This window comes from Mirounga leonina, unplaced genomic scaffold (assembly GCF_011800145.1).
Source record: "Mirounga leonina isolate KUSES-001 unplaced genomic scaffold, KU_Mleo_1.0 Mir_126, whole genome shotgun sequence".
In the NCBI taxonomy this organism is placed as follows: Eukaryota; Metazoa; Chordata; class Mammalia; order Carnivora; family Phocidae; genus Mirounga; species Mirounga leonina.
Genome location: NW_023270314.1, coordinates 18095436 through 18239614, shown reverse-complemented (window position 1 = coordinate 18239614; position 144179 = coordinate 18095436).

Here is a 144179-nt window from a genome sequence, read left to right as displayed (position 1 = left end):
CAGCAGGGAGCCTGCTTCTCCCTCTGCCTGCCACTCCCCCTGCTTGTGCTCTCTCTCTCTCTCACATAAGTAAATAAAATCTTTAAAAAATAAATAAATAGGGGTGCCTGGGTGGCTCAGTTGGTTAAGCATCTGCCTTCAGCTCGGGTCATGATCCTAGGGTCTTGGGATTGAGCCCCATGATGGGCTCCCTGCTCAGCAGGAGAGTCTGCTTCTCCCTCTCCCTCTGCCCCTGTTTGTGTGCTCTCTCTCACGCGCTCACTCTCAAATAAATAAAATCTTTTAAAAATAAATAATAAAATAAAATAAAATAAAGGCACTTGATTTGGTACCCTGGCCTGACTAATCCAGTCCCCTCCATTATACATAATTGAGAGTTAATTTGCCTGTCCACACTAATAAAACAACAATTCTGTATCTTCAGTGTAAATGTTTTTAATCAAATATTTATTGTCCCTTTATTTCTATTACAGTAAAATTATGATTCAAACCACTCCACTCTAGCATTAAATGACTTGTTTTATTTTGCCATTTTTCTAAAACTGTCGCTAACAACAACAAAAACAAAAACTCTTCGACATGCGATTTATTTTGAGAGGGCACAGACCAAAGCTAAAAGTAATCCTCATGTGTCCTAACCACAGACCTGCTGATACCACAGGCATGTAAGTAAAAGGCGACTTTAACTGTTTTTTCATTTCTATACACTGAATTGCTGCTACCAGAATGGAGATAACGAACAGAAGAAAAAGAAACTGTTGTAAATTCCTGATATTTATATGCCTCAGTGAATCTTACTTTCTTTTTCTAAAATCTGATACTTAAAGTTAGAGTGGTTTGAACAAAGACATATTTTCTTTTTTTTTTTTTTTAAGATTTTATTATTTATTTGAGAGAGAGAGAATGAGAGACAGAGAGCATGAGAGGGAAGAGGATCAGAGGGAGAAGCGACCCCCTGCTGAGCAGGGAGCCTGATGCGGGACTCGATCCCGGGACTCCAGGATCATGACCTGAGCCGAAGGCAGTCGCTTAACCAATTGAGCCACCCAGGCGCCCCAAAGATATATTTTCTAAACAAACTACTACATGTGTTAACTGAAGCACACTTTTATTCTTGAGCACATGTATCCAATTATCTTTTTTATTTCTGTCACATAGCAACTTTTCTACTTACTCTGAAATTTCCCAGAGTGTGGGCAGGGAAAATAAGACAAAATGAAAACAATATAATTAGTTTAGCTAATTAATAACTGGCAAGAGTTAAAAGTTGAAACTTTGGGATAAAATTAGATTTTTGGCTTATTTAGTTTTTATTTGCCCATATAAACCTAATTGTCAGGAGAAGTATGTTTATTTTTTGGAACTTTCCCAAAAATGTAAACAAAAATTCCTTTATTTTTTATTAATTGAAAATGGACATCCACCAAAAAGTCTCCCCATAAATAATGGGTCTAGAGGAGACCCATGCATTATCTAACTCCTGGTTGCAATGAAAGACATACCAATAAATAAATAAATAAATAAATAAATAAATGAATAAATAAATAAATAAATAAATAAATAGAACTTTACACATTCATCTCCTTAATTTACAAAAAATCATCTACTTTTATCACTTATCCACTATTATCAAATAATTTCACAAACACCAAAGAAAATCATCTGAGTCTCAATGTTTTTATAGAATGTTTAAAAATAAAAGTCAATTGTATAATTTTCACACAGATAAATTTGTGTTATTTGTCAGAAGTCATTGCAACATATTAGATTATCTACTTATTAATTACATTTTACAGGTTCTAATATTCTCAACTCTCCGTATTTCCTGTAAGAGAGCTATTTATGGTCAAAATATAGTATATAAAAATCAAATTTTGTGTAACTACATTAAGACATTTCCAAAAATTCAAAGCGCAGATCCTCAAAAGCATAATTAGAAGCCTTAGAAAGAAAAAAAAAATCTAATAATATCTGAAGAAAAAAATTCATCTTCATTGCAGCATATTAATTTTTTAAAACCTACTTTAAGGATGTTCTGTGGTCACATGGGTCCCATTAAATATACAGCAGGTGTTCAGAGATTTGACTGTTTAAGATATAAAGTGCAGGAAGTACCTGAGCCAAATAAGCCAGGGGACTTGACTCTATCCCTGACCATATGAGAGTTTCCCCCATGGCCAAATTTGCCTTCTGGAGCAAAATTCACCCTGAACTGAACCTTTCTGACTGCACTAACTGGATAAATTCTCTCTTCCTAAGTTAAGAGCTCTCAACCCATTGAGCAGGAGTTCTTTAAACAGTCTTGAAACCTACTGACAAGAAGTCATGCCTAGCTTCTGACAGTTAAAACAGTTGGCTGGGTGTCTTTTGTTATAAGATGATCAGCCCAACCCTTCCCATTGATATTTATAAAAGCTATGTACCTTGGGAGCCCATATTGTTTTCCCTATGCCAAGATTTAATATGGATCCAGCCTCCCCATAGGGAACATAGCACTGATGACATAAAATGCCTCTACTCTCTTTCTTTCCTAGGGTATATCTTTCTTGCTTCCTACTGTTCCTTGATCATCTGTCCCAGGGACCAAACAGACACTTACTTATATGGCCACTTTGGGTGTAATCATTGCCCTTGGTGGTTTGGCCTGCTATCTTGCTAATTCCTATATATACCCCTTTAGTTCACCCAAGAACATCTTCACAAAACTGGTTATTATTTTTCTGCTTATCCTGGATCTGGTTGTTTTCAGCCTATGGTTTGATAACTGTATCTCTGTTACTAAATTAAATCTGGTATGAATGTTATAATGAAAACATTTATTCTATAAAAAAATAACAAAGTAATTAAAAATTATGTTTAAAATGTGTTACATAAAGCAAGTGAAGACTTCAAAATATTATATACTATAAATAGATGTTGAGGTCTATTTTTTTCAAATTGGCATCTGTACCATGAATTCTGAAAAGCTTACCTTTTCACCAAATAGAAAAATTAATATGAACTTTTCAAGGATATATACCCTACCTCATTTACTAATTTAACTTTAATATTTAGCTACAGAAGAGTATTTTGTAAAAAAATGACTTTTTGTGTTCTTTGAACTGTTCTCTATAATCATGTGAAAAATAAGACAAAACACATAAGAGGAATAGTTTTTCAAATATTTAAAATATTAAAAATATGAAAAAATAAAACCATGACATCCTGGTTTACTGCGCTGTGAAAAATTTTCTAACTGATTATTTTGTCCTACAACCTCTTACCTCTGTTATTTCTGACCTATCTATATGCTGCCTATAAGAGACTAATTTTAGACCTAAAGGCACCTGCAGAGTGAAAGTGAGTGGGTGGAGAAATATTTATCACACAAATGGATGTCAAAAGAAAGCCAGAGTAGCAATACTTACATCAGACAAACTAGACTTTAAAACAAGCTCTGTAAAAAAGAGACAAAGAGGGCATTATATAATCATAAAGGGGACAACCCAACAAGAAGATGTAACAATTATAAATATTTATGCACACAAATATGTAAAACAATTAACAACAAACATAAAGGAACTAATCGATAATAATACAATAATACTAGGGGACCTTCACTCCCCACTTACATCAATGGACAAATCATCTAAGCAGAAAACCAACAAGGAAACAATTGCTTTGAATGACACACTGGACCAGATAGACTTTACAGATATATTCACAACATTCCATCCTCAACCAGCAGAATAGACATTCAAGTGCACCTGGAACATTCTCCAGAATAGATCACATATTAGGTCACAAAACAGGCCGCAACAAATACAAAAGAATTGAAATCATATCCTGCTCATTTTCTGACCACAACACCACAAGAAAAATTTGGAAAGACCACAAATACATGGAGGTTAAACATGATACTAAACAATGAATGGGTCAACCAGGAAATCAAAGAAGACATAAAAAAAATACATGGAAACAAATGAAAATGAAAATGTAATGGTCCAAAATCTTTGGGATCCAGGAAAAATGGTCCTAAGAGAGAAGTATATACCAAGAGAGGCCTAGCTCAAGAAGTAAGAAAAATCTCAAATAAATAACCTAACCTTACACCTAATGAATCCAGAAAAAACAACAAATGAAGCCTAAAGCCAGTAGAAGAAGGGAAAAAATAAAGATTAGAGTAGAAGTAAGTGATATAGAAACTAAAAAAAAAACAATAGAACAGATCAGTGAAACCAGGAGCTAGTTCTTTGAAAAAATCAATAAAATTGATGAACTTCTAGCCAGACTTACCAAAGAGAAAGGACCCAAATAAATAAAATGAGAAAGGAGAAATAACAGCTGACACCACAGAAATACAAACAATTATAAGAGAATAGTATGAAAAACTATATGCCAAAAAATTGGACAACCTGGAAGAAGTGGATAAATTCTTAGAAACACATAAACTACCAAAACTGAAACAGGAAGAAGTAGAAAACTTGAACAGACCTATAACCAGCAAAGAAATTGAATCAGTAATCAAAAATCTCCCAACACACAAAAGTCCAGAACTAGATGGCTTCATGGGTGAATTCTACCATACATTTAAAGAATTAATAACCTGTTCTCAAACTATTCCAAAAAATAGAAAAGGAAGTAAAATTCCAAATACATCCTATGAGCCCAGCATTACCTTGATACCAAAACCAGATGAGGACTTCACTAAAAGAGAACTACAGGCCAGTATCCCTGATGAACATGGATGCAAAAATTCTCAATAAAATACTAGCAAACTGGGGCGCCTGGGTGGCTCAGTTGGTTGAGCGACTGCCTTCGGCTCAGGTCATGATCCTGGAGTCCCTGGATCGAGTCCCGCATCGGGCTCCCTGCTCGGCGAGGAGCCTGCTTCTCCCTCTAACCCTCCCCCATCTCATGTACTCTCTCTCTCATTCTCGCGCTCTCAAATAAATAAATAAATCTTTAAAAAAAAAAAAGTACTAGCAAACCGAATCCAACAAGACATTAAAAAAAATCATTCATCACGATTAAGTGGGATTTTTTTCCTGGGTTGCAAAGGTGGTTCTATTTTCATAAATTATCAACATAATATTGACCACGCTAATAAAACCAAAGATAAGAACCATATGATCCTCTCAGTAGATGCAGAAAAAGCATTTGGCATAGTAGAACATCCATTCATGATAAAAACCATCAACAAAGTAGATTTAGAGGGAATAAAGACCAAATATGAAAATCTCACAGCTAATATCCTCAGTGAGGAAAACCTGAGAGCTTTTCCCCTAAGGTCAGGAACAAGACAGGGATGTCCACTCTCCCCACTTTTGTTTATCGTAGTCCTGCAAGTACTAGCCACAGCAATCAGACAACAAAAAGAAATGAAAAGCATCCAAATCAGCAAGGCAGAAGTCAAACTTCCACTATTTGCAGATGAAATGATACTCTATATAGAAAATCTGAAAGAATCCACCAAAAAACTGCTAGAAGTATAAACAAATTCAGTACAGTTGCAGGATACAAAATCAACATAAAGAAATCTGTTGCATTTCTATACAATAAAGCAGTAGAAATAGGAATCAAGGAATCAATCCCATTTACAGTTGCACCAAAAATAATAAGATAACTAGGAATAAACCTAACCAAAGAGGTGAAAGACTAGTACTTTGGAAACTATAAAACACTGATGAATGAAATTGAAGATGACACAAAGAAATGGAAAGACATTCCATGCTCACGGATTGAAAGAACAAATATTGTTAAAATATCTATACTACCCAAAACAATCTGCACATTTAATGCAATCCCTATCAAAACACCAACAGCATTTTCCACAGAACAAGAAAAAACAATCCAAAAATTTGTTTGGGACCACAAAAGACCCCGAATAGCCAAAGCAATCTTGAAAAAGCAAAGCAAAGCTGGAGGCATCGCAATTTCAGACTTCAAGTTATATTACAAAACTATAGTGACCCAAACAGTATGGTGTTGGCACAAAAATAGACACCTAGATCAATGGAGCAGAATAGAAAACTCAGCAATGAACCCATAGCCATATAGTCAATTAATCTTTGATAAAGCAGGAAAGAATATCCAATGGAAAAAAGACAGTCTCTTGAACAAATGGTGTTGGGAAAACTAGAAAACTAAATGCAAAAGAATGAAACTGGACCACTTTCTTCCACCATAAACAAAAACAAATTCACAATGGATTGCAGACCTAAATGTGAGACCTGAAACCATAAAAATTCTAGAGGAGAACACAGGCAATAACTTCTTTGACATTGGCCTTAGCAACTTCTTTCTAAATATGTCTCCCAAGGCAAGGGAAGCAAAAGCAAAATTAAATTATTGGGACCTCATCAAAATGAAAAGCTTTGCACAGTAAAGGAGACAATCAACAAAACTAAAAGGCAATCTGTGGAGTGGGAGAAGATATTTGCAAATGACATATCTAATAAAGGGTTAGTATCCAAAATATATAAAGAACTTCTAAAACTCAATACCCCAAAAAACTAATATTCCAATTAAAAAATGGGAAGAAGATATTAATAGACACTTTAACAAATAAGACATACAGATGATCAACAGACACATGAAAAGATGTTCAACATCACTGATCATCAAGGAAATACAAATCAGAAGTGCAATGAGATGTCACCTCATACCTGTCAAAATGGTTAAAATCAACAACACAAGAAACAACAGGTGTTGGAGAGGATGTAGAGAAAGGGGAATCCTCTTGCGCTGTGGGTAGGAATGCAAACTTGTGCAGCCACTGTGGAAAAGAGTATGGAGGTTCCTCAAAAAGTGAAAAATAGAACTACTCTACAATCTAGCAATTGCACTACTAGGTCTTTACCCAAAGAATACAAAAATACCAATTCAAAGGGATACATGCACCCTGATGTTTAATAGCAGCATTATCTACAATAGCCAAAGTATGGAAACAGCCCAAGTGTCCATGAATTTATGAGTGGATAAAGATGTGGTATATATATACAATGAAATATTATTCAGCCATAAAAGAGAATGAAATCTTGCCATTTGCAACAACATCGATGGAGCTAGAGAGTATTATGCTAAGTGAAATAAGTCAGAGAAAGACAAATCCCATATGATTTCATTCAGATGTGGAATTTAAGAAACAAAACAAATGACTAAAGGGGGAAAAAGAGAGAGAGAGAAACCAAGAAACAAACTCTTAACTATAGAGGACAAACTGATGGTTACCAGAGGGGAGGTGAGTGGTGGGGGGTGTGAAATAGGTGATGGGGATTAAGGAGTGCACTTGTGATGAGCACTGGTAATGTATGGAAGCATTGACTCACTATATTGTACACATGAAACTAATATTACACTGTATGTTAACAAACTGGAATTTAAATAAAAACTTAAAAAATATCACAACTCCAAGAATGCAATATGGTTTTGGAAAGAGAAGACTGGTGATACAAGCCCTCCTGTAATTTATAGTTGTTTAGTGTATTTTTACCCAGTAAAGTTTCAGGAATAGCACTCAGACTTGGATGGGGGTGGCATAGATTTTTTGTGTCAAAGTATTTCAAAGAACTACAGGCTGTATTTAATTCTGTCATAATCAGAAATTCTAAAAGCTTTAGAAGAATATTTCTTTGTAATCTGCACATTATAAGGGACTGAAAAACATTGGAAATGAAGTGAGATACTATCGTTCAAATTTTGATCTGAAAAAGAAATGAGTCTGTTCACTCAAATGGACAGGAGAAGCAAAGCATTTCATATATTGTACTCACCTATAAATTTACCACATGTAGATAATGCCTTTTATTTATAAATATATAACTAGAAAATAGTAACAAAAATAATTTACAAAAATGCCCTGAAATATGAGGGAAAGAAGGCATTACTCTGAAAACTCAGGGGGATAAAGGAATACCCACACTATTTATAGCAGGAAACAGTTAACACTTTACAAATTGTGTGTTTGGTTCAAAAGCAATAAAGAGGTAACAGAATGAAGAAAATAGTTACAATAAACAAGAGCATAAGGAATCAGGGAAAAAAGCTAAAATGAAGACAGAAAATATTGCTCTTTAAAATAAAAGAATGCAAAATCAAATGAAGGTAAGTATTAAAATATGCAATAGTGTAAGTAAAGAGAAGATATGATGCTGCAAAACACTGAACCATAAATGTTAAGAAATACTTGTGAAGGGACGCCTGTATGGGTCAGTCAGTTGAGCTTCTGCCTTCAGCTCAGGTCATGATCTCAGGGTCCTGGGATCGAGCCCCGCATCAGGCTCCCTGCTCAGTGGGGAGTCTGCTTCTCCCTCTCCCTCTACCCCTCTCCCCCACTTGTGCTCTCTCTCTTTCTAACAAATAAATAAAATCTTTAAAAAAAAAGAAATACTTGGGAAAATTCAGAATATATAAAGAGAAAGAAGAAAAAGAAAAGATGATTAATATAAAGGATAAAAAGAAAGAACCAGTCTATAGAGTTGTACCTAGAGTTGTAGATAACATACTTCCCCTTCCTCTCTCCCTCGCCCACTCCTTCCCTCCTGCCCTTCCTTTCTTTTTGGCTACATCTGGTAATCCCAGTTGTACCAAAAAATAAAACCCCTGTGAAAGAAGCAATAATTAAGATATAATAGAAAAATAAATTTCTAATATGTAAAATTAACTACGTAGAATGGAAAGACATGATATCCCAAGAAAAAATAATCATAGGGAAAAAGGACATGTCCTGGAAATTTAATAAGAATGAAAAGGAAGAGAAGAAGGAGAAGAATGAAGAGATGGAGAAGGAAAGGTACAGAAATCCTCGAGTACTTTTTATTTAGGCAATTTAGTATAATTGTCAATATGGATGAGACAGTAATTTTAAAAGATAAGAATTCAGTATAACTCTGCCTTTTGATGATGAAATCCTCAGCTTCTTTCACTAATACACTATCAGAATGCCAGTATAAGTGAACCAGTGTTACATGTTCCTGGCAGGAAGTGGGAGAACAGCTTTTGGGGAACACCAAATAACCTAAGAAAAAAATGTGCACATACTGAAATTTTTGAGATCCTCAATAAAAAGAGCTTTCTGCCTTAACTAGTTAAAGTTAACCTCTAGGGGCGCCTGGGTGGCTCAGTTGGTTAAGCGACTGCCTTCGGCTCAGGTCATGATCCTGGAGTCCCGGGATCGAGTCCCGCATCGGGCTCCCTGCTCGGCAGGGAGTCTGCTTCTCCCTCTGACCCTCCCCCCTCTCATGCTCTCTGTCTCTCATTCTCTCTCTCTCAAATAAATAAAAATAAAATCTTTAAAAAATAAAAAAAATTAAAAAAAAATAAAGTTAACCTCTAACTCTCAATAACCAGTTAGAGGGCATAATGATAAAGAAAACCCTATTGCCAAATTAAAAAAATATATTAAATACTTGGGTTAATATTTAGCTTAAACAAGAAATATTAAAAAAAAAAGCACCTTATGTGAAGAAAACTTTACAACACTCATGAAAGATACAATAGTAGATTATAGCCAATAAGAAGACGTCCCCTGTTTTTGGATAGAATTACTGAATATTATAAATAATTTAAAAAGCAAAAACAGCCAGGGAAATATTCAAAACAGAGAAATAAGTTTTATCAGACATTAAAACATACTAGAAAGCTTTTCCAATTAAGACATCTTGGCACTGGCAAGTGAATACATAAATAGAAGAAAAAGCCCCAAGATAGACTGAAGTAATGGAAATGTATTATGTTAAAGGTGACTCAAATCACTGAGCAAGCATGGGTGGATATCATAATAAATGGTGCTGGGACCACTGAGGGGAGCATGTGGAAAAAGGTAAAATCAAATCTATATCTTACTCCATATAGATGAATAAACCTCAAGTGTATCAGGAATCTAAAATCATACTGAAGAATAACGATGTTAGAAGACACCTTGGGTGGATTTCTGTTTAATCTCAGTTTAGAGTAAGGCTTTGTAACAATAACTCAAAGTCCAGAGAAAAAATAAGAAAAGGATAATAAATTCAATTACATATTTTTTCCCAAAAAATGAATGGTAAAGGAGCAACATGAGTGAAGTCACAAGACAATTGACAAATGAAGAAAAAATATTTACAACATATGGACAAAGGGCTACTATTACTAATGTATAAAGTCAAGAAATGGGCAGAAGACATGAACAGACATTTCTCCAAAAAAAAAAAAATAATAATACAATGGCTAACAGATACATGAAAAAATGCTCCACATCATTTGTCATCAGGGAAATACAAATCAAAACCACAATGAGATACCACCTTACACCTGTTAGAAAGGCAAAAATTAACAAGGCAGGAAACAACAAATGTTGGCAAGGATGGGGAGAAGGGGGAACCCTCCTGCACTGTTGGTGGGAATACAAGCTGGTACAGCCATTTTGGAAAACGGTATGGAAGTTCCTCAAAAAGTTGAAAATAGAGCTACCCTATGACCCAGCAATTGCACGACTGGGTATTTACCCCAAAGATACAGATGTAGTGAAATGAAGGGGCACGCTCACCCCAGTGTTCATAGCAGCAATGTCCAGAATAGCCAAACTGTGGGAGGAGCCGAGATATCCTTCAATAGATGAATGGATAAAGATGTGGTTCATGTATACATGGAATATTACTCAGCCATCAGAAAGGATGAATACCTACCATTTACACTGACGTGGATGGAACTGGAGGGTATTATGCTAAGTGAAGTAAGTCAATCAGAGAAAGACAGTTTTCATATGGTTTCACTCATGTGGAATACAAGAAACAGCACAGGGGATCATAAGGGAAAGGAGGGAGAACTGAGTGGGAAGAAATCAGAGAGGGAGATAAACCATGAGACTGGACCCTGGGAAACAAACTGAGGTTTGTGGAAGGGGAGGGGGGTGGGGGATGGGATAACTGGGGGATGGGCATTAAGGAGGGTGCCTAATGTGATGAGCGCTGGGTGTTATATACAACTGATGAATTGTTGAGCACTACATCTGAAACTAATGATGTACTATATGTTGGCTAATTGAATTAAAATAATAATAACGTATAAAGAACTAATAAAAATTGAGGGAGAAAATGGCCAAAAATCCAAAGAAAAAGATATTTATAGATAACATATAATACAGATAAAATGGCTCTTAAAGTATTTACTCACACTCATAATTTGAACTAACCTTGCCTCAGTCTGATTCTCCTCTCAAAAATTGGCAACAACAGTAAAAATCGGACAGCACAATCTGGTGTCCAGGCTTTTGGGGGGTGGGAATAGCACTCTGTGTATTGCTGGTGGGAATGCAAACTAGTGCAAACCTTTTGGAGTACAATTTAGCAGAATCTATCAAAATTACATATCCACATACCTTGTAATCCATGTTTAGTAATTTATCTCAAAGTACATATGCACAAGTGCATTCTTTGTAGCACTGTATGTGACTACAGCATACTGGGCCAACCATGACAGCGCCCACGTATAGGGGAGCGGTTGAATAAAAATACAGTAAATACACATCATGGAGAACTATGCAGCTGGATGAACTGATAGGGAGTGATTTCAGGTTCCATCATTATATGAGGAAAACAAAGGGCAAACAAATCTAATGTAATAAATAAGGGAAGATAATAAAATAGACATGCATCTGCTCATGTGTGCAAGTAGAAACACAAGAGGGATAAATTAGAAACTGAGGAAATAAAGTGCATATGGCAAGGGTTTATAAGGGTCCACAGGGGTGTACATAGAAACTGGGTGGAAAAAATGGAGAATAAAACAGATGAGATGGAACCGTAGGAGGGATAGTGACACTACTCTGAGTAAGTCTCTTCATTTTTATTTCTGACTCTTACAATATGTTAATGTTTTACACATCCAGATATGTAAAATCAATAGGGATGGGGTTCAGAGCCCAAAATGGAATTAAAAACAGAAACAAATGAACCTAGCTGTACCGTAAATGAATAATATAACTCATCGAAGGGGCAGGAGGAGAATCAATGTAAATAACCTTGAAAACAATATTTTGACTGTATTCTCTAAGGCCAATCATAAAAAAGAATGATACACAAATATTACGCTCTAGTTGGTAGGTTTGTTTATTGCAGAGATATGGATTAGCAATTTTGAAGCTATTTTATGCATATTCTAGGTTTGAGCAAATAAGAAAAATGCAGTGCGTAATGAGAGTCATGTTTCTCATTACTGTAGAAAAGACTTATAAATAAGGAAACAGGGAAGGCTAAAATGTGCCCTGTGGTGGTGTTAGATATGCACTGGAAATATCAATATGACATCTTGGTTTTATACACACACACACACACACAGATGTATATATGCACACACATATCTACCTACATACTAATTTTATGTTCCACCTTCCATTTTCAGGAAAAAAAAACTTATGGGGAGAATGTGTTTCTCAAAATGAGTGAGTAAAACAAAAAAGATACAGTATCTAGGATACAGAAAGTCAACACAGGTATAAGGCTAAGAAAATCAGCAGGAAAAGGGCAAGGAGAAACACAAGAATGAGAATTGTTCATGAGGCTTACTGATGAGCCAGTCCAGATAGGAAAAGAAGATGTAGGCCTCTAGGAAAGATGTCTCTAAGAAGGAAAATGGATGTGTTGGATTGTCCGATATATCTTGTCCATGTGGAGAGGAGTTTTCCATCTCTGGCAAAGACATGTGGGCAAATTATTACTAGATAGAAAGCAAAACATATGAAAAATGAGGCAATTATTAATTCCAATACAATTTATTTTATTTTTAATTCCAATAAAATTTAAAAGATATACTGGAAAGGACAATTAATCATAATGTTTGACATTATGTTTCTCAATAGTAATTTTGGATGCAAGATGATCACAGAGTATAAATTTTAAAGAACAAAGGGAATAGAACTTTGAACCTACAGCTTTATGTCCGGCCAAATTACTACTTGAAAGTCAGGACATAATAAAATTATTTCCAAACATTCATGGTTTCAGAGGATTAGGACCTACATAAACACCTACGATGAAGATATTTTTGGATGAAGTTCATGGGTAAGGGAAACAAATCCAGAAGAGTGGGGAAAGATAAGGTAAATAATAGTAAGTAATAAGCAGAGATTTTAAATTAAGGACAAGTACTATAAAAATCAAGAGTACATAATTTTAAGCCAGCAGAACAAAATTTCACCTATTGAATGGAAAACAGAAATAGAAACAATAACAAAAAATACAGTAAGTAGAAAATTTGCAAGAAGATGACAGAAATAAGTGCTAAAATTAGAGTGATTACTATTAATTAAATTCACCCATTGAGATCTAGAGGCTCCCAGAAAGAATAAAAAATAATATTGAACCATACTCTTTTAAGAGACACATATAGGAAACAGTAATACAACTGAAAATAAAGAAATAGAGGGGAAAAAAAAAGAAGAAACAGGGAAAAACAAACCCAGTGACACCAGAATAGAAACCTTAAAATCTGAAAGAAAAAAAAAAAAAGGCAAAAAACATCATAAGAGACAAGACAGATATCATATGCTTGTAAAAGGAACAATAGGACAGAAAGATATACCTGCCATAGTCATACAAGCACCTAAAAAAAAAAATCAGCCTCAAAACATGTCAAGCAAAAACTGATAAGGGGAGAGATTAAAAAAAAAAATCTTTTTCAGCTTTATTGAGATATAACTGACAGGGTAGAGAGATTTTAATAAATCTAGATCAGAGTTTGGCAGACTATGGACCATAAGCCAAAAGCTGCTGCCACATATTTTTGTAAATAAAACTTTATTGAGACACAACCACTCTCGTGCATTCACATGTTGTCTGTGGATGCTTTAGCATTACAGGGACAGAGCTGAGAAGGTATGACCACCATTGGGCCCACAGAGCCAGAAATATTTACTGTCTGGTTCTTTACAGAAAAAGTTTGCCAACCTCTGATAGAAACAATACAGATACTAAATTCAAGCCCTTAGATATTTATAGATTTCTACACCCAGCAATCAGAGAATGCACATTGTTTCCAAGCATACACAGAACATTTATAAAAAGAGAACACATTCTAACCTCCAAAAAGGGAAACCTCAAAAATAATAAAAAAGCAAGATTTCAGCATTAGAAAATTAAATTATATATTCATTTTTTTTAATGATTAACCAAAAAGTCATTATGTACAAAAACCAAATAAGATAGAAAACAATCTCTGGGTTTAAAATAAATAAATAAATAATTAAATAAAAACTGGTAATAGTTGAAGTTCAGTGTATCTGTGGAAATTAATGAAGACAAACTAAATGAGAACAAGAAAAGGTGACATTCAGAGTTGGCTGTCGCCAGGGAGTGAGCCATCAGACCTATTCTGTCTAAGAATTCAAATTATTCATAGTACTTCTTAACACATTTTAAAAATTTTGTTCTATCTGAAATGTTGCTTTATTTTTCAGTATGATTGTTGCTAAATTATGTCTTGCCTTTTTTCTATTGACCACTGTTTCCAGAGCTTTATCTGTATCATTAGCCTCTAAAAAACCAGTTTTTTAAAAAAAATTACAGATGCTATTTAATCTATTTTTCTGTCACTAATTTTTGTCATGTTTTTAATTCTGTCCTTTTACTTTCTTAGGACTTCTGTGCTGTTATTTTTCCCTTCAAAATCCTTGTTACATGTTTAGCTCACTAATTTTTAATTTTTCTTTTCTTTCTTTTAAAAGTACATATTATTATTTAAATCTTCAAGATTACGAGTTTTACAAAGTAAGAAGTTAATGAGGAAAATAAAGTATTCTCTTTGTTTCTGTGCTTAACCAGATGCAGTATTTTGGCACTTTACAGTACCAATTTTTTAATTCATTCACTGTTTCCTGTACTTTTCCTAGCACTGGGAAGGTTCCACAGCTTTGTATTGTCAGTTTTTCTTGAAAGATACACTGCCAGTAGGTAGTATAAATGTAGACTCCATACCCACGCTTAAGGTGTTAATTTTTCATTAACGTGATATTTTCAACCTTTCTCAGAATGTTCAAGATAGGCCTCTTAAAATGAAAGAATAGGGTGCCTGGGTGGCTCAGATGGTTAAATGTCTGCCTTCAGCTCAGGTCATGATTCCAGGGTCCTGGGATCGAGTGCCGCATCGGGTTTCCTGCTCCTTGGGGAGCCTGCTTCTCCCTCTGCCTCTCTCTCTCTCTCTTTCTCTGTCTCTCATGAATAAATAAAATCTTTAAAAAAAAAAATGAAAGAATAAAGAAAGAAAAAAGGATGAAGACCCAGGACCAGATCATCCAAGAAGGGAAGAGACTGATGTTTCAGTCAGCTTCTTTGTGTCTCACTTTTAAATATGAATAGACAGCTAAGATCACTTGAGAAATACACAGAAGAGTAGAAAAGCTGTATCTCAAGGTCAAGTCTTTGCACACAGGCCCACTGAAGAGCAGCTGCAGGTTTTTTTTGTTTTTGTTTTTGTTTTAAGATTTTATTTATTTATTTGACAGAGAGAGACACAGCGAGAGCAGAACACAAGCAGGGGGAGTGGGAGAGGGAGAAGCAGGCTTCCCGCCAAGCAGGCAACCCGATGCGGGGCTCAATCCCAGGACCCTGGGATCATGACCTGAGCCGAAGGCAGATGCTTAACGACTTGAGCTACCCAGGTGCCCCTGAGAGCAGCTGCAGTTTAGAGCAGGAGGATAGAGTGCTGTATCCCTCAGACTGCCTGGATTAAAATAATGGCTTCATCTCTTGGTGACTGTGTATCCTTGAGTAAGTCACTAAGGTTCTCAAAGTCTCGGTTTTATAATAAAGATGATTATAACACTTCCTACCTCTTAGGTGTTTAAAGGGTTAAGTAAATTAATCCACATAGAACATGGTATTTGAGTACTGGGCACAGGGTATCAGTGAATAAGTGGTAATTATTATTTTTATCTCCCACATCAGGACAAATAAATCCATCTGTAGCAGACTAAACTCATACTCATTTCCCTTCTTGAGATTTTCCTACACAACTGCCATCCTGCCTATTGCTGATTAGTCTAGAGTTGCACTGTTCGTTATGGTAACCACTAGTCACATATGGCTATGTAAATGTCATTTAATAAAGGTACACAGAACTCAAAATTCTGCTCTTATGTTATACTTGCCACATTTCATATGCCCAAAGGTCATATGGGGTTAATAATTACCATATTGGATCATCACAAAAAGTTCTCATGGGCAGCCCTGATGGAGACACAACGTGAAGCTGAACCAACCACAGTGGGAGCCAGTGGGAGTCTGAAATTTGAATGAGGAAACGTGGAACCCTGTAGCAGTTGGGAACAAGTCTGTTGTTAACCACATCCTAAAAAGAATGCTAAGAACTCCTAATGCTGGGTATGAAGAGATGGCCTCACTATTTGGTTACCAAAGCCCAGGTTTCAATCAATTCTCTAGATTCTTCAAAGTACCCGAACAAGTAATAAGGCAAAAGAGCTCTACTTAAGTTGCAAAGGTCTTCCAGTGAGTTGCTCTACTTTTAACTTTGCTTATGATGGTTTTCAACTGGAAAACAAAACAAAACAAAACAAAACACTACATTTTTTGATTACTTTGAATCTGCCTATATTGTATCACTTCTGAGATTAACAGCATGCTTAGGACATCCTATCCATTTCTACAGTTATAAAATTTCTTCTAGTACCTGTATGTTTGTCTTATTTCTATAGGATTAATTTCCCAAAGTGGCATTGCTGAGAGTATTTATTTTATTGCTTTAACAATACAAATAATGGTAAATAATTTAAACCATGTGAAAAGCTATAAAGTGACAATTAAATTCCCTGACACCCCTCCCCACAGCCCTGCAAGTTTCCTTCCCTAGAGGAAAACACATTTATCAGTTCTGTGTGGTGTACTACCAGAGATAATTTTCTCCTTTTATGGTATTAAATTTAGATTTCTAATCAACTTCTAATTTATTCTGTTTGGTTTAAGGCAGAACTGCATTTTTTGTCAAATAGATAGCCAATTATCCCAACATCATTTATCTGTAGAGCAGTCCATTATTTCCCTAAGGATCTTTAAATGCCGACATTTTCATACCCTAACTCCCCATTTATACCTAAGTCATTCTTGACTCTCTCTCCCATACCACCAACCTACTTCATTTTTCTATTCTCACACTTGTCAAATAGTTTTAAAATTATGGGTGGAAAAATAAAGTAAGTTTTAACAGAGAAACTAACTTTAACAGTTGGTTTCATGGCAGGGCAAAGCTCTTACTGTTTTGTTTTGTTTTGTTTTTCTTTTCAACATCCTTGTTTTAGAACTTTTTAATCAAATTTACAAGATCTGCTTAACATCCATTGGAAATTGGTATAGGGTTGGTTGAATTCATAAAATTATTAGGGAGGGGCGCTGGGTGTCTCAGTTAAGCATCCGACTCAATCTCAGCTCAGGTCTTGATCTCAGGGTCATGAGTTCAAGCCCCATGTTGGGCTCCACGCTGGGCATGGAGCCTTCTTAAAAAAAAAATTATTAGGTAAAATGTATTTTATGATGAAAAAAAAGTCTTCAAGAAAAAACAGATACTATACACATAAGTACTTTAAAAATGTAAAACACTATATAAATTATTATTAGAAATCCTTTGAAGTTGAGAGGTAAATTTTAAGCCTAAAGTGTTAAAGTATGCCTGACTGTCATGGAACAATATTCCTTTTGGCATACTGTTGAATATATTTTGTGATTACAAAGTAGCTAAGTTAGATCACAAGGCTATATTTAGTTAAAGCATGTAAAGTGAATTTCAAAAGAATTCATTTTAAAAAAGACACACAAAAAATAAAGTTGCTGCATACATAGACAAGTGTGGAGGAGGTCAAAGTTGTCAGTTATATAACAATTCAGCTTGTTTCTTTGACTCAGAGCTCTCCTTAATTCACTTACTTCACCATAAGGGAAGCATGGATAATTCAGTACTCACTGCATACCAGGCTCTGGCATTTTATTTCAGACTTGGGTTTTGGCCATTCAGATTATCATAAGGTTGTCATGAGCCTTTATAAGTATTATTTTAAATATAAGTGACTCTTGGGGCCCCTGGTGGCTCAGTCGGTTAAGCGGCTGCCTTCGGCTCGGGTCATGATCCCAGAGTTCTGGGATCGAGTCCCGCGTCGGGCTCCCTGCTCAGCGGGAAGCCTGCTTCTCCCTCTCCCACTCCCCCTACTTGTGTTCCCTCTCTCGCTGTCTCTCTCTGTCAAATAAATAAATAAAATCTTTTAAAAAAATAAATAAATAAATAAATATAAGTGACTCTGTTATTATTGCTAATCTTTTTTTTTTAATGAGGTGATCACATGTATCTTCATAAATTCTCTTCTTTTACCACCTCCTGGGAACTATTTAAAAAAACTGGTTTTCTTCCTTAGCTTCTTCGCATGTGAAACATTTCCCTATCAACCCTGGCACAATTCCCATTAGTTTCGGGAAGCTTATCAAATTCCAAATTCCAACAGTTTTCACATTCTGGGCAAAGGGTAGGACTAAATAGATATTTAACAATGGAGCAAAAAAAAACGAACACACTGAAACAGTGTAGCGTGTGTGGGCTACTTAAAATGCAGTGAATAATGTCGACCCTTATGGAATATATATTATACAGAGCCCTAATTCAAAACTAAATACATTTATATATTTGGTATTCAGTTGGTATTGAATATATGATAAAGGACAGTGATTCATTTATTGGTGGCTTGATGGAAAAAGTCTGGTTCTGCCTTCATAGTCTGAGGAGTGCCAACAACAAAGGCTGACCGTGGGTTCAGACTTCGGGTTGTCCTCTGCCATTGGCTTTATCAAAAGCCACTGCAGACCGTATTGGAACAGAAAATAATTCTATTAGCCCTGACACTAGATTGTGTCTAAGACACAGGCCTAGATTGTGTCTAAGACAAACATTTCTCAAGCTGAAGTGAGATAAACCCTTTGGGCATCCTCTTAAAAGGACCATTTTACCACTTCTTAAATGAGACTGTTGGAACAGATAATAGTGTTTTTCTCATCACCTATTTTATCAGTCAGTTTTTGAATTGAGGGTCAAAAAATATATATCCCCAAGTCATACCAATCCTTTGAGTTCCAGGTCCATATATATATATAACACTGTCTAAACATTTCTTTTTTATGCCTCAAAAACACCTTAAGGTCACTAGGTTTGAAACTCAGTTGATGAACTTCTCCAGATCAGATACTTCCCAACAAAATCACCAAAATACTTGTAGTTCATGACTGAGACTCATTCTTGTTCTTAGCTTCACATCCAGGTGATCACTAAGTCCTACTATTTTTGCCTTCTAAAAATCTCTACAATCCATCTATTTCTCCTCAGCACAACTGCCAGTTCATTAACCCAAAGAGGTCTCGTCCCCCTCGCTGCTTAAACGTGTCTTCCATTCATGCTCCGTCCCATGTTGTGCCCCTCAAAATAGGTATTTACCTACAGCTAGATTTTCTTTTTTCAATACGTAATCCTGATTTTGTCACATCCCCATCCCCACTGAAAACATGCCATTGGCTTTTTATTGCTCTTAAAGAGGTAAATTTACAACATGTTCTATACCATGCAGCTTACCTTTTATTCCTCATATTATTCCATGGTATCCGAGTTACCATTGATTCTTTGCATATGCTTTTCGTTTTGTAACTTTTGTCTGCACTGCTTTTCCTATTGCAACATTTCCCTATTTCCTTAACTAAAACATTGCTTTTCATGGAAACTTTTACTTACACAACTTCTCCCTCATTCATTAGGTCAGGTCCATCTGATAAATGCCTCTTAACTTTATATGCCATTTCTTTATAGAATTATTCAAGCTACAGTTTCATATCTATTTTGTTAGTGTTAGCTTTCTCATAAATGTAGATGCACTGAGAGAAGAAACCAAGTCTATTGTGCTCATCATCATATCCTCAGCATTTAGCTCAGTGCCTAGAAAAGCAACTAGTATTCAATACTCACTTAATGAATAAGTAAATATATTGTGTCCCTACTATGTATCATCCACTTTTTTAGCTCTATAAAAAATACAAAGAAAAAGAAGATATGAAGAAAAGTAATATAGTTCTTTCCTTCAAGTTTCTTTTAAATCTAAGTCTTATAATCCAATCATCTCTACTTAAAACTGCAAACTCCCCTCCCCCCCTCCAGTGCTCCTATTCCTCCTTACCCTACATTATTTTTCCTTGGCACCTCTTACCTTCTAATGTACACTTTCTAAGTTACTTAATCATTCTGTCTCCTGAGAGCAGGAATTTTGTCTCTTTGTTGACTGATGAGTCCCAATCACTTAAAACAGCTCCTAGCACATAGTAGGAATTCAGCAAATATCTGTTCTAGGAAGGAATGAATGAAGATTTCCAAAAACAATTAATCACAAAATATCTTATTCATCGATTTCCACCTTAGTGAGCTACATTAGACTCCTACAGCAGTGTTCTCAACAGAGGTGACCTTCCCTTCCCCACCCACCCAGGGAACATTTGCAATGTCTGGAGATAGTTATCATTGTCACAACTTGGGGTGGGAGGGATGATTATTGGTATCTGGTGGTAGTTGCTAAACATCCTCAATATACAGGAGCTCCCCACAACCAAGAATTAGGGGGCCCAGAGTGTCAATAGTGCAGAGGATGAGAAAATCTGAATGATAGTCTCTATTGCTCTGTGTCCCTGCCTTTCTTTCCATCAACTTGCATTATTTCTTCCTCTCCAGGGTCAAAGGCTTTCCTTCTGGTGTACCCCTTCTGCTCTCACTTGTTTGCACCTCAGGCTTGCCAATGGGCCCATGAGCTTTGATTCATGTTACTGAGGGCTTTTTAAGAAGTTGCTGAATTTCACTTTACCAGATGAGATGTCTTATTTAATTTTTTCTCTTCAGTGGAGCCCAGAACGTGGATCCCAGCTCTGTCTGTGAACCAGGCTGTTTGAAATCATCATGGTTACCTCACCTCTTTTTGATTCAGTTTTGTCAATTTGAAATCAAATGTTACTTTAATGATATTTCAGTACCTCCCATTTATTTTGCAGACCAAAGACCAGAGACCTATCCCAAAGATATATGCCCTCAAAGGTTGATCCCTGATATAACCATTGAAAGCACTGAATTTGAGAACCCATTTTATTTCAAACAGCATATGTTTCCCTTTCAAGCAGTTTACCAGGGATAATGTATAGTCACTCTATGGAATTTGGGCATATTCCTCAAGGACTCCTATTAATTCACATTCTAAGTAGAATAAATATTAGGAGTTATTCACACTCAGTGAAATAGAATATTTTTGAGTGCTAAATAATTCATATGTGGGCCAAATAAAATAACATGCATCCTCTAGGAAATATTATGGATAGCTTATTCATTGTGATATTCTTGGTGCCTAATACGGCATTATCATATACTAGATGTTCAATAAATGTTTCGACAGGAGGCAAACAAATACAGGGCATTAGTGACTACTCTTTCTTTATGAATATACATGTGAAATCCCTAACTTTAATATAAATATTATTTCCTTTTTAATAAATTAGTAGAAGATAATAAGACTGATATTCTGAGAATATATTGAGTGTCTGTTGAGGCTTACTGGGGAAAAAAAATGGTGGAGCAATTATCTGGCACGAGTATTAGGATGGTGAGTGGCAATATAAATGGCATGCACTTAGCACCCCTAACTAACTCTTGCTCAGAATAACTAGGGATCTCTCTATCTCTTGATTTTAAATAGATACTCATATGCTATATTGGATCTGTGACAAGCACTATATTCCATGATAGTTGACATCAGTGCACATAAGAATTATCACTTATATGGAAGCAGTCTCAGTTTCCTTATCTATATGTGAAAAATGAGCCAGGTTGAGTCTACCTTGGGATGTGTGCTGTGTTAACCAGCATGCATATATAGGTTTGGGCAAGATTTACAGGAGGGAGGGGGTTCTTTAGGTCTCTGGACACAAATTGATACTTGATAATGCTTGTTGAGCATTAATGTTTTAATTTGGGCTACAAAAAAGAAGGAAAAATCGTCTCTGTGTGTGTGTGTGTGTGTGTGTGTGAAGTTACCTGAAAAGGAGTCTAGAAAGTGGGAAATTAAGAAGGCCTAGCCCCTTTGATGGATTTTAAGGTGCTATAAATGAAGAGGGGTATACTAGTTTTCCATTACTGCATAACAAATTACCACAAATATAGCAGCTTAAACAAAATCCCTTAATTACCTCACAGTTTCTGTAGGTCAGAAGTCCAAGCACAGCTTGAATGAATTCTCTACTCAGGATCTCAGATGGTTGAGACCAAGGTGTTGGCAGGTCTGGGGTTTCATCCAAAGCTCAGGATCTTTTTCTAAGCTCACATTTTTGTTGCCAAAATTCAGTTTCTTGTAGTTGTAGAACTCATGGAGGCTTGTAGATCGGTGGAGAATCTCAGACATCTAGAATCTCTTAAATGGCTTATCTGATTAGGTCAGGCCCATTCAGGGTAATCTCCCTTTTGATTAACTCAATGTTAACTGATTCTGGACTTTAATTACAGCTGCAAAAATCTCCTCACCTTTGCTTTATAACATAACCAAATCATGGGAGTGACTATCCCATCCTATTCACAGGTCCCACCCATACTCAGGGGAGGGGATTAGATAGGGCATGCACACCAGGGGGCAGGAATCTTTGGAATCATCTTAGAATTTTGTCAACCATAAGTCTAGTTAGAGAGGAAGCCAAGGGAGCTATTTTCACACCCATTATTGATTTGGAGTCTAAGAGACAAAGAGAAACATAGAACTGGGGAGACAAGCATCTTCAACCAACTCTAACAGAGATCTCTGGGAAGCTAGGGCATACTGAGGGCTCAGGGTAACCCAAGAAGAGAAATACTCCAAGGCAGGGCCACATCACCGGCCTGGCACATGACTGGACACTGGTCCTTTTGTGGGAACCGGTCACAGTGCCATCATGACGTTCTCCAGGGATGAAGGCCAGGGATGAAGAACAAGAGTGAACCCAATTTCAAGTAATTGTGAAATATTGTATGGGGAAATCTAAGAATTTTCCAGAAAGAGTTTGTTAGGCATTGAGGGAAAAGTTTTCTGAGTTTTGGAAGTCACCACTGTAGTGGTTGTGAGCTCTCAAAATGTAACTTCTTAATATAGATTGCCGCCTGTGTTCCATATAAACTGGTTACTGTAATGACTCAATTATAGTTTCTGTTAATGTGATTTCTATGGCCTTAGTGATACCTGCTCTGATTAGTCACCAAAACAAACACAGAGAAGCACCCAGTCAACACTGGGCAATAATGCACTGCTGGGGATTGGCTCTGCTCTCTGTGAGCATGCCCTGCTGAAGCCTACTTCTCTGAGATACTGCAGCCCATGGAATATGGTAGAATTCTCTGTTTGTTTGTTTGTTTGTTTGTTTGTTTGTTTGTTTGTTTATTTATTTATTTATTTATGATTTTATTTATTCATTTGAGACACAGAGATAGAGAGAGAGAGAGAGCACAAGCAGTGGGAGAGGCAGAGGGAGAAGCAGGGTCCCCGCTGAGCTGGGAGCCCAATGGGAGACTCCATCCCAGGACCCCAGGATCATGACCTGAGCCAAAGGCAGATGCTTACCCATATGAGCCACCCAGGTGCCCCAAGGATTCTCTGTATTTTAAAATAAAGAAAAGATACTTAAAGCCTGAGTACTACAAGAAAAGTGTTCCTCCATTTCAGAGAATCACTATACTGTGTGGCTGTTTACTGTGTCCTGTTAGTAAATGTCCCCTTGGTAGCCACTTTGAGAAAAAGTGTATTTTCACTTTCAGCCTCACTAGGACTTTTTGTGTTAAACTGTCTCAGGCCCTCTTGTATTTAGAATTAACTTTACTTCTGAGTTGTTCTGTAATATAATGGAGATAATCATTGCTTCTAACTGACCTGTAAGTCATGAGGGCAAGTATAACTTTCATCTGTTCTCATAAAAATAAAACCTTTCTATTCTTCCTTTCACCATTCTCCTCCCTGGCAACTAGGAATATATACACTACAGAAAACACATTCACTTCAAGTATCTGAAATGGGAGTTGCCTTGTTAGAAGAATTATGACATGGAACAATAAACAGAGCATTTTTACAAAGAGCATTAAATCGTGGGTTATCACCAAAAGCATAGATTCCTGCTGTGAATAAAAGAGCTGCAAACTGCGGACATGTCTGTCTGCTTTTTTGTGATGGGATTCTAAAGCTAAACAGTCACTAGAGAATCCTGTCTCTTACGCAGACCGTCCGAGTCACAGGGGACTCTGACAAGCTGGAATTGGTTTTGGTGGGGGACAGAGGAGGAGAGCCTGTACTTGGGAATAAGGGTTTGGATTGTCCAAAATATGTAAGAATCTTATTCCTAATGCAAGAATTACATGGCCCACAGTTGCCTTGCTTGGAAGAGACACTAAAGCCCCAATTAATCCAGAAGTGATCCATTGCATTTATGGATGGTTTTATAGTTTTCAAAGTGTTGTAAATATGTTACTTAAGTCTTACTACACACTCTATGCAGTCTAATAATAACAGAGAATGACAAATGGAAAGTAGGGCTCCATTCTACGTATAAGGAAGGTAAAATCATGAGACAGCAAGTTATTTTCACATTTTCTATATCTATCTATATATAGTCAAAGTGACAGTCATATTTCTGTATATGACAGAGCCTAATATTTAATTCCTGTTACACAAAAGTAAAAAGACATTCAATTAGAGGAAACCAGTTGTCCGATAAGATAATAGGAAGGGCATGCATACTGATGTTTGGAAAACCTATATATAATTCTTAGATTTCTCACTTTGAAAAAGATCCTGGGTTTTCCAGCACAAAAACATGTCTATTGGCCCTTGGTGTTTCATAAATCCAGTTCTTGTTGATTCACATGTCTACTGTGTGTATATGCAGATGACAGTCACCTATATTTTAATAACTTAACAATTGCCTTCTACCCCCAACCAAGAAGGAATAATAGGAAATCAAGCTCTCTGATCATAAATAATAAGAAACACCAAAAGGAATGACAGGGTTTGTGTTTTTTTTTTTGACATTAAACAATAGCAGTGCCACACTGTGATCCTCAAGAGAAAGGATACAACCGAGTAGAGATTACAATGATACCAGCTAAGTTTCCGGAAACTGAGAAGGTGAATCTGCACAGAATCCAATGATCTTGCTGAGATGAACACACAAAGGTTAGAGCTCAGAGAGGTCAAGGTGGCTGGACTTTGCTCAGAAGAATACAGGCTGTTCATCCAAAATGCTTGAGATGACAGTGGCATTATTTTCTGCTTTCAAATTGTGGTGGTGGAGGGACAGTATTCTGTGTAGTATTTTGCCATGAGACACGAATGGCAGATTGTATTTAAATACATGACATAGTCTCAGGGACATATCCACATTTTGATCAAACAAGGAGACACTCTGGTGGAAAATAAGCAAAACTACCCATTTGGCCCTTTTAAGATTAATTTCACAAGCATGAAAATAAAGATTTATAGTGATCAAAAATTGGTATTCTGTGAATAAAAATAAATGTGGCTAATTTCACTTATATAGTATTAAATTTTATTTTAATGTACTTTAATATTTTTAAGACTCCGTATGTCATGTCAATAAAGTGACGAGGTATGGGAAATTGAAGAATAAACATTAAAAAATGCATCACTACCCAAAATTGCAATATATAGATTTCACTGATTTTGAAGCCATAACAAAAAGTATCAGTATGGCTTTCACTTGTATCATGCATTCAGTGACTCTGATTTAGCCAATGTCACTATTATTTATTTGTTTAGGGAAACATTTTAACATTATTCTTACCAATGTGCAAGGTATGTGCTGTTTCTCATTTAAAAAACAATATTTATTGAACATTTGTTCTGTGCTAGGCAAAATTTACAGGGAAAAAAACACAAACAAAAGTCCTTAGCCTTGTAGATCTTATTTTGTATGGGAGGAGACAGAAGAAAATGAGATAAATAAAATATGTAGCCTATTGGGTGTAAGGGCCAAGAGGAAAATAATGAAAGCCGAGAAAATGAATATGCATTATTGGGTTGAAAGGGAGGCAGGATGCAATTTTAAATAGGGTGGTCACTTGAGGAAAGTAACTTCAGACAGGAGCCTGCCTGGGTGGTGTTTAAAACAGCAAGGAAACTTGTGTGTTTGGAGCAGATGAGGGAGATGAAGGACAAGAGTTCAAAAAAGTAACAAGGACCGAGATCATGTAGGGTCTTGTAGGTCAAAGAAAAGGGCTTTGGCTTCCACTCTTAAATGAATTTGAAAGACACAGAAGATTTTGAGCAAAGAAGAAGTATAATCAAACTTACATTTTTTAATAAGGTCACTCTGGTTGCTGGAGCACCATTAGGAGGTTATTGCCACAGTCTAGGTAACAGTTACAAATAGGGAGCACCATTAGGAGGTTATTGCCACAGTCTAGGTAAGAGTGATGGAAGCTTGAGCAAGGGATTCAGTAGTGGTTGGATTCTTGGATATATTTTTAACTGAGAACTGAGAGCATTACCTGACATATTAGAAATGGGGCTGAAATAAAGAGAGAACCCAATCTGTTTTGAACTTGAACATTTAGAACGATAGAATTGCCAACAACTAAGAGGAGGAAGATTTCAGGAGAGCAGGTTTGGTGGGGATTATCAGAAACTCAGTTTGGATTTACTAGGTTTGAGATGCCTGTTAGGCATTCTAGGAGGGAATTAAATCATATGTTTATAATCAATCTTTGCTCTCTCTTATTTATAGCTTACCCATTGATAAAACTTAGAATAAAAGAGAACTAATCCTTGAATTACAACTGGAAAACCCAGCAATGTTGTATAATCTTTGCCTCTATTAAAGATATATCAGTGTGTGCTATGGGCAGTAATAAGATGGGCTGCAGATTATGGCAAATTATCTGATGACCATTGTTGACTTACTCTTTTCTTCCCCACTCAAGAGAGGAGTGTATTAATATGTAAAGTTAGGTGACCTGAAAATAGTTTGAAATAGTTAAGACTTAAAGCAGTACCAAATTTTAGTATTTTACCTATTATTAGGAAACTATTAAATGTGACACCTTTAACAATAACCACAAGTTAAGAATGGAAAAGAAAATGAAATCCAATCGGTGATACTTTAGAATTACAAAGACTTTCAGAAATCTTAGTGGGGGGAAAAAATAACACTTCAGCTTTAATATCATACACCCTTTACTTCCTAAGACCTATTTGTAAATGCATGGAAGCTGAGATCAGAATCCTAGCTGAATAGTAGATAACCTATTTGTTCTCAAAATCATTCTTCCATTAATGTTTTATGAAAGAGGCTTTGTGATCCTCTCTTTCCACAGTGTAAGTTCTTTCCCGAGAGTCATATGTGTTCATTATATAAATGGACTTCTTTGCCATGACTTAGTGTGTCGTTTTATTTTATTTTATTTATTTTTTTTAAAGATTTTATTTATTTGACAGAGAGAGAGAGCACAGGCAGGGGGAGTGGCAGGCAGAGTTAGAGGGAGAAGCAGGGTTGAAAGGGAGGCAGGGCTCGATCCCAGGATCCCGGGATCATGACCTGAGCTGAAGGAAGACACTTAACCGACTGCACCACCTAGGCACCCCTAGTGTGTCTTTTTAAAAGATGTCCAGTCCTTGTCCTCGGTGCTGCCTGGGGAGGTGGCAGCCATCCTATTCACATAATGGCCACCCTCAGACCCACCGTGAAGCTGAAGATCATTAAATAGAGGACTAAGAAGTTCACTTGGCACGAGTCAGACCTATATATCAAAATTATGTGCAACTGGCGGAAACCCAGAGGCATTGACAATAGGGTGCACAAAAGATTCAAGGGCTAGATCTTGATTCCCAACATTGGTTATAGGAGCATCAAGAAAACAAAGCACATGCTGACCAGTGGCTTCCAGAAATTCTTAGTCCATAATGTCAAGGAGCTCGAAGTGGTGCTCTTGTGCAACAGATCTTACTGTGCAGAGATTGCTCACAGTGTCTCCTCCAAGAACGGCAAAGCCATTATGGAAAGAGCAGCCTGGCTGGCCATCAGAGCCACCAATCCCAACGACAGGCTGCACAGCAAAGAAAATCAATAGACAGCTGTGTGCACATCATATTTGTGTTAATGAAACCATAAAACTGAGGCACCTGGGTGGCTCAGTTGGTTAAGGACCTGACTCTTGGTTTTGGCTCAGGTCATGATTTTAGGGTTTTGAGATCGAGCTCCTTGAGGGGCCCCACACTTGGCTCGGAGTCTGTTCGAGAGCCTCTCTCCCTCTCCCTCCCCCTCTGCCTCTCCTTCTGCTCATCCTCTCTCTTTCTCTCTCCTCTCTCTCAAATAAATAAATAAATAAAATCTTAAAAAAATAAAACCATAAAACTACCAAAAAAAAAAAAAAAGATGTCCAGTCATAGCTCAGGTTCAGACAGAGAGAATGAATTAATATCATGCACAGACACAGTTACGTGCGTGTGTCTCTCTTGTACATGCACAGACACAGGCTGCACACAGATGCACACACATAGGGTCATGGTTTTAGAATAATGATTCACACTGATCCTGCTTCACACTGACACTCAGTTGACTGGGAGGAATGATGCAAAGCCATCATAAATGATGGCAACGATCTGTACTAATTTACAGAGGTTACCAGTGGGTGCTTTAGAAGACTCCTGCATTGCAAATGTAACTATTAATTATCATGTTACTGGAATATTTGTAATCACTTCAAAATTAACCTTTATATCCTCAGGAGGTTTGTATTTATAAGAGTCACTTGGTGTCTCGTGGAGAAACTAATTAGTCAACAAACGATAAGTACAGAAAGAACACAAATTAGTTCTTTGTTTACTGCTACATGGTTGTGCCATATAATTTGTGTTGTAATTAAAATGTTTTATATCCCAAACAGAAAAAATATTTAATTCAGGTATAGATAATAACAGCAGTTTCAAATGTTGCAAGAAGCATGTTGACACATTCACTAGGGTTTACTCTTTAGGCACTCACAATGCGAGTAAGAGAAGGTGGAAAAATAACTGCAATCTAATCATTATCAAAAGACCTCCCTCTCATCCATTACCACTGTTGGAATTACTATCATCCTATCTTCATAAAAGCCAGCAACTACTTTGGAAGAGAGAGAACAAGAACATCCAGGCATGGGGGATAGGTTATTTTCTTTAATGTAGCAAAACATACTTTTCCCTATAACATCTCATAAAAAGTAGTGTTCAGATATAGGGAGGAAAAAAAACCCACGAATATATGGAGAAAAGATTTCCAGAGAAATCCTGACTCTGTCAGTTAATCATAGAAAGTTACAAGTACTGCTGTGTCATGTCATTAATCTTCTCGTTTAATGAGGAATTGAAAAGAGGCAAAAATTGGTGGGCTCAGAATTTTAGTTCTCTTTTCTCTGTGTGAATGAAGGCCTTGATTATTCCTGCTTATTTTGGTTTATTAACAAAATGCCTTCCCTGTGCCGCTAACAGCGCTAAAGAACCAAAACACAGAAAAATTAGGGCATTTGATTTTGTTTTATTCATTACAGTGATGACAGATTTAAATTGCATCTTCTTTGTGCTCAAATTTTTCTCTTCATTTGTAGCACTTTTATTTCATTTCTAGTAATTGTAATTGATTCTTCTTCATATTATCATCTCACTCTATTTCTGGCCATTTTTTTGTTTCATTTTGATATTTTCTATTGGACCATCCTTGGCAGATTTATTTTTAAGTCCCTTTCAGATTGCTCAACTTTTTTTTTTTTCATTTACCTGGAAAAATCCTTCTCCTGACTTTTGATATTGGTAATTATTGTTCTAGTGTTGATTTCATCATGGTTATCAAAATAATGACTTTGTAGGTTGTTTTGAGGTGACAGTTTATTGGTTTTTTTTTTCTCTCCGGTGTTCATCCTTTGTTGTCTAGCAATTTCGAAATTTTCTCTACCTAACCCCTCCAGCCACGGAGGCTTGGCCCAGATTCTGACTATCGGGCTGTGTCTGCTTCCTCCCATTCCCCAAGAAGGGAGATTTAAGTAAGCTGTAGCCCAGTGATAGTTGCAAGGATTTCTTTCTTTCTTTTTTTTTTTTTAATCATCTTTCACATACAGTGAAACCTAAATCCAGCCCTTGCTTTCTATCCCTGAGACTTTGCTCCTCGACCCTATGGACAGACTTACTGGAGTATTCTGTCAGCACAGGGGGCATCCCTTGGTTTTTTCCCTATTTGACCTATTGTATTTTAGTCCCATAAATGGGACAGAGATGCTTACCTTTAACTGATCACCTTTTTAGGGGTTTTAGACTCTGTTCTGAGATGACAAGAAACAGCATAAGTTCAAAGAAAAAAGCATACAGAGGCTACTATTTTTGCTCTCTATTCTTATTCCCAACCATATTACTATTATACATTCTTTCATATCCTGGCAATATATTACCAAACTTAGTTTCCACTGTGGTCTGGCAAAGTGAAAGTTTTTGACATAATGTAGCAAAGTGGCTAAAAGGCATGGGCTTTGGGGGCGCCTGACTGGCTCAGTCGATAAGAGCAAGGGACTCTTGATCTCAGGATTGTGAGTTTGAGCCCCACGTTGGGTGTAGGGATTACTTAAAAATAACATCTTAAAGACATCGGCTTTGACGTTAGAGACCTAAGGTCAGATCTTACCACTTTATCATGTAGGAACTTGCAGTCTGTCATATAAAATGAAGATAACAGTATTACCACAAAACAGTTTAGTTGAAAAGAATAATGAAAAGGGCTTAATCATAATAAGTGTCCACAAAATATTGTTTTCATTATATGTTCATAACCAGGCTTTTACCTTGTGAACCATCCTTTACTGGAAAGTATGAACTTTAGCTGGGAAAAGTGGAACACATCACCTTCAGATTCTTCAGTTCATACTCAGGCTTTTACATTTACTTAAAAAATATTCATGCTTTCTTTGATTATCAGTATTCACCTATCACGTGTCAGCAGAATGTTTAGGAGTTGGCGGTTTTGATGTTCCTTTTGACACTTCTCACTACTTTTCAGTTATAACCTCCTGGAAGAACAGTCAACTCTGAATTTACCATTAGGACCGACCTCTCACCGCTGAATCAGCAAGCACTACATTTTTGCTTTTTAGAATGAAAAATGGAAGTTTAGGCATCCATAAGGAATATCCTCCTACAATTCTTAGAATGGGAGCTACTGGCTCTTATAATTGTAAAAGGTCAGATGTTAGAAGACAGTCTCGTGTTCCCTCACTGACGGTATCACTTACTAACTGTGTGGCTTTAGATACCTTATTTAATATATTTGGCTCTCAGTTTCTCATCTCTAAAATGAAGAAATAATATTCTACAAATTCACTGGTAGGACTAAATAAGATGATATATGTAAATTGTTACCAAAGTGTCTGATAGGTGACTAAGGTAATACTTAGTTGACATCTTCTTTCTTCTTCAAAAGGTCTGTTTTCAAGTTCCAGTGGGAAATCATCCTAACAGTTGGCTAATCTTACTCGCATAATGCCTTTACAAAAATTGTATAATGCCTTTAAAAATTAGATTTTTCTGTTTATGAGAAAAAAAACAAGTCACTCTTTAAGACACTTGACTGGTTTTCTGCTGTTTTCTGCTGAATGCTTAACACTCTCTGACTCATCATCCAAGTTTTGTTCCTAATGAACAAATGAGAAACTGGAGGAAGCAATACTGGGATAAGAAATCTAAAAACCTGGGGTCACTCAGATGGTAGTTACAATTTGAATGCTTATATTTTATTCATATAATCCACTTCTCTTCCTTCTGTTACTTATGCTTCCCTCCTTCCATATATTTAAGTTAAATTTTAAATTAAGATAATATGCATATTAGATAGCAAACCAAATAGCACAGAAAGAGCTAAAATGAAAAGACATTATTCTCTGATGAGCTACTCAGAGAAGTCCCTTTCTACTCTGTTATGCTTATTTTCCTGGTACTCTCCTCCATCTTTCTACAGAATACAGTTGTGATAGTTCTTCATTTATAAATTTAGGCATTGTTTATTACTGTCCCTTTGTTATAGATAATGATTTGGCTCACATTAAACTCCATAGCTCTCCCTATCCTCCCAGTATTGTCATATCATTCAATTATTAATCAGCCTTTAAACTATCATGAATAAAATAATGTTTGTACTCCCTTTTTTATGCAGCTTTCCTACCTAGAATTTTCATTTGCATTGATATGCTTAATGGTGAGTATATTTCATTCATTTCACTGAGCTTTCAGTGGTACCATTCATTCAGATGACTGACATCTTTCAGTTCTGGAAAATTTGCCATCATATTTGCTAATTACCTTTGTTCCATTTTCTCTGTCCTATCCTTCTGATATTGAATCTCATCTCAGTTTTTTTTCCCCCTCTCATAATTGCTCTATTTCTATTCTATTTTCTAAGAAATGTCTGATTTTCATCTAATCTTTCTGTTGGAATTTTTTTTTTCATTTTAGCCAGTATAGCTTAAACTTCCGAGCTCTTTCTTGTTATTTTAAATAGAATTGTATTACTTTCTATGTATGCAACTAGTTCATGTACCTCTTCGGTAGGTGAGATTTGGGTTTTCTTAAATTTTAGTAGGATAGAGAAGATGGAAGTTTTCTTTTGTGCTGTCAGATAACAATATTTCTTCCAAGGTTACATTTTTTGTTTGTTTATTTTATCACCATTTCTCATGTTCAAGAGTTTACTCAAATGTTTGATTAATCATTGACTCATCCATTATGATTAATAAGAAGATAGTAAAAAAAAAATTCTAGGAAGGGAATAAATGTCTATATTAAGTGTGTTTGGGAAAAGAGTTTGCTTTTTCACTTGAAATGTTTCAAATGTCAGTTTTTTTCAGACTCTGGGAAAGAGTAGATATCAGAATGCTGGTCTTTTGAGGGTTAAAGGTGTGGCTCTTAGAAGTCAACCATTTGGCATCAAGAGTTTTCCTTCATTCTCTATTTTCAGCTTCATTTGTCAGATTTTGCCTTTGGTCTCTACTTGGCATCTCTGATTCAAGAGCCTCCTTTATTTTTACCATGGTGGGGCTGTAGGCATTTGGGTCTTATCACTTGGTCAGTAAGGTGAAGGAAGAGAACACGTTGATCCCCCCAGATATTGACTTCCAACCAATCCTCATGTTGTCATTTAACTTTCTCTGCCCTCTGTTGTAAGCAGCATCATTGAGATGAGAACATCTCTGTCATTCAGTGAGTCTAATAAACCTTCCTGTCACGTGCTTCAGTGTGAGAACACTATTCTATACCTTCCTCCTCTCTCTGGCTGCATTTGTACAAAAGTTGATAAAGTCTCTTATCTACTGATCTCTCTCCCATTTTTATCTTTGTGGATTTTCATCTTTTCCACAGTTATGCTTTCGTGAGCACTGAGAAAACTAAGAAATGTGGTCAATCCACACCACCAGTAAACAAATTATTTTTAGATGACATATGGTATATTTACATAGTGTACAAAAACTAAGACTAGCTTAAGGTATACCAAAGATAGCAATTAGAATCGGTTCAGAAATGCTTGTCTCTCTGTGAATATGGATTGGAGAGTGCTCTCTCAAAAGAGCCAATCAATTGGTAAAAGAAGAGCAGAATAATGAGTAAATATTTGGAAAATATTGCCAATTAAAATGGTTTAGAGTAATTGGGAGAATTTAGCCTACAGGCAGTAAACTGGCAGTGAAGGATGACTTAGTGCTCAGATGTTGTGACCACTTCTCGTCCTGTCTTCTATCGAAACAAACAATAAGAAAAAAACAAACAGTAAGCAAGCAAAATGTAAAATGCTTGCCTCAAGAAATTTTAAAGAATCTTACCAATACCAAAATACCTATTTAGTGAATGATGGAACTTCATTCACATAGATTGAGGTGATTTAGACATATATCCAGTATTATATGAAAGAATATATGAACATAATATAGAGGTTTAGATTAAGAGAGTAAAAGACAAAATTACGTAATAACAAATATAGGCAGTCCTTGATTTTGCATAGCACCTGGTAAATGATAATCTTTGTATTCGTTTCCTGTGTCTGACATAAAGAATGACTACAAACTTGGTGTTATAATTAGTAGAAATTTATTTTCTCATAGTTCTGGAGGCCAGAAGTTCAAAATCAAGCTGTCAGCAGGGTCTCACTCTCTCTCTAGCTCTAGGGGAGAATCTCTTTTTTGCTCTCGTAAAGCTTCTGGTGGCTGTTGGCATTCCTTGACTTATGGGCACATCACCACAATCCCTGCCTCCATGGTCATCTTACTCCTCTCCACTTTTCTCTGTCTTCTACCTGTCTCAAATTTATGTCTTCCTTTCTTTTATAAGGACATTTGTCATTGGATTTAGGGCCCATTTGGAGAATCCAGGATGATCTCCTCATTTCAAGATATTTAATTTACAACAGCAAAGACCCTTTTTCCAACTAAGGTAACAATCACACGTTCCAAGGATTAGGGCATGAACATACTTTGTGAGGGGCCACCTTTCAACCCACTAAGCTCATGTGTGTAGGAACCATGTCTTCACACTGATCTCAGTTATCACGTAACTGTGCAAAGTGAGACGTACCTGTAATTTATAACAATTATCTGGGTTTTCAAGGTGAAGAGTTAAAACCTAGAAAACACTGTCAGATTATTCAGTGTAGTTTAGCATGACAAAAAGAACATCACAGATGTGAAGAACTAGAATATAGTATTTTAATTGCCAGCCCTGTATCACCAGGAATGTGAAGATAAAGCTATAAACTATGTACAACAGGGCTTCTATGACTATCTACCAAGTAGGGCCAGATGCCTCAGTGTGATACTCAATTTCCATAAAAAATTATTCCGATTAGTCATTGGGCCATCTTCATGAAGTCACATAGGATCTGAAATATGTAATACAATGTTATTGTGGGTATATGTCTTTAAAGGGTTGAATTCATATGGCATATAGATTATCCATTTCTCCTTTTATGTTTAAATATATTATTGTAGTGAAATTTATGTTATTACTGGTTTTAAAACAATACTAATTTATTTCTTATTAGTTTGCAAATGATCATGAGAAATATCAAACTCATGGAAAATTGATTATCAACAACAGAATATACAATAATTTAGTGTATTCTCAACACAAATATGCAAGAGTATTTAAAGCAAACAAAATGAAAGTTTATAAATTAATCTTTATGTGAATAATATATCAGTAGGAAAAGTGCACATTATAGTAGAGACATGGAATTACCAGTATCAAATCTTCAAAATATAAGATCATGTGTTTGTTATCTAATTGGTGATCTTAAAATATGTGTTAATTAATGTAACTTTAACTCTATGATTTAATTAAGCAAACAAGGATACAATAAGGAACATTTCAATGCTAAGCAAATAGTTCTGTGGATAGATCTATTTTACAACTGAAGAATGTTACTCATTCTAAGTAAGTTAATATGGAGAGAAGTCATATAGATTTAAAGTAAATTCATTAATATGCAAATGGGTTCAAATCCTGAATTCATTACTTATTAATCCTGCCACCATGTATAAGTTCTTTAATGTCTCTTTACCTCAGTTTCCTCATTTGTGGAATAGAGATAATAATGCTTCTTTTCATCAGGTTGTTGTTAAGATTAAGTGAGTGAATATATTTAAAACACTAAGAATAATAAGGGCTTTAAAAACCTTACTGTAATAATTATCATTTTTTAAAAGAATCTCATGGAATCCTCATGGAATTGAGGTGGAATCCTCATCAAATATTTTCTCGTACCTCCTTAGTTATATACCGGCAAAAGGAGTCAGTTCTAGTTTTTAGCTATCCAATTATAAACATGAGAGACTAGCAGTAAGCTAACATTACTATACCCAATGGCTATAACTAACTAAATTCATTTTTTTAAGTTTTTATTTAAATTCTAGTTAGTTAACATATAGTGTAATATTGGTTTCAGGAGTAGAATTTAGTGATTCATCACTTACAAACTAAAGTCATTTTTGAAATATTTTTAAATGCATTCTTTGTGGCAGTTACTGAGCTGGATTGAGATACAAAGATGAGTAAATATTAGTTTCAGCCTTCAAAACTTTATAGTTTAGTAAAGAAGGTAGTTAATTACACAATAACTCAATACAGTGTTACAAGTACTGCCACAAAGAAAGGGCCTAGAATAGTAAAGGGGGAAGTTATTTTGCCATGTAGGTTTTGTAGTTCTGTAATAAAATGGATTTACTGACACTTCTTAAGGTGGACTTTAGAGTCTGAGATTGATGAGGATGGCATATGAGGCAGAGTGTCCACAGACCTGGGAGAAGTGTAACTGGAAGCAAAGTGCATGCATAATGGTTCGAGGGTAAATAAGGAAGGAGTATTTGCTTGAAACTTAAACTCCAGGATGAAGGTCTATATTTTCTTCAGTGACAAGGGGAAATTGTTAATATTTTTTTTTCTTTTTGAGCAGTGGAAATGGCATATTAAAGCTACAGTTTAGAAAGGTTCATTTGACTTGTAATCTAGGTTGAGTTAAAATAAGGAAAGAGTAAAAGTAAAAGAATTAATTACAAAGCTACTTGTATATAAATATCAGTCTACATGGAAGATAATGCAAGTCTAACCACTGTACCTGGGCATGCAGGTAGCATATGTAAACAGCATTATGGAAGTCAGATCAACAGGACCAGTTGTCTGTAGTGGAGAACAGAGAAGATATTCCTAGAGAATGAGATCCAATAAAGAAGAATAAAATCTTATGGAGAAGAATGAAGGATGTTTCTAAGTAATTATAGAGTCACAGAAACAAAGGCAGATCAGATACCAAGCAACCCACTGCAGTGGGAGTTGTCATAACTAGCTTGTATTTTGTGATCATTCTGGCTGCAGGGTGGAAGAGAAGTTATACAGAAGCCAGTGAGAATAAAGAAAGGTCATTTAGTAAAGTATTGCAATAAGACTAGAAGATATTAAGGTGATTTGATGTAGGGTTGGAAGGGGGGAGAAGTTGATGAAGTTATAGAATATTTAGGACGGTCAGTTGACTGACAGGACTTAGTGATGGATGGCATGGGAGGGAAGGTGAGGAAGTTGTCAAGGATATCCTTTTTTGGCATAGCTAGATGAATGATGATATCATTTATTGAGATAGGGAACTCAGGAAAAACATCATGTTGTGGAGCAAGTGAACTGAAGTGCTTTGTATTTTAAATAATCACATTTGGTAGTCCTTTGAGATTTCTTAGTGACAATGTCAAGTTAGCAAATAAATATACTGGTCTAGAGCTTAGTGGGGGGGTCTAGGTCCAAGCTCTGAGGTTTCTGACAGCTAGATGGGGAAGACTAGAATGGCAAAAAATATGGTCAGCATAGTAGATGGATGTCCAGTCTGTGAAAACAAAGGGAAGGAAGGTTTGCTTTTGTTCAATTTTATTTTTGTTTTGTTTTTTTTTTTTCCAAGGAGAAAGATGGTAATCAAAAATGCCTTACCCTGCTGAGAGGTTAGATAAATTGAGAAGTGAAAAAATGCCAACTGGCTTGGGATGCAGAAGCCATATAATAATAGTCTTAGACAAAACCAATCAGCAGAGAGATCAAAATAGAAAACAGATTAGAGTGGGTTGAGGTGAGAGTGGGAAGTGAGGAGATAAACAATGAAAAAAAATTAAAAACCTGGTTAAGAAGTTTATCTTAGGAAGAAGGTTGGGGGAGAGATTCTTCTCCCAGCTATTAAGAAGTGACTGGGGGGCGCCTGGGTGGCTCAGTTGGTTAAACGACTGCCTTCGGCTCAGGTCATGATCCTGGAGTCCCGGGATCGAGTCCTGCGTCGGGCTCCCTGCTCGGCGGGGAGCCTGCTTCTCCCTCTGACCCTCCCCCCTCTCATGTGCTCTCTCATTCTCTCTCTCTCAAATAAATAAATAAAATCTTTAAAAAAAAAAAAAGAAGAAGTGACTGGGATGCAATTTACCCTCCTGACATAAACAACCAAAACACCAGACAAAGCAAGTAGAATGACTATTTTCAAATATTGGTCAGCTACACGGTATTGTTGTGACCCAGGAAAGAATGAGGTGTGCCCTGTGTTTTTCCAGCTTTTCTGCCTAGAGATTCCTTGACAAGAAGGGATATCTTGAAACATTCATAGAACCTTAGAAAAATGAGGAGATAGAATTAAGCATTCAGCAAGGGGTAGGGGTGAAATGTACAGGGTAGATTAACAGAGAGAAGGAAACGACAGAAGGAAATGGCTCAAGAAATCTGCACAGGGCCATCCTTCAATCTGCTGCTGAATATTAAAACACATATAAAATAAATATTAATTTTATTTTTATAAATTAAATAAATAAATAAATAAATAAATTTTTATAAATTAATTAATTAATTAATATTAAAAAATATTAAAACAAATATAAAAAATATTAAATATTAAAACACAAATGCATATATGGAAAATCCATGAGATTAAGTGGGAAAAAGTTACAGGGGTTTTTAAAAAAAGCAATTTCCAGAACTAATACAGTGCTGGAAGAGTTTCTGGCCAATAAAAGAACTCTTTCAATACCTGGAAGATTCAGTAGAAACACTTAGAAGGTTTATATTTTACCAGTAGAACAAAACAAACCCTAAAATGATGGTTCTCAGTTAGGGATGATTTTACTTCTTTAAAGACCTTTGGTAATATCTGGAAACGTGTTTGGTTGTCACAATTGGGGAGGGAGGGATACTACTGGCATCTACTGAGTAGAAAGAGGTCAAACATACTGATAAACATCCTACAATGCATGGGACAGTCCTCCACAGCAAAGACGGATCCAGTTAAAAAGTAAATAGTTCTGAGGTTAGAAACTCTGTACTGGAGTAAAAGAAGTTGTCCTTCCATACAGACAGGGGCCCTGTCCCTGGTCCCATACTTCAGGGCATTCCCTTGCTTTACTTTTTCAAAAAAAAAAAAAAAAAAGTCCCCTCCATTGCCTAGGACAGCTGAGGCTAATAGTGGCATACGAGTGGGGTTTCCTTGAGCCCTGACCAGAATTTGTGGGGGCCCCCATCCCCATCTCTCCTTTCAGTGCTCTCAGAACTTTCCCATGCGTAGTATCCACTAAATGCCACAAGGAGTTCCAGCACTCATGTTTATGGAATTGTCTAAAGGCTTCGTGATTCTACAAAGGAGCCCTGGCATGCTTATAGCTTCTGATGACTGGCATAGTATTTCTTCGACAAGATCATGTGAGATTGGGTCACCAAAATGGTACATACATGTTGATTTGTTGTGATGCTCAAATTTGTTGGACACAAGTGAATTTCGTAGTCTCTAGTTTGATGAAATTCCTCTAACCCTTGGACTTGAAAAGCTTGTGTGGGCTAGTTGATCAGCTCTTCCAACCATGTGCCACTGCCTCTGGTCTTCAGCACCTGAGGATAGTGAGGTGGAAGCAGCTGTCCCTTACCCTATTCATTCTACCATCAGCTCTGCATCCAAGCCAATCATCTTGTCACATCCATGAGCTCATATGTCATACCCCTATCCCCCAAGAATTTTCAGACAATTGCTCTGCGATACCGATGAGTTTGATTATCTCTTGACTCCAATCTATATGGTGATGTTGTGCTTTTCTGGGTTGGCTCTATCTGTCCTAAGTGAGGAACAGTTATTCCTTGACCAAATGGCGCTGCTGTTAACACTCCACCCACAGGCCTTTCACCCATCCTTCCCATTAATAGCTATGTATGGAGGTCAAGAGTGCTCTCAGCCTTGAAAAAGGTTTCATTTTATGAATGCAGTCAATGCAGCATAAAGAGTTCAAAGAAGAAATAGGTAGAAGATGTGCTGTTCTATACTTAGGTTATAAAATTCTGAACGGTAAATTTAACATAACCAGAAAATAAAGTATTATTTGCATTTTCCCACATATTCCAATAAGACTTAGATTTGTATTCATCATCAATAAAAACATCCTTACAATCATTATTGTTAGACATCTCTGTAACAGTTCACAAATGGGGGATATATGTAAATATATTTTAGAAATAGATAATAAAGAAGCACCATGCAAATGTGCATTTGAATCTGGTAGGCATTCATAAATACATTGTAATCCCACTGTGAAGGGAAACTTCCCCCAATGTAGATCCACTGAGTTATTGCTAGTGTAGCTTGCATAGTTGCCTTCAAAAAAAAAAAAAAAATCCTGTGAGTGGCATTTATTTAAATTAGCCTACATTAAAAGAATATCCTATTATGTTTATTGCTTAATATAGCATTAGCTTAACTTGGAGTAGGTTCACAATATTGTGTAATTGAACTTTAACTAAAAACTCAATTTTGAAATAATTTGGCATTTCTTCCATTTAGTTTTAAGACATATTAAAACAAAATGAATATTAATATAATGAAAATAAATGACAAAAGTATCTAGAAAAATTAGGAAATGTTTAGTAAGCATATATTCTGAATTAAAGAATATAAAGGAGTTATCTTGTTTTGTTTTTTGGTTTTTTTTTTAATATTGCATTGAGGAAATCTACCCTTTGGGGTAAAATGAAAGAGAAAAACAGCAACTTAGCAGAAGCTTTATATTCATAGACCTTTTATATTTTTTCCATTGGGAGGCTTGGAACAGGATGCTTAACTGTACATGGAAACTGCCTGGGGCAACTAGAAATGCTTGGGGCTGCTAGAGCCTTCGGGTGCAGAGGTGAGATGGGCTTTTGGGCTCACGGGTGCCTGCCATAAGCCTGGTGTTGTGGAAGCACCTGGGGCAGAGATGTGTGGGGTCACTATAGCCGTCAGGTGAGCTGACAGTTGGCAGGAGCCCACCCGAAATATGGTGCCATGAGGTTACCTAGGGTTGCTGGAACCAGATTTCACTGGGATGTGCCCAGATCCTGAGGCCGAGGGTGCCACCAGGGCCATTGGAGTGGGCAGGTGCCTGGGGAGGGGTGGAAGGAGGGTCTGGAGTAGGGGGATGCCAGGTGAGCTCACTGCTTGAGTCACAAGAACTGTGGGGCTGGTGTCATGGGGAGCCTCCTAGGGTTTTGGGAGCCAACAGGTGCTAGAGAGGGCCTCGGGCCTGATTTTCCAGGAGCCCCCAGGGACCCCTGCTATGGAAGCTGCCCTGGGCCCCATAAGCAGCCTAGAGCCACAGGCACCAGATAGGGTAGTAGGGGATGGGTTTGTTGGAGCCCCCAGGCAGCCACCTAGGGCTGTGGGAGTCGGCTGGTACAGGGGCAGCACCTCTGGGGACCTTTGGGTCTGGGGCCCATGTTACTTTCCTTCTTCCGTGGGGAAGGTGTCTCTCTGTTTTGCGTTTCTCCATCTTTCCTACCCTCCTCAACATGCCTTTTCTTATTACTGTGCATCGCTCAGGTTCTGTAATCCCTCATCCAGAATCCTTGGTCTTGTGAAGGCATTTTCTGAGCATATGGTTAGTTGGGGCAGGGGGCTGACACCAGTGGTAGAAATTCCTATGCTGCCATTTGACTACTGTCCAGACAGGAACTTTGAAATAATTATTATAAATGTGTGGAATTATGCAAAGAAAAATATGGACATGATGAAAAGAAATTAAAAAATAAACATTAAAAATTCACCTAAATGAAACTTCCAGAGATGAGAAATTTCATGTCTGAAATGAACATTTCACTGCAAGGTCTTAGAAAAGATAGACACAAAGATAGAAGAAAAAGACCAGTGAACTTGAAGACACAGCAATAGAAACTATCCAGAATAAAACATGGAGGGGAAAAAGACGGAAAAAATATAAGCACTTCAATGATCTAAATGACAGTATTAAGCATTTTAACATATTTGGAAGGTAAGGGAGAAATTCAGAGAAAAAAAAAATATGTGGAGAAATCTTGGCTGGAAACTTTACCAATTTAATGAAAAGTACAGTATAAATGCATAGATCCAAAAGACACAATTGTACTGATGCATGTCATAATCAAATTACTAATAAAAATTGTTAAGAAGTCAGAGACCAAGATTCATTGTATACAATGGGGCAAAGATAATAATGATCACAAACTTCTCATGAGAAAATGGCAAGCCAAAAAACATTGGAATAATACTAATGGGCTTAAAAGAAAGAAAAACACAAACCTAAAATTTTGATCCAGTAAAAATGTTCTTCACAAATTAAAACAAAATAACTTTTTTTCAGAAAAGCAAAAGCTAGGGGCGCCTGGGTGGCTCAGTTGGTTAAGCGACTGCCTTCGGCTCAGGTCATGATCCTGGAGTCCCGGGATTGAGTCCCGCATTGGGCTCCCTGCTCGGCGGGGAGTCTGCTTCTCCCTCTGACCCTCCTCCCTCTCGTGCTCTCTGTCTCTCATTCTCTCTCTCTCAAATAAATAAATAAAATCTTTAAAAAAAAAAAAAAAAGAAAAGCAAAAGCTGAATATGCATATCACAAGCAAAACTAAAATATGAAAAAATGTTTTAATTAGAAAGAAAAAGATATATACACACACATTCTAATGGTTTAGTTGTAATACTTTATTATCTTCTTCTTACTTTGAGTAGGGGAAATTTGGACATGGTTATTACTGCCTTTATATATAAGCCTGAAGATAATGCTTTTTATTGAAACTCTTTATTTTATTATTTTTTAAAGATTTTATTTATTTATTTGACAGAGAGAGACATAGCAAGACCAGGAACACAATTAGGGGGACTGGTAGAGGAAGAAGCATGCTTTCTGATGAGCAGGGAGCCCGATGCAGGGCTCGATCTCAGGACCCTTGGGATCATGACCTGAGCCGAAGGCAGACGCTTAATGTAACTGAGCCACCCAGGTGCCCCTTACTGAAATCTTTAAATGGACTTCCAAATGTGCCTCTCAGTTAATGGGCTGGTCTTAGCTTTGTAACCATAGAATAAACACAGCCTAGACCAGACGGCTGTGATTAAAATGAGTTAACAGTCCTCCAGTTTTGTAAATTAGTTTCAGACTCCTTTAAAAAATTATTATTGAAGAACTTGACTTTGAAATACAGTCTAATTTCAGTCCTCTACAAATTATTTCCATTCGTTATTATTTATTTGGAAGAATTTTACTGTATTCTGCCTATATTTTTTTCACATTTGATGTTTTTAGTTCAGTCAAATGAGAATTAAACCATTTTTTTGGTGGAGTAAATTAATGTATGATTTATACTAATTTTAATTTCACTTGAAGAATGTCTTTAGAACTATCTATTGTATCTTTCTTGACCCACAAGAGAGTTAATTAAAACTTTGTGGATTGAGTAAATTGCAAGTATTTTAATGTTGTTTATCCTTCATTATTTTAAACTTTGCTATACTGTGTAAGCCAATTTATTGAATATGCTAAAATATTGTTCATTCTTTCAACTAGTATTTATTTTGAATGAAATATTTTTCACCTAATAATAAATATGTATAGGAAAATTACATCTGCAACAGAACTACACAGTGCGTACTCAGAAGGAAAGTATCTTGTGTTTTTTTTTTTTTTTAAGATTCTATTTATTTATTTGACAGAGAGAGACACAGCCAGAGAGGGAACACAAGCAGGGGGAGTGGGGGAGGGAAAATCAGGCTTCCTGCCAAGCAGGGAGCCCAATGTGAGGCTCGATCCCAGGACCCCGGGATCATGACCTGACCCGAAGGCAGACGCTTAACGACTGAGCCACCCAGGCGCCCCAGAAAGTATCTTGTGTTTCATTAGAAAATCAGGTTGAATAAAAATCTACTTCTATATCTTTATCCACCAAACTTGAACATTTTTTATCTAAAATATGTAGTGTCATGTGCACATCACTTAAATATAGAGTAAAAAAAAAAGCTCATTTCATCCATTTGAAAGGTTCTCACAAGAAGAATTTACTGTCACCCCAAATGGAAATAGCTTAGCATGATAAATGTTTCTTAGAATTGAGTCTGCCCACCAAAAGTAGATATATAAATTTATGAAATCCCATGCATATACACTCAGATTGCTGCATGATTTTGACAATATCAAGTATTGTTTTGAAGATTTCCTCCAATGCAGAAAGTTTTTGTTTGTTTTCTTAATAAGCATGGCTGTATTTAAAAAAAAAAAAAAAAGACTTGAAAGTGTTTTCTTATTTTTTTTTTTAGTTAAGTATTGAGGTGAGCATATTATATTCTTGGTATTATATGACATATTGGTCTTTTTCCAACATGTAGCACACGAATGATTAATAATCTATTTTTTGTTGCTAACAGTGTATTTTGCATATATGTAACCAAAGGCTTTGGTTACCTGGAAGGAAACCAAAAATTACAGGCAATGACTCCAATAAGAACAGGAAAAGATTGTACAGGCCTGCACATAGACATATCACATTCCTGTGCCTAAACACACCCATTCATGTGTACACACGCTCATACCTGTAATACAACCTGAAACAGGAAAGCCGGGCAAATAGAAAAAGAGCAGGTAAGTCATGTTCGTATACCATTTCTGAATAAAAATCGCAGAGAATAAAGCATAGACCCTGTAATTGATGATCAAAAGCACTTATGAACAATGAGAGAAGACTTCAAAATATTTATATCAATCTTTACAGACATCCTCTCTCACACTGATAAAAACATATCCAGCATTACCACAGACATTTCCATTGATATATTGGTAGTAGCATCCATCAATCTGCAAGCTGCACTGAGATATCTGTGAAATTGGACAGTCTTCTGATTGCACTCTCTGAAGCCTGAATCTTTCTGCTTTTGATCCTTCCCACTTCAATCTCCAGCCAATTTTATCTCAACATCTTGCTCCATTGCATTTTGTAACTAGTTGATATATCTTTATGTTTCCTGTTATTTGTAAGTTAATGCCTCATGTTTTAAGACTCATAATGGAAAAAATATAAAAGATCCAAGAATATAAAGCTTCTGCTATAAGTTACTTGTTTCCTCCTTCATTTTATCCCAGTGCTAGTTTTCTTTAAAACGATATTTAAAATAAAAAAGATAATTCCTTTCTATTCTTTAATTCAGAATATGTGTTTACTAAACATTTTTTTCTAATTTTTCTAGATACTTTCATCATTTATTTTCATATTATTAAGATTCATCAATTTTGTTTTAATATGCCTTAGAAATAAATGGAAGAAATGACAAATTATCTCAAAATTGAGTTTGTATTTAAAATTCAATATACAATATTGTGATTCTACTATAAGTTAATACTATTTTTAGCAATAAACATAAAAGATGGTCTTTTATGTAGGCTAATTTAAATAAATGCCACTCGCAGGTACCTGTGCAAGCTAGACTAGCAATATCTCAGTGGATCTGCCTTGAGGGATCCCTTTCACAGTGGGTTACAATATATTTATGAATGCCTCCTAGGTTCAAATGTGCATTTACATGGTGCTTTTACATTATATATTTCCAAAATATATTTGCATTTCCCAGTTGTGAATTGTTACTGTGATGTGTAACAATAATTGTTAAGGATAATAGCAGCTAGGGCCACCTGGGTGGCTCAGTAGTCAAGCGTCTGCCTTCTGCTCAGGTCATGATCCCAGGGTCCTGGGATGGAGTCCCGCATCGGGTTCCCTGCTCAGCAGGAAGCCTGCTTCTGCTTCTCCCTCTAACGGTCCCTCTGCTCGTGTTCCCTCTCTCACTATGTCTCTCTCTGTCAAATAAATAAATAAAATCTTAAAAAAAAAAAAAAGGATAATAGCAGGTAATAGTTACTGAAAACTTAAAATAGTCCTGATGGATACAAAGACTTTATACAAGGCTTTTTCCATCTAGCCCTCACAAAAGCCTTATGAAGTAAGTGGTAGTATTATACTTCTAGAAGAATCTAAAGCCTTCAGAAAGGCTAAGAAAGTTATGTTTTTAAATGAAAAAATGTATGAGAAATATTTAGGGGATAGTAAACAGATTGACTCATTCGAAATAAGTTAGTATAGGACAATAACCAGTGCAAAATAAGGTGGATAAATAGTTTGAACAGTTTTTGAGAGACAGAACAAGGTATTGGGAAAGAATGAAAAGAACGTTTAACAATTTAACTTTGGGATCAGACCAGGATTCCCATCTTTACAGTTACTAGTTCTATGATATGGGGCAAATTTCCTTGGGTGTAATATAAGGATATTTATTACTAATGCTTTATAGGATTGTTGGGAGTAAGATGATGGATGATGGAAGCATTTGGAACATGCTTAATAACTCTGTCATCAACCATGATTCTATAGGTAAAGGGTAATCATTGAAGGGTTTTGAGCAGGGGGTAATGTTGCAGAAGTCTTCAAGACATCTCTCTGTTATAAATAAAAAAACTAGAAAAGAAATGAATTGGTTGTAGACATGCCTGTTATGAAGCTAAACAGAATTAATTGCTGGAATTCTTCCCTTTACCGCCCATTAATGACAGTGAGATGGAATATAATGGAAAGCAAGAGGAAAAAAAGAGAGGAAAAGGAAGGGACATTTAACATTTGCAAGTCTTGGACAAGGTCTGAATAGAGTTCGTGGTTCGAAATCTAAATAATCACAGATTTGAATGGATGGAATTTTTATTTTTATTTTTTTGAATGGATGGACTTCATCTAGACTCACCGAATGTTTTAATTTCATCTGTAACATTCCTACCAAGTAGTTATAGAACATATACTGAATAAACTCTGCTGACAGAAATAAACACTTAAAATAGATCATTACTTCAAGCAACTTCTACTGTATAAAAGCAAATTCCTCATTATAATGACCTGAAATATCTCATATCTATCACTAGGGTCTGAATCTGTGCTATCTGATCCCATTTCCACAGAGTCCTTCAGATAACCTAGCACCTCTAAATTTTCCACAAATAAAGTTCCTCAGCTACTTTAGTGGTTTGTAAACTGAGTTTCTAAAATCTTGTCACTATCATTGTTCTTTCTTTTTATTTTTTTAATTTTTTAAAAAGATTTTATTTATTTATTTGAGAGAAAGAGACAGAGATAGCAAGAGAAAGAGAGCACAAGCAGGGAGAGTGGCAGGCGGAGGGAGAAGCAGGCTCCCTGTTGAGCAGGGAGCCCCACAAGGGGCTAGATCCCAGGGCCCCAGGATCATGACCTGAGCTGAAGGCAGATGCTCAACTGACCGAGGCACCCAGACATCTCTATCCTTGTTCTTTCTGTCTGTCCTATGTCCTTATAAAGAGAGGAACTCAATATATGGCCTCTCTGCTTGAAGAGTGTTGACAGTCTAGTGTAGTGTAGGGAAGCTAAACACTAGAGATATAGAAATATCACCTCACTCTGCCTAGAGAAGAGTGACTTCTCTGAAGACAAAAGTCTTCAAAATAGGGTAAGGTATGAACTTGGATAATTAGGAATGTCTGAGTTAGAATAACATCAGTCATATATTTCAATGTATGGAATTTGAAGAAAAAGTACAGCATGCTAAAGAAAAATTGTGAATCCATTTCAGAGGAATGAAATTTAGAGTTCATGAAGATTAATGCTGGAAAACAAAGTTGGAAAAGAAGATGAGAACAGACAGTGAATGATTGTGTAGTATGCTAATACTGTAGCAAAATAACATGTCTGTTACATGAAATGGTTTATTATTGTTGCTGTTAAGACTACTAAAGTTACTAATTTATTTTGTTCATACTTGTTTCTGCTATCAAGCTATGTCTTACCCAACCTGAATTTAAGCACTTAATTATTGGATCCAACACATGAGTCATCAGTCAAGCATACTACAATTTTTTTTCTGTCATGATTCTGTTAAATATTTTCCTACCTTCCCATTTTCCCATACTACCCAAATTCATTCGTCACATTATAACTTGAAGTATAGTGGCTAAGAAACAGTACTAGAAATTCTGGCTATTATATCTCACATCACATACAAAGATTAAATCAAAACAGACCATAGATCTAAATGTAAAGTTTTTAAACTATAAAACTTCTTTTAAAAAAATTTTTATTGTTATGTTAATCACCATACATTACATCATTAGTTTTAGATGTAGTGTTCCATGATTCATTGTTTTTATATAACACTCAGTGCTCCATGCAGAACGTGCCTTCTTTAATACCCATCACCAGGCTAACCCATCCTCCCAGCCCCCTCCCATCTAGAACCCTCAGTTTGTTTTTCAGAGTCCATCATCTTTCATGGTTCGTCTACCCCTCCAATCCCCCCCCTTCATTCTTCTCCTCCTGCTATCTTCTTCTTCTTTTTTTTTTCTCTTAACATATATTGCATTATTTGTTTCAGAGGTACAGATCTGAGATTTAACAGTCTTGCACAATTCGCTGTGCTTACCAGAGCACATACCCTCCCCAGTGTCTATCACCCAGTCACCCCTAAACTATAAAACTTCTAAAAGAAAATATAGGAAAAGATCTCTGTGACCTTGGGTTGAGGCATAGTTTCTTATATAAAACTACCAAAAGCAAAAACAAAAACAGAAAACAACATACGCATGCCCATACACACACAATAAGTGGGACTTCAAAATTAAGACAATTTACCTTTCGAAAAACACACATAGGTGCCACAACTTGGGAGAAAGAAATTTCAAATCACATTATCTAATAAAGGGCCTGTATCCAGAATACATAAAGATGTAAAAAATGGGCAAAAGATTTTAAAAGACACTTCACCAAAGAAACACATGTCAAATAATCAATCCCTTGAAAAGAAACTCAACATCATTATCCATTAGGGAAATGAAATTAAAACTATATGAGATACAACTACATATCTTTTAGAATAGCTAAAATTAAAAAGACTGACCATATTGAGTGTTGTTGAGGGTGTGGAACAAGTAGAAAATTAAAATATAGCTACAGTGTTACCTATGTGTTGCACTCCTTTGTAGGTATTTATACAAAAGAAATAAAAGTATGTTTCCATACAAAGCTTTATCTATATATCTATAGGCTATCTATCTATTTATAGTAGCTTTATTTATAATCACCAAAAATGAAACAACCCAGAATGGATAACCAAATTGTGGTGTATCTACACAATGGGATGTTATTAAAAGAAATGAGCTATTGATACACATAAATACAGAGATGAATCTCAAAATAATCATGCTGAGTGAGAAATCCAGATGAAAGGAGTATGTACTATTAATTCCATTTGCATCATATTCTAGAGAAATGCAAATTAATGTATAAGTGACAGAAAGCAGAGCAGTGATTGCCTGGGGATGAAGAGGGGGTAGGGAGGAGGGAAAGAAGGAAACTTAAAGGATGATTAATGCATTCATTATCAAGATTAGTAAGGGTTTCGTGGATACATACATATTTAAAAATTATCAAATTATACACCTGAAATATCTAGAGTTTGTTTTGTCAATTATATCTCAAAGATGAGTTAGAAAAATATATCAGATGAATCTTTCAGTTTGAGCACAGCCTCCAACAGTTTGCTGGATGATGAATGTCCTGTTTCCTAGATCTTGCCTTTGTGCGATCGTGGTGCTCACTAATAAAAAAAAAAAAATTGACATTTCTCAACTATTTTTTAAGAGCCCAGAAAAAAAAGGGTCATGACTTAGGATGGTAGCATCTCTTGAATCCTGGGAATAAGGACTTTGATAGGAGACATAGCTAATCAAAAGGAGGAGAACATCCAAATAGCTCTGGGAAATATATACTATACGTGGTGTAGTAACTCTGGGGCTACTTCAATTATTTGTCATATTTTTTTTCTAAATGTTCATTTTACTTATCTGCTTCTCTACTTAGACTTGAAGCTCTTTTGAGAAAATAACTTCTATCTTTTTTATCTATTGCCTGGCATAGTTCCTGGCACACACTTGTGCCCAGTAAATTTTGGCTGAATAAATAATAAAAACTGGATAACACCTTGTATGCCATAGGATAAAAACTCATAATGGGAGGAACACTAAGAATTATTTATTAAAAATAAGTTGGGAAGATGGTTGGAAATAATACCAGTGGCTTCGGAAAATCATAGCTACTCTTATTTGAATATCTTTTGCATTCAGGCTACTTTACACAAACTTCCTCTAACCTTTAAAATGAACATATACAGTAGGCATTATTATCCTCTTCAAAAATAAAGAAACCTTACATTAACAGTGTTAAATGACTTGTCTGAGATGGTTCTGCAAGTAGGTGGTAGCCCTAGGATTTCAGGTGGAGTTAGGATTTAAAGCCAGATCTGTTGAGTATAACAACTGTGCTTTTTCTACTACGTCTTGCAGGTGCCTAGAATGTATAAACAAGTTCACAGATAATTAATTATTATAATTATAATTTGAAATCACAATAAAATATGGTGACTATTCCTTTCTATCCTCAATCTTAAAAGGATGGAATTGGACTATGTCTCTAGAAGAATATTCTCTACTTAGTGGAGGTGGCTCTTGGGTGCTTGGGTGGCTCATTCAGTTAAGCGTCTGCCTTCGGCTCAGGTCATGATCCCAGGGTCCTGGGCTTGAGTCCCTCATCAGGCTCCCTGCTCACCTTGGAGTCTGCTTCTCCCTCTCCTGCTCCCCCTGCTTGTGCTCTCCCTCTCTCTCTCTCTCTCTCACTGTCTCTCTCTCTCTCAAATAAATAAATAAAAACTCTTTAAAAAAAAAAAGAATATTATCTACTTAAAAATCTAGTTCCATGAGAAAATGCTAGGTATATTTCTCCCTAAATGAAAAACAAACCCCACGAAACAGTACTCTCCAGTTCTGAGGCATTATATAGGAGCAATGGAGAACTTTAATTCTTCAGAAGAATGCTTATCAGAAGTTTTAATCAGCTAAAAACATTATCTGATCAGTTCTTGATTTTTCTTACTGTGCAAATGTCATCTTCTAGAAGATTTAAGAAGTAATGGTTGAAACCATAAGTGATATGTGTGTTCAGATAAAAAGAGAGGGGAGTAGAAGTGATGTCATTGAGGAAGAGTATTACCAACTTCTTGGTAAAATGAAGACAATGGCTGTGTCCCAACACAGATCAATATCTAAGTTGGACATCTTTGAAAACTTTCATTATTTATAGTACATCAGATTGATTACATTGGGCTGACTCCAATACACCTCTCTCTGATTATCACCATCTTGATCCACAGCACACCTCATTATTATCATCAGTAGTAATTAGGAAATAAAAAAGGGAGTAAAGAGTGGTAGATACAATATTGACTTTGATTGTTGACATTTGAAATTGAGATGATTAGGTTTATAATAAGAAATGTCTACTGGGTAAATATAGCTGTGTGTCTGGAGTACTGAAGAAAGTTGATGTTGATGAAAGTTTTGGAGCCTATGTATAGAAGTGAGAGCAAAGCTTTGGAAGTAAAAGAGGACTCTAAGGAAAGGAATATAAATAGAGAAAAGAGCAGCAGGCCAGTGATTAAAGCTACTACCCAAGGAGCTGAGAGAAATATAAACTTTAAGAGAAGTCAAGGTGTTTGCTGAAATGGGAGTTATCAGGTTTGTATCAATTACTGCCCATTTTTTAGGTTAAGAATTGAAGTGTCCTGTAAGGTAGTAGCCTACTTTGCAATGAAATCTCTTCTGGTATTATTTTAAGTTTTAAGAAATGTACTTGGAAGCACAGCAACATTACAATAGGCAAGAATGGTAAAAAGCAAATGCACATATATCCAATTAAAAACATGCTTCTGTGGCGCCTGATACCATCTTGGTCAAATATATTTGCTACTCAAAGGAGCTTTGTTGTCCTTTAGAGAAACTCATTTTCTGGCAGAAGTTTGAAAGCATTTCTGGTATTAAAAAAAATCAATGAGGAAAAAAGCCAGAAGGATGAGTGGTAAACTCTCATTTAAAAACCTGTACACTCAACAGAATGCCTCTTTGCAACCTTTCAATGAGACAGGACTTCTTTAATTTGAACTGGAACAGCCTGTATTCTGTATTCCTTAACTTGGCTGACATAGAGGTCAGAGATTTACTGTGGGACAAGTTAGAATTGCTTACATATTATCCTAAATTTAGATGTGGCCTAGATTTTTTTTCTGAAATGATGAGAGACATGGCAGTAAAATGAAACTGCTGCTTTTATCATTTTCTACTTGCAAAGTTAAAAAAAATCATAAAATAAATTGTGCTTAAGGAAAGCACATTTAATAATTCAACTCATCAAGTTCTACCTCTTTAAAATGATTAAATCACATATTGCCCAACCAGCCCTGAATTGCTTTCTCAGTGACCTTGTGGCATTTCCTCAATAGCCTTTCCTATACAAATAGGATAATACAATGATGTGAACTGTATTAGTGTTCAGTTTGAATCTTTGACGTCTTTTTTAGATGCTACCCTCAACTATCCTCCCAAGTGTGCATCCTAGTCAGTATTGTCACAGAAGAATATTGCATCAATTTAGTGTGTATTTATTGATCACTCTAAGGTGCTGGAGGTGTGCCTGCTTGCAAGAAAATTATAGTTGAAGAGACAAGATAAAAATTCCACAGAAACTTTAGTAACAAATATTGAAACAACTCAACCAACAGTAGACTGTTTAGAAGAGGAAGAGATCACCCTAAGGCTGGAATGACTGATTAATGAAGAGATTATGTAACAATGCAGATTGGTCCATCAAAAGCTACTCAAGGCTAAGTCTTGTTTCCTCCCAGGAGGATTGTCCTAGTAGCTCTTGCCTCTCTTCCTATTTCAGGCCCTCATTTGCTTCTGTCCAACTACCTGATGCTCACTGTCCACAGACAGGCATCTCCACCATTGCTTCGTAATAGATCTCCATGAACATCCCCTAGTCAACTCCAACTAACCTTCCCAACCCTACATCTTGGATCACACAAAAAATCCAGTGAGTCAAATATACCACTAGATTCAAGTATGAAATGTAGGTGCAACAAGAGTGACTAGAAAAGATGCCATGCAGGGAGTGTACCTGTGTCTGTCAGGATTAAGCCCTGATGGGGCGTCTAGTGTGTGGACCGCTCAGCATCAATGCAGTGAGTGACGAGTGAGCATTAGGACTAAGGAAAGTGTGTTAGCCAGAAGCCATGAGGAAACACAAGGATGTGGGCCAGAGCTACTGTTGCTCTCCCTGACCTGTCATCAGTAGTTAAAGCTCATGTGTGAGGAAGTGTCTGACATAAAAAGTTCCAGGCTGGGTTCTGCAGTCCAAGGAGAGAACCCATTAAGGAAGGTAGAAAAACAGGGCTTGGGTGTACACGGAAGATACAGGAAGAGTGTCAGTTGGAGCCCAGAGTACCCTAGGAATTCCACCTAAAAGAAAGAAAGCACTATTAGAAAAAGGTCTAGTGCCGGCTAAATATGATGATAACGTGGGAGGTGGCGATTGTAAATAACATGGTAAAGAAAGACTCACTAGAAGGTGCTATTTTAGCAAAGAATTGAAGAAATAGAGATTTTCTCCTTCCCTCCCTCCTCCAGTGTTCTGATGTTCTCACTTTATGATAGTTACCATCATAGTCGTATTACTTCTCCCAATCTACTCTATTCTTGAACTCAGGATTTGATTTTGTACTGAAAACCTTCCAAAAGAATAAGGTCACATAAATGTTGTCTTCACAGAAGAAAGAAATGTTTGCTACCACATAGGATCATGGACATAATCAGAAAGGAGATGAAAGATTATCATAAACACTGCTGATTTAGACAAAGAGGGAAATGCCTTCATGTAATCATTCATTTACATATTTATCACCTATAACGTTCTAGGCATGGACAGATTCTGGTGACAAGAGAAATGCAGCCCCATCTTCATAGAGTTTCCAGTCCATAAAGGTCAGTCTGCACACTGTGATGGAAACACACAGATGTAATCCAGGTCCACATAAGAAGTCTGTGGCGTCTTGGGGCACCTGGGTGGCTCAGTTGGTTGAACGCCTGACTCTTGGTTTCGGCTCAGCTCATGATCTCAGGGTTGTGAGATCAAGCCCTGCAATGTGGAATCTGCTTGAGATTCTCTCTCTCCCTCTCCCTCTGCCTCTTCCCCTACTTGTGCACCCGCATGCGTGCACACACTCTCTCTAAAGTAAATCAATCTTAAAAAAAAAAAGGTCTGTGGAGTCTTGTCATACCATAACAAAACTGAGCTTAAGAACCTAAGTAAGAGGGGTGCCTTGGTGGCTTAGTTGGGTAAGCGACTGACTCTTGATTTCGGCTCAGGTCATGATCTCAGGGTTGTGAGATTGAGCCCCGGGTCGGGCTCTGCACTAGGCATGTAGCCTGCTTAAGACTCTCTCTCTCTCTCTCTCTCTCTCCCCCTCTGCCCTTCCATCCCCTGCCTCATGCTCTCTCTCTCTTAAAAAAAAAAAGAAAGAAAGAAACTAAGTAAGACTTAAGAACAGAGAGATCCTAGGGGAAGTGGATGATTTTGTGCTAAAGCAGAATGGTCTGACTTAGAAAAATCTCAGAATGTTAACGAAAGAAGACCAAATAGTAGCTATATACCAAAGTAGAAGAGAAGGGTGATCAGCTGTGGGTATTCAGAGGAGGTGAGTAGTGAGGGGAAAGATCACAAAGGGCCCTGTGACTTAAATCTTTATATTTCAAGAAATGGGAAGCCAGAGAAAGGTTTTTTAAACAGGAGAATGAAATGCATGAAATTTCTAAAATGCATTTCATTTCCACTCTCTGATTTACACTTTTGAAGTTTCACTCTGGTAGCTGAATTGAAAATGTTCTAGAGTGAGGCAAGAGTGGATGTTGGGACATGGGTTAGGAACCCGAGATGTGGTTAGTTTAGACCAGTTCATAATCATGGAAATGGACAGAAAAGGACAGGACTTGGTGTTTGATTAGATAAGAGATAGGGATATGCCAGCAATGAGTTTTCAGTTAATGTTATCAACAATTGAGGTGATTGAGAAGGCCATGCTGACATAAGATTCACCAGGATTAAAGCAAGTTTGGAAGATTCTAAGGGATAGGCAGAGAAGCTAAAGATGCCTGTGAGCTGAATGGGGATCAAATTGGCATGATCTGGGCCTAACAAAATCTAGTTTATGAATGCAAATTCCACTATTGCTAGCCCTCATCTCTGGTTTATTCTACATAGCACCAGAATGATCCTTCTGAAATGTAAGTGGAACATTTTCCTGACTGCTAAAATCCCTCCAGTGGATCCCCATCTTCCTACAAGTACTCCCTCGTGACCTGCATCCTCCATCCTCATTTTCAGCCTCTGCAATCTCTGTTCCAATTTCTTCTCACTCCTCACCTTGCTCACTTTCCTCCGTCCCAGTGGTCTAGTGATTTGTCTGTGATTAATGCCAAGTAATTCCTATCTCTGCTTGGAAAGATAATCTTCCAGATAACCTCAGGGTTTACTCCATTACTTTATTAATGTCTCTTCTTAAATCTCATATTATCAGGCCCTCATTAACAAACTTATCTAAAAAAACACTCATTTTCTCTATCTCTGCTCTGGTTTATTTTCCTTCTTAGCCATCATCACAACTTGATTAATTATAGTTATAGGTTTATTAAGAATACAAGTTCCTTGAGAAGAGGGACTTTATTTCCTTCCCTCATGCAACTCCACTGCATAGAATATAGTACAGTATGCACTTAATTCATACTGATCGACTGACTATAGATTTTGTTCGGCACTTCTGCTCACCAATTTCCTCTTCTCTTATACCTCTGCCCTTTTAAAATACTAGTGGAACCTCTTTTTTTTTTTTTTTTTAAGATTTTATTTATTTGACAGAGAGAGACACAGCGAGAGAGGGAACACAAGCAGGGGGAGTGGGAGAGGGAGAAGCAGGCTTCCCGCCGAGCAGGGAGCCCCATGCGGGGCTCGATGCGGGGCTCGATGTGGGGCTCGATCCCAGCACCCTGGGATCAGGACCTGAGCCGAAGGCAGACGCTTAACGACTGAGCCACCCAGGCGCCCCTAGTGGATCCTCTTTTAAGACATGTCTCCTAATTCAGCTTTCCAGATTAACCATTGCCATTTGTTCCCTCTATAAAGTCTGATGTCCAGAGAAATCGGAAATTCACAGCTATTAAACTACTTGCTAGCATTCTTATTTACTTCTACCAGTAAATCAATGGCATGGGTTCCCAGTCTGTTCTACCCATTGGACTTGTCAGTGTCATTACATAAAGTAATATGAGTGTGAAAGGGGAAAAAAATGTTGTTTCTGAGAAACTAATTTGAATAATATGGAAAGACTTGATAAATGGGATTTGTGTTTAAAAACATTGCTATTGGCTGTCAACTTTAAAAGACTCAGGAAAAAATGTCATAAATACACAGATTTATTCACTTAGTGTGTGTGTGTAGTTGTATTTTAAATATGCTCAAAGTGAAAATCTTAGATGCCGTATGAGTGTGGTTTACACCAAAAGAACGATGTAGAATTTCAGTTAGTGAAAAAGAAAAGTCTTGGATAGGCATCAGAAAATTGGTAAATGTACATTTATATGTTTCAGTTTAAAATAAAATGGTCAGGGAATTTATGCATGTTTTTAATTTTCCAATGTAAGTATTTTTTCCATTGCTTAACTCTGCTAAATTTATTAAGTAAATTGGTTTCTCCTTAACCTAACCCCATAGGATTTCCATATTCTGCCCTTCCCTTTTTCATCTCAGCACAGATGAAAGTAAATTTCATTTTGTGTATAAACTGGTTGATCTTACTTCTGTGTCAAAAAGAATTATAAAGCCACCAGTGTACTCAGGGGAAAAGTGCGATTAGTTATCAGTTATGGACATGGAAGAGAGAATTGTAATCCCAGTGTTATACTCTTACTGTTCTTTTTTTTTTTTTAAAGATTTTATTTATTTATTTATTTGAGACAGAGAGAGAGACAGAGAGCATGAGAGGGAGGAGGGTCAGAGGGAGAAGCAGACTCCCTGCCGAGCAGGGAGCCCGATGCGGGACTCGATCCCGGGACTCCAGGATCATGACCTGAGCTGAAGGCAGGCGCCCTTAACCAACTGAGCCACCCAGGCGCCCACTCTTACTGTTCTTGATCTAAACACTTCATACTTCCCATGAGAGCAGCGCACAGGGCATCCCCACCCTGTTCTGCAATGTCGTGTATCTATCATTATTCTGCCATTTCCTATCATTCCTAGCTTTCATTTGTGTTTCCAAATCTCACCTCCTATTTAAGGCTGGACTTAACAGTGGCTGTTAAGGGCACATAAAAATCATCAAGGTCAAACGAACATGAAGCTGAAGAGAAAGAAGGAAAGAAAAGGGCAAGGACGTTAAAAGAATTAGGAAATACGAAGATGTATGCTGTAAAGGCAAATAAACATGCTACATGTAGACTACATATTTGGCTCTAATAGAGTAAAAATGAAGAAAATCCAGAAAATAAAAGCAAGTTAATTTCTCAGAAAAGCAAAATTATTCCTAAGTACCAAACACCCACTGTCATATCATCCCATCTACCTAGCTTAGGTTCTCTGGAAGTGAAGTAGTTTCTATACATGCTTTCCTTCCTCTGAAATCCTGTAGCATTTCCTCTGTATCACTCTATTGAGAAATTTACCCATGTTTTATACTCTTCAATTAATTATATATATTTTTATCTCCTTTTTTTTTAAGATTTTATTTATTTATTTGACAGAGGGATAGAGAGAGAACACAAGTAGGCAGAGTGGTAGGCAGAGGGAGAGGGAGAAGCAGGCTCTCCGCCGAGCAGGGAGCCTGACGTGGGGCTCGATTCCAAGACCCCAGGATCATGACCCGAGCCGAAGGCAGCTGCTTAACCGACTGAGCCACCCAGGCATCCCTATATTTTTATCTCCTTAGAAGAGATGAATACAGTTGACCCTTGAACAACATGGGGGTTAGGGGTGCTGACTCCCCCCATGCAGTCAAAAATCCACATATAATTTTTGACTCCCTAAAACTTAACTACTAATAGCCTACTGTTGACATAAAGAGTAGATTAACACATATTTTATATGTTATATGTATTATATACTGTATTCTTACAACAAAGTAATCTAAAGAAAATGTTATTAGGAAAACCATAAGGCAGAGAAAATGCATTTATAATACTGTGTTTATTGAAAAAAAAATCCACAGATAAGTGGGCATGTGCAGTTAAGGGTCAGCCATAATTCTTTATAATGTAGTCCACACTTGTGTTAGTTTGCAAGGGCCTCCATAACCCAGTACAACAAATTGGGTGGCTTAGAACAACAGAAACAATGTTTCCTAGTTCTGGAGGCTAGAAGTCTGAAACCAAAGGGTCAGCGGAGTCATGCTTCCTCTGAAGGTGCTAGGGATGGATCTGTTTTGGGTCTCTATCCTAGCTTCTGGTAGTTTCTTGGCTGTGGCAGCATAACTCCAATTTTTATAGGGAATTTTTCCTGTGTATGTACGTGTCTGTGTCCAAATTTCCCACATTTTATAAAGACACCAGTCATATTGGATTAGAGGTCCACTCCAGCATGACCTCATCTTCATTTAATTAATTACATCTGCAGGGACTTATTTTCAAATAAGGTTAATTGTGAGTTACTGAAGGTTAGTACTTCAACATGAATTTTGGGTGGACATAAATCAATCCATAATGCTGCCTAACACAGAACTGTGAATACAATAGAACCTTAGTATATTCATAAGAGCTGTATTAAGAGGGGGATAAGAAAATAGGTGAATAAGTAAAAGTATGAGTGCTCTTACTTCCTTTTCCCATTTCTTTGCTAGTCCTATGGCTTATCCTCTGAAAGTCAGGTTCACTTTGCCAACAGTAATGAATTTAATAAGCCAGTGCTGCAAATACACAAATGGACAGATATAAGTATTTAAGAACCTTACAGAGTCGGGGTTTTTTTATTTCTCAAATTTAACTGTATCTTTCAGTGGAATAAATTCCTATCATTTTTTTGTGCCAAACACAAACTTCACTTTATACAAGACTCTAGTTCTTACCTAAATATTTTTTTTAAAGATTTTATTTATTTATTTGAGAGAGAGAGAGAATGAGAGACAGAGAGCACGAGAGGGAAGAGGGAAGAGGGTCAGAGGGGGAAGCAGACCCCCGCTGAGCAGGGAGCCCGATGCGGGACTCGATCCTGGGACTCCAGGATCATGACCTGAGCCGAAGGCAGTCGCTTAACCGACTGAGCCACCCAGGCGCCCAGTTCTTACCTAAATATTAAAAAGGATTACAATTTTGGTTCAAGATTATACAATAATAAACACAATATGTCGGAAGAATCCTTCTTCCTGACATTGAAAAATGCAATATCAAGTCACTCTTAAGCCATTATTTCCATAATAAGGAAACAGATATATCTGTGCAAAAATGACAATCTGAATGACACGCTGAAATGCTGAAGTGCTCAAGCAGGCATAACCAAATTGAAGTGAAAGTCTGAGCAATTATTCATTGAACATAGAGCTTATCATATAGCCAGTTTAAATATATTAAGTGAATTAAAACATCCAGTTACACAGGCACTTATTAATCCACTGGTAGTCATAAAATTCTGCTTTGCTTTATAAGCCATAATGAGTAGGTCAGCTTATTATGGCTTCCAGTTTTTTATTTTTATTTTTCTATTTCTAAGGGCACTTCCTTTTTTAATAGTGGAACAGTTCTTACACTGAAGTATGCATTAGCAATGCTTACATCTTCTCTTTGAAATAATGGGTGATTCATCATCAGGACAGGTGTAGTTTTGTTTTTTTTAATAAGTGACTCATTTATCTCAGCATGCAGTCTAATCATAAAAAAATTCAATGACTTAGTATCTCTAATGGCTAAAAAGACACGCACACATACACAGAACTTATACATACTTTCTTGCCACATTTTAAAATATTAAAGGAAGACAATGATTTTCTTCATCTATTATGAAGAAAACAGTTAATTTTAAGAAAATAAGCTGTAGCAAATAATTTTATCTTCACGGAACTGAGTTTGGGGAGCCAATAATACAAAGAAGAGACCGCAATACCATATGGTATTTTTGAGTTGATGTGGCTACTGTGTCTCTCAGCTGACAATTAGTTTTCAGTTTATTTTGTTTTTTAAGTTTTCCCTGACCTTCACAGCAATGGTCTCATCATATTTCTCCCCATTTCTCTTTATTTCTAGTAACAGCATCACCATTCTCTTAATTAATCAGTACCGAATCTTGAACTTCGTTCATCCATTCAAGAAATAAATACCCAATGACTGTGAACTGAATCTTGGTGGAACTGCTCCAGCATCTGAGGATACAAAGGTAAGAAAGGATAACCTGAAAACAGAAAATGCATCAGACACTACTTCATACTCACCAAATGGAAAAAATTGAAAAGTATAAAAATGCCTGGTTTTGTGGAGGATGTGGATCAACAGGAATTGTTGCATACCACTGGGGGAGTGTAACTTGGTATAACAACTTTGAAGACATTTGGACATGGTCTAATACAGTTGAAGTTGCACACAATATAGGCTAAGCAATTCCACTTCTAGGCATATACTCTAAAGAAACTCATGTGTGTGCACATCAGGACATACAAGCATGTATGTAGCCGTAGTAGCAATAATCCATGTGCACAATATCTATCCTGGCCTTCTAAAAGTTAAGGCTATCCAATGAAATGCTAGTAAGAGGTGAGTATTTAGGTGTTGTCATTATTGTTGTTGTTATTTCTTATGTATCTTATAATTATTCTTTTCTAGGAATTCAGTTTTTAAAAATAAAAGGGATAGGGACCTCTAGGTGGCTCAGTCAGTTAAGCGTCTGCCTTCGGCTCAGGTCATGATCCCGGGGTCCTGGGATCGAACCCACATCAGGCTCCCTGCTCAGTGGGGAGTCTGCTTCTCCGTCTCCCCCTGACTGCCACTCCCCCTGTTCATACTTCTTCTCTCTCTGACAAATAAATAAATAAAATCTTAAAAAACAAGAAGTAAAAGGGATAAAGAAGCACTGATAATTATAAAAATAAGATACTCATAAAAATAAAAGAACAGTATAAACTAATAGTAAATAGAAATGATAAAGAATCCATAATGATAAAGAAGCCAGAACAATACAAACTAATAGTAAGTGCAAATGATAAAGAATAAAGAATCCATAAAAAATCATAGAAATAGGGGCGCCTGGGTGGCTCAGTTGGTTAAGCGACTGCCTTCGGCTCAGGTCATGATCCTGGAGTCCCTGGATCGAGTCCCGCATCGGGCTCCCTGCTCGGCGAGGAGCCTGCTTCTCCCTCTGACCCTCCCCCCTCTCATGTGCTCTCTCTCTCATTCTCTCTCTTTCAAATAAATAAATAAATAAATAAATAAATCTTTAAAAAAAAAATCATAGAAATAAAAATAAAGCTATTGATCTAGAAAGTAATTAGAAAAACTCTGTACTTGCAGTCAGGAGAATTAGCGAATGGGAATGTAGTACTGAAGAAATCACCCAGAACATGTTTCAGAAAGCTTTTCTTGCTAAAACACACACCAAACTCATAATACCATCCTGCACTGAGTTTATATATTGTCTGGTAGCTTTGAAATTTAAATGAAGCTTCCACAACTCCAATTTCTATTTTAAGACCAACTCTCCCTGACTGATTCTGCCTTCAGCAGAGTGTAAGAGCTACAGACCTCTGCCATCAAGTGTCTGTTCTGACTCTGGCTTACACATTTAGTTTGCTATGTGAATTTGTATGATGACTCCGCTAATTTTTTTCTGCGCTGTGTTCTTGTGTAAAATGAGGAAAGTAATAGTGCCTTCCTGATATTTTGTTAAGATTAAATGAGGTAATATATGTAAAATGCTTAAAGTAATGTCTGAAGCATCGAATGTTTCCCCCTTTTTTTTTTTCAATTTCTTTTTCATTTTGGATAGTTTCCATTGCTAATGACTCAGATGTGACCATCTTTTCTTCTGCAGTGTGTAATCCGCTAATGATCTCGTCCAGTGGAATTTTCACTTCAGACATTATAGTTTTCATCTCTGGAAGTTCAGTGTTGGTCTTCTTTTTATATCTTCCATGTTTCTACTTAATATAAGTCATCTTTCCTCTCCCTTTCTGAACATATGGAAGGAACATTGTATAAAACTGTGTTAAAGCCCGTGTCTGCTCATGCTATCTCTGTGTCATTTCTGAGTGTGTTTCCAGTAATTGATTTTTCTCTTCATTTTGAATTGTATTTTTCTGCTTCTTTTCATGCCTAGTAATATTTGGTTAAATTCTTATTATTGCATTTAGAAATTTTGTATTTCTATAAATATTCTTAAGCTGTTTTCTGGGACACAGTTGTGCTACCGAGCAAAGAGTTTTGTCCTTCCTAGGCTTGTTTTTAAGTTTTGTTAGGTAGAACCAGCGCAGTCTTCGGCCTAAGGCTAATTTTATTTCATTCCTGAGGTGACACCATTCTGAGTACTCTATATAATAATGCACCTTACATTTCAAAATTTTACACTCTGGTAAGTCGAGACACAAACTGTTCCTGGCCCTGTGAGAGCTTAGAGGGGCTGTCCTCTCTGCTCCTTTCAATGGTTCTTTCCCTGGCCTTGGGTCATTTCCTCACATGCAAGTACTAATCAGTGCTCAGCTGAAGACTCCAGGGAGTCTCTGAAAACTCTCTGAAACTCACTCTCCGACTTTTTCTCTCATGAAACACTGTACTCTGCTATGGGAATTCTAACTACCCTGCCTTGCCTGGACTCTCAACTCAATCTCCTCAGCCCAGGAAGACTGCCAGTACCTGAAAAGAGGTGTTTCATATATTGTTTTCTAGCTTTTTAGCTGTTTCATGTGGAGTGGTAAATCTGGTCATCGTTTACCCTCTTGGCTAGTCGCAAAAGTCATGTAAGCCATTATTAATGATGACATTTTCCTCTGAATCTTAGCTAGCTCTTAGCATTATACATTGTACAAAGTGAGCATATATGTATGTGTATACATTTATTAGCATCGCGGTTTACTTTAGATGAGAAAATAGGCATCATTGCCTTCAATGTGGTTTTCAGCCATCTATCCAGGGGAGTTTCATTTCCCATTTACCCTCATAGTTTCACCTTCATAGTTTCATTCTCATTTAATCCCTTCACACTTGCAGTCATCCCTCCTCCCTTCTTCTGACTCTTCTCTGAACATTACCCCTGTGTAACAGTAAAAACAACAACACTGCTCTTCTAAATTTTTTGTATGATGATTCTGACCTTTTCTTTGCAGATTTCGTTTTGCAGCCTTTACTCAGGCTCTCTAGGCTTTACTTTTATAAACAAAAGCAGTTTCTTCCCTAAGTAAAATGATTGCATCAGATGTTGAGATAGTAAATACAGTGGTTAAGTACCAAAGTTAGGAAATTAGACTGTTTGGTTTCAACTCTGACCTACTCTACCACTCGACCCTAAATGACTTTAGTCAGGCCACGTTGGTGCCTCAGTTTTACCATCTGAAAACAATGGTAATGATACATCATATCCAAAGAATTGTTTTGAGAATGGCACAAGATAATGTATTTTAAATGCTTTGTACATTGCCTGGTACGTAGAAACCATACAATACGTGTAAGTCATATATATTATGAGTAATATGGAAGAAAACATCTTTAAGTTGCTATTTATTAAATCAATTTCACAGGTTAGGAAAATAAAGCTCACAAATGTTGAGTGACTTGCCTGGGACTTAACAACCAGTAAGTAACTTCATCTCTTCTTGAACTCTCAGAAATGCTGTGACTGTTACTAACCCTCATTCTGACTATAATCTACCCTTGTAATGATTACATTCAGAAATAATATCATTCTTAAAACAGTTAATACAAATGAGACCATCACAGTACTGTGGTATTGGTGAGAGACCTATTTCTACTGCCAATATAGTATGGGAGGCCCACTAAAGTTTCTACAAGACTAGAAAACTTGACAGTGATATACAGATTTATATCCATTACAATGGTTAAAATTAAAAACACTAGCAATACCGATTCTTGATCAAGATAAGGAATGATTAGAATGGTGGAAATGCGATTTGATACAACCATTCTGAACAGAAGTTTAATATTGATTTATCAAATTAAATATACATTTATCATATGACACAGCAATTTCACTCCTACATATTTACTAAAAATAAATGAAAACTATGTACACAAAACAACTTATATGCAAATATCCATAGCACCTATATTTAGAATAGCCAGAAACTACAAGAGCCACCAGCTCTTTGTCCACCAACATGTGAATGGATAAACAGATTGTGAAACACATAAGCAGTGAGAACCTCAGCAATAAAAAATAACAGCTATTTATACATGTATTAACATGGATGAATTTCAAAGTAAATATGCCTACTGAAAGAAACCAGAGACACAAAAGTGTACATGTGGTGTGATTCCATTTCAATGAAGTTTTAAGAGAGACAAAGTGAATCTGTAGTGATAGAACTAAGATCAGTGGTGGCCTAAGGTAGGGATGGGAACTCGTGTGAAAAGGAACAGGGGAGAACTTTCTATATCTTTATTTTGGTAATGATTAAATGGGTATATACACTTGTGGAAATTTATCAAAATATGCACTTAGTATGGGCTCATTTTATTAATGTAAATTAGACCTCAATAAAGTTCATTAAAAAAAAGAAAATGCAATTGGCAAAATTTTCCACAAAGATGAACTACATTCTTAGTGAACATACCATTGAAACATTTTTCATTGAGCACCACTTAAAAATAGTATGTTCCCTCCAGTTCTTTTAATTTTCTGTGTCTCCTTGCCTGCAATGATTTTTCCCAAAATACCAACAAGATTCACTCAGCCACTTCTTGGAGATCTCTGTTGAATTGGTTTCAACTTATGAAAGATACCTTCCATGACACTCTATGTGAATTGTCCACCTACACCCTGTTACCATCACTCCATCTCCTTATCTTGCTTGAGTTTTCTTCCTAACACCTGCACACCGTCTGTGTGTTTATTTATTTATTGTCTGCCTTCTCCCACTGCTCAACTAGGCAGGGTCTTTGTTTCATCCTCTTCTGTATCCTCAGAGCCTAAAGCGTGCAGGTGCTCACCTGTGCATGCTCAATAATATCTGCTGACCAATTGCAAAGAATGCCAAGGCAAAATTAGTATACAGTAGTCAGCAAAGAAAGTGGTTGCTGCTGCTACAGGCCTGGCAATGGAGTTCAAGTTACAGGAGAGTAGAGCAGTGGTCTTGAACCAGGGCTGCAAATTAATAGTAACTGGAGAGCTTTTAAGTAAAACACTGTTCATATCCAGTCCCCATCCCCAGAGGATCTAATTTAATTGGTCTAGAGTTGGGCCCAGACATTAATTTTTAAAAGCTCCCCAGGTGATGTTAATTTGCAGTCAGAGAGGAGAACCACTGATATGGAAGAACAACCCACCCCTTTCCTTGACTTTTGCTGAGGTGTCTCTTCAGTATCTTCACAGGCCAAAAACCATGGCCACGTTCCTGGCCTTAAAAATCAAATCCCCCAAGCAAAGAGCAGGGAAGACTTATGAGGCATATTTATATTAGTATCAAATGTCTGTGAGTTTGTGTCAGTGTGTGCATCTGTAAGTGTAAAAGTGTGTGTCTGTGAGCGTGTGTCTCTGAGAGAGAGAAAGAGAGAGACAGGGTGTGTGTGTGTGTGTTTACCACCCTAAGTATTTGAAACATGCTTTTGGATTTATTCAGAGAGACCCACAGTGCAGTTGAATAGTTTAATAATTTATCCAAGTGCCATGACATTGATTTGGTTGGCATGGTTGCATGATTTTTTTTAAGTCTTGTTAGGAAATAGCCTCTAGAACAATAGCCCTTTCTCTTCCAGCTGGTGCACAGATTCAGGGGTGGTGGACTGCAGATTGCAGAGAGTGTGTGAGGTGTCCCTGAGATAACCTCCTGGTCCAGAAGTAAATGGTTGAGAACAAATTTCAGTCTGAGGCTGGGGTGAGAAACAAGACATTCAGTGGTGGGATAAGGTAGCAAGTGGACAGTCAAGAAGATCAAGCACATGGATTTGAGAAAGGAGATGAGAAACTGAAGCTAGAGATACTGTAAGTGCTATGATGTGGGCAGAATCTCATCGGCAGCTTACCGGGGGTATGGACATGACCTCCTGTTGTTACCACCATATCCTACCCATCCCATTAAGACAGCATTAAAAATAAAATAGAGCAGTGAAAGGAGCAAAGCTGAACAAAGCAAGACAAAAAAAATATCATTTAATTACTTTGTCTACATAGTGCACATATGTTGGGAATTAATGTTTTACTAAACAGACTGTTTAGCCTGACTTTACTCTTTGGTTGAATCAGTCTAGATCATTAGACATTGTAAAAAAAAAAAAAAAAAAAAATATTAAAAAAAACTAAAAAAAAAAACTATTCATATTTTTAAAATGCTAAAATAATTTTAATATTAAGTAGGCAATTTACTGCAAGTTTGGAATAACTTTTTAATATAGCTGCATAGAAAAAAGACTTGAATTTTCAAAGCATATATATTAGGGGATAGTATTTCACAGTACCAAGAATATACTTTTGGAAATGGAGTATGTCTTCCTAGCAGGGAAAAAGGTACATTTATTGGAGAGTATTTCTTACATTGAAAGGCAAGTGATATCTAAATATGCAAAGTAATCATAAAATATAAACAAGATTTACATCAAATATTAGATGAGGATATGGTAATAGACATTATGAAAATAAATAAGATTTCAATCATAGCAAAAGAACCAACTGTACTAAATACATCTAGCTCCCACTAGTTTTTTTTTTTTTCTTTTTATTAACATATAATATATTATTTGTTTCAGGGTAACTCCCACTAGTTTTTGAAAGCATTTAAAAATGTAGTTATGGGGTGCCTGGGTGGCTCAGTCAGTTAAGTGTCTGACTTTGGTTTTGGCTCAAGTCATGATCTCAGGGTGCTGGGATCGAGTCCCACATTGGGCTCCCTTCTCCATGGGGAGTCTGCTTCTCCCTCTCCCTCTGCCCCTCCCCCTGCTCAAGTGTGCTCTCTCTCTCTCTCTCTCAAATAAATAAGATCTTTAAAACAAGTACTCATATTTCCAAATACACTAAGAAATGGAAGAATTCTTCAAACAAAATGATTGAATCATGTTCTTAGTGAAGCTTTCTGTGACCTACTATGATTACCACTAAATTCTCTTCAACCTCTATATTAGTGAGGGTCCAATCAGGAGCCAGAAATCACATGGTAATTTCAACAGGGAAAGTTTAATATATGAAGAAATATGAACTACTTTTAGGGAATTAGCTACTCCAGGGGATAAAAGGAAAACTCTAAAGAATACACTAAAACTAAGAAAGAATAAAAAGAATGAAACAAACTTGGAAAGGGGCCCCTTCCCAAGGTTGGAGTTTAGTTGTTGTTTCAGAGAGTTTTTTTTTTTTTAAAGACTTTATTTATTTATTAATAGAGACAGTGAGAGAGGGAACACAAGCAGTGGGGAGTGGGAGAGGGAGAAGCAGGCTTCCCACTGAGCAGGGAGCTGGATGCAGGGCTCGATCGCAGGACCCTGGAATCATGACCCGAGCCAAAGGCAGTCGCTTAACCAACTGAGCCACCCAGGCGCCCCATGTTCCAGAGAGTATTGTTGAAGTACAGTGGAGGCTGGAGAAATTCACTGCACTCCCCAGAGCATGAACTAGCCCACAGTCAGTGATCTGAGGCTGGTAGGTGAAGAGCTTCCAGGTGATGTCAGTGAAATTCACTGGGAAGCTGGTTGGACTCCCACAGAACTCACTAGAAGCTGCCACAGGTGTGGGAGGGAGTGAGAAGATGCCGCTGAACCCATCAGAATGCTGTGTGGGCACCCAGGGAACTCCTGGAAGTCACCTGGTGGGGGCGGGGGGTGGGAGGTAACAGAGGGGGCCCTGAGAATCTCAGGAATGATGGGGTACTGGCCAGGAAACCAGATGCAGTCCTGAGGAACTGCAGGAGGGCTTCCCCAGAGATGTTACTTCTGGGTGCTCTGCATGCCAGTCTTGCACCACAAGAACCCCTAGAAAGAGCGCTGCAGAGGAAGAGAATTCCCTTCCTCCTGCATAACCCCACACCCTCTGCTGGCAAAGCTTGGTATTGGGCCAGATGACCAGGGAGAAACCTCAGTATGGCAGGCATGGCAATGAAGGGTATATTTAGAGGGGAGAGGTAATTGATAACTGGCACACTCCCCAAATTTCTAATAATATTCACCTCAAACCACCAATAGTTTGGAGTTCTATTTTTGAATATCTGATTATTTTGTTACAAGATCTTTCATGACTAGTTTTGATATGTTTGTTACAAAATGATCTATATGTAGCAACTTCTCTTTCAAGATCAGTTTCTAATAAATTAAAAAAAAAAAAAGAATATCAGTAGCCTTCTGAAACATCAGTGCCAATGACCTATTTGTGATTAATATTTCTTAGATACTTTGAAGATAAAACTTAGTTGGGGTGCCTGGGTGGCTCAGCTGGTTACGCCTCTGCCTTCAGCTCAGGTCATTATCTCAGGGTCCTGGGATCAAGCCCCACATCGGGCTCCCTGCTCAATGGAGAGTCTGCTTTTCCCTCTGCCTCTCCCCTCTGCTTGTGCTTTCTCTCTCTCTCTCTCTCTCAAATAAATAAATGAAATCATAAAAAAAATTATGAAGATAAAACTTGGTAGATACTTAGTACTTCCATTGTTACATGAGGATCAATACATTATTAAGGAGTAAAAATAACAGTAATGCATTTTTTTCTCATCTACCAAAGCTACTTCTAATATATAACTAAGTTGTATAAGAGTAATTCACTTTCATCTTTAATAAATCCCATGTGAACTTTAAAAAATACTACTCTTGTTAAAAGTCATCTTTTAATGGGGAACATCCAAAATATTTGGAGAACTATACTTAAGGCTGTAGAAGAGTTTAATGCTCTTTTAAAAATATCATGGAATAAAATAATATTTAAAGAGAAAAATCATCCACTTTTCTAAATTTTTTTCTTATAAAGTTTTAGTTGCAAATGCTATTATTTGAAGAATTGAATGACTGAGGAGAGAAATGCTTCCTAGAAGTCTGTGGCAGTACTTAGGTATGAGTAGCTAGGGATACAGAAAGACAGACCTTTATTGCAATGCTGCCAAAACAAGACAACTGAAAGGAAACAATCTCAAGGTCACAATAAAGAGCCAACCTTCCTAGTAATCTTTCCATTGAATCTTTCTTAGGACTCATCAAATGTGTCTAAACAAATGAACCTACTGACACCATTTGTTTCACAATTGACCCACTTAATAAAAGAGAATTATTTCCTCTCTTAGTGTTTGAGAGGATAATGGAATCTCTAATGGCCCAAAGTACTGTACTCTATCTTATTTATAGAGAAATTCCAACATAAATATGTATATAAATGTACTGAAAAACAGAGAGATTATTTGTTTGTACTTAACATAACTCCTGGATGTACTTTCACGTCGTTTGGCTCTAAATGGTATGTGTACAAAAGAGTGGGAAAGAAAACAGCACTTGAATCTACAGCAAAAAATGTTTGGCTATTTATGGAGTGTTCCCTCACAAAATGCAAGTGCATTCAAATAGACTATCTCATTTGTACTATAAATTGAGTCACCACAGGATCCAGGTTCCCACTCATGGTACAAAATCCCTGAGACCAAACAAGCAAGAGAAGGGACAGCTCCCCACTGCTTGGTGCCCCCATGAAGCAACACCAGCCTTCAGAAGAAAACAGCTCCAGGGTTGGGGGAGGGGGTAACCGGGTGATGGGTATTAAGGAGGGCATGTGTTGTGATGAGCGCTGGGTATTATGCAACTAATGAATCATTGAACACTATATCAGATATTAATGATGTACTATATGTTGGCTATTTGAACATGATAATATTTTAAAAAGGAAGTGAGACACAAAAGGACAAATACTGTATGACCCCACTTAAATGAAGACCTTCAGAGGTCAAATTTATAGATACAAAGTAAAATCATACTTATCAGGCACTAGGGAAGAAGAAATGGGAAGTTATTGTTTAAGGGGTACCAAGTTTGAGGTTGAGATGATGAAAAAGTTCTAGAAATGGATGATGATGATGGTTGCATAATAACAAGAATGTACTCAATGTCACTGAACCATACACTTAAAATGGTAAAAATGGTAAATTTCATCTTATGTATATATCGCCATGATAAAAAAAAAGCTGAAACAAACCACACTATTACGGGTATCACACCCACTATTATTGGTATTATGAAAAGAAGAAACCTTAAAAAAAAAGAAGAAAACAGCCCCAGTTGCCATGAGCAGACTCAATGCAGAGCTGATAATGTTCCACAGTGTAAACCTAGACCCACTAATGAAGGTCACTTCATAGAGGTCAGGCCAGTATGTTTTCTTTCAGTGGTTGTGCCAAACTTCCATAAGCCATTTATACTAAGAGGAAATGGCATCCAAACCCCTGAATCTGTCCAGGGCCCATGGATGCATGTGCACTTTTCTCAGAGAAAGGTTTGCTGTCATCTTCACGGGGAGCTATTTTCTTCCAAACACACTGTAAAAATCTCTGACAATACTTCTGCTGGAAAGTTTGCCTGATAAAGGGACATAAATGTAGGACCAGTATAGGTAAACATCGTTTGGAATTTTGAGTCCCTCTGAGATATTTCTCCTTTTACAAAGCCCAGGATATCCATTTACCATTCCTGGTAGCATCTCCTGAATGCCAAAAAAATGCAAATCCTACTGAATGCTTAAATTCCAACCAATCACAATTAATTAACTGAAGGTCTGTGAAGCAGTGTGACCTAACTGATACAGGAATTATGACATCCCAGGGCAGAGCTAAATGATGGAAAGATTCGCTCCAAACCCAGTGAAAACTGTCATGTCACTTACAGGATCCCATTTACAATGTGGAAAGTCTGGAAGTCGTTGTCAAGACCAATCACCTCAAGCTTTCTGAAAACCCTGACATCATCACATTGATTATATGATCACCTGAATAGGGTGGAAATGCAAGCCACTCCTTAGCTGTTAAAGAGTTAGTTTATGAGCTAACTAGTCCTGGAGGCCTCACCCATTTCCCTTTGATTGTTACATTTAAAAAAAATGCTCCTGAGATAAAAACTTTAATTGCAATGAGAACTCCTTTTACGTCTTTTATATCTATTTTATCATCAACTCCCCATGCCAAGCACAGTCACACAAATAACACACAAGGCTTAAAAAGGGGTGGCTACGATGAGTGACAGATAAATCTGGCAAAATCATCCTAATATTGATGAAGGCCATTATTTGGTTTCTCCTCAGCATATGCCTTTTTCATCCATGCTACAGCTCTTCTTCCCTCTCCAAGTACCTTCCCCAGATTTCATTAATGGAGTTTTGTTCTCAGCACGCTAAACTAGCATGGGAGTGGTTAATTTTAAGTTCAGTTTAGCTAATAATGACAAGAGTTACCATCTTTCGGAAGGGCATTTGCATGATAGGACTTGAGTTCAATTTTTGGTTTTGGTTGTTTCATGAGATACGTCAGGACACTTTCTGTGCATCACTTCACATCCTCCGAGCCCCATGTTTTATTCCAGCCACTGGAACAGTTACAAGTTCTATGGATTTTGGCAAACTCTGATCAGAGAAAATCGAAAACTTGCGTTCCTCAACTCTGTACCATGCGCTTCTCATTTTCTGTCCTGAGGCTCGAGAGTACTTTATGTAGGACACCCACTAGAACCTTCTCAGCACCCAGACATGTGAAAGGACATTTTGTGTGGAAGAAGAAGAAACCTGAAGTGAGAACATACATCATCCTGGGAAGTGACCTATGGTCTACTTCATCTGAGCAGGTGCTTGACAGGAAAAGACTGGAAGATTAGTGGTAAGGAAGTCTTGGTAGAGAAATATGTATGGACAGATAGGACTTGGCAAAACAGGTGAAGACTTCTATGTAACCAGAAGGTAGCCATCATGGAGGAGATCCTAAACAACCAGACAGACAAAACGATCAGCCTGCTTTCATCATAAGCATCCCAGGAACTGGCAAAGTGGGTACATGAAGGGGGGTATCCTTGGTGGCAGATGCGGTGGCTCTCTATGGGCCCAACAACAGGGACTCCAACATACTAAGGTCTATCTCACTAATGATACTGCCTCTAAATATCCAACCTGTAAAGAACAGAAACCATCACTGAGCCTTTGGTATAGTAGAAGGTGGACTAAATTGGTCCTCATCAGTTTGGAAGGGCCAAAAGTTCATCTTTAAGGAGGGATAGCTACCTATTCCAGGTATGTGCTCACCTTTACTGCTCTCAGAGTCTTAGCAAACACCACTGCCTGAGGAATTTTGGAATGCCTCATCCACAAAGATGTCATCCTACACATCACAGCGCCTAACCAGGGGACGTACCTCACAGCAGAGGAAGTATGAGAATGAGCCCATTACCATGGGATCAAATGATTGTATCACATCCTGCACCATACAGAAGAAGCTAGCCTCATAAAGCACTGCAATGCCCTTCCAGTGCCACAGCTGAAGTGTTAGTTCAGAAGCACATTCTGGAATGATGGTGTGCTGTCCTTCAGGATATGGGACATGCATTAAGTCAGGGACTGTTACATATGCTGTTTCCCCAGTAGGAAGAAACTGTGAGTCCAGGAACAAAAGGATAGAAGCAAGAAGGCCATTATCCTCAATGACCCACTGAGGAACTTAATATTTACCATTCCCACAACTCTGGGTTCTGTAGGGTTACACATCCTGTTTTTCGAAGGAGATGTATTCTTGCCAAAGAACACAATAAAGATCCCATTGAACTATAAGCTGCGGTGGCCACCGGGATACTTTTTACTCCTTGTGTCTAGGAACCAGCATGCAGTAGGAGAAATAATCTTCTTTTGGGGAGTAATTTACCCTAATCAGGAGGACATAGTACTGTTTTAACACTCTGGAGGCAGGAGAGAATATGAGTTGAATGCAAGTGATCCACTTAGGTGCCTCTTAATATGCTCTTGCTCCATTGTAACTATGAACGCAGCAACTCTGACGGGCAAAGAGTATGAAGCCCCTTTAATGATAACCCTGAAACATCCCTCACCCATCAGTATGGTAAATTAGAAGCAACAGTACATCTCAAAGGAAAGTGCGAGGATTGGTGCCACCATCAAGGGTTTAAAAGATTTTGGGGTGGTGATGTCTGTTATATCCCCAATCAGTAGATTTGTTGGACTGTACAAAGACTAAATGGATAATGGCAGGTGATGTCGAACCCCATAATTATGCCAAGTGATGGCCCTCATCACAACTGCCATGCCAAATGAGGTATTTTACTGGAAAGGATAATGGAACACATGGTACTGGTGTGTAGCTATTGATCTGGTCAATACACCCTTCTAAATCTTCCTCAGTAGGCAGAATCAAAAGCAGTTCTTTGTTATTGCGTTGGAAAATACTCTCTTTGCTCCATGACCATATTCTTTCTCCCACTCTGTCACAATATAATCCTTAATTATTTTGATATTACACAGATTATCATGCTTTTCCCAGATTGATGACATCACGTGAACAAGATTTATTGAGCAGATATAGAATCACTCTAGATGCCCTCGTAAGACATATGCATACCAAAGGGTAGGAGATAAATCTTAGGTATACTTAAGAGGCTGCCATATAGGTAAAATATTAAGTGCTCCAATAATCCAGAGCATACAAGCCTACAAAGTGTTGCAATTTGGATGATGCTGTCACTAAGAAAAAGGCACTTGGTTGGTCTCCTTGAATTTTGGAGGCAGTAATACCACACTTTGGAATAGTGCTCTATCCCATTTTTCAGGGGACCGAAAAGAGTGCCGATTTGGAGTGGGGTCTAGAGAAGGAGAAGGCTCTACAGTAGTTTCAGACTGTGTTGCCTGCCGCCCTGATATTTGAGCAATATGGCCAGCAGATAGGACAGTGGTAAAGGCAGCCGTAGTAGATGGGGATACTGTAGAGTTTTTGACAAGCTTGAATAGGAAAATTTCACAACATACCCCTAGGAGTTTGGAGGAAGGCCATGTCTTTTCTTCTAGAGAACTGTTCACTATTTTTTTTTTTTAAGATTTTATTTATTTATTTGACAGAGACACAGCGAGAGAGGAAACACAAGCAGGGGGAGTGGGAGAGGGAGAAGCAGGCCTCCCGCGGAGCAGGGAGCCCGATGCGGGGCTCGATCCCAGGACCCTGAGATCATGACCTGAGCCGAAGGCAGATGCCCAACCGACTGAGCCACCCAGGTGTCCCACTGTTCACTATTTTAAAAAACAGTTCCTGTTGTACGCCTCATCTCTAGTAAAGACAGTGTCTAGCAATGAGACAAGTGATCATGAGATGAGAAAAAAACATTAGGAACTGGGTATTATCAAACCATATCATATGATACCAAGTATAATGGTTGATGGGCTCAGCAGCAATTCCTTAGACAGTAGAAACTATACAGTCAGAACTGGGCACAAGTGATTATAGAAATTATGAATAAATCACGTGAACACGTAGCCCAGATTTCCGTGTCACCCATCCCCTTTGTATTGTCACTTTCTTTCAACTCATTCATTTGGCCTTATAGAGGATTTCTTATATTCAATGGATAGAGGAGAGAAAAAAAAAACCCTTATCAAAACGCACACCTACCATGCAAGAGTATTTACTTTCCCTTCCCACTGTTCTTTTGCCAGCAGCACCAGAAGTAAGGGAGTGCTGGCCTGGTTCCCGGATTGATCAGCCCAGTGTGTAAGGATCGCCAGCAAGGCACTGCTCCCATACTGGCACCGTCTCAGGACGGACCTGTTGGTTAATGGTGAAGGGAGGTTCCCCAGGGGCAGCTCCGGGAGAAGCACATTTGATCCATCAGTTTGTTGGAAGAAACGGCCTGACGTACGATAGATGCCCTGGGTAGTAGCAAAAGCATTGGCTGATTCAACGGTCTAAAAGAGCAAGCTTGGGATTTGGGGACGAGGCATGCATTTCGACGTGTAAGAGAAGGCGCCAGACGGCGTGAGGACCCCCAAGAGCGAACAACACGGCGGAGCCAGCGCAGCCACAGGTGGGTGGGGTGGCCCCGCATCCCCCTGCGCTCGCTCCAGCGTGACATGTTTGGTGCCGACCAGCGGGGACGTGAAATGACTAATGGGAGAGGGAAATGAAGGACGCTGTTTACAGCCTCTGGACCAACTGCAGCGGTGAGGACTGCTCTTCCGGTAAGTTCCTTACAGCGTTTATGGTCAGCAGCAGGTTAAAGAGGACGCCGTGCATCAAGCATCACTCTGGCTCCTGTCTGGCCCGTCCTGTCCGGCCCGTCTCGTGCTCAGCAGCTGTGGTGGGACCAGTTGTGTGCAGGCTTCATTCTGGGGTCGGCGGTCTGACTTCCAGTGGCTCACCTCCGGCTTGTATGCCATACCTACTGCTTCTCTGACATCCGCGTGTGGGACACTCAGGGTCGCCCGGTCAGCACTCACACGGGCAAAGTTCCTAAGTGCAGAAGGGTTAACGCCTGCAGGGCCACCCTTGACTACAGGACTTGGGAATAGATGGAGGAACCTTTGCGCTTTGATCCTCTTGGCAAACGGTTCTAAGACAACGTTTTCTGTGGTTCTTTAGAAGGTGCTATGGGATTGAGCACCTGTGGTTGACAACTTGATAAAATATCCTTGTGTTCTCCATCCTTTGCTCTTCAGTCCCGGTGTCCCGTACCCTGGAATCACTTTGCAGATAAAGTATATGGAAGAAAGCCTCTTGTCTCTAAGACATAGATTTCTTATCTCTGCATAGAGTAAGGCTGCTTTCATTTGTTTGCACATACAAAGGTCTCTTAGATTTATACATTGCTACTAATTAAGCAATTACAATGTTATTTGAGCATTTATAGCTTTTCACTGATTTTAAAGATTAATCCAAACTTTGGACATATTAATGCAATGGAGAGATACACAAAAGAGAAAACAGAGTGCATCTATAATACCAACATTAAAATAACTCCAGTTCACATTTCTTTGAGGCTTTTATACGCATCACACACACACACACCCCAAAAAGGAAATGGACCACGCCATAGCTACTCTTTTGGAACATGACTTAAAAAAACAAAACAAACCTCATGGAAATAGATTCTCTGTATATTTTATACCAAGATTATAAATATACTTTTTAAATTTTAATACTGCAGCATATTGTTAGATTATACTATAATTTATTTAATCAATTACCTATAGATAATTAAGTTGTTTCCAATTTCCCTTGTAAACAATGCTCCAGCGATTCCCTAGATAATGTGCTTGTGTGATTTGTCTAATGATTTTCTTAGAACATAGAACTAAAATTGAATTTTAGTGGGCCAAAGGATACATAACTTTTAAAACCTTAGATGTATATACAGACTGTCACCTCCAGAAATTTTATCCTAGTTTGCATTGCCACCCTCATTTCTTCATACCTTCACTGACATTACATAACAAGAATGGAAGAATTTCATTGGGCAGTATCTTCCTTGGGGAAATCTATCCCTCCCTCTCTCTCCATTTGTTTAGTATTTAATCCTACCCTCCCCTCCCCCCAGGGTTATTTCAATAATAGAAGAGTAGCACTAAACTGCTTTCTTGGGGTCTGGTCCTTTTAAATGGAAGATCCTTTTAAATGTTTTTTAATGATCTCGATGAATTTGAGTGTTGACATTTAGGAGTAAAAGATAAAGCCAAGCAGATTGTTCTACAAAAGAATGAATAAGGAATTGTGAGATTCTCAGAGAGCAAGATCTGGAGACCAGAAAAGAGTGAAGAAAGGGCAAAGGCAAAGGAGAAGGAATACCAATGTGAGCAGAAGGGAAAGAGGGAGGAGAGAGACAGAAAAAGCGGGGGGGGGGGGCAGGCAGAGAAAAGAAGGGGAATAGGGAGGGAGGAAAAGAGAGAGAGAACATAGGTGAGCATTCACATTAATGCAAAAACAATATATCCAAAGAGAGAAGAGAGGTGTTAAAAGGAAAACGAGGACTGGCATGGGTGATGAGGACATCTAGAAGGGAGGAAAGCAAATGGAAAAGAAGAGGGAACTTGGGATAATTCTGAATCCCCAATTTTTCATCTGCTTAGCAGAGATTCCCAGGGTTTTGTCAACATTTCTGGTGGATTCAAAAGGTAATTATGGGCAGCTTAGGATCCATGAGAAAGCATTCAACCTGGGGGCAGAAGACTAAATCCCAGTTCTGATACCATATTCTCATTGTGAGACTCATTTAAAGCCCTCTGAACCAAAATATCTTCAGTCGGAAATTTTAAAAGATAATACCAAACATTCTGGATTATGAGGCTGATTAAGGAGATAATTTTTGAAGGGGGGGAAAAAGACTTAGACAGTGTCTTCCACATTGTAGGCAAACAATAAATGTTTGCAGAATCCGAAAAGACCATAATTCTTGAAACACAATGGACACAACCCAGAATAAAATACACAGACGAATGAGAACTAGGTAAGAGGAGGCAACGGGATTTTGCAACTCTATAAAATAAGAATTGCCCAAATTATTTGACTCTAATTTGATTCCATCTCTTATTCACAAAAATTATATTACTGAATTTCTATATAAAATAATATGCAACTGAAAACTTATTTGAAAATTCCTACAAAGGAATTATAAACTTTTTCAGTGATTACCTTTTGCCCTAAATGGTTAAAAAAGGTCTATTTAAGAAATATTTGACTAAAAACACGAGCAATATTGTCAATGCTTATAAATGTTTAACTTTTTAAATACTAAAAATCACTTACATAGTGGTAAGAATTTTCTGCTTTTTCAGTTTCTACATATCTGTTGTTTCCATAATCAGAGAGGTTTGGAGGGAGTGAGTTGTTTAATTTTAATTATCATTGCCTATTTCATTGACATAGGAATATATCAAATTACTTACAAAACTGCTAACTATGTAAATCTATCTCTTCAGAAGATATTGACTGAGAAAGCCCTAATAATCTAGTGTAAAAATATGTACTTTGGGTGTTTTTAAAATATGAATTATTGATCCAACTAACAGCTCCAAAGGAGCTGTTAATGTCCATCATTAAAAATATTTAACGACTAAAAAAAAAAAAAAAATATTTAACGACTTTTTAAAGCAATAGTTATTCACCTAATTGACCGTAACAGTTGCTTTGGTAGAGTTACGATATGTCATCTCATATCTAGTTAAAGACTTTTTTTAAACTACAATTATTAATTCCTTATATTGTCACAGAAAAGTAAGTAATCACTACTACCAGTTGTCAATTGGAGAGCAGAATTATCAGCTTACTCTCACTCTGAATAATTTTCCACATTGTAACATCAAGATGTCACAATAGGAATGAATTTACCTGTCAAGATGGCTTGGAGGCTTAAGTGTGAGGGTTACTATAACCTCATGATTTAAATCCATTTTCCTAACTTCCTTCCCTCTCAGTTATGTTTTTTCTTGTCCTCTCCTTGTTTGCCTCCCCACCTCCTCATGGCATTCTCTCCTTCTACTTTTATTAACAATTTTATACTGGTCTTATAAACTGCTTGACCTTGGGAGCACAGATTGAATGAAACCCATTCCCTCTTTCGTATCTTGGTGGAGTAGAGAGAAAAGTTGATGAAGAGTTATGGCCCAGTGTGTTAGATGTTCTGACAGATACATACAGTGGCATCATAGAAAGATGTCTTCTCATTCAGATGGGAGAGTCAGAGAAGGATCTCTAGAAGCAAGGATGGCCCGGAACATGAGCCTTTATGGAAAGAAGCCTATTCAAATAGACCGGGAGACATAGGGTGCATTGTCCATGGCCCATGGCATGGAATTGTATCTGACTTACCCCAACCTCTAACCATCAAAGGGAGTTGGATTTTGTTGTTTTGGATTTGCTGGAAGCAAATGCAACTCCTACTCTTGGTCATAATTAAGAGTTTGCATTTACATTGAACTAATGTTACTCTAAGTAAGATAGTAAGACACTTGTTACAAAAGAATATCATCTATGCATTAAAAAAAAAAAAAAAAAAAAGCCCTTCTCAGTTTGAAAAGCGTAGCAGACTGTCAGGTGCTCCTCTCTGCTTGACACCACTGTGAGGTAGTGAAGGTCCTGTATCCAGCCCTTCTGAAGCTTCGACAAGAAAGAGAAATGAAAGGCTGGTAAATATGTAGTGTTGTAACACAGGAGTCATCTATTGTTTCTGACCTTGATTCTGGTGTTTCCTCTTTCTTTGTTTGAATTAGTATCATGGTTTTTACAGAAGTGGAGGACACTCACTCAAAACATCCTTGCTTCACTTACTCGAATAAAGTCCTCGCCTCCTCCCATTACTGACAAGTGAGAATGGGGTGGTAAATTCAATTACTAGCAGGATTTATGATAGCAGAAGAAGTCTGGAATTGGAGTGTCCATTGCAAAATTAGTTGACGTTCTAAAGAAGAGGAAGGAAAACTATGGGGGAAGATGATCAGAGAACAAAGGGGTTAGAGAAGCAATACAGTTCCATTATCATTTGCTGAAGCACATCCCCACCATCAGGTTGGACTGAAAATCATGCAGTCATGACCACAGATGCTCGCTCTTTCTAGGGCAAACAGCAGAATGGTAAAGCAACCTAGAAATTTATAAGAGCAAATATCAGGATCATGTTATGTATTTGTGTGTCCAGCATTTGAAACAGGCCTAAAAGAAATATTACAGGCCTAGTAGAAATTATGTGCAACAAAGGAACAGAATATAATGTAATCAAGTAACTAAGTATTTCATTTCCATAGGGCTGGACTACAAAAGGTGCACACATATGTGCACACATGTTCTTGTGTGGGGTTTGTGCTGTGGCACTGGGGGGAGTCAGTGAAACATGAAGCTACAGAGGTAAGTAAGGAACTGACTTATTAAACTGGCTTTATACGGCCAGTTTGGAAATTCAGACTTTATCCTACGGACTAGACAGAGAATATTTGACAGTAAGACTGGAGGAACAGTGTTGGTTTCTGGAAAATTTGCTTTCACACTTCGATGCAGGATAGATGAGTGGGGAAGAGGTCTGAATGAAACTGAGCAGATCAGTAAGGAGGTCTTGGATATTGCAAGAATTAATCAAGAGATGGCCTGTGCTTTCATTAAGCATTGCCAATAGCATTAAGAGGAATGAGAACCAGATAAAAAGCATTCTGGTGGGGGAGGGTGGTGACAGATGTGTAAGGATGTGAATGTACTTACTACCGCCGAATCATATACCTAAAATGGTTATGACAGCAAATTGTATGTGTCTTTTAGCACAATTAAAAAAAAAGTGAAGAAAAAGGAAACGAGCAATTAAAGAAATATTTGAGAGGCAGAATTGTGTTTTAGGGTGAATTTAGCATGGGCATGGATAAAAGGAAGGAGTCTCTGAATCTTTTATTTCCAAGCTGTGCAACTGACTGGGGGAGGGGGACAATCTCAGATTCAGGAAAAGGGGGGAAGAGAAGATTCTTTGCCTGGAGGAGGGGACAGGAGAGGTCATGTGTCTTTCGTTGGACATGTTGATTGCGAGATGTCAGGTGCTATCTAGTGTAGGCTGTCCAGTAGGCAGTGAGAAATATAGACACCTGAGGGAGGAAGTCTGAGTGAGGGATATTGGAGACATAAATTTCAGTCATAAAATTTGAAGTCATAAATAGGAGTCATAAAATTTGAACTTAAAGCTATGGAGGTGGCAGAGAGAATGCCAAAGAGGTTTAGGTAGGATGAGAGCAGTTTCAAGCTGAAGATCGAACCTTGGTTACCCCTACGTAAAGGGGGCAAGTGGTGGAAGAGTAACCCTGGAAAAGTGAAGAATAAACTGTCAGGAAGGGGGAAAGGGAGTAGGAGAGATTGAAATCATAGGATATAAGGGAGGATAAGATCTCAAAAAGAGAGACTTAAGCAGTGACAAATGGTACAGAAAAAAAAAAACATGGAAAGGAATGACGTTTCATTTATAATTAGGAAGTGTGAATGTGGTGGGGTTGGAATAAGCAGGGCTAAGTGAGAGAGAATTGGTGAGGAAGTGCTAATGACAAGGGGAGAGATACAGTGCAGAGACGATCAGGACGGATGTTTCATGCTGGATGTGAAAGGAAGGTAGGGAATGAAGGCTGTAACTGCAGGGTGATGAGAATGCACAGACACAGGATGCAACAGAAGTTTCCCCATTTACTTTTGTTTTCTCTTATTTCGTTTTTAGATGGGAGACACTTAGATCTGTGTTTTGTGTAGAAGGAGTCCATGTACAGAGAAAGATTGACCATACACAGTAATAAAAGAAATACTTAGAAGAAGAATGGGCTTCTAAAATACAGGTAGATTTATTAGCCTGGAATACAAGAAGAAACAATGTTTCTGCCAAATGGCCTCTAATAGGAGACAGAATAATATCATCGTAACTAGCTGGGGCTCTGAAGAAAGACAGGGGTGGGTCCAAATCCCCCGCACATTGCTTGGGCAAGTTATGGGTTCTTTCAGGCCTGTTTCCTTATTTAGAAAAATGGGGTGATACGGAATTAATTGAGATAATGTATATAATAACCAAGTGATTATTATATTGCATAATAAGTGCTTGATTCATGTTAGAAGCTAATATTTTATTTAGGGGAAAAAAAAGAGACCGTCACCTAAAGAAGTCAGCTATATGGTGAAGGTCTAGTGAGTAGGGCGGGGACTTGGGAGAGTTGGCTGATTCAAGAAGTGCCACGTGGCATTGAGAATTTTGCTGAATGAAGTTGGGAGACCAGTAAAGCCATTCTTCAAATCTACTAGGCTCAGGTGCCCGGGTGGCTCAATTGGTTTAAGCGTCTGCCTTCGGCTCAGGTCATGATCCCAGAGTCCTGAGATTGAGCCCTGCATGGGGCTCCCTGCTCAGCGGGGAGTCTGCTTCTCCCTCTGCCCAACCCCCATTCATTCTCTCTCGCAAAAATAAATAAATCTTTAAAAAACATATATACTAGATTCAAACACCTAGGTACTTTGAGGCTTCTATCTCATTTTCCCCATGCATTCTTGTATGTATATAGCTTCAGTGGCTTCCCATTAAAAACCATTTTTTCAGCTGCTTTTATTGAGCAGCTTCTATATGGCAGGTGCTGTTCCAGGTGCTGAGGATACAACACTGAATAAAACAGCCCCAACTTTTTGCCCTCATGGAATGTCTGTGAAGCAGGGGAATGATAATGAACAAGATAAATTAGTGAAGCAGCATGTTAACTGGCGGTAAATGGTAAGGTGAGAAAGCACCGAAATAGGAGGAAGCTGGGCTACGCTGTTAGAATGACAGGGAAGGCCTTACTTAACAGGTGACAGTTGAGTGGAGATTTGAGAGTGGTGAGGGTCAGAGTGGTGAGGGTAACTGAGGAACCCCAGACACTGATAACAGCAAATGCAAATACCCTGAGGCACAAACACACCGAGCTCAGCCCAGAAACCATTAAGGCCAAGTTGACTGGACAGAGTGAATAAGGAAGTGGTAGAAAGGTAATAGAATATTGCATTCTTACTCTAAGCAAGAGAGAAAGCGGCTGATAACATTTTAAAAGACTCACTCTTGCTACTGTGTTCTGTGAGGGAGAAAAGGAGAAGTAGGGAAGCCAGTTTGGAGACTATTACAATAACACAGGCAAGAGATGCTGAGGATGCCACCAGAGGGGTAGCAGAAGTGGTGAAAAGTGCTTGGGTTCTGGATACATTTTGAAAGTAGAGCAAGTTTAAGGTATCACTACTGAAAGTGATATTTTGATGTCCATCTTTCTGTCTCCTGTACCTAGCTCTCATTTGCTTCTAAAGATGGAAACAGAAGACCAATACTAACCATGCTCCACCTCTCAAATTCCCTCAGATTCCTTTCTGTTTGTTTCTGACATCTGACATCATAAATTTCAGAACAGGATTCAAGGATTTTACAGTATTTTTGTTTAGGCTTCCTCTATCATGACTTAAAGTATATTTAAGTAATTTATTCTGAGGTCAATGTTCTGAACTTGGTCTAAAAAATAACGTCTAATACTGTGGCTTTATGTAAATGAAACCTCTCTTAATCTCAGTTTTTCAAGGGATAGAGCTAGGATATTAATTTCTGCCCTTCCAGATTCATTCACAGCAGTATTCAGGTCAAAACTGATAATGTGTGCTGTAGAAAACGTCATTTGTTATTTGTATCACTTCTCATATATGAGCATCTTCTAGAAGAACTTTGTCTTTTACAATTTTTCAGTCTTCCATAGTGATAATCTGGTTGCTTAATTTTTATTCCTCTTTGATCCTTTATGTGACAGAGCAATTAGAAGAAATTAGAAGGAATTGATTCTTTCCAAGGTACTATCATAGAGATTGACCTTAGTTATTTGTTACAAATAAAAATTATTTTGAAATAAAAGCACACCAATATAATTTTTTTTAAGTTTCCTTATCTTAAAAAAAAAAAAAAGTGCTTGTCTTTACTTGTCCCATCTTAGTCTTGCTGCAGAATTGTAGTTAAAATATAAATGCCCAAGCATCATGTGCTAGAACCCAAAGGCATGTTATTAACAGTGGACATTTTTGATGAGATGACCACATACTCATTCTGAAGTGGAAGGGAACCAAGTTATCATTTCATTTAAGCATGGTCCTGTGACTCTTTGCAGTATACTCAAGCAAACTATTACTGATATTTCCTTGTTAGAAATCAGCTACTTTGGATTGGGGGAGAAAAATAAAGCTAAGTAGGTATAATCACATGGAGAAACTGTTTTTAGTATCAAAGTTCAATCCACTTCATTTTAAAAAACTATTCAACTATTTTCATAATAATGAGCTGCACATACAAGTTATAGAAAACCACTTGATTATAATGCATTATTAGTTACCCAGAGTTTTAAGCTGTTTCAAGGAGGTATTACTATTATTACTACAGGAGGCTGTCAGTTTAAATAAATAAATAGTACTACTGAACAATTGGAACTTCAAGTAAAATAAGTGGAAATTTATCTACTAGAGCTTTTAAGTAAATCCAACTATGAAATGTTTTAGAACTAGTATGATTTTTGCCATTTGTTTTGACATTTTAAAAATAAGCCTTACAAAATTCTCTTCCTTTTGCATTAGTTCCTCATAATATATATAATTCATATCTCCCTGAGCCACATACTTGATAGGAAGTGTTACATTATATGATACTTCAAGACAATGGGAAGTTGTAGAAATTGCATACACTACCAAAAATTTACTTATACAATGAGAGTTTGGCTCTTTTATTATTCACCGTTTTAAAAGACATTGAGTAGGGTGCCTGGGTGGCTCAATTGGTTGGGCAACTGCCTTCGGCTCAGGTCATGATCCTGGAGTCCTGGGATCGAGTCCCGCATCGGGCTCCCTGCTCAGCGGGGAGTCTGCTTCTCCCTCTGACCCTCCTCCCTCTCATGCTCTAGCTCATTCTCTCTCTCAAATAAATAAAATCTAAAAATAAATAAATAAATAAAAGACATTGAGTAAATACATGTGTCTATTTAAAGGAGAAAACTTGTAAATATAAAACAAGATATATCTTACTCAAAAACAATCTCGTCTCTATTTAAACACTGTGTCAGGAGAACTCTAGGTTTTAGTCAGTCCCCCATCCCATGTGGCTGAATGATTACTCTAAAATATTGGTAACAATGCCTGGCATACTTGAAGGTGGTGTAGTGAAGTGTGGGTAGGATCCGATTAAAAAGCAGGTAACCTCTTCAGTCAGCAAAGGCTCTGAGAACCCGCTCTGGGCTGGATGCTGCACAAACATAGGGATTGCTCAGGGTGCCTGAGAGCCTTAATGCTGTAATTCTAAGACGCACATTCTTTTTTTTTTTTTAAAGATTTTATTTATTTATTTGAGAGAGAGAGAATGAGAGAGAGCACATGAGAGGGGGGAGGGCCAGAGGGAGAAGCAGACTCCCTGCTGAGCAGGGCGCCCGATGCGGGACTCGATCCCAGGACTCCAGGATCATGACCCGAGCCGAAGGCAGTTGCTTAACCAACTGAGCCACCCAGGCACCCCTAAGACGCACATTCTTGTTTGCATTTTACCAATTCTGACATTGTGGTACCTCTGACAACAAACAAATGGCATTTTAGCTTTAACGAAACACGGTAATCCTAATTCCCTTTACTAACATAACATTTTTTAAAGGAGATTGAGTAGGCTAAACTGTGTGGCGTGAAGAGTTTGGGGGATAAAGATATGAGTAGATCTTGATCTCTTAGCTTATACACTGTGAGGAATCTTACGTGGATATGTGTGTCCTGCTTTAAATAATGTGTATGCGTGCCAACACCTTAACTTCTCAAGTTGTGAGCTACTTGATGAAAAGGGTAGCATTGTATTCTTCTCTTTCCTTAGGCTTGTGGAGAATAGGCGCTTATTATACACTTTTGAATGAATAGAGACATGATCGTAAAGACAAGCTGCAAAAGGAAGCATTTTTCCTTTCTCCCATTTATTTTGTATTTTTATTCTATAAAAAATAAAAGATAACTTCTAAAGAGTCATTGAATTTTTAAGTATTTTCAAAGAATGTGTGTGTGTGTATACACACTCACATAAAATTTTCTTTATTATGGTAAAATCTGTATTTAATAATATTGTGTGAATATTTACATTCACTTGATAATAAAACATTTTGACGTGAAGCTAAATCTATATTTTGAAAAATACAAGATTAAAAGTTACAGTAATTTTAGACATTTGGGCATCTGACTTGTTCAAAATCATGTCTGAGTGTATAGAATACTGTGAACTTATTTTGGGTTCCTTCAGAACATAAAGTGCATAAGAGGCCCCAACTAAATATCTGGGTATTGGCTCAGGTTATGATCCTAGCTAGATGGATTTTTCCTCATGACCCAGGATTATGTGTGTTTGTGTTTATGACGTCCCAGCTATGGAGCTGTGCATAAGGCCCAAACTCGCTTTTTTCCTGCTAACAGAGACACAGAATCCCACAGATAAGGCTTGTAACCCCTTCTCATCTGCTTCTAGAATTTTGACTTGGTTCAGGGCAGCTTCAACTATAGGAGCAAGAAAGTATGTTGCTCATGCTGTTGTAAACAAAGGATTTGGATTTTGCGTGCAGCCCAGGGAGTACGCCCAGCTTCCAGAATCACATGCACCAGTCCTTCTGCGGACCCGTAAAGGTGGTATCCTTTCTCCTCTTCCTCCCACTCCTGCTCCATACTCCTAGGCTTTGTTAACCCTTCCATTCAGTTTGTATTTTGTGGGTTTAGCCGTCTCCTGGTTTCACAAAAATGGATTTGTTTAATTTTGTGCTTTATATTTCCTGTTGCTTTTGGGTGATTCTCAGGAAGGAAAAGAAATGCCAAGGGTGCCTGGGTGGCCCAGTTGGTTAAGCTTCTGCCTTCGGCTCAGGTCTTGATCCCAGGGTCCTGGGATCGAGCCCCATATCAGGCTCCCTGCTCGGCGGGAAGTCTGCTTCTCCCTCTCTCTCTGTCCCTCTCCTCGCTTGTTCTCTCTCTCTCAAATAAATAAATAAAATCTTAAAAAAAAAAAAAGAAATGCCAAATTTACCCCATCATCCTTAAAGCAGATAATCTCTGGTAATGTTTCCATTAGAGCAGAAACCATTGGAGTATTTTTACTTTAGATACAATAACTTTCTTTCTTTTTCTTTCTTCTTTCTTTCTTTCTTTCTTTCTTTCTTTCTTTCTTTCTTTCTTCTTTCTCTTTCTTTCTTTTCTTTCTTTCTTTTCTTTTCTTTCTTTCTTTCTTTCTTTCTTTCTTTCTTTCTTTCTTTCTTTCTTTCTTTCTTTCTTCTTTCTTTCTTTTTCTTTCTTTCACAATAGCTTTCTAAGGAACTACTACCAGCTAACTGATGAACAGCTAGCTATTCACCTATTTATTCCTCCCTCCACCGAGTTACTGCTATTTCCTTAATTCTGGCCCTAGGCTCCAAGGAAGCCACATTTGTAAGCTGGATTCTGCCCCACCAGGAATTACAGAAATTCCCATCAGTATCTCCTAAATTGAATCAAACGGGTCAGTTACCATTAAACAAGGTAATTTCGCTCTTGGTCTGCTTTCCCCCAACCATCCCATAAACACAGTAGAGCATTTTTCTACCTTCGGACAAAATCACTCTAAATATTTGCCTTTTATTCTGCCTGGTGGCCATATTGATGACCTGTCATCAGCAGTGTATCCCTAGATCCCAGGATTGTTGTTGGTATTTGTTTTTGTTTAAGCATTCTGCTAATTAGATTAGATTTCTGTTCTAACTTTAGGAATTTATATTTTAAGCTTTTCCAGTCTTTTGGGAATTTCTAATTGAATGCTTTTTCAGCCTTCTGTGGATGCTTTACTGCTGGTTGACTTCACTGTTGTGACTCTGAACCTCACGCAACTTCAGCACCTGCTGCCACTAATTCTCTGTGATGTCAACATCCTCAGATATACTGATCTTTTAATTATGCAGAAAATAATATTCTCCATAGTCTGTAGAAGTTGTGTAGAACCTATTTGTTAAGTACTTAATGCTTAGCACTGACTATCAGTTTAAAGCAGATAATGTCTCAAGAATCAAGAGAAGCACAACATGAAAAGTAAAGAAAGATTGCCAAATCGTGGCTGAGGGAACAGCTGTGACCTAGATCTAGAAGAGCTATAACAGTGGTGCTCTCGATTTAAAACGAATCCTGTGAAAGTCCTGAATGGCAGATCTCAGAGAAACCATATTTAAATGTGCACGTATAAAATTAAAGAACTTTATTTATATACAGAGCAGTAGGTATCAGGAATTCAAAGCGTGTTCTCTTAAACAAATGTTCCACAAGATCTTCTATAGTATTTCTTCGTACCTCTCTTTTTATCTCCCTAGAAATTAATTGTCGATGTGTATGTATTAGCATTTGAGAATTGGTCAGTTTAACAATATGAAAGTGGTAGAAAGTCTGAATGTTACTGAAAACATTTTTTTGTAGGCTTAACAAATAAGATGCTATTTTGTTTTGAGGAAGTGTTGTGAACGTTTATGGTAACCCTATTATGCTCAAAAATATATCATTAATAAAGGTGTTTTACAGAATACAAATTTATTAAAACAAATTAAGACAATTTGAATTTTAAATTGACTGGGTTTGTTCAGTTGTTTTCTTTTAATTGAAGGAGTGAGGCAATTATTGAATTATTTAGGCCATTATTTATGTCGCTGAGAGCTTCTCTTATGTTAGAAGAAAAGTTAGGAGACTATTAGTGTAAATTTGAAAGGAGGAAAATCTCCCTACAAAGATAATAAACCCAAAATGTATAGTATGAGACAAAATACAGACATATTTGACTTTACACAAATGAATAAAATGGGTATGATAATTATAAGTAAAACGCAAAGACATGATAGATTGAGAAAAATATTGGTAAAATGTGGGACAGATAAGGGATCAATAATCCTACCACTATGCGATGTCTATAGATAGAGAAGAAAAAGACAACCTAAAAAAATTAACAGATGATATGAGTGAGAATTTCATAGAAGTAGAAATTCAAGTTCAATGAATCTGTGAATTCCCAAGTTCATTCATAGCCTGGGAAATGCAAATAAAAGGAATAATAAGATGCTATTTTTAAGCCATCAGATTGGCAGAAATTTAAGATTCAACATCCAGTCCTAGTAAGAACATGGATAAATGTGCATCCTAGTCAAAGTGTAAATTGCTACAAACATTCTGGAAACTAGTCTGGTAATATCTATTAAATTAAAAATGAATGGACCCTTTGAACCTGCCCAGTTTGGAAATCATTACCATAGAAATAAGAGTTAGTATGTAAGAATATGTATGTTTTTTCAATGGGATATTAAGCAGTTATTTAAAATTATTTAATTAATAGCTGTTCACATGGAAGAATACCCAGGATACACTGTTAAAAGGAAAAAGAAGTTATAGTTATAATGTGTTCTAAATGGCCTCATTTTATTAAAAACAATTGCAAAACTAAGAGCACCATTTAAAATGGGTTTATATGTTTGTGTATATTTATGTTAACATGAGGAAAATAGTGTATTGATCAAGCCATTAAAACTGATCTACACACAAGGATGAGAGTTTGAATGCAAAATTCATTTGCAATTTGAGAAAATAATTTAATAAAGTAAAACCTTAAATACAAAACGTTAATAAAAGTAAACATAGCATTTCTCGACCCGGTATTTATTTTAGTTTAATGAATGAAGTTGGAATCAAACCTTAATTTATTTTCTCAAAGACTAGTTAGTTGTCTGAGCACCATTGATTGAATGACCCATCTTTTCACCCACTAATTTGAAATGTTATCTTTATCTTACTTGAAATCTCCATATTGACCCATGTCTTTCTAAACCACTACCACACTGTCTTCCTTTCTGTATCTTTATAAACCAATCCATTATATAACTGAAAAGTTGTATTACTCTTTATTATAATTTTCTTAGATACTATCAAATGAGCTTTGCCATATGAACTTGAGTATAATCTTGTCAAATTCCAAAAAATTTTGGCATTTGACTAGGATCCTATTTAATTTGCAGTTTTATTTAGGGAAAATTAGTATTTCGCCATATTCAATAGTTCTTTCCCCAAAAAAGTATGTATTTTTATTTATTCAAGTATTCTTTCAGAACATCAGAAAAGTTCTCATTTTCTTCCTGTCAGTTTTGCACATTTTTTTTATTTGAGAATGGGTTATGCAGCTCTGAAATAAGCTACCTAATTCAACTTTAATTGAACAAAACTAGTTTGTACATTAAGTTTGAGCCTGAATAATTCAGGAAACTATCAAACATACTTTAGTAACTGGAAACATGCGTTAGTGGTTGGAGATGGTTCTTAATACAAAATGTATTCCGTATCTTTTACAATTGGTAAATAATGCCTTATTCTAAGTTCTTTGGTTTTTGGTCTTATTCTTCATTCTAACCTGCCTCATGCTAATCATTTTTCAATATGTATGAAGGAAAAGGACACGGAACTGAAGTCAATCACAAGTTTTGTTAAATCTTTTAGGGAAGTTTTTAGATAGAATATAGTACATTTCTTGATTTATAGCTTATTGAGTTACAGTGTTTCATATAATAAGCATTTAAAAATGTCTGCCTATATTTGAGGTAATTTCTAAGATAAGTATCTATGATAAAAATATTTTTAAAATCTAAAAGCAAAGACCACAACTATAGTATAATTGGAGTAGTATGATATCCCAAACCAATAAAGTAGTCTGACTTCTCTTTTTTTTTCAGTGTAGCAAAATTTTTTCAACAAATACTTATTCAATTCATTCAATAACATTTTTGAATGCTTAATATGCACCAGGAAGTATACTAGATGCTGAGAGTATAAAAATGACTACCAGTGAAGCATCTATGCAAGTAATCCAGCAATTATAACTCAGGATGTAATATTTGCAACTTTAGATGTCAGCCCAGGGTGTAGAACAGGCTCCTTGGCTGTTAGCTTTTGGTGACATGGGGAATGTGGTGTGTCGGGAAAAGCTTCAGAGAAGTGAGGTGTAAGCTGAGAATTAAGAAAGAATAGGAACTAGTGTGTCCACGGTGGTGAAAAAGAGTCTGGCCAGATGCTTTAGGGTGAGAAAGAGTGTGATAGGTTCAGACGTCTGTAAGTGCTAGGCCAAGGAAGATGTATATTTGAATTTGATGTGCTTTTGTTTTTTTTGGTTTTTTTTAATCCAGGAAATGGTAAAAAAAAAAAAAAAATCCAATAATACCCCTGCTGTACATATATTTGCAAATGTTGAAAGAAAAAGTCAGTATTCATTAATGAAATGCCTATTGACAGAACAGATACAATTATAGCTATAGATTCTTAACCTACTAAAAGTTTAACTGTTATTATAGGAATCTCAAAACATCTTTGGTTTATGACTTCTTCTATATTGGCTTTTCTTTTTTTATCCTTAAGGCATTTAAAGATGCTGAAGCAATATTATATATTACCCAGATTTTTAAGAATGCACCTAAGAAAACAATTAAATGAATATGGTCTAGTTGAGTAACTGAGTAAGCTGCGTTTCAGTGAGGAATATTTTCTTCCAAATGAGACAAGCCAAAAGAATTGTTATACACTTAACAATTTGAGCATTGCAGAAAAGTAAAAAGCTAAGATTTTACCAGGGTCAGAAAGGGCAAGCAAAATGGTCTTTTTGGCACAGGAAATACTCAGTATTCAAATAGTATCAATAATATTAAGTACATTTGTGCTCTCTATAGCAAACCCTTGAGGATAAAAGTTATACTTTTTATCCTCAGTGCCTTCTCTGCAAATAGCCAAACTCATTCTGCTTCCTTTCCTTTATATAACTTCAGAGGTTGAAGGGTTGACCCTTCCTTCAGGAGCCTCCTTAAGGATCTTCTTCCATGTGAAGCTTTCGTTGAGCATTCTAACCCTTATCAATCTTCCCATTCTCTCAAGTACCAATAATATCAATAACATGCACCTTGGCATCATTCATCAGACAATGAATGAGTAGTGTCTACCCTGTGAGGTGCCGTGCTAGGTGCCAGGGAAGCAATAATAAATAAGGCATGATGTCTTCTCTCAAGTTGCTCACAGTCTACTAAGGGACACAGACATGGAAAAAATTACAAGGAAAATGATGTGTTAAATGTATTCAGGAAATGCTATTTGGAGGAGAAGAGGCTAGAGTCAGTCATACTCTACTTGTATTCACTTGTTCCAGGTGACATGTATTTTTCTGTAGATCTCTTCTTTGCCTCCTAAACTCATAGCAAATACTACAACACTGAACATCTAGGGGCCTATTGAGTAGAATGTTTAAATATCCATGAAAGAAGTGCACCTGGGTGGCTCAGTTGGTTAAGCATCCGACTCTTGATCTCAGCTGAGGTCTTGGTTTCAGGGTCGTGAGTTCAAGCCCTGTGTTGGGCTCCATGCTGTGTGTGGAACCTACTTAAAAAAATTTCTTTCTTCATGAAAAAAAACAATGTCTTTGCAATTTTTCTGTAAATCAAAAGTATTCTAAAGTAAAATGTTTACTTTAAATGATAACACTAAAGACTATGTCTAAAGAGAGGTAATATTTGTAAATTGCTCAAATTCCCATCCATTCCACATATATTTTCCCTCCTAATATTTTTGAGTCAGAGTTTATCACCTCTTACACACATCCATTTTTTTTTTACTACAGTTCCCCTACATCTTTCTAAATTAGTTAAAACCTGAAAGATGATGCAAATTGATTAACAAGTAGTAGCTTGAACTTGAGCACAAATTCCAATTTTGAAGAATAAGTGTGTATCCATTTTTAACATTATAGCTTAGAAATATCTTTTGGCTACGTGTGCATATGAAACCTAAATGCTGAATGTCTGACTGCTAGACCAGTTTGACCCTTAAAAAAAGAGATTTGTAGTTCTTTGTAGAGGTTACCTCAGATAACAGAATACTCTCCACATTATGGCATTTTTCTTGCACCTGCTAGAATGTGCTTATATCAGTTTCCTATTGCTGCCATAACAAATTAGCTCAAACTTAGTGGCTTGAAACAACACAAATTTATTATCTCACAGTTCACAGGAGTCAGAAGTCCAAAGTGGGTCTTAGTGGCTAAAAATCAAATATCAGTAGATCTGAGTTGCTTCTGGTAGTTCTAGGGGAGAATTTGTCTCCTTCCTTTTCCAGCTTTAAGAGACCACCCACATTCTTTGTCTCATGGCCCCATTCCTCCATCTTCAAAGCCAGCAACAGTGAGCTGGGTCCTTTCCACACTGCCATCTCTCTGGTTCTCTCTCTTCTGGCTCCCTCTTTCACAAATGAGGACCCTTAGGATTACATTGAGCCAACCTGGATAATCCAGGATAATCTCCCCATCTCTAGGTTAGCAGATTAGCAACTTTAATGCCACCTGCTTCCTTAATTCCCATTTGCCACGTTACCCAACATATTAAAAGTTTCCAGGAATTAGAACATGGTTATCTTTGGGGGGCTATTATTGTGTCTGTCACAATGTTAATAAAATTTCTACTCTCCTCTGGTAGGACAAGACAGTACCAGCTTTTCAGGACCCCACAGAGAGTAGAAACAACACTTGACACATTGTCTGCCCCCAGAAAATGCAACACCATGAGTGATATAATGAGTAACGAAAACCTTTACCATTGGGGATTGGGGATGCTCTCTTTCTCAGGAAGTACATCTGTTGAGTCTGCTTTGTGTGTGATAAGGCTCACTGGGTTAAAAAGCAAAATAACCTGTTTGCAGTGTTCTCTCTGGAACTCAATTTTAACAACTTTAATGATGGAGTATTAGTCCAGATTTTATTGTTTGGTTATCAGATTAAAGCCCATCTTGACTAGACGTTGCTATTAAGAAAATTCAGGTACTGTATCTGTGCAGTGGATTGGATAGCAACATTGCTTTAGCAGGTTTTTATGCTGGTCATGAGTTTGGGCCTCATTAATGATAGGCTGAAGATTAGTTTAGACATTCAACATGAATTTGTTGAATACTACTGTCTTCAAGGCAGTGAGCTAACAAGTGGGGATTCAGAAATAAAGACTGATGCAGTCTTATCTACATAAACTTAACATTTTACTAGGAGACAGAGATGAAACTCTAATCATTACAATGAATCAGCAATGAAACTACTAATCATATAATGAATTATTTAATTAGAGCTGTGGCCCATGTTGTAAAGAAGAACAAAGCTCTCTATATCCAGTAATTCTCCAACTATCATCAATTAGGTTAGACGGAGGTGCTCACAAAAAGGAAAAGCAAGCATTAATGAAGTGAACATTTTACCTGTTTAGTTCACCACTGTGTATGTATCACTTTGCACAGTGCATGGCATTTACTAGAAACATTAAATACTTACTAAATGGGAGAGGATGCTAGAATGGAAAAACCAGTGTGTGTTTATTAAGAATTATATTATTAAAAATGTATAATATTTGGGGGCACCTGGGTGGCTCAGTTGGTTAAGCGACTGCCTTCGGCTCGGGTCATGATCCTGGAGTCCCGGGATCGAGTCCCGCATCGGGCTCCCTGCTCAGCGGGGAGTCTGCTTCTCCCTCTGACCCTCTCCCCTCTCATGCTCTCTCTTAAATAAATAAATAAAATCTTTTAAAAAAATGTATAATATTTGGACAGCAGAGCAGCCTTACCTAAACCACATTTCCCATAGGTTGATACAAAGGGGAAATAACCATCTCTGTTGAGCACCATACCCCTTCCTGCTGATGCCAGGTCTTTATTGCCCCCCCCCCCCCAGTTTTTCTGAGCCCACACTGGAGTCCTCAAGCCAATAACAGGATGACATATCTCTGATAATAGAGGGAATAGAGCTGGCATGCTCAAATCTAGGGTAGGAGTAAAATCTAAGGCCTAAACTCACTGAAATCATACATAAATATAGCAGCAAGTCTGAGAAGGGACTAAGATGAGAACCAGAATAGAGAGGGAACAGAGCTGGCAAGTTCTGGTGGGAAGGCAGGCACAAAAATTAGAAATATGGTTGTTAACATTTGTTTAATTGCATTTGTCCAGAACTATACTCTTCTGTCTCAGGTTGTCTTATGAATGTCGTAAAACCTACAACCCATTTTGAGCTACCACAGACTATCCGGACCCTTAAAATCTGGTAACTGACAACACTTGCCTTCAGAAAAGGAGGTGTGGAATGAATGACAGGGATGTTTTCTTCTAAATTACCATGAAATGAAACTAAAAGTAAGCATATAAGAGGGAAACAAAAAGCTTTATTCCTGTTATTTTCAAAATATGTATAATTTTTAAATATAGTAAAAAAAAAAAATTAACCCTATGGTCTTCTCACCTTACATGTCACATCTCCTCCAAAGAAGAAATTAATTGTAGCCTTTCTTATTTTCCTTTCCTATGCTACTTTTTTTTTTTTTAATTTGTCTTGGAAGCATTAAGAAAGGCAAACTAGTCTCACAGTTCTTTCAAAGAGAAAATAACCTTGAAGTCAAACAAAGAATGTCTATCATCTAAAGTAGAAATGAAGATCTGATTAAAATCAGAATTCCCATCACTACATCTCTACTCACCACACCAAAATCAGGAGCTATTGATTCCTTTAATTAAAAAAGACCTGATATGGAAATACTACATTGAGACCAATCCCACATGGACAAGTCTGTCAGGATTTTTATTTTTTGGCTCATACCTCAGAGATAGACATACTTAAATTTCAATTAAATATTACAGGGCCATGATGCATGCTCATCCACTGAAAAATCCCGAGGGGAAAGAGAGTAGGAACAAGGGAAGAGAAATGTGGAAAAGTGAGTAGACTCTCATGTGTGAAGGGGAAAATATAGTAAGAGCCCAAAACACAGAAAATAAAGAAAAAAAAATAATGAAAGCAAATCATTAAAATCATGGTGAATGATTCAGTAATCATTCAAATCTCTAAAAGTGCATAGCCAAAATATTATTACTTGAAGTTTACAGTGGGTATAGACATGTGCTAAATACCAGCATGTGAAGATTATTTATGTATTAACCCTAAAAATCTGAATAGACCTTGTTTATTTTGACTCCTTGTCTCTCTAATACTGTCCTTCTATAGTTAATATTAAAGATAGACTTCTGCTAAGTAATAGTGTATGGTCTTTCTTTCTTTCTTTCTTTCTTTCTTTCTTTCTTTTTCTTTCTTTCTTTCTTTCTTCTTTCTTTCTTTCTTTCTTTCTTTCTTTCTTTTTCTAATAAGCAGTAATAACTACAATTCAAAGGAAATACCACCTTTGTTGGTACCAATTAATGACTTTATGTAGGCTTTCTCTTTTTCATATATTAGTATTCATTACATAAATATGGAAGCAAAGTAAGAAAAAGGGGAGTAGGAATTGGAAGGAGAAAAAAGGCAAGAACATAGGAAAAAGAAGAGCAAAGTATGTCACTTCATAAATGGACCTGGTCATTAAATTTTCGTGGCAAGTTATTTCAGTTTTACATTTCAAGTACTTAAAGTATTTTAAAATACTCACACTTCTTCTGTTTATTAAATGGCAAACTGGTTTAATGTTCTTTGGTCTGGGACCATGATGCTGACATCTAAAGCAGAGCCAATTCTCTACACTTACAAAACTGTCCTAAATATCTATTTCCTCCATGTATTATTAATAATAAATTTTTCTCTCCCTGGGACCAACTCTTTTATATTTGCATACAGGACAGTGCTTACCTGCAAAATGCAGCGTAAAAGGGATAAAACTACTGCAGCAACTTGCAAAATTCTGAATGTAAAGTAAGGAAGGCATAAAATAAACAAACCTACAAGAAATGATAAAAAGCAAATGAAAGTAAATGAAGAAACAAACTGTGAAACAGTCCAGAAAACAAGGTGTGGATCGATTTGCTAGAAGAATGATTGTAAACTGTTCCAGACATGACATCTGGTCACCTCGGTTGTTTCCATTGGAAAGACTGATTTCTACAGAACTTTGTCAATGATTTCTCTCCCTAAAGGACCATGGCTGATTGATTAATCTGTCAGATAAACTATAAACATTTCAAAGGCATTTCTTCTAGTGTGTTTGTTGTACCTTAAAGCCCAAAAATATTCAGTCAATTCAAAATTTTCTTTACAGTCTACCAAAATGGTACAGAGGGAAAATATCACTGTGTATTACCATCCAGTAAAAAAAAAAAGAGAGAGAGAGAAAAGAGAGATTGAAATCATTAATTTTTAGGGGTATGGTTTATGCCAAGAATGGCCAGCAACCCCTGAACCCACAATTGAAAGATGACTCCAAACTTTGCTGTGAAAGAGAGGAGAAGGTAAAGGGGTCAACGCTCAGAGACGAAGACCTTTTGCTCTCCTTTGCTCTCGCTTTTATCGGTCCTTCAGGATAATCACAAATCCTTATCACTGTTTCTCAAGCACGTGATATGTGACAAGGGGTCTTACGGGAACTAGGAGGATCTGTTTACCGGGAAAGATAATATATGCTAATCTGCATGTTCTTTGAGTTCTGCTAAACATAGGCTAAGGAACAATGCATACATCTCTTAGATCACAGGACCGATGTTTGGGCTAAGAAAGCTTTGGGGAAGGCAACTCCCCACGGCCCTCCAAGGGCGGAGTGGTCACTCAGGCCGCGGCATTCCAAAGGCCTACTATGCTCTTTTCCAAAAACTTCCCTCACCCCCAGCAGCCTCTGTGTTAACATTTTAGCAAGCCAGGTATTATGGCTGATTTCATGCTCTACATTAACCTCAACAGATTTATATATCAATTAATTGATCATTTTCAATTTATAGTCTTCACCACAATAGAGAAGGAACACTCCTTAGAAAAGAGAAAACAATTTGAAATCACAGAATGTGTAAGTTTCTTAGCTGTGATCCTTAAAGATCTGAGGAAGCCATTCACAATGAAGATGGCTGCAATCTTGGAGAGAACAAAAAAGAAGGGCGGATCTCTTCCCATTGAAGGGAAACCCAAACTGTCATCAAGTCCCCAAAATGCCACATTTCTCGCTGCTCACTTAACTATATAAAAGGCAAAGTCAAGTCATGAGGACAAGGGAGCTGGAATGCATGTGAAATTATCAGAGCACCAGCATGTCAAAGAAAAGAGCCCCAAGTCACTCTCTGAGCTAAAGTACCTATAGGTCCAGCTACAAGGAACTGCAAAAACTTCTAATATTGCACAGACCTGACCTGAAGCTCCAGAGACTCTTTAAATGCCGACAAGGATTTTGACAATAAAGTGCAAGAAATAGTTACATGAATTCCAAGAAAAATAAACAAGTGACTAAATTGTAGATATGCCTAGGGATTTCTTGTTAGGAGCTGATAACAACACTACTCAACTGTTAATTTCTCACCTTTTAAGCATCACAACATGAAAGTGATTTTTTTTTATTAATTTAGCTTCTAGTTTTGTCAAAAATAAGCATACCCATAATTTAAGGAGTCAAATAGTTCTATAAAGATGGTTTATTAAAAAGTAGTATCTTTTTGTGTGTCCCATTTCCTCTCTCTCCAGAGGACTCATTTTACCTAAATCTTTTCATATTTGCTTCTTTATCTCCAAATAATTGCTCATAGTGATATTTTTAAATTTTATTTCCATTTTTGGGCACTATGAAGTAAGTAGGTAATGCCCATCCTCCCCCCCAACACATACGTTCACATTTCCCAACCTTCTAATCTCTGAATTTGGTTAAGATAAATAATTCTCAGTTTTACTTTACTAGATGCATGATAGTCATGAGATATGTTCTCTACCATAATTATTTTTATTTTCCTGAACAATATTTTGTTTTCCCTTTAGCAAAATTTTCCCTCATTTGCTTGCTTACTTACTATTAACTTAACCCCCTAGATCTTCCCCAGATACGTAAGCCTTTCCTTAATACACTGAAACAATTATTATATTAATTTCATTTTTCTTAAAGAAATCTTCTCCAGAACCATTTGCTCTGCATTAGCCTGGTCATCTTTTAACCCTGATGCATTGTTATTTTGGGGGGAACTTCTCTCACTGATATCTTGAGCATTTCCTTTGCTTCTATTCTGTTTTTGATCCCTGTATTTTTCTTTTTTTTCTTTTTTTTTTTAAGATTTATTTATTTATTTTGAGAGAGCCAGAATGAGAGAGAGAGAGTACATGAGTGGGGGAGGGTCAGAGGGAGAAGCAGACTCCCTGCCGAGCAGGGAGCCCGATGCGGGACTCCATCCCGGGACTCCGCGATCATGACCTGAGCCAAAGGCAGTCGCTTAACCAACTGAGCCACCCAGGCACCCCTGACCCCTGTATTTTTCATTCCCTGTTTTCCCCTAGTTAGAAATAAAAATTGTATATAGGAAATAATTTTCCATCAGAATTACTGAGCTATTGGGCGCCTGGGTGGCTCAGTTGGTTAAGCAACTGCCTTCGGCTCAGGTCATGATCCCGGAGTGCCGGGATCAAGTCCTGCATCGGGCTCTCTGCTCGGTAGGGAGTCTGCTTCTCCCTCTGACCCTCCCCCTCTCATGCTCTCTCTCTCTCTCTCATTCTCTCTCTCAAATAAATAAATAAAATCTTTAAAAAAAAAAAAAAAGAATTACTGAGCTATTGCTTAGTGATTTCCAGTGTGTTTATTGAGATTATCTAATGCCATTCTGATTGTTGAAATACTAGATCTCTTGTCTGTACTATTTGGAAATTTTAGAATAGTGGGCATCCCAGTGGATCCATTTCCTCCAGCGTGCTGTACACCTGTGGTGTGGGGGGTTACTTTCAGTCTGGGAAGTGATGCTCCTTTCTACGTATTTTCCTTGAGTTGTATCCTTGATGACTTTTCTATTCTCTGCTTTCTATTTTCTCTCTTTTGGGCAAATCATACTATTTTTTATATTGGACAACCTGGTGTATCCTCAGATCTATTTCTAGAGTACATAAAAGATGACTGGAAACTCTGTGCCTGTCAAGGGTCTTTCTATTTGCAGGCTTCACTTATAGACCATTTAGTTGGAGAAACCTGGGTATCAGTATGTTCTTATCTTGGGCTTGTCAGAGCTGCCTGAAAGTACATACTTATCTCCCAGGTACAAGAAGATGGCTGGGGAGGTTTTCTTTAAGGTATTTGCCCCCAGCACTCTGCTTTATACTTTCTGGAGAATAAACTCTAGTGTTCAGTCTGGAATGGATGAGCTAAATTAGGGAGAAAAACTAAGTGTTTAATTTCCTCTTAAGCAGATTACTTAATTTAGGTTATTTCTCACATTTCCCTATCCTTGGCTTGAGAATCATATCCTCTGATCTGATAAGTTAGTAATCACTTACCCACAACTTTCCAGTTTCCAATGCTCTCAACAGAAGTAGTATTATATCTTGTTATAAATCTGTTTGCTAGTTTTAATGGGATTTTACAGAGAATAAAGGTAAATGGGACTGTTCACTTTGCCATCTTTAACCAGAAGTTGAAATGACTATTTAAGAGAATGAAAGCCACTCTTAGTGGGGGGAAAAAAGTGTAATTGTGCCTAGGCATTTCTCTCTATAAATTTCCCCTTCTTATCCAGCATTGATACTTTGGGAATAGCACTTCTGAATAATTGCACCCTGTATCCATTAAAAATTTTTCTCAATAACAAAGCAGAAATAAAACCTTAGTTTTGAATCTAACCACAATATTCACCCCTCTGCTTAGCCAGCATTGGCCTTCTGCGGAGAGACTCCTGATAGTGCTAGTATTTGGTATCAACCACCAAGCACTGCCTTCTCACTTTGTGCTTAAGTGTGTAAACATACATGAGGTTTTCTGTTAGTGAGGTGATATATATCGAATATTATTTCTGCTATCTTCCATAAAAATAGTTCCAAAAAGAGATTTTAAAAGGGGTCTAGCACTTCTGATAGAGCACGGAGGAACATCGCCTTTGGAGATCATTTAGAAAAGCTCAGCAGAAGAGAGTAAGAAAGAGGACCATCCGGAACATCCATTTGCTTTGCATATGGTACAGTGAGTGAAGGCTTGCTTATAGGTTTGAATTTGCTACAAGCAGCACTATTCTTTTAAGCAGAATGTGCTTTATGGTGACAATTATTTCAGGAAATGTCTTTTTTTTTTTTTTTTTGCCTCACTTCATTTGAGGGGAAACAAATGGAAGGCATTAAATTGGGAGTAGGTGTATTTCTTTTGTAAAATATGGTTTCAGCAATGCTAATTAATATTGCCAAGCTTAGCTATCCCTCTATTCTATTTGTTTAATGTAATAAAATTATAATTGAATGGAAAGACATTTTGTTTCCTATCTCCTTCACTACTGGGGGGGAGGGGTGTAAGGCAATGACTGTTACTAAAACATTACTTCAGAGGCACCATGACAGCAGCAGAATCGCTACTAAGGAAAGTGTCTAGTGGAGATCTGTAGCCACTTCAGTACGATGCCATTAAACCAGCTAAACACACAACATGACCACAGCATCCGAGCAGAACATCGCAACACAAAGTCCCGGGGCTTATCCTCTTTAGAAACACTGTCTCTGTCTCTGTCCATGACATAGTAGAGCTGATCCAAATGTCTCCACCAGTGTGAATATCAAAGGGACATAGTGAATGATTTAAGCATATAAAGAATGCTCATGAGTGAAACACTTCTGCTGCTTACATTCCATCTTTTTTGTGTGGTTAATTCGTGGAATTATCAATAGTTGTTACAGTACAACTACTCCGCAGGTGTCTCTGCACTAAACAGAATTACTAAATTATGTTACCAAATAAAAAAATATATTCAATTCTCAAACTTAAGTATCCTGAGGATGTTTTATTATGCACTAAAATTTGAGATAGCCATCCTGAAAAAAACTTTTTTGATGTGAAAAGGATTTGCCTTGTATTTTTTAAGATTTGTTTCATTTGGCACACAATGGCCAGTTATTTTATTTGGAAAAATGAAACAGCTATATTTATAAATGCAAATAGGTATATATTCTATATTTTTATGTATATTTATTTTTTTCAGCAAAGTAGTAAATCTAGTGAGACTTCCTGTGTAAATTTACCAACCCCACCGAAGCCTATCTCTCTACCATCCAAGATAATCCATGCCTCTCACTGTGTGTCAGGCTTTGATTTGGAAAAGAATGGAGAATGAGATTATGTCATCATGTGGAAAAGAGAATTTAAATCATCTTAGATAGGCAACAATATTCATTATAAAATACCAGAAATTTAAATCACTGATTCCCCCTTATTTTCTTTTCTTAAAATGTGCACAAGCTGGTAGCCTTGCTGAGCACGTTTCACACACTGCCTTTTCAAAAGTGCGCTCCCTGCTAGAGATGGAAACTGTAGAGAATGCTAATGGAAAGACAGGTTCTCAAGTTCTTCTGTGGAGGTTGTTGCTCGCCGCAAATGAAAAATGCAGAACACAGCGCTCTGGGATCTTTGGCCCATTCTGTTGAATTGAAAGGGAAAATTGAAAAGGTTCCAATTATTCCATTTATTACCTTAATGAGCTTTTATAACATGAAATGTATTATGTGATTAATGAGGATTTTATGTAGACGGTACATAAAAAAAGTCATCTGCAAAAAGCAAATAGCATTATTTTCTGGCTAGAGAAGGTGAAAATGAAATGCAAAATAAGGTTGATTGACTTAGATTTAATATATAAAAGGTAGCACTAGTTAATAGAGTATTGATTAAAGATATAAAAAGAGATGGTGACAATTCATCAAATATCCTTGTTCTACGTCCCCAGGGTGACTGATTAATAAACATCTTTTCTTCTGACTTAGATTTTCCTATTACTCTTTTTATATCTTGTTTCTTTTTTTCTGTAGACATATCAAATTCACACACTACCATCGCAGCAATGGCGTGAATCCTCACACAAAAGTATTATTTTGAAAAACTCTTAGTTTATTTTAACATCTTAAATGGGACTGAACTTAACATTAGGAGCAGGTACCAAAAAGTTGGGGATAATACTTAAAACACATTGGCCTGATTTAGTCAACTCATTCAGAAACAAAACTATAGTTGAAAAATAGAGAACTGTATCTGTAATCTGTATGCATTTAATCCATGTAATAATAATTTTACAAATATTTTAAATATATGATTGATTAATATATGAAATTAATAATGTAACTTGTTTTGAGCACCTGGGTGGCAGAGTCGGTTAAGAGTCTGCCTTCAGCTCAGGTCATTATCCCAGAGCCCCGGGATCTAGCCCCACATCAGGCTCCCTGCTCAGCAGAGAGCCTGCTTTTCCCTCTGCCCCTCACCCCATTCGTGCTCTCTCACTCTCTATCTCTCTCACTCTCTCTCAAATAAATAAAATCTTAAAAAAAATAATATAACTGTTTCTATAAAACACTTGTACATAGAACCATCTTTATAATATACCAAATTGTAAAACAATTATTAAATCTTAGGAAAATGCTTGGTTTTCTAATTGAATTTATCTTCTCTTCCCTTTTACTAGGTGTTGTACTCTTCACACACAAGACAACTTATGCCCTCAACATACACACACGCACACGCACACACACACACACACACACACATACTCCAGCTCCAATTCAATTTTTAGCACTGTTAAAGAGAAGAAAGCCACAAGCAGCCTCTCCCCAGAGTGATGCAAAAGCAATTCTGAAATCTAATTCAGGAAAATATTTAACTACTTTATATACAACAATTTCCTTCTTTGTTTTCCTCTAAATCATGACACATAAATGATGGGTAAGTCCCTAAGGATTACACTTTTGCTCTCAAGAGAATATGTCATGGAGTGTATACCATTCTGCAACTCACAAATCTTGGAAGTGAACAGAATGATGTGGGGGAAAATCACCCTACTTATAGTAAAATGTGTTAAGCATTTTGTTCTTTTTCTTGACCCACAGATAACTTTGTCCCATGCTTGGCAATTTGAGTCTAAGCAAGATCAGCAAGTCTGAAAAAAGGGTCAATCGATTCTACTCTATGTTTATATATGGCCAAATAAATGGACTCTGATCCAGCACATGGTGAATGGCCAACTTAACAATCGATCCAATTGGCAATCCAGTCAGTTGGCCCAAGAAACATCTAGCTAGAACCAATAGACAGCTCAAGGGAAAATACATTAAATTAATATATTATGTCCTACTTGGGTAGGTGTTTTTTAAATGATAGAAACAACAACAAAAAAATACAGTAATGCGTTCTATTTATTGATGATGGAAAAACAGGATTAAGAGTTGCATTACTTCTGCTCATAAATAGGATCCCACATAGTTGAAATGGTATAATAACAGAGTAAAAATATTTGCTGGATTGGTATTTTAAAAGGATTTTAAGCTTGAAATAAAAAACAAATACAAATGTGGCATTTATGGTAAAAAGAAATTTATAGCACATCTCTATATGTTTGTCTTTTATAGTCAAGGGTAATCATTCTTGCCATTTACCTCCCAAGATGATAGAAACTAATAGCATTGTGTTGGGATAATTTTGAACCCTCATAAGAAAGCTGCTGACTATGGTTAACTATTATTATTAATCACTAACTATGCTCAGGATCAATATAGCTATGCATTAAATTTAGCTTGGCCTGAATTATGACTGAAGATATATTTAAACAGTTATGTGATGCTTTTACATAGCTGTGTGGACCATACAAGCTAAATTTTCCAGCTCAGTCCCAGTGTTAAATATTATATTTCATCAGCAGCACATGCATCCAGGTTTTATTTTGAAAAATTGAGTCACTTTTTATATTGGTGATACTCCATGATTCACACTATTTATCTGCTATATGATAATTAAAATTTCCTCTTGCTGCTTTACTAAGTACAGTGCCATATGGAAATAATATGGAAGTGCCATATGATTTCCAAATTCATGAGCATAGATTGTTCCTTTTATCTAATTAGTCTAAAAGTTAGCATAAACAATAAAAGATAATACTACAGTGTTTGCCATCTTTCCTTCTTCTGTATAGTCATCAAGTTGTTAAATCACTAAATTATAGTATACACAAAATCAATCAATGTTTAGTCTAAAAGTGTGGGCAAAGAGATTTTCCCACAACTGGTACAGGAAATACCTTCACACAGGATATATTAGGAACATGGTATGTAAAAACATGTAGCTACTCATAATAACTTGAGTTTGTAGTATTTTTAATAGTTTACAAAGTACAGGCATACTTTGGAGATATTGAGGGTTCGGTTCCAGCAAAAAAGCAAACATCACAATAAAATGAGTCAAATGAATTTTTTTGGTTTCCTAGTTCATATAAAAGTTATGTTTATACTATTTACTGTGGCTTATTAAGGATGCAATAGCATTATGTCTAAAAAAAACAATGTACATACCCTAATTAAAAAATATTGCTACAAAACACTAACCATCATCTGAGCTTTCAGTGAGGGTAACTATTTTTCTGGTGGAGGGTCTTGCCTTGATGTTGATGACTGCTGACTGACTAGGGTAGCTATAGCAATTTCCTAAAATAAGACAACAATGAAGTCTGCCACATTGATCTTCCTTTCATAATCAATTTTTCTGTAGCATGTGATGATGTTTGATAGCATTTTACCCACAGCAGAATTTTCAAAGTTGGAGTCAATGCTCTCAAACCCTGCGGCTGTTTTGTCAACTAAGTTTGTAGAATATTCTAAGTCTCTTGCTTTCATTTAAATGGTTTTCACAGCATCTCCACCAAGAGTAGATTCCATCTCAGGAAACCACTTCCTTTGCTCATCCATAAGAAGCAACTCCTCATCTATGAAAGTTTTATCATGAGATGATAGCAATTCAGTCATATCTTAACGCTCTACATCTAATTCTAGTTCTCTTCCTGTTTCCACCTCATCTGCAACTAAGTCTTCCACTGAAGTCTTGAACCCCTCAAAGTCATCCATGAGGGTTGGAATCGACTTCTTCCAAACTCCTCTAAATGTTGATATTTTGACCTCTTTCAGTAAGTCATGAATGTTCTTAATGGCCTCTAGAATGATGAATCCTTTCCAGAAGGTTTTCAATTTTCTTTGCCAAGGTCCATCAGAGGAATCACTATCTATGGCAGCTATAGCTTTATGAAATGTATTTTTTAACTAGTAAGACTTGAAAGTCAAAATTACTTCTTGATCCTTGGGCTGAAGAATGGATGTTGTGTTAGCAGGCATGAACACAATACTAATCTCATTGTACATCTCCATCAGGGCTCATGGATGACCAGGTTCACTGTCAGTGAGCAGTAATATTTTGAAAGGAATCCTCCCCCACCCCCTCCCCAAGCAGTAGGTCTCAACCGTAGGCTTAAAGTATTCAGTAAACCATGTGATAACCAGATGTGCTCTAGTCTAAGTCTTGTTGTTCCATTACAGAACACAGGCAAAGTGGATTTGGCATAATTCCTAAGGGCCCTAGGATTTTCAGAATGGTCAATGAGCATTGGCTTCATCTTCAAGTCACCAGCTACATTTAGCCCCTAAAGAGAGTCAGTCTGTCCTTTGAAGCTTTGAAGACAGGCATTGATTTCTCCTTTCTAGCTATGGAAGTCCTAGATGGCAATTTCTTCCAACAGGCTATTTTGTCTACATTGAAAATCCATTGTTTAGTATAGCTACCTTCATTAATTCTCTTAGCTAGAACTCCTGAATAATTTATTGTAGCTACTACATCAGCACTTGCTGCTTCACCTTGCACTTTTATGTTATGGAAATGACTTCTTTCCTTAAACCTCACGAACCAACCTCTGCTAGCTTCCAACTTTTCTTCTGCAGCTTCCTCACCTCTCAGCCTTCATAGAATTGAGGAGACTTAGGGCCTTGGTCTAGATTAGGCTTTAGCTTAAGGGAATGTTGTGGCTGGTTTGATCTTCTATCCAGACCACTCAAACTTTCTCCGTATCAACAATAAGGTCTGTTTCACTTTCTGGTTTATCATTTGTGTGTTCACTGGAATAGCACTTTCAATTTCCTTTAAGAACTTTTCCTTTGCATTTACAACTTGGTTAACTGTTTGGTGCAAGAGACATAGCTTTCAGCCTATCTTGGCTTTTGACATGCCTTCCTCAGTAATCTTTAATCATTTCTAGCTTTTGACTTAAAGTGAGAGATCTATGACTCTTTCTTTCACTTGAACACTTAGAAGCCAGTATAGGGTTATTTTTTGGCTTAATTTCAATATTGCTGTGTTTCAGGCACTAAGGAGGCTTGAAGAGAGGAAGAGAGATGGGGGAATGGTCAGTGGATGGAGCAGTCAGCATGCACACAACCTTTACAGATGAGGTTCACCATCTTATATGGGTACAGATTGTGGTGCCCCAAAACAGTTACAATAGTAACACCAAAGATTACTCATCATAGATCACTATAAAAATATAATAATGAAAAAGTTTGAAATATTGCCAGAATTACCAAAATGTGACACAAAAACACAAAGTGAGAAATGCTGTTGGGAAAAATGGTGCCAATAGACTTGCTCAATGCAGGGTTGCCAGCAACCTTCAATTTGTAAAAAACAAACAAACAAACAAACAAAAAAACACCTGCAGTATCTCCAAAGTGCAATAAAGCAAAGCTCAATAAAATGAGGTATGCCTGTAATTTCATATTTTTTTAACATTTTATTAAGACGAGCTCTATAAGATTCCCACTTAAAAGAGATAAAGTTATTAAAGCAAGACTCTAAATGTTGAGGTCTTGTCATTTCAGCCATGTCTGTCTGGGTCTTTGGAGAGATATTATGACTGACTAGTGGGGCAGACAACCAACTCCCAGTAAACAGTTTCCCCCAAGCTGCTGCTTAATGATTTTATCATTCTAAGTGCTAGAGAGGGAAATAAAGTCAAGATTCTCAAAGTTGGCCCAAAGAAAACTGGATGGAAGTTGAAAGAATGGATTATTCTGCAAATAAATTAATGGAGACCTTTTTTTAAATGTATACTCATGCCTTGTCTGGTTGTTAGGAAGAGGTTGGCTGATCTAATCAATAAGGAGGAAGCCAAAATAAGGAAATAAACCCTTTAAAAATAAGAGTGTGGTAGTGTTAGAACATGGACACAAATTCTTCAACACTCCACCCATCAAGAGATAGTGTCTATGCCCCTTCCCCTTGACAATTTAGGTGGAATTGTGACTGCTACCATCAGAGACTACAATGGACATAACACCAAATGATTTCTGAGGATAGTTCATATAAAACCATGCAATTTGCCCTCGTTTCATTGGAACACTTGCTTTTGGAGACCCAAGCTCCAAGTTTGACTACCTTTAAGTCTTCATGCCATGAAGAAGCCCAAACCACCAAGAGAATCATCCAGAAGTCTCCAGATGATTCCAACCCCCCAGACATTCAAGTCACTCACAGCCATCTGGGTCTTCCCAACTATGGCCCAAATATTGTAGAGACAAACTATACCCACTGTACCCTTTCTAAACTTCTGATTCACAGAACCTGGGAGCATAAGAAAATAGTGTTTGTTTTGTACCCTTAAGCTTTGGGATAGTTTGTTACATGGTAATAGATAACAGATATAAAGGATAATTTTGATATATGTCTGAACAGGGCTTTATTCCCCAATTCTTTATTGGAGTAAGAGTTTGGTGAAACAAGTAAGAGTCAGAGAGAGAGAGAGAGAGAGAGGGAGGGAGAGGGAAAGAGGAAGGGAAGGAGGGAGAAAAGGAGAGGGAGATCCAGTTTGCTTTATAATGGATACTAAGTAGCTAAGAGAGGCAGTCAAAAGTAGCAAGATAAAGTTTTGGTGTTTTTATAGCTGATTCCCTCTGGAAAATGTGAAGATCTAAATTTCCCCATCATACTCATTGTAAGGGCCAGAATAATCTGTTGCCTTTTCTGCTTCAATAACAGAAACAGAAGAACCTTGCTTATCCTTTAAAGAATGCAGTCAGAATCTTGGAGGGACAGCATCATAGTAGAAAATGCAAAGAGAAACATGGAGGATGAGGGGGGAGGGAGAAAGAGGGGAGAGAGAGACTCCAAAATACGCATCTGAGATAGATGTCATGTGCACCAACAAATGAGTCTAGAAAATTTTGCACCATGTTCTAGACTCATCTAGACTCATTATGATTCCTTCTGATAATGGTTACAGAAACATTAAGGGATATATTTTGGAAGATTCTTCTAGTACACTGTTAAGTAGCTGTTTCTGGAAATTAACTCCAGTTAATCAGTTTTAAAATCTACCAGCAAAGTTGCTGAACTGTAAAAGAAGACTAAAATGAGAAAGTTGACATGGGTGAGGCTCTCGCAAGGAAACAGAGTGGCCACAACTAGCAGTTAGGGTGGCATCTCGGCCTCAGCTTCGGACTCAGAGAGCAGTAGGAGTGTTGGAGGGCAAGTCAGGGAAGTCTAGACTCAGAAGTTACACACCCTCACTTGCCAGTTTCTAACACCTAGTTCAGTGCTTCCAGCCATCTAGAAAGAAGAATAAAACAACCACAGTGAACTGAATTGGGTCATCTAGATACAAACAGGATATCTTGAGTTAAAAAAAAAAAAATGAGTATAGGAATGGAAACTAATTTTAGTTGCTGTGAAGTTGTACAATCATCAAAGACAAATTCCACTTCTCCACTTAATTTTGGGGAGTTGAGATACAGTAAAATGTAGAGAGGAATCACCTAAAAGCCTAATCCAGCAGACTGCTATCAATTCTCAGAGAAAGCCACGTTTTTAGATTTTGGAGGCTTCACTTCTTTCTCACCAGGGGTTTCTAGTTCTTTTAGGAATCTCCTCTGTTTATTTGTAACTAAAAAAAAAAAAAAAAATCAGTCTTTAAATTTCATCTGACCAGGTCCCTGCTGCACATAATAAGAAGGTGATACTTTTAGAATCTGTTAACAAATTTCAGCGTAGAAAAGAAAATCATGTCTTGACAATGACAAGACCTGACATAGAAATAAAGACAGAAATAAAGAAAACAAGACATTGTTTATTTGCATTTTAATAGAGTAAGAATCCCATTTTGAAAACTGCTGCAGTTTCATTTTAAACCGAGCCATGTTTGAGTACACCCATTTCAGCATTTTTAAACACCTCTGTTTTCCATTAAACCACTGCACACATTTAATTTCCTCAATTGAAACTCTGCTGAGATAACAACATACAGAAAAAAGCATGAGCATTTTGGGCAATCCACCGACAGACGCAATAGCATTCGTGGGGCATGTTCCATCTCAGTGCCCAAAAAAAGCACCAAATCTGACAAAACAGATTCTTACTCTCCTAAATGGACAGCCTCCACTCCACTAGCTCAAGATGACTACATAATATTACTACTTTTTAAAGGAGAGTTTCCTTTATATGTGCTTCCTTTCTCCTTGGCTCTAAACCAAATGAATTATGTTAGCTCCAGTATTTTATTTTGCCCAGTGACATTGTAAATCATACTGAACATCGAAACAATCTCTGTTGTTGAGATAGTTTTTACCAAATATTTACAACTGGTAATGTGAAAGGCTTGTGGTATTCATTCACATAGGAAAGAAACTAGAAAATTGAAACTGTTGAACTACTGTTTATGTAATCAGGTTTATAACTTCTAATTTTAAGTTAGTGCCACTTATTCCTCTGTTAGGAAACTAACTTTCACTAAAGTTGATTAGAAATAAATGCATTACACTGAGAGATTATCCTGCCCGTCAATAAAACTGATCCTAGGATGTTCTGATGCCTGGCACTCTAAAGCTCATAAATCTTGAAAATAACATTGCCAATTCATAATTTTCTCAAAATCAATCTCCCTCTTCCTCCTTCCCCTCCTATTCCAGGGGAGAAATTATCCCTAGTCTTTTTCATGACTGATGTCTCTGTTTCTATTCTTACTTTCATCTATTGCTGCTTTTTTTCAGAGAAGTCCTTCCCTACTGAAAGACACTGTAAGAGTTGAAAGACATACGCTTTCGGGAATGAACAGACCTGGGTTCAGATCTTGATAACTTACTGCTTCCTGGTTCCTAAAGGTGTGACCTTAGGGAAATTATTCACCTTGCCCTTGTAGGTAAAGAGTTTGCAAAACCCTTTTTCCTATGGCATGAAATCTTAACCATGGGTTAACTGTAGCCAAATGAATCCTGCATGGTAAATTGCATCTGGACAGGGAAGAACTATAAACATGCTATGATTACCTGATGCGGAAGCCATAGGTATGGACTTCCCTACCTGTAAAGACTTGAAACTAGCATCCCCTTCCTTGCAAGGACTCTGGAAACTGTTCTCGTGGAGTTGTTCAAAAGCTGTTGGCTTCTGTAAGCATGAGGCCATTTTGCATCCTTCTGATGAATCACATCTCCTAATACCTGAGCTGTCTGCTGGACTGCTGCTTAGTCTCACATACAAGAAAAATGTATGATGCTTCTCTGCTGGCATGCTGTGTTCCTGTCTTATATATCCTTTTGCATATTTAGTGTCAAATATGGCCTATATAGTTGCATAAGTCTAAATGTTTAATTGAGCCTAAGAAGACCAGTCCCCTCAATGAGCTGCATAGAAGGATCATCAAATCTACCTTCTGATGATACAATGAGGATGAAATCAGACTGCACATACATACATGCACACATGGTGATTCAACTACACCTTTATATGTTTCCCCACATATATAGTATGAGAAAGCTCATCGCATTGGAATTTTATCACAATTATAACTTAAATGTTTTTTGTGTGTAATTTATGATGTTGGTATTCCCCTAGTAAATGATAAATTTGATGAGGGCAGGGGTCACTGTTTTCATGGTAGCGTTCCCGACTCCCATCAGGAGTGCTGCCACATAATAGGTATTCAGTGCATGTCTGTTCTTTCCTATTACTGCCTCTCACTGGCGAGATCCCCAATTGAGGTCGGTGGGAAGCCAATTCCTTATAATTTTGACATGTTATTCTATGTGGGGAAAAAAAAAGGCTCATTGGGCAAATAAATTTGGGAAACACAGGGTGAGGTGATGCTAAACACATTTTCTTTTTATTAGAGTACTTCTTGTAACTCCAAAATGGAGTGGCATGGGAGAAAGGGACATATACTTACTGCTTGTGCAGTTTTATACCTCTCCTTTTTTTAAGACCAGCTTTTGAAATGGGTTTTATGCTGGAAATACTGCCAAAAATCTAAAGATAGGTCCTCTTGGAGCTATAAGTATCCCCTAGATATAAACAGAGGCAAGTAATTCTCTCATATACAAGTGAGGGGAAAAAGGACAGAAAAAATCAGTGAATTTCCAAAGATCCCACAGTAAATAATATTTCCCTATAGAGTTTACCCTCTTGTTGATGAAAATTGCTCGTACAATTGCCACAGCTTGACTATATTTATCCCCCAACACTAATCACTTTAGATGATAACACAGTAAGATGAGTTAGAAAACTGAGCATGTGTCCAAGAACCAGAAGGATCCTCAGGTGCTAGGGCTGTGGAGGTCATCCTGCCTGGTCCTCACACATGTAACTATTGGAATGTTTGGTCTCTACAAGGGCAAGATGAAGTTTTGCATTGTATCTGCTTTCCCAGTCTCCCTTGGATCCTTGATCCTCAGCTCAGTGATAATAAACGTGTGGTTTCCTTAGTGTTTCTAAAGCTCTCTAACAGTTTCAGATCTTGGAAAGGACTCGTACCCACTTCTTCCTAGGATTTGTTTGTTTGTCTGCCCCCCTTAATCATAAATTCCACGGCAAGATGAACCATAAATCACTCTTTACTGCACCCCAGCATTTGGCACATAGTATGTACTTGCCAAACATTTTAGAAATGGATAGATGAGCCAATGTGTTGACAGTTTAAAAAGTCAGAGCTGATCTGAGCCAGGGACCCTGAAAAATCCAGAACCAAGTAGCTCTACTCTGAACATTAAGAATCACTGATTTATAATAATCCATAAATAAATAAAATCTTTAATTTGCAAAACACACACACACACAAAAAGATTTTTAGAGAAAGTGGAGATAGCAATATTTGTCCAGATAATGACCGATATTTCTGTTTCTGCACATAGAGTTTGGGGGCAGGGATGGATTTAATAAAATTCTATCATTTAACTACTATAGCCAGAAAAGCATTTACTGAAAATTTGACAATTCCTGCTATATTTCACTGGACTTAATAAAGACTGTATAGAATCTTGAGCATCTAGGCTGTCATAAATGTAAGGTAACTAATTAAATATGTAAGATTTTTTTTAAAGAATTCTCAATCTAAATCTTCTCTTTTTACTAAAGATAGGGCAATTTTGTTCTTTGTTATTATAAAAGAAGCTATAAGATCTCTAAACCTCAGAAGTTTTTAGGAAAAGAGAATTGAGAAAGGGAACCTACTTTATTGATGAAGGGATGCTGGGGGAAGATGAAAAGAGGTAAATTCATAATTAGAGTCTAAAAATCATGAAGCTTATTGAGGCATACTACATGATGTCTGTTACCATCAAATTTCACTCACAAAAAGAAAGGAAAATTGGTCTTCTGTGAAGCATTCAGAGAATTTTGCTCTATATTTGTACTATGACAGAAGGAGAGGTCTAAGGGTTATAAGGATGGGTTTCAAGAAAAAACTCTTATTTTTACTGTTGGGCAAAGGAAATTAGAAATGTGGTTTGAAACAATATACAGATACCAAATTTATTTGACTAAAAAAGGAATCACTGCCCACAGTGACTCTTAATCATCATGTTACAAATAAGCTTCCCCCATTCTAAAAGACCTTACTTACTCAAGCTCTTGAGTTAATAAGGAAAGTGTTGGTTGCAAAGAAACCCAACTCAGAATAGGTTAAACAAAACAGGGGATTTGATTGGATAGAAACTTCAGTACTTCATGAAGGAGTTGACCAACCAGACCACATGAATAAATGAGCTTATATGGTGAGGGCAAGAATATAGGCTAGACCTCAGGAAGCCCAGGAGCAAGAGCTCAAGCATCCACAGAACTATCCCTGTGCCTCATCTCTGCTTCCTTGTGCTCGCCAATTTCATTAGTCTCACCCATTTCAAACTTACAAACTGGGCACGTGGCAAAAAATATGGTTTCCAAAAACCCTCAAGGTTTATTTTTGAGTATTTCAGCATTGAGAAACTCAGTGGACTTTTCCCTCTAGGTTCCCAGGTGTGGCTCAGCTTGGATCAGGTGCCCAGAATATAATAGTTAACTGTAATCAAGGGAGAAAGTTCATATAAGAACATAACCATTGCCTTAGTGCCCATATGGATGAAGTGAGGAGAAGAGCTAGTTCCAGAAAAGGAGAGCTATTCCTAGAAGAGTTGTCACCAAACAAGTCACACTAAGGTAGGTAGAATAATAGTCCCCCAACAATATCCACGTCCTAATCACCCTACTCCCCAGAACCTGTGAGTATGGTACTTTGTATGGTAAAAGGGACTTTGCAGATGTGAATAAGTTAGGGGTCTTGCCAGGGGGAGATTGTACTGGATTACCGAGGCACACCCAATATAATCACAAGGTCCTTATAAAAGAAAGGAAGCAAGAGGGTCAGAATCACAGAGAGATATGAGATGCTATGCTGCTGGCTTTGAAGATGGAGGAAGGGAACATAAGCTAAGAAATACAGTCTGCCTCTAGAAGGTGGAGGGGCAAGGAAACATTCTCTCTGAACCTCCAGAAGGAACATAGCCATTCTGACACCTTCATTTTAGCCTGGCAAAACCTACTTTGGACTCCTGACCTCCAGAACTGTAATAAAATAGATTTGTGTTGTTTTGAGCCACTAAGTTTATGGTAATTTATAGCAGCAGTAGGAAACTAAAACACAGCCCATAATGACTTCTTAATGGAAAAATTGTGTTTCTACTTCTCATTCCTTAAGTATGAAATGCAAACACATTGGTAGACTCCATTGACCAACATTCCTTCTCGAAAAGTCTCCTTCACATTTTAGTTTCATGCTCTCTCTCTCTCCCATGTTGAGCTATATTTGGTAATTAAGAATTATTAGGTGTACAACTTGATGACTTGATAAATATATCTGTTGTGGAAAAAATCACCACCCACATTCAAGGTAATTAACATATGCAGGTTCACCGGCTCTTAATTCTCTTCTATTCCTGATTTCTTTTGTTGTTCCTTCTTCTACCAACTCATTAAATAGAAACATCCCTTCCTCCAGTGTATGATCTATTCCTCCTTTATATAGTTTCTCCAGAGAACACTGGCTTCATACACTTGCACACTCAGGTTTCAATCCTGTCTGTGACAATCAATAGCTGTGTGATACTGTCAGATTGTTTAGCAACATTTCATTTCCCAAATGACCGGAACACCTGCTTATACAGTTGTTGGATGATCAGAAACAACATATAGAATATATCCGCACATGGTATATATTTAATCAGTTGTCATATTATTATTTTACATCATTTATTTCTCCCTTCACCCTTTTATAGTTTTCTTTCTGTAACCCTGCTCTTCCCTGTGTAATTCAGAAACCTCCTACTTGGACATCTCCATAAGGATGCCCTTGCAGTCACATATGTGAAACCCTTCTCATTTCTCCCTCATATAGACCACAGCTGCACCTCTTCTCAACTTTTTATCATCCTACCAGAATTACAAATAGTTTTCCACCCTGACTGGAAGGTTAACAATTGCCTTCCAACTAGCTGTTTATCAAAACCAGTTGATCATGAAATATCACAGTTGAATTCTACATAGCATCCACACTGCTATTTCCAAGCATTTTCTATTTTCATTAAGTTCTGATTTCTAACCCTACCATCTTTGCTTTCTGTAACAAATACTACTTTATAATTTGATGAAAAAGACGTTCAATATGAGCTATCTCATCCTGCTGCCTCTTCACCTCAAATTTTCTCAATATCTCAATCACCCTCTTATCCTTCTCCTTATATCAGAGAAAGCAGAGTCGCCCTTCCATTCCGGCTACCTTTGAAAGGAGGAAAACCTCACTGCAGTTAAGAATAAATATGCCATGTTTAAGAGGCAAAAAGACCTGGATTCAATTCCAAGCTTCTTTCAGTTATTGGCTGTATGATCTTTCACAACTCCTCTTTGTCTTATTTTACTCAACTGTAAAGCAGGAAAAATAACTACCTCAAAAAACTGAGGGGATAATTCAAAATAGAAGAGCATCTCTGATCACTCTCTGTCATTGTGAGATCACGTGCCATGAACTGTTGTAGGTCTTGATTTGTGCAGCAACGTGTGGTGTTACCACAGAGTACTAGTGTCTTGGCCAAAGTGACGATATGATTTAAAAAGATAAATCTGCTTTAATAAAATGAAAGAAAAAAAGAGAAGGTAAGGGAGAAAGGAGGAGGGAGGGTGGGAGGGAGGGGATGCATTACACTGGAAATGGATCATCCGTTATCACTCTGGGTTTTGTGGTTTAATAAAGGTAAGCTCATCACAGGTAATAAAGCATGAACACACTTACTTCTGCTGTGTGCCTCACTTTTTACCCCTCTCCTGCCAGTGGATAGCACGCTCTCTTCTAAATAGTCATCTTCATCAGATTTGGTGAAAACAGTATTTAAAATAAGCTCTTTGTGCTCAGTCCACAGCTGAGAGAATTCAGCTCCGAGAAAACCAAATTGCTGTCTTCCTTCTCTACGATGCAGGACTGTGTGCCTGATACCATTTTCTATGTCGTAGCCATGAAGCATTACCAGCCTAACAGGGCCAACCCGCTAATGTGTGCAGGAGCAGAGTACTCTCAAGGTAGCTCATTGTAAAGACACCCTGGGAATATGTCTGTCTTGTATGATCTATAACCTCTGGCACAGTATTAGAAAGCACATGGTGTTGAAGAAACAAAGTACAGAGGTCTAGGTATAAATAGCTGCAGAAGCAACTAGAAGAAATGTACATTTGATTTTGAACAAACATTCAAATATGTAAGGATTTAAACCTATTTTTATTTTGAATTGGCAGTGTTAAACCTACTAATCACCTAAATGGACACATGAGAAACCTGGTTGTATCATTCAATTCTTAAAAAGTGGAGGGTTAATATTTATTTGGTTTTAAAACTCAGTGGCTCTGGCTATTGATCACAGCATAACAAAGTCTCCCCAGATCCAGGTTGACTTGAACCCAGATACAATGGGTAAGTTTTATGGTGAAGAATAACACACATTTGAATTTTGAATATTATCTACTAACTTAATTGAGAGCCAGTGCATTTAAGTTGTCACCTGCACGATCAAGACTAAAGATCAGTGGCAACTGAATGTCTGGACTTCTGTTTTTTACGACATTTTTTAGTAAATCCCGGACTGCAGGCTTATTCCAATGTCATCAGTAAAAAGAAAGCCATTAAAGAAAAGTGCCACATTTTCACTAACCTCTCTAACAAACTCACTTCTAAATAGCCACTTCAATCACTTCTTCTGCTTGGCTAGCAGCAGGATTTTTCTAAAATTCTAGTGCTCACAGTGGCCCACACACTTGGACAAGTTTACCTGCTTATACTTCGTGGTAGGTTGCAAGAGTGAAAAGAATTAGGGGAGCAAATATACTTTACCTCAGTCAGAATTCTAGGTGCAACCTGCAGGAGACTTTTGTAACAACCAGTTTGCTGTAGCCGAATCACTCACAAGCACTACGCAGGGGACATTTTGCAGGATGGGTTCCCGATAGGTGGGACAGCTTCTGATGAAGAACCCTTAGGGTAACTCATGCCATCAGCATCAATGCGGTCTGACTGATTCAGTTTAGTACCTTCCCAGGCAGACGTACCATAATCAGAGGACTGTTGTATCCAAAATATCAGACATTTCAACTTAAATCCCTGAACGGCAATTGAGAGTCAAAGGACATAAATAGATGACCCAAAATACCACAATGGATGAACTACATATAATTAATAAAACAGTAAATAATTAACAAAGACCCTCTCAATTTTGTGGTAAACTTTAAATTGCTGTAAAAAATGAAGTCTTTTGTGAAAAAATAGGGAACAAAGATGTATGCATAATCAGGTATTTTGTGTATAGTAACAATAAAATAGTGCTTCCAGTTTGAACAATTCTTAGGCTCCAATCTTAATTTTCTAGCTACAAATGACAAGTCACACTTCTTCTTACTATTTTTACTATACTACAAACCTATAATTAGTTACAAACTTAATATGTGGATAGCTGTTCTAAATTTATAAAATCTTTAAGTAAAAAATACAAATTTCATACCACTAATACAAATTTTGTATCGTTAATTTAACAGGTTGTGTTATTTTACTAAAACTAAATTATTAATTTCAATCTATTTATGATCTATATTGCTATGATGAAGGATCTAAGCCTAAAATATGTATATCTACTTTTTTTCTTGTGGGAAAACATACACAACATAAAATTTACCATTGTAGCCAGTAAGTGTTCAGTTCTGTAGTATTAAGTCTGTTCACATTTTTGTGTACCCATCACCACCATCCATCTCCAGAACTTTTTCAACTTCCCGAACTGAAACCCTATGTCCATTAAACACCAGCTCCCCATTTCTCTTCCCCCCAGCGCCTGGCTGCTACCATGCTCCTTTCTGACCAGATGAATTTTACTATTCTAGGTTCCTCATGTACATAGAATCATAATATTTGTCCTTCGGTGACTGGCTGATTTCACTCAGCAAAATGTCCTCAGGGTTCATCTATGTTGTATCACGTGTCATAATTTTCTTCCCTTTTAAGTGTGAATAATATTCCATTGTGTGTGTATCACATCTCATTTATCCATTTGTCTGTTGATGGACACTTGAGTTCCTTCCATCTTTTGGCCGCCGTGAACATTGGTGTGCAAAGATCTGTTTCAGTTCCAGCTTTCACTTCTTTGAGGTGTGTACCCAGTTCTTTTAGGTGAAATTGCTGGGTCATATGGTAATTCTGAGTTTAATTTTTTACATATCGCCATACTGTTTTCCATGGAAGCTGCACCAGCAACCAAGTTATATTTTTGATCCCAGTCCTTTTTATCAGTGCCCTGATCTTGAAGCCCAATTGCCTAATTTGGACTGACTGCGTTTGCTGCTAATAAAAATAATCTCAAAAATTATGCTGACAATGGTGGTCCTCATATGTCCTTGATTTTAACAGATGAAGATTTCTGCTGAAAGCCGTGTTAGCATTCTATTACTGTTACTTCTAGCCTCTGCCTATTTGGGGGTCTTTGCATGAGGATATATGTGCAATGTAACAAAGAGAGAAAGACACTTCTATCCAGGAAAGACACAGGCTATTCAGGAAAAGGGATTTTCTTTGTTTGTCATCCTGCAATCATTTGCAAAACATTCAGTATTTCTCTTCTCTAGTAACTAATCCTAGTGTGTTGTTTGTGATGTTTCCCCGGGCTGTGTTTTCTCTAGGTACAATCCCAGATTTACCAGTCTTCTAAGGGCTGTTAGTGATGTCCCTGGGCACATGCCTGAGACAAGGGGAATTCTGCCCTGGCCCTGGGACTAGTCAGATCACAGATCCTATCTTCTCCTAGGCTCTTCAGGTGGCCACACCTTCCAAATCTTCTGGAAGGAGCCTCATCTTCATCACATCTTCCTGATCACCCTTGACACTTGGATTCCTGCCAGGTACCGGTTTCTGAATTCTCACATCCTTTGTTGGAGGCAGAAAGAAAGAACTTCTGAGCACCACTCTGCTGAGAAAAGTATCACCCATCCAATTTATTCTGATCTTTTCTAATCCCCCCCCCCTTAAAAAATAGAGTAATTCCAGGTATATCTAGAAGGGGAAAAAAAGTAGAAAATAGATATATTTATTAATTTTCCTTATAATAAAGGATTTCTGTCCTTAAATATAATGGAAGAAGTCAAAGAAAAATGTAACATTTAAAACATTGGTACATCAAGAGTTGCTGGGACATGGATGGAACTGGAGGATGTTATGCTAAGTGAAATAAGCCAGATGCAGAAAGACAATTACTGTGTTGTCTCACCTATGTATGCAATCTGAAATAATCAAACTCACAGAAGCAGAAAGTAGAATGGGTACTTGCCAGGGCCTGGGAGGTAGGGGGCAATGCAGAAGTGATGGTCGCACACATTTCAGTTATGCGAGATAAATAATAGTTCTAGATGTCCCCTGTACAGCATAATGCCCATAGCTAACTGCATTATATACTTAAATTTGCTAATAGATTAGATCTGTGTTAAGTGTTCTTATCTCCCCCCCCCCCCACATACACACACAAATAAATGAATGAATGAAAGAAAATAATAAAGGGGCAGGTGGAAAATTTGGAAGGTGATGGATATGTTTATGGCATTGATGGTGGTGATGGTTTCACAGGTATATACTTACCCCAAACTCATGCCGTTGCATGCATTAAATATGTACAGCTTTCTGCAAGTCAATCATACCTCAATAAGGGGTTTTTTTTTTCTTAAGGAAAGATGGCATGTGACCTAGAAAGAAATGCTTAAAAATCCTATCAGTAATTAAATCAAATGTTGAGATGATCAGTGATTTGTTTTTCATAGATATTTTTGTGTTTTCCTCCCAAAATAGTTATACATTATTCTCATTATTGGTAAAAGATGAATTGAGTTAATTAAAATAATTGATGATTTAAACAAAATACATGGTAGCTGAAAGACTGAGTGTGTTGGAGGGAGATCATGTTGAGCGTGAGTCTTCTGTTGCACCACTAATTAGCCATATGGGCTTGGTAAATTACATAAGCTCCCTGAATCTTAGTTAACTCATCTGAAAATCAGGTATAGTTTTAACTCGAAGGATTGACCTAAGGGCTCTGACTAAACATAAATGTGAAGCCCCAAAATGTAGGACATAGTAAATGCTCAATGCAGAGAACTACTATTACATCTTGTAAAGTTTGTACTTCTTAATCATTCTTTTCTCAGCCTCTGGAGAGAAAGAGACACTATTTTAATACCCTAAAGCTGTGGCTTACATTATTCAACTCAGCAGGAAATCCATTGAAACACCTTTCATGCTTAAAAGTTTCCCAGCCCTACCTGTCTGTCTGCACTAACGATCCTCAGCCATAGAAGACCTGCCTTTTACGCCTCCTGTGAGCCTCTGGAACCAACACAGCGACTGGTTACGTTTCTCACTTTCTGTCTTTGACTTGTACCACTTTGTTTAGAGGGCTGTAATAACTCAGAAAGCAAACTTAACGTTCGCCCAGGTAAACTTTGTTATCCTGTGGCACAGTCTTGCTAAGTCATTAAATGCTCCAGAGTAAATCCTCCTGCTCTGCGGTTTAATAGGGAGTCACTTCGAGTTGTAGAATCAATTACATTCCCATTCCCTGTTTCCCACTACAGAAGAGGATTGACAAATGACACACAGAGGCCTGGTTAGTGAAATGAGTCCCTTTCTCCTTAACTGCAGCTTAATCAGCATGGTAGTCTCAGTGCGAATGAACATTAGTCCAACCAAATTTCAGCTGGAAGCTACCCAGAGAACTTCTCCGAGGCAGTCGTTTTACAGATGAGAAAATTGAAGTCCAAAGAGGAAATGCACCACTGGGACATTGTAGACACTGAATACAGGCTCGGGGAATGAATGAGTGCACTTTTATGCCGGAGCGTTAGATTCTTGTGCAAAAAGTGATAACTAATATGTTTTAAGGGCTTACTATTGTTACATATTATTCTAAGTGCTTTATGTGTATTGGCTTAGGTGAGCCTTGCCCAACACATTTTTACAAATGAGAAAACTAAGGTCTATAACACTTTGGTGACTTGACCAAAGCCACATAGCTGTAAGTATTGGAAGTGGACTTTGGTCCTAAAAAAGTCTGTCCCCAGATCACATACTCTTAGTAAACATAAATAGACTATACTACCTCAGATTAGGACTCCAGTCCTGCATTTCTATTTTAAAATGATTTCTTAAGTTTGTCCACTTCTCACCACCATTCATATGAATCAGGTTCAGCATCCATCCTCTCTCACCTCCTTTCCTGAAACATCTTCCTAACTAGTCTTATCTCCAGTCTTTCCCCTTGACTGTTCTTCCCAGTACTATCAGGCTGATCTTTTTTAAAAGACAGTTTAACCATACCATTCTCTATGGTTTAAAACTTGCAATGCCTTCTCATTATCCTTAGTCTGTAATTCAGCTTATCAATGGCTCATAGGACCTTTCATAATCATTTTCTCCTTGAAACTCATATGCCTGTCAATTTGACCTTCTTTCACTTCCTACAAAGCAATATTCTCTTTACCCTCTACTCTGGTCTCGCCTTTGCCCTTGCTGGCTAACTGTTGATTCCAGGTTGCTGCTTAGACTTACTTAGATGGAAAAGCACCCACCTAACCTCTCCCAGGTCTTGCTTAGCTTCCACTTCTTTGTAGTGCTTCTCTAGCATAGAACTTATCATGTCATGAACTAAGAAGATTCTTAGTAAGTTGTCTGTTTCCCTATTCAATTATTTACCAAGGCAAGAATCAAACTAAATTTGCCTTTTCATCATTGGATACTATTTGCCTTAGTAAGTTTGTTTACCTCTCCAGACTTCAATTTCCTCAACTAAAATGGGGATGATGATCCTTACTTCATTGCATTAAATGAGAAAAGACATGTAAGTGTGTAGTGCCTGGCATTTAGTAATGACTTAACAAATGGCAGTAAATATAGTTTTCAATATATAGGACTGTGTGGTATTTCATTAGGAAAGCAATATAATCACATTACATTATATTCATTATCAGCTAAATGGTATCTCATGTATTTAAAATGAAATACAGGGATGCCTGGGTGGCTCAGTCGGTTAAGTGTCTGCCTTCAGCTCAGGTCATGATCCCAGGGTCCTGGGATTGAGCCCCACATCAGGCTCCCTGCTCAGCGGGGAGTCTGCTTCTCCCTCTCCCTCTGCCCCACCCCTGCTCATGCCCTCTCTCTCTCTCTCTCTCAAATAAATAAATAAAATATTTTTATGAAATATAAATTTGATTTTGAACAGTGCCAAGTGAAAGAAATGCTAAGAGACAGGGTGAAGAAGAGAGCAAAGGGAAGAGAAGAGGCAGGGTGGGGAGGAGAAGAGGAGTGAGGAGAAGCTGTCCTTCCAGTGAGCCAGCCTGCAGGGCTCAACATCATCCTATGCAAGGTCCCCAAGGCCAGGGGAGGTCAGCCCAGCTTCCTGAGGAAAGGGGGAACCTACTGGGGTGGAATAAGAAGTTCATAGGGCAGGGGCACCTGGGTGGCTCAGTCAGTTGAGCAGCTGCCTTCGGCTCAGGTCACGATCCCGGGATCCTAGGATGGAGCCCCACATCAGGCTCCTTGCTCAGCGGGGAGCCTGCTTCTCCCTCTGCCTGCCGCTCCCCTGCTTGTGTGCTCTCTCTCTGACAAATAAATAAATAAAATCTTAAAAGAAAAAAGGTTCATAGGCCATATTATTCCAGTATGGAATATTTCATATTACTTGGGACACTCCCATCTAAATTCTGGGGAAAAAAAAGAAAGAAAGAAAGAAAGAAAATTCTATCTGCCTGCTAAATCCTGCATTTTCTTAAAAAGAAACAAGACATTTATTCCATAACAAAAGATGAAAGATTTAAACTTTACAGAAGATGTTGAGCTAATAATTTTAAACTCTTTCATGCTCCAGTGTAACCAGTCTGTGCAAGCTGCTTGGCAGTTATTGGTCTTTCCATTTTCATTTCCACAGGTGGGTAGGGAGCAGGCTAGCTTTAGTTGAAGTATGGGGCTAACCCTTGGTGTCTTGGTCAGGCTAGGCAGGGTTCCGATGGTGAGCATGACAACCAACACAAGATACTAGTCAGGCTTCCTAAACTTAGCTCAGTTTTGTCAGGACTTGCAGGGGAGGATCACGTGGGAGTGAACGGAAATGGTGTGCATTGGTGTTTTTGTCTTATTAGACTTTGAATTCACAATGTTCTGCTTCATGGATTTTTAGGAGACGTGTAATTATTTAGTGGAGAATCTCTGTTCCTGGGAGAGTTCTTAATTTTATGGTTTTGTGCATAGGAAGCTGCCCCCCCAAGAAGCTAGCAACTTAAGGACATGAACTACAGCAATGCCTGTGTGGACTTAAGGCTCAACGACTCTTGGGTTCATGTTCCCTCAGACCCCCTTTGCCAGAAATTACTTTCTGATCCTCTCCTCCTTTTCTCATCCTGATTTTCTAATACCAAGCCTACCACTATCGGAAGTGTTCAAACATGTTGTTCATGCAGGCTTCCGTGCCACTTGGTAACCCCTTCAAAGATGACCTCCGTCTCCAAAATTAACACTTTCTTGTCAGGTACACTGTCCATAACCTTATCGTGATCCAAGTGAAGGAGCCACTGCACCTACCTGAAAACCCATGCTTTTTTTATAGGCCCAGCCTGCCTCCCCTCAAGAAGAAATCATGGATAAAGAACGTAGTCCACTTAAAAAGAGAGCTACTTCACAGTGAGAGTTCTCCAGCGCAAGAAACCAGGCACTTTGTAGGCTTTTGCTATACATATGCTCCATGTGTGTCTATAAAAACACAAAGATTATTTGCGAGGTAACTTATTTATATATATAAAAATATACACATAAAGTATATATAATGAAACAAATTATCATAAACTATTTTTTTCAGTCATGGCTAGCAAAATAGGAGACAAAGTTCTTGTGGTAAAATGACTTGGGAGCACTAACTGTGTAATAGACATCACGCTAAGCACTTCAGATGTATCCCCATTCACAACAACCTAGAGATAGTCACTGGTATGCCTATATTACTTTTAGAAATTGAGGTTCATAGAGCGCCTGGGTGGCTCAGTCGGTTAAGCAACTGCCTTCGGCTCAGGTCATGATCCCGGAGTCCCGGGATCGAGTCCCGCATTGGGCTCCCTGCTCGGCAGGGAGTCTGCTTCTCCCTCTGACCCTACCCCCTCTTGCGCTCTCTCTCTCACTCTCTCTCTCTCTCTCAAATAAATAAATAAAATCTTAAAAAAAAATGAAATTGAGGTTCATAAAGGTGAACTAAATAGCCCAAGGTGATACAGCATGTCAGAACCAAAATTTAAGCCCTGCTCAACTTTCCTAGCCTTAAAGATTAGGTTATAGTCCCAAACCACAGTACAGATGACCCTCATTTAACCTCCAAGTGAATTAGCATCCTTACAGAAGCACCTGACTTAAGGCACATGCCAACATAAGCAAAGGCAAGTAAAGGCCCTGGGTGATACAGCGTAAACTCTAAAGAGATAATCTGGTCAAGGTTGGACTATCCAGAAAGTACTCCAAACTACAAAGAATGCTATTCCTTTTTTTAAAAAAAAGATTTTATATTTATATGAGAGAGAGAGAGAGAGAGCACAAGCAGGGGGAGGGGTAGAGGAAGGGGGCAAGGGAGAGGGAGAAGGAGAAACAGACTCCCCACTGAGCAGGGAGCCTAACATGGGGCTCGATCCCAGGACCCTGAGATCAGGACCTGAGCTAAAGTCAGACGCTTAACCAAGCGAGCCACCCAGGCGCCCCAAGAATGCTATTCTTTTTTAAAGCCACTCTCATGATGCCAGGCTGCCAAGCATTTCCTTGGCAGGAAGATACTGTCACAATTTTCACGGGCCCCCCAGTGCTTCCTACTCCCTGAACAACCCCATGCCTTCCGCCTCCTATTTACTTCCTTCTTATGAAAATGCCCTCCAGACCCAAACATAATATCAAACAAAAATAACTTTTATTTCATTAAAAGATAACTTCAGGCCAGAACAAGGATTCTTACAGCTTAATCTTGTTTTCATATCGAACATCTGAGTTGAAAAATAATTTACAGTCATTGATTTCCCTAAATTCTCACTCCCAAAACATCTTCTGAATATTTATCTCCTAGCAAGTTCTGTATTAGTAGATTGTTATTTCAGGTACATTGAATTATGATCTATCAGACATTTAAAATAATGGAAGCAATAACTAAAAATACAACATTCTAACTGTCCAAAGAGAACTTACTAGGCCCATTTTTCCTACACTTTGTAACAGTGAATGAAAGGAGACAAATATATGACTATCAACTCAAGATAATATTCTTCAGAGATGGAAGTGAAAATAGGAAGTGAATCCCCCTGTAAAATGAAGAAGTCCCACAGCATGTTTGCAGTATTTCTCAAACATGAAAGTGCATATGAATCACTGTGGGATCTTGTTGAATTAAAATTCCATTTTAGTAGGTCTGGAGTAGGACTGAGATTCTGCATTTCTAGCAAACTCTGGGTTGATGTTGCTGCTGCTGAGCCAGGTACCACACTTCAAAGAGCAGGAGCTTGGTGGTTAAGGAAGTGGCTCTAGAATTAAATAACTTGGATTTGTATCCAAGTTATTTGTATCCAAGTTATGCCGCTTTGTATCCAAGTTATTTGTATCCAAGTTATGCCGCTTAACAACTGTGTGACCTTGAGCGTGTTATTGAACCCTCTGCCTGCTCAATATCAGCTGTAGAACGATGTTATATAAGACTGTATGTAGAATATTCGTCACAGTGCTTGGCACATAAAAGATAATTAGAGGAAGAAGGAGGAGAAGGAGGAGGGAGATTAGTGAAGAATTAATGCCTTTTCTGTTAATGGGCTGTTTAACAGACACAGAGGGATAAGTGCTTAGCGTTATCAAAACAGTGGAATAGTGTGGCAATATATGTATGTTTGTGTGTGCATGTGTGTGGGGGGGATATGTATTCACTATTTCACAACTATCCCAATATTTATGCATATATATTTATACTATTTCACAGATAAATATATACTTACAGTGTCAGCTCACATCTTAGCCTTTCTCCAAAAATAATGAGAATGAATGATACAAAGTTGAGAACCCCTCAGGTTCTAAAAGGCAGCCCTACGTGGGCACCCAATGTCAGCTTCTTGGCCAAGCCCAAAATCTTAGGGCTGGCTCAAAAGCCAGAAGTTTCAGAGAAGTCCTGAGCTCACAAGACTGCAGACACAGGACCAACTCTACGAAGGCTGCTGAGAAGTTTCAACAGCCACTCGGAGCTGATCTCCCAGGCAGAGGAACATCTGATCAGCCAGTGCTAATAAAAGATTTTCAGGAGGAGAAAAAGTTAACTAGTAGGAAGAGAAAAGCTTTTAGGACAAAGGCAACAGTGTGTGAAAAGGCAATGGGACCAGATACAGCATGGGGGGAAGGAATCATTGAAAATGGCTAGCTTTGTGGGAGGGCAAAGAACCAGAGGCAACCTGGCATGAGATGAAGGTAGTTGCTGGGGTAGGTGCCAGACCATGCCTGACCCTGAGGCCATACTGAGGAACTTTGTGTTGATCTGAAGAGCATAAATAGGTTTTAAGCAAGCACGGACATGATCAGATTTCAAAATCACTCTGACATACGGTCTGGAATGAGGCCAGAGCTAATACCAATTAGGAAACTATTAAAGTAGCTGAAGACAATGGTGGAAGAATGGGGATGGGGGTGGAGGTGATAGTGAAAGATTTTAAACAGGGGTCAGGAAGGTAAGGTTGTCATTTTAGTAAATCGAAGATGGCAAGCCCAATGAAAGACCAGTTAAAAGGTGATGACAAAACTACAGGAAGAAAATATGAAGGTCTGCATTACCATTGGAGCATTAGACGGGAGAGGATGGATTTAAGCAATTCTTAGAAATCCGAATCTTTTTTTTTTTAAGCCAAGATTTTGGTGGTCCCCCAGGATTTGGTGACATCAGTAAGGGAAGGACACAGGAGAGGAGAAAGGGATTTGAAAGTCTAGGTTAGAGGTTGATGACTTGCAATGTGACTTAGTTGAAATACTTAATATACTTTGCAATCCAACAGCCTAATGGACATCTTCCCTCAATCCTTCCTTCCACCTTCTTGCTAATAACATATCAGCGTGAGAATAACACTCAGAATAACCCTAGAAGTCAAAATAATACCATTGAAGTCTAATTCCCCAAATATTTTCATAAAGGGGAATGATGTTCTAACCAAAAGGTTGATATCCAATATTTTACACTCCAGACCTCAAATGTCACATTTAATCAGCCGTAACTTGATGTGTGAGTACCCTGTATGAATGAAAATCATTTTGGCAAGAGACAGTGCCCGAGTCTGTAAAGCAGATTGAACATGGAGACTAATGCTGGTTATCACAGGGTTTACCCACCTGAAACCTGAAATTGGAGAATCGAATCTTATGAAGTGAAACACACTGGGAGTCAACAGGTCAGCGTAGTGTTGCAGTATTTGCTAAGTAATCACACGGATGGGTTGGCAGAGCAACGTACACGTGAGTCACTGTTGTAGAATGATCCTGAGTCCATCGTTAGTCTGAACCATCTCTAACAGAGCTCGAAGAGACACCTGGCAATGCCGCGAAAGGAAATGCTGGGGCTTAGAAGTAGACCAGGCAAGAGGAGCGTCTATTTATCCTCATTGCAGAGAGCTACATGGCAGCGCAGCCTGGGAAAGTTCCAGGGACACAACTCAACCTCGATGATGAAGAGAGGTCAAGGCTTTAAGAGAAAGAACAGAACACAGGCTTCGAAGCAGGGCTCGATAAACCTGGTTTTGCAGTAAGCTATTGTACTTCCTGGCTTTGTGATCTTGGAAAAGAGAGAGCTGAACCACATTTTCTCCTGTGAAATAATAATGACTGGCTTCTATCAGGCACAGGGGCTAAAATGCTCACATGCAAACGCACATGGAAAAGTGACAAGACAGAGGCGCTCATGAAATGTGTGCTCTTTTCCCTCATCTCTTTATTTGGTGGTCGAGATGTTACTGTACATCAAAGCCTTCTAGGGTGCTTGTAATCATGTGGGTTCCTGGTCTCCAATTCCCAGTAATTCCAACAAATAGGTCTGGAGTAGTACCCAGAAATACACATTCCAAGGCACCCCCCCAGTGACTGATGCAGTTGATATATGGACCAACTACATGGGGCCAGAGTGGTACAGGAAAGCAGAGACAGTTACTGTGGGACACAAAGAGGCAATTCTGGAACCACTGTTACAAAACAACTCTTAAGTTCTGACTCAAAATACATTGCAAAAGAGCTCTCCAGTTCCCTGGAACGGTCCAGGATCTCCACAGGAAAGGAAGGTGTTCATTATCCAGGGCCAAATGTAGAATTCTTCTCAGGGAGTCACATGTCACTGACATTGGAGACCACACTCTGCTGATCACCTCAGGTGGAAGAACCAAACCGTAAGTGATTGTCTTATAACCAAGAATATTTTATTGAAACAAGTGAACGCTCTCAGTGGATGAGTTTTCAGGAAAAAAAATAAACCAAATATTTGTGTGTTAAGACATATGTCTTTCTATTCGAACCTGTCATTTTCTGCTTTGCTGCCTCAGAATTCCTGAAGAGCAAAGTCCGTTTCTTCGCATGACTCCTCCTCCGCACTTACCATTTCCTTACATCAGTTCTGTACACGGAGCTCTCCTATTAAGAACAAGCAGTCAGTTCTCTCCAAGCAGGAGAAGGTGTTTTATACAGTGTTCAAACACAGCTCAAGTACAATGACATCCTGCCTGAATTCCCAAAACTGTTCATTTCAATAAGCAAGCTCCATTCATTTACTTAAGCAGCCAGCTTCACACTTGAGCAGTGTTAGTGAGTGAACCAAGCATTTTCATTCCCAGGTATTTTCCCATTTATCTAATAGCCTTGCTTTTCCAGATGTGTGAATATATTAAATCACCCAGTGCTGAGTGGTGGTAAATCACAGCTTTGCACGCCCGAGTTCCACTGAAGCTGCTGGCAAGAAAACTTCATAAAAGGAGATCGCTTGATATAATAATCTTGTTCCAGATATGATCTGGGGGGAGCCAGGGCCATAAAGGGAAGAAAAGGAAGAGAGGAAGAAGATGTGACCATGCAGCATGAAACAAAAATGAAAAGAAGAAAAAAAAAAAAAGAAGAAAAGGAATATTTTAGGTTGCTTCTTTTAAAATGGCTTTGGTATATGAAAGAATGAAAAGCAATTTCCCCTAAATCACAGTCCTACGGAGGACAAAACTAAACTGGACTTGGTAAATAAGAACTTAGGAGAAAGATCGTTTAAAAGTTGCTAATCATCACGTTCAAATTCAAGTACACCTTCAAAAGCTCCAAAATATAAAAAAAAAACTCCAAACATCTCTCTATATTAAGTCTTTTTAGGGCCCCAGAGAGAAATCAAGGAACTAGTAATCAGCACTTTTAAGATTAAATCGTAAGTGTCCCCAGACAATCAGAAAATGGAACTTTTTTCTCTTTAAAGGTTTCTGTAGTATGTGACCTGACTGAGTGCAATCAGGTAAAGAACATAAAAGAAAAGGCCTGATTCTGAGTTTAGGCCAAATTTCCAGAGGTACAGGGGAGAAAGAGAACCCCAGAAAAGGAAGGAGGAAAAAAATCATCAATCTTTATCTCTCAAAGCTCTGAAGACCGTATATCTTACCATATCTACAGTTTTTTGTAGTTGTAAGATGTCACCTCAAGCTAGAGAGACAAATGAATTAAGGAGTGGCTTATGAAAAATATCACTGAAAGGATTCAGGAGGTCTCCTGTAAATTAGCTCTTGCATCGTGCACCTTAACTGGGCTAAAATATCTTTCCCCCATCACATTTATTGCTTAAAATAAGGTTCACCTGTCTTCCGGTTTCTGTAGTAAAACCTCTGATGTGCCTGAATTTCAGTCATTAAGAAACTCCTCTTATGGAAAAGAAAACTCTTGAAAATTTTTCCTTTATTTTCCTCTGATATTCCTGGAAGACTTTGAATGAGATATAATATTCATTCAGCAAAAATTCATGGCATAGCAACTGTTCCAGGCTCTCTGCTTTCATGGTTTGAGGCTGCTTCATTAGGAGGACGCGCGGTGCACCCTGACACTGTCTTCGCCTCCCACTTTACTACCTAATGCGGAGCCAGCCAGTGCCCACAAAATGCCTCTGCCTTCATGCCCTGCGCACAGCCTCCTTGTCAGAGGGATGGTTGCAGGGGTGCCTGGGTGGTTCAGCCGGTTGAGTGCCTCACTCCTGATTTTTGGCTCAGGTCATGATCTCGGGGTCATGAGATCAAGGTGTGGAGCCTGCTTAAGAGTCTCCCTCTCCCTCTGCTCCTCCCCCTGCTCACGTGCTCTCTCTCTCTCTCTCAAATAAAGAAAATAAATCGTTTAAAAAAAAAGACTGCTGGGGCGCCTGGGTGGCTCAGTCGTTAAGCGTCTGCCTTCGGCTCAGGTCATGATCCCAGGGTCCTGGGATCGAGCCCCACATCGGGCTCCTCCTTGCTCGGTGGGATGCCTGCTTCTCCCTCTCCCACTCCCCCTGCTTGTGTTCCCTCTCTCGCTGTGTCTCTCTCTGTCAAATAAATAAATAAAATCTTTAAAAAAAAAAAAAAAAAGACTGCTGCAGGTGGAATGGACGTGTTAGATTTAGTTCTCACCTATTACTGGACTAAGGCCCTCACCCCCCTCTCCACATACTAGGATTTTTGGGCCACCCGACCCATTTTGTAGGTGTATTTCATCAGTAGCCCTGGGGAAGTGTATGCCACGTCTACAGGCTGGAGCTCGTACAAGCTCAGCTCTCCAGGTTCAGCAGCAAGCACTCTGGTTCCTAGGTCATCGTGATCTGATGCACTGGATAGGTAACAAGGCAACTTGTTACATACCCACCTCGCCTTGTCCAGCCTGTGTCTAATAATTGGGCTTCTACTGGCTCTGTGCCAAAGACCCTCACGTAGCCCTAATTTTAAATGATAAGATTAAACACCAGCTGCCGACCGTCTGTTAACACTCGTCACTGTAGCCCAGCCTCTTCTCTCGCCCTTCCAGTGCCGCCAACAACAAAACACGCCTGTTCCTGAAGTCCTACTCCACCACCTGGAGTTCTGTGACGGAGGCATAGGGTCCCCGGACTCTGTACCTTCGAAAGTTCTTTCTCTCCCTTTAGGAAGCTCATTCAAAACTGCTCAGGCATAGAACCTGCTGGAAGCTTTCCATGTCCCTCCTCCCCAAGTCTCTCTCACCTCTGTGCCCCAGAGATCTGCTGTACACAGACCTATGGTAACTTTCCACGGCTCTTTCACTGGCCTGCCACCCGCAAGCAGTTTGACTCACTGATACATTAACATGTGTCTATTTTAGGATCTCTTTCTGCATCTGCTTTTATGCTAAGTACCCAGACCTCTGGGGTAGCCTTTAATTGTTAAAAGTCAGAGATAGGAATTGTTTGCTTTATATTTCAAAAGGGAAAGCAGTCTCAGAAAACAAACAAACAAAAAAGATGGCTTCTTTTTTTTAAAGATTTTATTTATCCATTGGGAGAGAGAAAGAGAGTGAGCACGAGCGGGGGGCGGGGGTAGGAAGGAGCAGAGGGAGATGCAGACTCCACACCGAGCAGGGAGCTAGATTCGGGGCTCAATCCCAGGGTCCTGGGATCATGACTTGAGCTGAAGGCAGACACTTAATTGAGCCACCCGGGTGTCCCCCCCAAAAAGATGGTTTGCTTGAGGCCATACAATTAAGCCGGTCTTCGCTAGTTTGCATTACTGGTCTTCTGTCTTCAGTGACTGAGGCAATGTTTAGTCCTTGTTAGATACTAAATAAATACTTATTTACGAAAACGAGTGAATGAATGAGAGCTCGTGTTGTGTTAACTTTCATGGTACTATCCTGCAGAATCGCACACATTTGGAGACAAATTAAACACCTAGCTCACTGTCTCTCTCCTTCAACACCTGCCATCATCCCGGGTAAGATTGGGTACCCCCTCCAGCATGCTGGTATCTCAGTTTCCTGAAGGCCTTCAGTAGATATCTCTGCAGACATCTCCTACTCTTATCCAGATCTCCTTTCTCTGGGAACGGACCCTTGTGTGCAGGGATATGAATCCTGGAAGTCATGTTAGCAGTATGTAACACATTCCTGAGACACAGTTAATTAGATGAGCAGAGATACTTAACTGCAGCTATGCCAATCATCTCCCTCCTAAGAATTTAGAATTGGGCTGTTCAGTTGAACAGAGAAAATGTTTAAACTCTGGCCCTGAGAAGTGGCCTCCTTTGTTCATGTACATGCCAAGCAGTAAAATCTGGTGTGCAGAGGGAGAATACTGAAGCAGATACATAGAGCAGAAGCAAAAAAGATACAGCATATCACTTGAATTATTAATGTTTTATACTTTCTTTTATAACATGGCTTAGTGCCAGACTGCCCTTGGATTTGTTCCATGAACTAGCCCTATATAAATATATCCAATAAATGTTCTTTATTATTTTCTTGAGTTACTTGGAGAGTTTTAACTAAAGTAATGCTTCATGTCCAGATTCCTTCTCTCACTTGTCTTCAGTCACATGGACCTTGGCAGCACCCCAAATAGTACTTCCCCCAATATCACTAGGGCCAATGTCCCTCTTCTGACCACAAACTTATGTTCTTCCAACTTGGCTTTTCATCTAATTCCTCTGCCTGTTCATCAATCCCAACTAATTCTCCAGTCCAATGGTACTTCAACCTTCACTCTACCAAAAGCACCCTGCTGTGTGTTCACTTCCCTCCTGGTTCAGTGTAAATGGTCTGGGTTTTCACTCCCACCATTTGTCAATAAACTTCCTTGCTGCTTTGACCTTCTCTAGGACCACCTGGAAACCAAATATCATCAGTACAACTTGAAATGAATCCAATTTTCATGTGTTTTTTTTTTTCTATACCTGCACTGGGACAGCTAATATATATTTGAAAGCTTCTATGCCGGGCATTGTTCCAAGTTTTTTTGCTTACAAAAACTCATTTTATATATGAGGTTAGTACGGAGAAATAAACTGAGGCACAAAAGAAGCAGCAGCTTCCCAAGGTCACGCAGCAAGAAAGAGGCAGAGCCAGGACTCAAGACCCAGGCAATCTGATTGTACAGAATCTGCTCTTAGTTCATCATCCTTCACAGAAAACATATAAACACCATTTTATAGACATTCTCTCAATGTCCCACTAACAAGTCTAAAAGGAGGTATGTGTCCCCACTCTTTCCGACACTCCTCCATTCTTCCAATTAGAATAATCCCTCTATTTATCTCTGGATTGCCGTTCCCTACCCCCCATCGCCTCAGAAGTCTTACTCTGGTTATTATACTCTCTCTCTCCTCTGCTTCGAGACCCTAACATTATGATTTCTGGGGAATCTCCTCTTCTTACATTCCAAAAAAATTTTTTAACTTATTTTGCTATTATATTTTTAGCAGTTGAGAGATATTTCTTGGTCCAGTTACTTCTTTCTTAGTTTTACCTTTTTCTTGTTTAAGGTGCACAAAAACTTGTCTCTCGAAGGACATTAATTATAACATTTTGATGATTACTTTGTTTTCTCCATAATTATATCTGTGTCATCCATGATCCTTTCATCTCTGTTTATTTTGATCTGCCTTTCATGATGGAGATTTCTAAAGCATGTTGTTTGCTCTCTTCATTTTCAGAGCGCTGATGCCCTAATGGAATCACTGTTTGGGGGAAGGGCAATCTGAACTTTGGGGACTCCAAAATATATTGGGTTAGTTCAAGTTTGACATCTGTTATGGGTTGAATTGTAGTCCCCCAGAATTCATATGTTGGAGTCCTAACCCTCATTTCTTTGCAATGTGAATTTAATTGGAAATAGGGTTGTTACAGATGTAATTAAGATAAGGTCTTGCTGGAGTAGGGTGGGTCCCTAATCCAATGTGACTGGTGTCCTTATAAAAAGGGGAAATTTGGACATACACCCACACATGCACACACCCACACATGGAGAATATTGTGTGAAGATTAAGGCAGACCTTGAGGTCATGCAGTAGAAGCCAAGGAATGCCAAACATTATAGGCAAAACACTAAAAGTTAGGAGAGAGGTGTTGAATAGATTTTCCTTCACAGCCCTCTGAAGAAACCAGCTCTGCTGACGCTTTGATCTTGGACTTCTGGTCTCCAGAACTCTGAGATGATAAAATTAAGTTGTTTAAGCCATCCAGTCTGTAGTATTTTGTCACCCAGTCCTAGCAAATGAATACAACAACTCTTTTAAGTGCCCTCCAGGAGAGTGTTTCTAGCTTCTGCCATTTAACGGGCAAGGTGAAGAATATCATCTGGGATGCCCACTCTTCAGTATGTAAACTTCCACTTAATTCCTTTGTTTTTGGTCCTGTACTTCACCACCTACACATCCAAACACACACACACACACACACACACACACACACACACACACCCTCTTGTGTCAGGTGTCCTGAGCCTTTTTGGTTTAATTTCTTCAGAGAAAAAGTCCTCTGGATTGCTGTGTGGAACAATGTTTCTGGCTTTGCTGACTGGGCAGCAGATCAGCAATCCCAGGTGCTCTATACACAGATCTTCAAAATCGGTCTCTTCCTCTGTCTACCATTTACTTCCCGTGGTACATGATGTCTCTAAGATCTGAAGCTCTGTGGAGGGTCTTGAGTCATTCTGGGGTACTGAAACTTCAGCCATGTTGGTATCTCCCTCTATAAGAGCCTAGTTTCTAAATTTATATGCTCCATAAGTGACTTATCATCTCTCTATCTGCTTTCTGGCTTCTAAAAGAGTGTTATACACTGAATTCTACTCCTGAAACCAATATTGCACTGTATGTTAACTAACTAAAATTTAAATAAAAATTTTTTTAAAAGTGTGTTACAGTCTCATTCTCATCACTGTAATACATAACCTATCTTAATCCCCTTATTTTCATTTTAGTTGGTTTTGGTAAGGAGTGGAGATAAGCATGTGTGAACAATTTATCTTCCTTCAACAAAACCCCATTGGCATTTTTTCCTAATTTTATTGAAATATAATTAGCATACAGCACTGCATAAGTTTAAGGTGTACAGCATGATGACCTGATGTATATATTGTGAAATGACCACCACAGTAAGTCTCGTTGACATTCATCATCTCATATAGATGTGTGAGATCCTCACCTCTCTCTTTGAGCTTCTGCTCCTATACCAGCTCCAGTAAAAGTGCCCATATAATGTCCCTTAAGACTTCAATGTCATTAAATCCAATAAACACTATTTGGTTGACTTCTCATTAGCACTGGTCAGATGACCTTCCCCTACTTCTAATTGCAGACCTTCTCATTCTCACAACATGCCTTCTACTTCCAAGGCTATGTCATATCGGGCTCCTTTGGTGGCTGAATCTCCTCTACCTGAACTTTAAATGTCAGGCTTCCCCGGGGGTCTCTCTGAGGTGTATTTCTCTTCAGGGCTACTCTCTGCCTGGTGATGCATTCTACTCCAATGGCTCTACCTACTGTCTATTCTCTTATGATTCTTAGAAGTACTTTTCCAGCTCAGACTGAGTCTGGGACCAATTGACCAATCTGTTCAACTACCTATTTGACATCTACTGCCAGATTTCTTATAGGCACTTTCAAACTAAATACATGAGTAATAAGACGAAAGGTAATATACCAGGACCATGATGTGAACAACAGAAAATCAGGAGTGTGTAAAGAAAATGGTCACGGTAATGATCACAAGTGTAGAGGAGACTAAGAGTGCTTGCTGTCAAGGAAGACCGTGGAATAGAGCCCTAAGAGGATAGATTTCTAAAAATAATAGTAGGCTATTATTAAGATCTGGTAAGGATGAACACTTGGAGATTGGTATTAGGTGAGATCAGTTTGGAAAGAAGAGTGGGGTTTCAGCAAAACTGTGATGTGCTAACATAGAGGCATTTAGTGAAGGTCTTTGGGCAACAGAGAGGTCAAGTAATAGTATGTGGGACGGAGCCAGTTACTAGCCTTTTCCTGTATTCACAGTTTGCCTGATGTTGGTCCTGATTATAGATTTAACTATTATTATGCTATTCATGAATAAAATATATATGTTTTCAAATCATTCGGTGTTATCAACTAGCTCTCAAGTTCCATCCATGCAGGGATCCAGACAGGACTCGATGTGATTATATACCCTTTAGACCACAGTTCAACTCCACCAGCTAGATCCCCACAACTCATGAATAAAAGGCCCTACCTCAGTATGAGGGATAAAGATGTAGAGCAGGGTCACTGGGAGCTGTGACTTCTGTGATATCTGAGCACATGTTTCTTGTTCTTCTTGGAATTTGTAGTTTTCCTCACTGGTGATGAGGGGAAATTTTTCCATAAAAATATGAGTAACTGGCGCCAACATTACTTTCCCACCTGTGTTGCTGTGATGGGATGAACCACACTGGTTTGTCACAACCAACTTGCCATCTCTCCGGCGAGAAGTCTCATGCCAGGGTTAATAGGTTGAGCCTCTTGTTTTCTTCCCCCATGGTTCTGACCCCAAAGGGTGTAGAGGGCTCGTCCAGAGCCACCAGTCAGATAACACTGCTCTGTAATTCTGTCATTCCGATGGTTCTTCCGTTTTGTTTCCTATGCCTCATCTTTGACCTAGTTTTTGAGATTCTCTTTATTTGACATGGACATTCAGTTCCACAGGCAGATCAGGCCCTGCCTTTTCCCAAGGAACTGTCTTTCTCCTGTGCCTTCTCTCCTGCCACATCTCCCTGAGTTTAGCCAGCAAGTTCAGCTTGATTATGTTTCTCTTTAGAGCTATCACTGTCCATCCTTAAGCTAATTTTGAGAAACCGAATTCATTTTACGTTCCCAATTTAAAGATGAGAAAACTGACACTCGGACTAGTTCAGTTCTTTTAGCACATGCATAAAGCTAGCTAAATGAGCTATAAAATGCTTAGCAGACAAATTATACTTCTTACTACTTCCACATCACCACCTGGCCAAATCACGCTCTTTCATCCAGCTTATTCTAGTAGGCTTTTAATTGGTACCCCCACGGTTTATTATTCATTCTCACATAACATCTCAGGTGATGGGTTTTTTGTTTGTTTGTTTCTTTTTTTGTTTGTTTAAATTCAATTAGCCAAAATATAGCACATCAGGTGATATTTTTAAAACATAGATTTAATTATGTCATCCTGCAGCTCAAGTCCTCCAGTAGTTTCCTGTCTCACTGAGAATCAAAACCAAAGTCCTGACCATGCCCTAGAGAGTTCTATCTGATCTGGCCCTCTATTACCTCTCTCAGGTGACCTGAAATTATTTTCCCTTTACTCACCTGCCCCTGCCACATTGGCTCTCCTCCTGTTCATAGAGGGCACCGTGCATGCAGCTGCCTCAAGGCCTTTGCGCTGCTCTTCTCCACCTACACAGCCCCACTCCACCCCACATAGTTGCCTGGCTAACTTCTTTACCTCCTTGAGGTCCTCAGGTCACCTTTCAGCTTGCCTAGCCACCCCGTTTTAAATCGTAACCCTCCCATGACTCCATGAACTGCCCAACCTCCTCCCTATTGCATTTGCTTCCACAATACTTTTTACTATTTGATATACTCCATGTTTTAGTTATTTTGTTTCTTGTCTCTCTCCTCATCTCTCTCTCTCTCTCTCTCTCTCTCTCTCTCTCTCTCTCACACACACACACACACACACACCATTGTAAGCTATCACAGCAGGGATTTGTGTCTGGTTCTCTGCTGTATTCCCAGTGAATAGAAGACTGCCTGGATACCTGTTCCATATGTAATGCTCAGTAAATATTTATTGAATATGGTAGAGCTTAATAAATATCTGGTAATTTTACTATTGCTACTGGTGTTTGGCCACGGTACTATTTCTATTTGCATTAGCCAGGACAAGCACCCTGTTCTTCAAATGTCACATGTCAGTGATCTTCTTACTCATCCAAAAATACTGTGGGTGAGAAGATAAAGACAGAATAAATTATAACAGCAGAAATAAATAAATAGAAATAAAAAGGACCCCAGTGTAAGAGCTGATACGTTTCCCTCAAATGTGCGCTGAAAATATGAAGGATGCTGCACAATTGCTAAAATATGTTCCATATCCTCCCACATTATCTTCCAAAGTGCCATGGAGGCCAGTGATGCAAATAATGATTCAGGTGTTGTTATCTGAGAATGAGCATTACATGCTTCAAGGTGCATGAATGTTGTGTACGTGCTAAGCGTATGTGGGGGAAGGCATTTCTTAAATCAACAGAAGCTATCAGGGTGGAAAAGTTTATAACTTCTTTCCTTAAAAGGAACTATGGAGCATTTTCCTGGCATGGACTGAAGGGCACTAAATATACATTCTCATCGTAGCCCAAAAAATGGAAATAACTCCCAAAGTCCCTTTCCTTAATTTTGAAGATTAGATCATTCCCCTGAAGATGGTCCCATTAGAATTTCCCCTAAAGACACCTACTGCCAGCTAAAAGCAGTATTTTTAGCCACAGGCCTACTGTATTTTTGGTTTATGGGCCATGTGAGACAGATGCTAACCTCCTGTCCCCCGTCACAACATACAGAGCATATGGAGGCCCCTGGATAGGAATCAGTGTCCTCACACTACCTGGAGGAGCTTTGCAGGATTAGTCAGCCCCCATGCACCTTTGTTTTCCCATCTGTAAACGACTATCACTGCATCCTCCTCATATGCTTGTTGTGAGGATTAGGGAGATGATGTGTGTAAAGTTCCTGGCACAGAGCCTGGAAGATAGCAGGTGCTTGAGAAATGTTAATTTCCTTTCAGTTCTAGATGTCCCAAATCGTGAGGCCCTTGCTCAGGCTCGTTCATCGGATCACCTAATCCATGTTAAATATGTTACCCCTCACTGATAATAGAAAACATTCTTCCCGAAAACTGTGCTGTGCCAAAACAAGTGACATAATTAGTAGTAACATGACATCTAAGATGCATCCTAGAAGCTTTAAAGCATAGAAGACATAAGCAGCTGACTGACAGCTTCACCTCGGTAAACCCAGATCAGAGTAAAACAGATTTTATAAATGCTGTTAAGAGATTATTAAATGGGGTGCCCGGGTGGCTCAGTCAGTTAGGTGTCCGACTCTTGGTTTCAGCTCCATCCTCAGAGGGGAGTCTGCTCCCTCTCCCTCTGCCCAAATAAATAAATATTTAAAAAACTAAGTAAAATAGACAGCATATGTGACCGATATTGCCAGTGCCCTGCCCTTATCTTTGCAGCCCCTGTGATTCCTGCTCATTCCGACTGCCAACAACAGCAGCTCTGCATGAAACCTCCCTCTTGCTTCAGCAGCACACTTGGCTTGAGGGCAGAGGAGGTCAGAAATGCTGGGGAGGTAGAGCCCCTGGGAACAGCCGTAAATGAAAGCTAGACAAGAGTTGGAGAATAAATACGTCAGCTTCCTCCCCCTTGGAGTTACGGTAGGTCCAAGACTGTCTTGCAGTGCTCCCAGGTGGATTGAACCTCAGTTTTCCATGGAGGTAGACTGTTAACATGTCTCTACTTGGCTTCCTTCCTGTCCTCTCTCACTTCCCATTTCACTACCAATTCTGCCTGGAATTACTTCCAAAATACAGTACTGAAGTACACAAAGCCTTCTTTTGGAGTCTGCTTCTGGGAGAATCCAGCCTAAGAGATTTGATGCCCAAGTAGCCTCAGGATGCAGGCCCTCTAGGCGAAATTCTTGAATTGGATCACTCACTGGCCAACTGACAGCAAGGGCCCCACAGCTGATTTGTGCAGTGGAATTCCTGACATGAGATAGGAACAAGATTATTAGGAATCTTACCTGTGATAAGTTGGGTTGGGGTACAAATGGAAGTCAGTGTACATGCTTCTGCAATAGTCTTATCTCGCCTTTGAAAGACATGGGAGGGATGGTAATTGCAATCACTGCAGAGCTAGTAGGCTGCTATTATTAGCCAAAAGATCACTGAAGTACTGGATCGTATGGTGTTTCTTTTTTGAATTTTTTGAGGAACTTCCATACTGTTTTGAATAGTGGCTGCACCAGTTTGCATTCCCACCAACAGTGCATGAGTGTTCCTTTTTTGCCACATCCTGACCAACAGTTGTTATCTCTTATCTTTTTGATTCTAGCCATTCTGTGTAAGGTGATATCTCATTGTGGTTTTGATTTGCATTTCCCTGATGATGAATGAAGTTGAGCATCGTTACATGTGTCTGTCGGCCATTTGTATGTCTTCTTTGGAAAACTGTTCAGGTCTTCTGCCCATTTTTAATTGGATTATTTGGGTTTGTTTTTTTTTTTTTTTTTTTGATGTTGAGTTGTAGAAGTTTTTTATACAATATATTTATATATTTTGTATATTAACCTCTTATCAGATATATCATTTGCAAATATCTGCTCCCATTCAGTAAGTTGCCTTGTCATTTTGCTTATGATTTCCTTCACCATGCAGAAGTTTTATATTTTGGTATAGTCCCAGTAGTTTATTTTTGCTTTTGTTTCCCTTGCCTGAGGAGACATATCTAGAAAAATATTACTAATGCTGATATCAAAGAAATTACTACCTATATTTTCTTCTAGGAGTTTTATGGTTTCAGGTCTTAAATTTAGGTCTTTAATCCATTTTGAGTTTATTTTTGTGTATGGTGTAAGAAAGTGGTCTGGTTTCCCTTCTGGGTATTTACCTAAAGAAAATGAAAACACTAATTCAAAAAGATATATGCACCCTTATGCTTATTGCCATTATTTACAATAGCCAAGATATGGAAGCAACCCAAGTGCCCATTAATAGATGAGTAAAGAAGATGTGATATATATACACAGTGGAATATTACTCAGCCATAAAAAAGAATGAAATTTTACCACTTGCAACAACATGGATGGATATACAAGGTATAACGCTAAATAAGTCAGTCAGAGAAAGACAAATACCATATGATTTCACTCATATGTGAAATTTAAGAAACAAAACAGACAAATAAAGAAAAAAAGAGACAAATAAAAAAACAGACTCTTCAGTACAGAGAACAAACTGATGGTTGCCAGAGGGGAGGGTGGGAGATGGGTGAAATAGATAGAGGGAATTAAGAGGTACAAACTTCCATTACAAAATAAAAAATCACAGAGATGAAAGGTACAGCATAGGGAATGTAATCAATAAGATTGTAATAAGGTTGTTTGGTGATGGCACTTACCATGATGAGCACTGGATAATGTGTAAAATTGTTGAATCACCATGTCATACACCTGAAACTAATATAACACTGTATGTTAATTATTCCTCAATTAAAAAATGAAGAGTGCCTAAGATACATAACATTTAAAAAAATCACTGAAGGAAGAAAATAAGACAACTATCAAAGGAGATTCTCATTACCTGCAGGCAGAGAGAAGGATGTGCTGAAAATGGGCCCAAGCTTTGTTTCTAAGTGTTGTGTTAGCAAAGAAGCTGGATTCGTAGCCCTGACAAGTCTCCTACCCTAACGTCGGAAACTTGACAGGAAAGGAAGAAGGCCCTGAGTTTTAGGATGTGGGAATTTGGGGTAGGGGAAGAGGAGATGAGCTTGAAGTAATTGAAATACAGATGACCCTGAATCTGGCCAAGATCAGTGGCTCCTTCCTCCTTATAACAAGGCTGCTCGGAGAGCCCTAAAATGCCTCATCTGAGCAGATATTTCACAAAATTGCCGTGGTCCTCTTCCAGATCTACCCCTACCATGCCACTGTTTTATACCACAGTCTCTCGACAATGACATTTTGAACAGAATAATTCTTTGTTGGGAAGGGGCGTGTTGTCCTGGGCACGGTTTAGCAGCATCTTGGCCTCCACCCGCTAAGATGCTGGCAATGCCCTGATGTTGCGAACTAGAAACGTTTCCAGACTTGGCCAGATACCCCTGGTGGGGGCGGCTGCAAAATCACTAGTAAGCTCAAGCAGAAAAATAGTAGTATCTGTGCTGTGGGATGACAAGGATTATTTATTTACAGAAATGAAAGGGAGACAGGAGGCTGAGTCAGAGAGAGAAGATGTAAGGAAGGAAACAAACCAGATAGAAAAGATTCTATCCAGCTAGCTTTGAAACTGGAAAGGGGGGCCACAAGCTGAGAAATAAGCATGTTTTTTGTAAAGTGGATAAAGGCAAGGAAACGAGTTCTCCCCTAGAGCCTCCAAAAGTAATGCAGCCTGGAGGACACATTTTATTTAGACTCTTGAGCTCTAGAACTGTGAGATACTAAATCTGTGATTTGTTATAGCAGAAATAGGAAGCTAATACACTTGACTAGGGAGGATGTCATGTAAATCCAGATAAAGAAGAGTTAACTGTGTGAGAGCACATGCTCATGACTGGAGATTTAATCCTGGAAAGGATGCCTATAGCTGATCCTAATTTCCTGCTAAATGGTTTCTTGAAGCTTGGCAACAATGGCGATCTTCAGTGAAGAAGTCGGGGAGACTGGGACTGTCCTGGTGGAAAACTGAGAGAAGGGGATCAACATGTACAAAGAATACTGTGACGAACGCGGGACTGCAGGTACTTCTTCAAGATCCTAATTTTAATTCCTTTGGATATATGCCCAGAGGTGGGATTGTGAGTCATATGGTAGTTCTGTTTTTAATTTTTTTAGGACCTTTCATACCGATTTCTATAGGAGCTGCCCCATTTTACATTCTCACCCATAGTGTACAAGGATTGCAATTTCTCCACACAGTCACCAATACTGTATTTTTTACACTGGCCATCCTAACATATGGGAGGTGGTATCTCATTGTGGTTTTTAGTCTCATTTCCCTGATGACTTATGATATTGAGTACCTTTTCATAGACCTCTTGGCCATTATATGTCTTCTTTGAAGAAATGTCTATTCAGTTATTTTGCCTATTTTTTATTTGGGTTACTTGTGGTTTTTTTTGCTGTTGAGTTATAAGAGTTTCTTTTTTTTTAAGATTTTATTTGAGAGAGAGAGTACACAAGGGAGAGGCAGAGGCAGAAGCAGACTCCCCACTGAGCAGGGAGCCCAATGCGGGGCTTGATCCCAGGACTCTGGGATCACGACCCAAGCTGAAGGCAGACACTTAACCAACTGAGCCACCCAGGCGCCCCGAGTTATAACAGTTTCTCATGTATTTTAGACATCCCCTTATCAGATACAGAGTCTGCGAATATTTTCTCCTTTTCTATAGGTTGCCTTATCATTCTCTTGTTTCCTTTGCTGTGCAGAATCTTTTTATTTTGCACAATAGCTAACATATGGAAACAACCTAAATGTCTATTGATAGATGAACAGGCAAAGAAAATGTGGTTTAAACATACAATAGGCTATTATTCAGTCTTCAAGAAGGAAATCCTGCAGTATGTGACAACATGGATAAACCTTAAGGACATTATGCTAAGTGAAATAAGCCAGTCACAGGACAAATACTGCATGATTCCACTTATATGAGGTATCTAAAATGGTCAAATTCATGAAAAGGGAATGGTGATTACAAGGGGCGGGGGTGAAGGAAGATGGAGAATTGTTCATTGGGTATAAAGTTTTAGTTATGGAAGGTGAATAAGTTCTAGAGATCTGCAGAACAACATAGTACATATATTGAACATGTATCGTACATTTCAAAATTTATTAAGATGGTTAAACTTAACTTCCTGCTAAGTTTCTACCACAATAAAAAAAAAAAGTGCAAGGAAGCAGTCATTTTAAAAAATCCATTTAATCCATACAGTCCATGACTGATTCGTTTTCCCCAGAAAAGCCCAAAGAATGCTCCTTCATTACTTTAGTAACACACTAGTGAGGGGGGCCCCAGAAACACTAATGGACTCAGTGAAGGTTGCCCTTCATAGACAAAGATAATGATAGATGATGTTCTGGAACTGGGCTTTTTAATGTCAATGGAGATGATAGGACTCTGAAATAACAAAGGCCAGGGGGTTGCACTTAGCCATCTGGGGCAAGCAAGGTAAATGTAACTATCATAGTGGGCCAGTAAAATCTAAATGACAGCCAATGGCCTTGACTCACAGGGTTGTGTGGTTATGGCAGTTCTACCACAGTGTTCCTGGGGGATAGGAACTATAGATAGATGGTCAGCCAGGGAGGGTATTACTTGATTAATACAACCCAAAAAGATCAAGA